This window comes from Oncorhynchus kisutch, linkage group LG5, assembly GCF_002021735.2.
Source record: "Oncorhynchus kisutch isolate 150728-3 linkage group LG5, Okis_V2, whole genome shotgun sequence".
NCBI lineage: Eukaryota > Metazoa > Chordata > Actinopteri > Salmoniformes > Salmonidae > Oncorhynchus > Oncorhynchus kisutch.
This window is the reverse complement of record NC_034178.2, coordinates 3,680,968-3,788,666: the sequence shown is the minus strand read 5'-3', so window position 1 is coordinate 3,788,666 and position 107,699 is coordinate 3,680,968. Positions and strand designations below refer to the sequence as shown.

At 43.0% G+C, this 107,699-nt stretch overlaps 5 protein-coding genes, 1 long non-coding RNA gene and 1 pseudogene across 19 annotated transcripts; 3 read left to right on the top strand and 4 right to left on the bottom strand.

The window, feature by feature from the left end:
• Nucleotides 1-251: 251 nt before the first annotated feature.
• Nucleotides 252-11,034, bottom strand: LOC109890360 (guanylate cyclase soluble subunit beta-2-like; annotated as a pseudogene).
• Nucleotides 11,035-19,696: 8,662 nt separating this feature from the next.
• Nucleotides 19,697-44,435, top strand: LOC109890359 (probable ubiquitin carboxyl-terminal hydrolase FAF-X). Of its 3 annotated transcripts, none has more exons than XM_031824127.1 (42): nucleotides 19,697-20,065; nucleotides 23,345-23,602; nucleotides 24,134-24,371; nucleotides 24,480-24,592; nucleotides 24,678-24,896; nucleotides 25,024-25,139; nucleotides 25,221-25,472; nucleotides 25,861-25,999; nucleotides 26,193-26,345; nucleotides 26,549-26,860; nucleotides 27,053-27,189; nucleotides 27,321-27,545; nucleotides 27,703-27,816; nucleotides 27,987-28,215; nucleotides 28,418-28,725; nucleotides 28,847-29,087; nucleotides 29,263-29,412; nucleotides 29,496-29,616; nucleotides 29,787-29,917; nucleotides 30,018-30,296; nucleotides 30,527-30,652; nucleotides 30,763-30,921; nucleotides 31,055-31,221; nucleotides 31,504-31,612; nucleotides 31,827-31,973; nucleotides 32,115-32,261; nucleotides 32,389-32,596; nucleotides 32,973-33,193; nucleotides 33,448-33,644; nucleotides 33,793-33,966; nucleotides 36,516-36,657; nucleotides 36,778-36,981; nucleotides 37,183-37,629; nucleotides 37,762-38,030; nucleotides 38,177-38,402; nucleotides 40,082-40,211; nucleotides 40,305-40,490; nucleotides 41,515-41,735; nucleotides 41,814-42,059; nucleotides 42,256-42,468; nucleotides 42,579-42,680; nucleotides 42,777-44,435. In XM_031824127.1, exons 2-42 carry the CDS (start codon nucleotides 23,504-23,506, stop codon nucleotides 42,936-42,938), a joined length of 7,779 nt encoding a protein of 2,592 aa, XP_031679987.1. In that variant the 5' UTR covers nucleotides 19,697-20,065; nucleotides 23,345-23,503; the 3' UTR covers nucleotides 42,939-44,435. The 3 variants fall into 3 exon arrangements, with proteins under 3 accessions (XP_031679987.1, XP_031679985.1, XP_031679986.1); XM_031824125.1 differs by having other exon boundaries at nucleotides 42,256-42,477; XM_031824126.1 differs by lacking the exon at nucleotides 19,697-20,065 and adding an exon at nucleotides 22,515-22,534 and having other exon boundaries at nucleotides 42,256-42,477.
• On the bottom strand, nucleotides 21,004-21,701 carry LOC116374150 (uncharacterized). Its single transcript, XR_004209929.1, has 2 exons — nucleotides 21,379-21,701; nucleotides 21,004-21,285 (listed from the first exon to the last, which is right to left on the bottom strand). It is a non-coding gene; the product is annotated as an uncharacterized LOC116374150 (long non-coding RNA).
• A 3,495-nt stretch (nucleotides 44,436-47,930) lies between the features above and the next one.
• On the top strand, nucleotides 47,931-67,698 carry LOC109890521 (ATP-dependent RNA helicase DDX3X-like). 10 transcript variants are annotated; one of them, XM_031824113.1, is made up of 18 exons: nucleotides 47,931-48,252; nucleotides 54,067-54,118; nucleotides 56,083-56,133; nucleotides 56,690-56,734; nucleotides 57,730-58,054; nucleotides 58,191-58,298; nucleotides 58,486-58,585; nucleotides 58,824-58,959; nucleotides 59,100-59,296; nucleotides 59,666-59,826; nucleotides 61,070-61,214; nucleotides 61,456-61,600; nucleotides 62,586-62,636; nucleotides 63,435-63,616; nucleotides 63,847-63,964; nucleotides 64,082-64,235; nucleotides 64,347-64,477; nucleotides 64,646-67,698. In XM_031824113.1, the coding sequence occupies exons 1-18, from the start codon at nucleotides 48,208-48,210 to the stop codon at nucleotides 64,729-64,731; spliced, it is 2,232 nt and encodes a 743-aa protein (XP_031679973.1). In that variant the 5' UTR covers nucleotides 47,931-48,207; the 3' UTR covers nucleotides 64,732-67,698. The 10 variants fall into 10 exon arrangements, with proteins under 10 accessions (XP_031679973.1, XP_031679972.1, XP_031679979.1 ...); XM_031824112.1 differs by having other exon boundaries at nucleotides 56,687-56,734; XM_031824119.1 differs by lacking the exon at nucleotides 62,586-62,636 and adding an exon at nucleotides 57,254-57,589 and having other exon boundaries at nucleotides 47,932-48,252; nucleotides 56,687-56,734.
• Nucleotides 66,218-80,622, bottom strand: LOC109890358 (dTDP-D-glucose 4,6-dehydratase). 3 transcript variants are annotated; one of them, XM_031824122.1, is made up of 13 exons: nucleotides 80,220-80,622; nucleotides 79,989-80,055; nucleotides 79,253-79,321; nucleotides 74,500-74,590; nucleotides 74,228-74,370; nucleotides 74,143-74,166; nucleotides 69,351-69,449; nucleotides 69,184-69,243; nucleotides 68,909-68,952; nucleotides 68,625-68,790; nucleotides 68,446-68,501; nucleotides 68,200-68,297; nucleotides 66,705-68,096 (listed from the first exon to the last, which is right to left on the bottom strand). In XM_031824122.1, exons 1-13 carry the CDS (start codon nucleotides 80,264-80,266, stop codon nucleotides 68,005-68,007), a joined length of 1,056 nt encoding a protein of 351 aa, XP_031679982.1. In that variant the 5' UTR covers nucleotides 80,267-80,622; the 3' UTR covers nucleotides 66,705-68,004. The 3 variants fall into 3 exon arrangements, with proteins under 3 accessions (XP_031679983.1, XP_031679982.1, XP_031679984.1); XM_031824123.1 differs by lacking the exon at nucleotides 74,143-74,166 and having other exon boundaries at nucleotides 66,218-68,096; nucleotides 80,220-80,621; XM_031824124.1 differs by lacking the exon at nucleotides 74,143-74,166 and having other exon boundaries at nucleotides 74,285-74,370; nucleotides 80,220-80,621.
• A 151-nt stretch (nucleotides 80,623-80,773) lies between these two features.
• On the top strand, nucleotides 80,774-89,871 carry LOC109890357 (integral membrane protein GPR180). Its single transcript, XM_031824111.1, has 9 exons — nucleotides 80,774-81,022; nucleotides 81,550-81,699; nucleotides 81,981-82,181; nucleotides 82,637-82,817; nucleotides 82,983-83,032; nucleotides 83,144-83,301; nucleotides 84,397-84,588; nucleotides 85,878-85,955; nucleotides 86,077-89,871. The coding sequence occupies exons 1-9, from the start codon at nucleotides 80,884-80,886 to the stop codon at nucleotides 86,227-86,229; spliced, it is 1,302 nt and encodes a 433-aa protein (XP_031679971.1). The 5' UTR covers nucleotides 80,774-80,883; the 3' UTR covers nucleotides 86,230-89,871.
• On the bottom strand, nucleotides 89,869-103,266 carry LOC116352745 (sodium/myo-inositol cotransporter). Its single transcript, XM_031824110.1, has 2 exons — nucleotides 102,667-103,266; nucleotides 89,869-93,177 (listed from the first exon to the last, which is right to left on the bottom strand). The coding sequence occupies exon 2, from the start codon at nucleotides 92,834-92,836 to the stop codon at nucleotides 90,713-90,715; it is 2,124 nt and encodes a 707-aa protein (XP_031679970.1). The 5' UTR covers nucleotides 92,837-93,177; nucleotides 102,667-103,266; the 3' UTR covers nucleotides 89,869-90,712.
• Between the last annotated feature and the right edge of the window lie 4,433 nt (nucleotides 103,267-107,699).

Here is a 107,699-nt window from a genome sequence, read left to right as displayed (position 1 = left end):
TCTTCAATTAGCCACAACTGGTAATAAATGAAATTCAGATTACAGACAATGACTCAATGGACTAATTCATTATTGAATGAATCATCTTGCACTTTATCTAGAACTCCTAGGAAACAATGGAGACATGCTAGAGTGGAACGAGTGGGATGGGGGTCCATACATCCTGTGACAACCTCTAAAGCCAGACTGCAGACTGCTCTAGACACCCACGCACCACATGGTCGGCCCTGACCCGAGCCCTGACTCCTGACTCAGTTGTCTAGGACCGTCTGAGACCCTGAGAACAGGATGTGTCACAAGCTTAGAGTTCTGTATGTGCCCGTGTAATGGAGTCCACCCATGAACGGCCGACCAGGTATTAGAACTCGCGTTCACAACTATATTTGATAGGGCTGTCGACTAACTTACTTTAATGCAGTATCTAGCTACAGTAGGAGTATGTAGTACTATAAAAAAAATCTGTCTAACTATAAAACATTTTCACAACTTGTAGCCTTTTAAGAACCACTATTTCTTAAGAGCAGTGATCTTCAATCCTGGTCCTGGGATCCACAGAGTCTAAACAAGGGCTATAGGGCTTTATGTACAGTAAATGAGTTGAATCAGGTACTTCAGTGCTGGGCTAGCACAAAATACTGAGAACTACTTCCTTGATAAATAGCGCCATCTGGTGACAGCAGCTTGGATCCACCCTGTAGTGTGCTGGCATGTCCATCCTTCTCATCCATCCACATAGCCGTTTTAGTCACGCCTTGTATAAGGTCAGATCTAAACATATATCCACGAAATTGTGAAGTAACAACTTCATACAAAGATTCAATCAATGTTTATTACCCAATGAAACATAATTATACTTTGGAAAGGCCAACCCACCATGGGCAGGTCTACAGTACACAACTGTTGGGATCTGGAATTCCTGGTAGGTTTTTCAAACTGACAGAAACTTCAGGCCTTTAAGGATTTGTATAAAACACTTTGCATAACACACATTTTTGTCCAAGTATCATTTCTTCTAACATTCCTTTTTACAATGTAGGCCTACATACAGTGCCTTGCGAAAGTATTCGGCCCCCTTGAACTTTGCGACCTTTTGCCACATTTCAGGCTTCAAACATAAAGATATAAAACTGTATTTTTTTTGTGAAGAATCAACAGCAAGTGGGACACAATCATGAAGTGGAACGACATTTATTGGATATTTCAAACTATTTTAACAAATCAAAAGCTGAAAAATTGGGCGTGCAAAATTATTCAGCCCCCTTTACTTTCAGTGCAGCAAACTCTCTCCAGAAGTTCAGTGAGGATCTCTGAATGATCCAATGTTGACCTAAATGACTAATGATGATAAATACAATCCACCTGTGTGTAATCAAGTCTCCGTATAAATGCACCTGCACTGTGATAGTCTCAGAGGTCCGTTAAAAGCGCAGAGAGCATCATGAAGAACAAGGAACACACCAGGCAGGTCCGAGATACTGTTGTGAAGAAGTTTAAAGCCGGATTTGGATACAAAAAGATTTCCCAAGCTTTAAACATCCCAAGGAGCACTGTGCAAGCGATAATATTGAAATGGAAGGAGTATCAGACCACTGCAAATCTACCAAGACCTGGCCGTCCCTCTAAACTTTCAGCTCATACAAGGAGAAGACTGATCAGAGATGCAGCCAAGAGGCCCGTGAACACTCTTGATGAACTGTAGAGATCTACAGCTGAGGTGGGAGACTCTGTCCATAGGACAACAATCAGTCGTATATTGCACAAATCTGGCCTTTATGGAAGAGTGGCAAGAAGAAAGCCATTTCTTAAAGATATCCATAAAAAGTGTTGTTTAAAGTTTGCCACAAGCCACCTGGGAGACACACCAAACATGTGGAAGAAGGTGCTCTGGTCAGATGAAACCAAAATGGAACTTTTTGGCAACAATGCAAAACGTTATGTTTGGCGTAAAAGCAACACAGCTCATCACCCTGAACACACCATCCCCACTGTCAAACATGGTGGTGGCAGCATCATGGTTTGGGCCTGCTTTTCTTCAGCAGGGACAGGGAAGATGGTTAAAATTGATGGGAAGATGGATGGAGCCAAATACAGGACCATTCTGGAAGAAAACCTGATGGAGTCTGCAAAAGACCTGAGACTGGGACGGAGATTGGTCTTCCAACAAGACAATGATCCAAAACATAAAGCAAAATCTACAATGGAATGGTTCAAAAATAAACATATCCAGGTGTTAGAATGGCCAAGTCAAAGTCCAGACCTGAATCCAATCGAGAATCTGTGGAAAGAACTGAAAACTGTTGTTCACAAATGCTCTCCATCCAACCTCACTGAGCTCGAGCTGTTTTGCAAGGAGGAATGGGAAAAAATGTCAGTCTCTCGATGTGCAAAACTGATAGAGACATACCCCAAGCGACTTACAGCTGTAATCGCAGCAAAAGGTGGCGCTACAAAGTATTAACTTAAGGGGGCTGAATAATTTTGCACGCCCCAATTTTTCAGTTTTTGATTTGTTAAAAAAGTTTGAAATATCCAATAAATGTCGTTCCACTTCATGATTGTGTCCCACTTGTTGTTGATTCTTCACAAAAAAATACAGTTTTATATCTTTATGTTTGAAGCCTGAAATGTGGCAAAAGGTCGCAAAGTTCAAGGGGGCCGAATACTTTCGCAAGGCACTGTAGTTACACCTCCAATAATTTTAAATCAAATAAATTATTTAAAAAGTACATTCAAGTAAACAATAGGCTATCAACCCTGAGATTAGGTAAAGTGAGATATTAGCTATTCAGATTTCAGGGAACTCAGACATATCTCTTCAAGCGTGCATGATGTCTGAATGGCCACGGGATGGTTCATGTTGATGAGAGAAGACACCTGACTGTCCACCATGGCTTTTAAACAGTCCTGCAGATCTCTAAGGTCCCAGGTCTTCTGACAGTCAGAGTCCCTCAATGCCATGCGCACACAGATGTTCCTCAGCTCTATGCTTACCTAGGTGGAGAGAGTAGAGGCACAGATAGAACAATGAGACAGATATTTCACCGGATGTATAAATGTGAAGTATCAAGTTGGCGTTTCCACTCACTACCAAATATGGTGATGAGCGGAAACCCAGTGGCCCGGCAGTGGGAGAAGATGGAGCGAGATGGATTTTGGCCGACGTTCTGCACATTTTCTCATTGATGAAACCAAATCTCCATACAGTTTCCAAAACTAAAATCTGTAAAAAACAGAGTGGACTGAGTTTTGTAGACTTTACTCTTTGCCAAAGTTTTAAAAATTGTGTTGTTTAGGAGTGCAAGGGAAACTTGAGTTCTTGCACACGCGCATTTGACAGAGTAGGTGTTCTCTAAAGGAAATATGCAAATAAATGCTAGATTGAGCCAATAGGTTCTCACTAGGTCGTGCTTGGCTCTGTTCACCTCCTTGCTTGTTTTGCCCACTATGATTTATTTGCTCCCATTGGAAACGACAGGCTCTGGTCGATCTTGCGTTAGTTATGAAACATATTTGGTAGAGGCGTCCGCATACATAGGTTTGGTTTGCTCCTAGCAGAACTCAGGTAGGTGAACATCTCTGCTCGCATACTCCCGAAGACCTTTGTTTGAAAAAGCGGCAATATTACTTTTGGTTTGTCGTGTCATCATAGCAACAACATAGCCAGTACAGTTCCTCAAAATAGCTTAAATTAATTCAGATAAAATCAAGAAATCTGTAAAAAATTGACATTTTTTTAACGTCTATTTACATCTAGATGTTTGGTGCAGTATTTCTCAAGTGAAAAAATGTGCATGAAAAATAGTTAGACTAGACTGATGGGCACTTGCTACAGATGATTTGTTTATATCGTAGTTTAAGATAACTAAGGTGGACTAATCCACATAAATAGAAGCATTGTTTCCTCAAAACGTTTTTGCCACTGAGCAAATTTCAACTTCCAGCTCAAGTTTACTGTCAACACTGAGGCTGTACCCGCTTTAAGTTACAGTTGTAGAAATTGTAGAAATAGGAAGCCTTATGACTTTGTGGCTGTGGTAACTAGTGACGACCGTTTAGAAACTCAAGAGCAGACAAGGAATGTTGTTTGTACACTCTGTTTGTTCTTTCTATATTTTACATTTTGAATTGCTTTACAATACAAAAAATAAAGGTTAGGATAACGTACGTGTCAGGTTAGGATAATTAACAGTTAAAGTTAGGAAAAGGGTTAGGCTTAGCTACAATGCTACAGTTGTCAACAACTGTTGTCCCGACATAAAATAAACGGCCACAGACCAATGGCTAGCATCAATTGGTGTAACTTGATATCAAGACACACCTATATCAGAAAACGCCCCTAATTGCGGTCTGCAATTATACCCTTCACGAAAAAAAGACCAAAACGTCACAAAAACGTCTTCGTTATATATCGGTGAACTGTTTCGACTGGGAAGCTTTTAGGTCGAGCCAACATGAGTCAGTCATAACAAATGCAGTGTTTTTTAAAAACACATACAACATATTTTGATGTCCATATACCATACAATATTGTTTTCTCATTCATAATCATGTTTATTCTCATCTCTAGCCTATCAACCAAATAGAAAGATATCAAACATTTTTGTCAAATTATGAAAACCAGCAGATGCACACCATCACTCACCAAGAAATTAGAACTTCATATAAGTGATAAAACACTCACTTTAGGACGCAGAAATATCCTCAGATCCTGAAACGAACTATGACTGATTTCTTCGTCGAATGTGAGTATTTGGGTTAGAATATCGATTAGCTGCGTAATGACACATTCACGCGCCTTTTCTGCTATTGTGCGGGCCGCTGCTGACGAATCTTGGTTGGTTGTCACTTGTTTTTCTATTCCAAGTTAACTGGCCCTACTGATCGCTATTTGGTGAGAGCGCACTTTCTGTAGCAACTTCAGTGCCTCTGTTTGGTGCTCCATGGGACAGTACTGCAACGTTGCTGTCTCCATTTGGGCTCCTCTCTGTGTCGCTGCCTATAGCGCGATTGCACCTAGGTGCGCTTTAGTCACAAGAGTTTCCACTTCTCCCACTCATGCGTCAATTGTTGTGCTATCGCTGGTATTTGTGGTAATTAAATGTTAATGACAGCCACTTTCCCAACATACACACACACCACATTAACTTTTTTCCCAACTGTTAACTGTTTACTTTAGTCAGCGAAAAGGGCCACAGGGAGTTGGAAAATGAGGCATAAGACCTAAAGTAAACACATCGAAGAACATCCCAACTATACAAGGTTTAGGCTTTATAAGATCACACATCAACACCTCCTTATGCAGATTACAGTTACTGTGTACTCATGGCATCTGGAAAGGCTGAGAGGAGAGAAAGGAGACATTCCTTGCTGTTGTCTAGCAGACCCCAAACTATTAAAATAAATAAAAGTAACCTTTATTTAACTAGGCAAGCCAGTTAAGAACAAATTCTTATTTACAATGACGGCCGACCCCGGCTAAACCCGATCGATGCTGGGCCAACTGTGCACGGCCCCATGGGACTCCCAATCACGGCCGGATTTGATACAGCTTGGAATTGAACCAGGGACTGTAGTGACCTTTTGCACTGAGATGCAGTGCCTTAGACCGCTGTGCCACTCGGGAGCTCAAAACTACAGCATCTCTATTCAATAGATCCGTCTCTCTGCTATCTTTCTGCTATCGAATACAAGCCTGGGGGGCATGTATTAGCTATGGCAGAGTTCTGGTGTTGACAGCAGCTGCACGTGAAGCTAGTCTTTTCTATAATGGCTGCTACCTTTCCTCGTCTCTTATTTAATTTACACTCATTTGAAAGCCCAGGAAAGTGCTAATGAGGGAAAGGCAATGATGCACTGACAGGGTGTCCCCACCCCATGGCAACCCCAGGTGTCCCCACCCCATGCCAACCCCAGGTGTCCCCTAGAAGGTGGCAGTCACGACAACAACACAGAGCTCACCCAGGAGTCTCCCACAGATTGAATCAACCTGTTTAGAATATCTAAACATCATTTTGTCAATGTGGTTACAATGTTGAATCAACGTGGAGACCATTGGATCATCAACAAAAATCTGAGATACCGACTTATCACTTTTTGTCTACATTATTTATAAAACTTCCCACTGGGCACACAGTAGTTTAATCAACGTTGTTTCCACGTCATTTCAATGAAATTACATTGAACCAGCATTGAATAGACATTGAATTGACATCTGTGCCCAGTGGGTTAGTAAGCATGTGTAGAAACATTGTTGATTCTTTGGAAACTGTCAGAACTAGCATACCTTTGTGGAGTTCAACATTTCATTTCCTAAATGGTCTCAGATTTTCAAATGATGTGCTTCCAAATGGAGTCCAACTCCACATACTTAGAGCAGTTGGCAGAATCGTGAGTTCACGTCGTTGAGGTGGCCCTTTTGAAAAGGTGTAGTGTCTCCCAGAAAAGGTGTCTTCGTTGGTGAGGTCACTGGAAGAAGAAGCAGATGCCATGGTTTGGCCATTCGTTTCTTCCTTTCTCACACTGTCTGGTTCTTCTGTGTCTAAATGGGACAAGAAAGACTCCTTTATCTGGCTGTATCATATGAAAATGTATCTTTCATATCTTCTGATATGTAATGAAGGCTGTATAACTTGTCCAATAATAAACACATTTTGCTGTTTAATAACCTTTTTTTCCCTCCCTACTAGCTAGCAATTCGAACAAACCCAAATTGCCTCATCTCTCTCGCTCTCTCCCGCCCCCTGCGGGTTGTCTCTGTACACGCAGGGCTCTCCTGTCCCTCTGGCCATGATGGTGTCCTCAGACACACACAGGTTCTGCAGCAGGAAGTTGGTGGTCATCAGGCCTTTCCCCTTCACCTGGATCTCTCCTCTTTCCAGGATGTCAAAGCCCTTATCTTCCAGCGTGAAGAATCAACAACAAGTGGGACACAATCATGAAGTGGAACGACATTTATTGGATATTTCAAACTTTTTTAACAAATCAAAAACTGAAAAATTGGGCGTGCAAAATTAGTCAGCGCCCTTAAGTTAATACTTTGTAGCGCCACCTTTTGCTGCGATTACAGCTGTAAGTCGCTTGGGGTATGTCTTTATCAGTTTTGCACATCGAGAGACTGAATTTTTTTCCCATTCCTCCTTGCAAAACAGCTCGAGCTCAGTGAGGTTGGATGGAGAGCATTTGTGAACAGCAGTTTTCAGTTCTTTGCACAGATTCTCGATTGGATTCAGGTCTGGACTTTGACTTGGCCATTCTAACACCTGGATATGTTTATTTTTGAACCATTCCATTGTAGATTTTGCTTTATGTTTTGGATCATTGTCTTGTTGGAAGACAAATCTCCGTCCCAGTCTCAGGTCTTTTGCAGACTCCATCAGGTTTTCTTCCAGAATGGTCCTGTATTTGGCTCCATCCATCTTCCCATCAATTTTAACCATCTTCCCTGTCCCTGCTGAAGAAAAGCAGGCCCAAACCATGATGCTGCCACCACCATGTTTGACAGTGGGGATGGTGTGTTCAGGGTGATGAGCTGTGTTGCTTTTACGCCAAACATAACATTTTGCATTGTTGCCAAAAAGTTCAATTTTGGTTTCATCTGACCAGAGCACCTTCTTCCACATGTTTGGTGTGTCTCCCAGGTGGCTTGTGGCAAACTTTAAACAACACTTTTTATGGATATCTTTAAGAAATGGCTTTCTTCTTGCCACTCTTCCATAAAGGCCAGATTTGTGCAATATACGACTGATTGTTGTCCTATGGACAGAGTCTCCCACCTCAGCTGTAGATCTCTACAGTTCATCAAGAGTGTTCACGGGCCTCTTGGCTGCATCTCCGATCAGTCTTCTCCTTGTATGAGCTGAAAGTTTAGAGGGACGGCCAGGTCTTGGTAGATTTGCAGTGGTCTGATACTCCTTCCATTTCAATATTATCGCTTGCACAGTGCTCCTTGGGATGTTTAAAGCTTGGGAAATCTTTTTGTATCCAAATCCGGCTTTAAACTTCTTCACAACAGTATCTCGGACCTGCCTGGTGTGTTCCTTGTTCTTCATGATGCTCTCTGCGCTTTTAACGGACCTCTGAGACTATCACAGTGCAGGTGCATTTATACGGAGACTTGATTACACACAGGTGGATTGTATTTATCATCATTAGTCATTTAGGTCAACATTGGATCATTCAGAGATCCTCACTGAACTTCTGGAGAGAGTTTGCTGCACTGAAAGTAAAGGGGGCTGAATAATTTTGCACGCCCAATTTTTCAGCTTTTGATTTGTTAAAATAGTTTGAAATATCCAATAAATGTCGTTCCACTTCATGATTGTGTCCCACTTGCTGTTGATTCTAAACAAAAAAATACAGTTTTATATCTTTATGTTTGAAGCCTGAAATGTGGCAAAAGGTCGCAAAGTTCAAGGGGGCCGAATACTTTCGCAAGGCACTGTAGGTATAGTTAGAGAGAATCAGAACCAATAACTAAGTTATTCGGACAACTTTATTGGCAAATCTGAATGGGAGCCATGTTGGCACTACCTGTATGTGAAGGGGCTGAGGTGTATGTGGTCAGGCACTCCGTGACTCTCCATGTGGGAGGAAGTGTTGACCGTATCTCCAAACAGGCAGTATCGAGGCATCTTGTCCCCTACCACACCAGCCAGCACTGGACCTGTGTGCAGACCCACCCGAATCTGGTACACGCACGCCACACATAGACATGTTTGTAACGGCCACACTTTTCATTACACAGGTCTTCTAGCTCATTTGAAGAGTAGAACAAAATAAAAAGGCCGCAGATATGCTGGCCCTGTCTGGAGGACCAGGTAGATATAGAATTAGGCAGACATTGCCATCGTACCTGCTTTCACCCTCTTGCCCTCCTTCAGCTGGTTGGCTACGTGGCGAGGCAACATGGCGTAGAGCAGAGTCTCCGTCTTCTTCTTCTCCCCCTCAAGGTGATCCTCAGCTCCTCCTATGAAATTACAAAATGATAGACAAAGAGGATGAGAAAACAGTGAGATGAGAAACGGACAAAGAAGGAGAGATGTATGTGCCTTTTTGCGCTCCAGCTGATTGGACAGCTCCATCTCGGCCAGACGCTGTTGGTTAAGCAGGATGAGGTCCCGGGTGGTGTCGTGCTGGGCGATGTCGGAGATGTGCAGACCCCTCTCCTCCAACTCCTGCAGGCTGCGCAGCTTCGGAGAGCACAGGCACACCATACAGCCCAGAGACTCCATCCACACCATCTGACCTGGGTACAGGGGAGTTATTCAGTCATACCATGGACACAATGCAGAGCCAACCTGCACAATCAGACATCGGATCAGAGAAGGGGAGTTTGACTGAACCTCTGAGTTTGAGCATGGACTGATGCTGAGAAGCCAGGGGCACCATCTCCCGTCTGGTCTTCAGGACAAACTGGCTGTTGATGAACATCCTGATGCTCTCGATGTTGAAGGTCACCTGTGGATGGACAATGCTGAAGTACTCATCCAGACGGCTGTCCATCGTCTGCAGCCCAGGGACAAACTTCTGGATGTTAATCCCAGTCTGCTTCACCTTGAGCTGGGCACACATAGAGAAGAGTACTGGTAACAATGTACCAATAGGAGTAATAGCTGCTTAATTATTACTTTGCATAAACTTAGAAATATACAAGTTGCCTTACCTGTTTATCAAAGACAATGTGGAAAGGGAAGGCATTGCAGAATGCTTGTTCCTCCATCCACAGCTTATCTGGGTAGCAGGGTGTGAATGAGTGGGGCAGGGATCACACCAGAGATCTCACACTGAACCCCTGGAGGCCACAGTGTCTGCTGGGTGTAGACTACTGTGCTCTTATTATTTAACCCTCTTGACCTCATTCTACTTTCATTCAATTATAAACATATAATACTTCAACACTGCTACTTGACTCTTGTTTTGAATCATGACAAATTTAAATGAAAAATAAACGTCTCAACCCTCCTATCAATCTCCTCATCCTCCTTGGTTACCTCCTTGATCTCTCTTTAGGGCCGGAAATCCCTCGTTGACCCTCGGCTCCTCTGAGAGACCAGGAAGACCACATGTTCTTTCTTCCCTGTTCGCTCGTCCTCCTCTGATTGGTTAAGGATGGTCATGCTCACTTCGCTGTCAAAGAAGTCTTTGGCCAGCGCCTCAACGATGCCTGCACAGAGAGAAAAGAGAGAACCTCCTTAGATTAAAGGTACACTTTAGGTATGGATGATTACCGTACCTGGCACAATATGATATAGGCCTTTCCTGTCCGTGTAGTAATGAAGCAACATCCTTCCATCATCGTTCTTCTCCACACGGAACGAGGGAGCGTTCATCTCCTGGAAGAAGGATATTTATTGCATACATAATCTTTTTAAATTTTAAATTTGGGCTCTAATGGATTGATAATAGATTATCCATTGTAGATTGTAGAGGCCGTAAAGAGAAGGTCACCTGGTAGGAGAGAGCCAGGTAGCTGTGAAGGGCCTCCAGGTTCCCCCCTAGCGTACGCAGCATCGTGTCGTACCCTGCCATCTTACAGAAGCTGAAGTAGTACTCCCCGAAAAGCTTCAGCACCACCTCAGAAAGCATGTCTGTGGCTACAACACCACCACATCATCATTATTGTCATCACTATATCATCACCAACTGTCAAACTAAATGGTGCCTATCTCTCCCCTTAGTTTGGGATTGTGGACTGTCACATAATTCTAACCCTGACACCGTGTCATGTCCACAGGCTCTGGGGTGACCCCTCAGGTACAGGACACCTGGAACACACTTGGGTCACCTGTGCCACACCTGGAAGGCCTCAGCAGGGACGTTGTTAACACCTGGCCTTACACACCCCCTCCCCCAAGGAGGTAGACAATCCTAACCACTGATATAAGGGTATCAAAAACACTGACCTGTGTTTCTGGTTCAAGATGAAACACCGTTATAGAATTGTAAAGAGCGTAGAGACGGGTACTTACCCAGCATAGTACATGCCTCCTGCACAAGACGCAGAGTAATGACATCATCGTATATCTCATAAGTCATGAACGTGTCCTGGACCTCTGCCAGGGTCCTGAAGAGATAGAGAGAATTGGCATACTCATGTCCTGAATCCTTTCAAATTTACATCAACATTTACTTAGTACACAAAACACCAGACCTCAGTTTCTCCCATGTTTTTTCACCAAATTTCTCAATGACCAGAGATTTCAGACAGGTTTTTATGAATCCGTACTGCAAACACAAACAGCGAAGAAGAAGAGAGCGATATGAGATATCATAGTTGTCAAAAGCAAGAATGGGTTAGAATGACTAGAATGACTTGATGTTAAAATCAACAAACAGACATCTTGGTACTCACCATCTCTCTGGTATCTCTCTGTCCTCGTCCTCCTGGTTTGTACTCTCTATGTACAGAACCCCTAACTCCTCACTCACTCACGCACACACACAATGGAATTATTCTGCCACCATATGGTGAGAATTAGACATTGCAGGGCATCCAGTCCCATCTTCTTGTTGCATGAATCCTGTCTTCAATTTTTCCAATTATTTTATTTTTCGCAATGTGTATTCTTTCTCTTGGTAGTTGATAAAATCAGTGGAGGCTGCTGAGGGGAGGACGGCTCATAATAATGTCTGGAACGGAGTGAATGGAATGGCATCAAACACATAGAAACCACACGTTTAATGTATTTTATACCATTCTGCCTATTCTGCTCCAGCAATTACCACGAGCCTGTCTTCCCCAATTAAGGTGCCACCAATCTCCTGTGGATACAATATACACTGAGTGTACAAAACATTACATAAAATGATCAAGTGAATCCAGGTGAAAGCTATGTTCTTTTATTGATGTCATCTGTTAAATCCACTTCAATCAGTGTAGATGAAGGGGAGGAGACAAGTTAAAGAAGGGTTTTTAAGCCTGGAGATAATTGAGACATGGATTGTGCATGTGTGCCATTCAGAGGCTGAATGGGCAATACAAAAGATTTAAGTGCCTTTGAACGGGAGATGGTAGTAGGTGCCAGGCACACCTGTTTGTGTCAAGAACTGTAACGCTGCTGGGTTTTTCACACTCAACTGTTTACCATCTGTATCAAGAATGGTCCACTCCCAGAAGGACATCCAGCCAATTTAACACTACTGTGGGAAGTATGGAGTCAACATGGACCAGCATCCCTGTAGAACGCTTTCGACACCTTGTAGAGTCCATACCCCGACAAATTGAGGCTGTTCTGAAGGCAAAAGGGGGTGCAACTCAATAGTAGGAATGTGTTCCTAATGTTTTGTAGGTCTGTATATCAGTAGTATAGAACACACACAGCTGCCTGAACTGTTATTGGTTGGAAGTCCTTGTCCATGGTCCTGAAATAGTGTCCAGGTCAATGTTGCAGGCTGCATGTGAGATTAAGGGTTAACAGCCTCTTTGAAATTTGGTCTATTTGAAGTAAATAACGCATTTCAGTCTTTGGATGCAAAAGGAAGCTATTTTATTTTTCTAATAAATGATTACTTGACATAGTCTGCAAAAACCATAAACAGTAGACGTCTGTCTTATCTGAAAGAAAAAAGAAACAATTATGATTGCGCTGCCTATGCTTTCCCACTTTCCCAATAAATGTTTTACCAGTGTCACAACATATTACGTGTAACACAATACAAGCCAAAACTAGACACAAAATTGTAAAAACTGATACATCCTGGCATGCTTTCAAAAAACAAATGGCTCCCTAAAATAAAGTGTGAACTGACGAAAAGTTACTTTGATCATTGTTGTAAAAAAAGTTACGTTCATGTTCAGTTTGGCGGAAATTTTCAGACCCCTCAAGGAGGATCAAATGTTAAGATGATTTGGAATCAAACAAACATTGATTTGGAGTGAATCAACACGTGAACTACTTTTTTTAACGAACTTAAAATTGCTCTGACATTACATCACAGCAATTTTTATTTTGCAATGATCATAACAGTTGGCAGTATTTTCTGTTAATCTTTAATTGATGTACTTTTCCAAAAGAAATCCCCTCCATCGGTAAAGTGCTTATGCGCGGTGTATAACCAGAGACAGCAGAGAAATCATTCCCAGACCATCTCTAGTGTAACTCCAGGAAGAGAAGAACCAATAGCCTACAGCTGAATCAAGTGCAGCATTGCCAAAGGAGAAGCAGGTAAGACCTTAAACGTTTATTTAAATACTGAGTTTTTACGATCGACAACAAATCACAGCCATTCTCAACGCTGTTTGTGTTATATGGGTTTTGTAATCAGCGTGAGTCATTTCACATGGAGGGCAATGAAATGACAATGGTGTAACTGATAAGGTAGAGATACTAAAACACAGCGAAAAATACAGTTTAGAGCATGGAGGCTTTTCAGTTGTAATTCGAGTAACACTTCAACTACAGCAGAACATACAGTATAAACGCATACTATATTTACTGTCTTGTTCTACACAGGGATGTTGTGTGAAAGCGCACTCTGGGCCATGGATCACCATGAAGACTTGGCGAGAGAACTCACTCCTCCTCACGCGTCCCTATCAGAGCCAACATCAGACCGGGGTAGTTTCTACCCTCATCTCTCCAAATGCGCCAACATCGAGGTTGATGGCAGGGAAAATATGGAAAACCATACAGTGAAAGAGGCGGTGAAACAGAGATCGGGTCATCAAGAAAATGGACTGGTCTCAGGAGACCAATTAGTGAGGAATATGGCATCACCCAATTCTACAGAGCTGTTTGGATCAACAGGGAGAGGGAAGTCATCAGGAGCCGGACGGACACTGCTACCCTGTCAGACTTCATCTCCAAGCCTCTCGCAGAGTCGCACGAAAAACGATATAGTGTAAAGCTTGCCTCTTCATTCTCCATGGACATATTTAACAGTGGCTTATGGAACAATGTTGTTTATTTTGTATGTCATTTCACTATCCTTCATAACCTGTGCTTTTTCGCTGACACGGTCGCCAGTTGTACGGTGTTTCCTCCGACACAATGGTGGGGCTGGCTTTCGGTGAGCAGTGTGTCAAGTAGCAGTGTGGCTTGTCAGTGTCGTGTTTCGGAGGACGCATGACTATCGACCTTCGCCTCTCTGGAGTCGGTACGGGAGTTGTAGCGATGCGACAAGACTGTAAGTACCAATTGGATTTCACGAAAATGTGGAGAAAAAGGTGTAAAAGGTACAAACAAAAATGACAATAACCTGTGCTTGATATCCTGTTCAACCCTTCCTGTGAATTAAATAGCCCTATAGGCCTATTGCTTATTGCATTTGTTTGATTGAAGAATGTTCATTTATTGACTAAATGTGCAGTGTTTTAACATTCACCATCACTGGAACACTGTAACAGGATGGCATGGAATGAATCCTGTACTCTATTCTGTGTTGATGTTATTAACCAATAGGGATAGAATAGGCCTGTAATTGTTTCTTATCATTATTCCTTTCCATTCAATATAGGTCCATTCCAGATAGTGAAGATAGATATTTCATAGACCTAAATATCTATCTAGGTCTATGAAAATACTGTAGATGTTAGTTACCATAACTGCCCTCAGATCCAGGTTTATAAGGAAGCACTTACGAGAGTCAAATTTAGTTGTACATTTATGTTCAGTCATTTTTCTTAGAAACAGAACACCATATTTTGCTAAAATATTATGTTTTATTTCATTTGAAAGTAGCTGTTGTCACCAGAAAACAAGTCTCGACTATTCAATGATTACTACCATTCATATGGGCACAACATACAGTACCTTCAGAAACTATTCATAGCCCTTGACTTATTTCACATTTGGTTGTATTTCTATTCATTAGGGATCTCCATTAGCTGCTGAACTTTAAAAGGCCAGCCCTGCTGCCCTGTTTTGAGCCAACTGTCATTTTCCCTCTTGGTGGCACCTGGCCACACTACTGAACAGTAGTCTAGGTGCGACACAACTAGGGCATGTGGGCCCTGCCCTGTTGATAGTGTTGTTAAGAAGGTAGAGCAGTGCTTTATTATGGACAGACTTCTCCCCATTTTAGAGTTTACAGTTTACAATCCAGGGTTACTCCAAGCAGTTTAGTCACCAACTTGCTCAATTTCCACATTCTTCATTACAAGACATAGTTGAGGTTTAGGGTTTAGTAAATGATTTGTCCCAAATACAATGCTTTTAGTTTTAGAAATATTTAGGACTAAGTTATTCCTTGTTACCCATTCCAAAACTAACTGCAGCTCTTTGTTAAGTGTTGCAGTCATTTCAGTTGCTGTAGTAGCTGACGTGTATAGTGTTGAGTCATTTGCATACATAGACACAATGACCTTACTCAAAGCCAGTGGCATGTCATTAGTAAAGATTGAAAAAAGCAAGGGGCCTAAACAGCTACCCCGGGGAATTCATGATTCTACCTGGATTATGCTTGAGAGGCTTCCATAAAAAAAAACACCCTGTGTGTTCTGTTAGACAAGTAACTCTTATCCACATTATAGCAGGGGCTGTAAAGCCATAACACATACACTTTTCCAGCAGCAGACTCAAAGCTGCACTGAAGTCTAACAAGACAGCCCCCACAATCATTTTATCATCAATTTCTCTCAGCCAATCATCAGTCATTTCTGTAAGTGCTGTGCTTGTTGAGTGTCCTTCCCTATAAGCGTGCTGAAAGTCTGTTGTCAAAGTCTGTTGCCTGAATTCAAAAATGATTCAATATTTTTTTAAATCCTCACCCATCTACACACCAAACCCCATAATGACAAAGTGAAAACATGTTTTTAGAAATTCTTGCAAATGTGTTGAAAATTAAGTACAGAAATATCTAATTCACGTAAGTATTCACACCTGAGTCACATTTGGCAGTGATTACAGCTGTGAGTCTTTCTGGGTAAGTGTCTAATAGCTTTGCACACCTGGATTGTACAGTATTAGCCCATTATTTTATTTTTTAAATTCTTAAAGCTCTGTCAAGTTGGTTGTTGATCATTGTTACACAGCCATTTACAAATATAACGCTTTGTATTCAAGACATAAAGTTAATGTATTTGCCACATTTTTTGCAGTTGTACTTTTTTGCCTTATTGCAAACAGGATGCATTTTTTAAATATTTTTATTCTGTAATGGCTTCCATCTTTTCATTCTGTCATTTAGGTTAGTAGTGTAGAGTAACTACAATGTTGTTGATCCATTCTCAGTTTTCTCCTATCACTGCCATTAAACTCTGTAACTATTTTAATGTTACATTAGCATGGTTAGATCCCTGAGAGATTTGGGGCGGCAGGGTAGACTAGTGGTTAGAGCGTTGGACTAGTAACCGAAAGGTTGCAAGTTTGAATCCCCGAGCTGACAAGGTACAAATCTGTTGTTCTGCCCCTGAACAGGCACTGTTCCTAGGCCGTCATTGAAAATAAGAATTTGTTCTTAACTGACTTGCCTAGTAAAATAAAGGTAAAATAAAATAAATGTCTTTCCTCTCTGGCAACTGAGTTAGAAAGGAGGCCTGTATATTTGCAGTGACTGGGTGTATTGATACAGCATCCAAAGTGTAATTAATAACTTCACCATACTCAAAGGGAAATTCTATGTCTGCTTTTTAATAATTTTTTTTACCCATCTACCAATAGGTCAAATCAAATCTTTATTTATACAGCACATTTCAGACATGGAATGCAATGCAATGTGCTTTACAGGAAAAAAATAATGACACCCAACTGAACAACTAGAAAGAACCCTAAGGAAAAGCAAAGCTAAAAATATATATTTTAAAATATGTCCACAGTTTTGCCCCCCCCTCAGGTTCTCTGGCAGGCTATTCCAGAGGCTGGGGGAATAATAACTAAAGGCTGTCTCTCCATGCATCTTAGTCCTAGGATTTGGGATAGTTAAAAGGCCAGTGCCAGAGACCTACTGGGTAAATAACTTAAAAGCATGTCTGACATGTATTGGGGTGCACAACCATGGATTGATTTAAAAACCAATGGAAGAATCTTAAAATGTATTCTAAAACTCACAGGCAGCCAGTGCAGAGACCTTAAAACCGGTGTAATGTGTTCTCTCCGTCTGGTCTTTGTCAGTACCCGTGCTGTAGCATTCTGTATGTTTTGCAGTTGACCAATGGCTTTTTTGGGTAGACCAGACAGGAGAGCATTACAGTAGTCAAGCCTGCTTGTAATAAAAGCGTGGATGAATCTCTCTGGATCAGCCTATGAGAGAAATGGACACACCTTGGCAATGTTCCTCAGATGGTAAAAATGAATTTTGATCACATTCCAAATGTGTGATGAGAAATTTAGTTCAGAATCTAAAATAACACCTAGGTTTTTTACCTGGTGTTTAATCTTTATTGCCCATGAATTCAAATGTGCGGCTAGATTCTCTCTTTGTGCTTTGGCTCCAACAATAAGTACCTTGATCTTATGATGATTTAGCTGGAGGAAGTTGTGAGCCATCCAAGTATTTAAAACACTAATACAGTCTAATAATTTATCCTTGGAGCTAAAGTTGGGTATCGTCTGCGTAGCAGTGGAAATCAATGCTGAGCTTTCTGATAACGCTGCCAAGGGGTAACATATATAAATTGAACAGTACCGGTGTCACAATCGCCTGGAGTGGTGGGTGCAGAGTCAATTGCAGAGAGCAGAGGATACTGGGGAAAACCGTCTTTATTGGGATTCCCACACGAATGCCCAAAACCATAGGCGATAACCATAAACAGACAGAAAAATAGTCCGACCCAACACAGGGCACAGACAGACAGACAGACAGACAGACAGACGGACGGACAGACGGACAGACAGAAAATAATCCTGCATGAACATAGGCGGGCCTAAAAGGCTAAAATAGACATAAATCAGGAAACAAAATAAGGGACAGGTGCAACCAATAAGACCAAACGAACAGAAAAGGAAAAAGGGATCGGTGGCGGCTAGTAGACCGGTGACGACGACTGCCTAGCGCCGCCTGAACAGGCAGGGGAGCCACATTCGGTGGGAGTCGTGACAACCAGACCCAAAATCGAACCATGTGGAAAGCACATGTGATATGTATTTTCTTTGAGTTATGTTACAAGAAACACTTGACTGGTTAAATAGGTCCTAAAACAATTTAGAACTGGACCGGAGAAGCCAACCCACATCTCTAGTCTTTCCAGAAGGACATCATGGTCAACAGTGTCAAATGCAGCACCTTAATCTAAGAGTACAAGGACAGAGTTGTTGTTTGGCATCTGTGTTGGCTCTAAGATCATTTACCACTTTAACTAAGACTGTCTCTGTGCTGTGGTGGGCATAAAAAACAGAATAGAATTGTTCAAAAATACAAACTTCTAATCAGGTCTTGCTTGACTGATACCGAGCCTAATGTTATCTAATCTTACCTCTGAAATACACTGCAAACTCATTACATTTAGATGTGGAGGAAAGTTCAAATAGGTTTGCAGGGGTAGGATTCATCAGGCCATTATTGGTCAAGACTCAAATTATTCTGATTAATAGTGATGAAGTTCAACAAATGACCCCGGTTGGCATTTATAATTGCCTTGTTATATATGCCAAGTTGCTCTCTCAGAATATCATAATGGACCTGCAACTTATGTTTCAAATACTTTTTATTAAACACACACAAGAATGGTGTATAGGTATACAAGACAGGTATACAATTCTTATTTAAACATAAAAGAGCATACAGGAACAACAAGACCCAGAGTTCTGGGTGCAAAACAAATAATACAAAACATGACATACAAAGCAAGGACATGTAGAAAGAAAGAGGGTAGATGTCCCGCCCCCCACCAGAGATAATTCATCTCTTCCCTGTGCTATCGAGGGTGTTTAAAAATGTTTGTAGTCCTCACTCAGTTCCTCAGATCTCTTAAAACAAAGGTCGTTAAAACCTACGTGAGTAACAATGGTGTCAATATTAGAGTAGTTGGCCAGAACCGTGGGCAGGAGGGAGTTGATGCCATGGACACAGGCTCCTGGGTGACAGTGGAACTTAGTCTGTCCACAGATCTTCTGATAGATGAAGGGTGGCCAGGTGCCCTTCTTTGCGAGACATCGGAAAACTTCCCTGGTCTTTGTGGTTGAATCTGTGTTAAAAATGCAATGCTTGACAGAGGGACCTTACAGATAATTGTATGTTTTATTTAACTAGGCAAGTCAGCTAAGAACAAATTCTTATTTACAATGATGGCCTACACCGGCCAAACCTGGACGACGCGGGGCCAATTGTGCACCGCCCTATGGGACTCCCAATCACGGCCAGCTGTGATACAGCCTGGATTCGAACCAGGATGTCTGTAGTGACACTTCTAGCACTGAGATGCAGTGTCTTAAAAATCATGTTAAACAATATTGTTACACACAGAGTAAGTCCATCCAAGTTATTATGTGACTTGTTAAGCACATTTTTACTCCTGAAATTATTTAGACTTGCCATAAGATGTTGAATACTTATTGACTCAAGACATTTCAGCTTTTAAATTGTATTAATTTGTAAAAATGTCTAAAAACATAATTCCACGTGGACATTATTGGGTAAATCTCAATGTAATACATTTTAAATTCAGGCTGTAACACAACATAATTTGGGAGAAGTCAAGTGGTGTGAATACTTTCTGAAGGCACCTTTTTGACAAACTAAATGTGAGGTGAACTATTACTTTAATTGTAAAATGTTACCTTAATGGGCTTGTTCGACATTGGCGCCGACAGTGCAGGCGACTGCCGACTGACTGATCTACAAGGAACTTTACATCGTAAATATTTGCTCATTATTATTTGTCGATCAGTCAGCAAGTCACCCATGATACATGACGGTTTTGATCCTCTCGAACACGGCCTCCGTCTGCTGCGCTTACCACGGACTGGCTGGGAAAACTGTGCTAGACTACAGTAGAGGGGGGGTTGATGGTGACGCAGGAAAAACACCCAAGTGCAGACAAAAAAATAAGCAAGGAAGAGAGATCATATTAGCAGATCTGGATGCATGCATGAAAATATTATGTAACACACGTTGACACTTAGCGAAACCCAGAATAGAACGATTCATAGACAGGACAAGTCAACTCAAGGAAGTTCCATCAAATTTTGGGGTAAGTAACATTGGGTAGCTAGCAACAATGGTGCTAACTGGCTAGTATAGCTAGATAACATTCTGAGTAATCATTAACAATGAAACGTTAGAGCTGTCTAGCTTCAAGGTGTTACGTTACACATATGCTTTTCATTAGATAAAGAGGAGAGAGGAATAGCAAGCAAGGTGTCTGACATCGACAGAATGAATGCTGAAATGCCGGTTTGTTTCTGTATGTAACGTTGGCTAGTTAAGTTAGCTATTATTTTTGGCTGTGGCAAAATGGCTGACGTTTCCCATACCAACCTGTTAATTGTTTGGATTTTGAAATATAACGGTTTCCACATAGCTAGTTCAAGGTCAGTCTCAACCAGACAAGATGTTTGCTAACTTCTTGGACTAGTGGTGTTGACAGATATGGGCTGGTGTTTGATCAACAACCTACCAATGCACACAGACTGTTGATTGGTGTGGCGACGGCAGCGCCATTAGCTAACGTTAACTAGCATGTTAGCGCTACTACCAATGTTGGGTAAGGAGAAGGCCCTTGCAATGCTTGTCAGTAGCTAGCTAGCTAATGTTACGGGCCTTGATAACGTTATGCATTAGTTATCGTCCAGACTCCTGTTGCATGAAGTTATTTTTCATATCAATTAACCGTGTTCCAGGCAGTGTTTGCAGGCGGGTTATTTTCGCATTGTTTGAAATATTTGGCTAATGCTACGCAATCTAGCAAGTGTAGTTAGCTACTGGCTAGTTAGCGGTCTCTCATATCTAGAATACACCATACAATGTAACAGCGACACTTATTTTGAGATTGAGTTGTTTGCTGTAACTAAATCAAGTTTTCCTTATACTCCATTCCCCAAGTAACTTGATTTAATTAGCTGTACAATGTTACTCAATGACGTGTCCTCATAGAAAGAGATTCTGGTGAGGAAAGCGGATCGTGATAAGAATGATTAGCAAGCCTAGGACCAAGTACATTTTTATTCACACACATCATGCAAGCAACCTTATCATTTGTCGTAACATATTGTTTTCTTTTGTGCCAAGCTCCTTGTAAACCAACGGCTGTCACAAGAAATGTCCGAATATCTTGACATGCCTGTCTGCATCAAACTGTCTCCAGAACAGAAACTGAAGGTGGAGCCAAGGGTAGTCTTGAAAATCCGACCCTAGTTGCCTCTGCCTAGTGTCGGTTTTTGAGGCTAGCCAAGGAGGGGGCTGGCATTGGATCTATTGACAAATATTAGATTTGAGTTATTTGCAAGCAAGGCATTGTCAATAAAAGTAATTGTTGACGATTTTTAGGCCTGGTAATATGCTTACTTTGTGCATTTCTGGATACAAATGACTTCATTTCACCTGAAAGTTCTGCGTTTCCTCAGTCATGACCTAGCTATGCTCACTTCAAGTTTTACTCAAGTCAGCAAAACTAAGCCTTGACCATGATGACCTGAATAGTTGTAGTATACTAGCTGTGTATACACACTGCCATGGCAGCTGTGCCAGCTGGAATTACTATATTTTCAGCATCCCCCCCAGAAGTTCTCATTTTAGTTTTAACCCTAAACTTGCACCACTGATTCAGTTATTCAACTAATCATAACACCTTTGACTAATTAAATCAGGTGTGTCGGTTTATGGTTAGAACACAAATGTGGAACGTCTGGGGGTGCTGAGGAGAGGGTTGGGGAAACCCTGGTTTATGGCCCGGTCAGGTGCTTTCTCAAGACTCAAGGTTTCTTTTCATCTGATTGGCTCCTCAACCGTTCTTGCTCCTTGGGTCAGTGATTCCGATTGGCTTGTCAACTTCCATTCACACTGTAGCTGTCAGCTGTAGCCTACTCCTGCCGGCTTGCCTGATGATGCTTGAGGTAGAAGTCGGCCCAAACCACAGATCTAGGATCAGATTCCCCTTCCCTAATACTAATCTCTTCCATTAGATGGAAGCGGATACATCTGAAAACAGGAAACTGAAGACAGCCAATAATAAACCTGTAAACTGAGCCCAGAGGATCGTAACTCAGCTGGAGACTGTCTTAATGTGTCTCAAGACTTCCAGTGTCTCACAACTAGACACACAGACCTTTCCTACCCAGAAACCCTATCCCCTAATCTTAATGTTCCCTCATAGGCACTTGAGTGGATTGAAGGAGCCTGAGGCCCTAAACCTATCTCTTCCATCCTGACTCATAGTGAATTAAGATGTTTTGCTTTGTCACTCTGCTGTTGTGTAAGGTCAATATTCTACACAGACTCTCTCCAGTCCTCCCGTACCCCCCAACATCACACATTTGTCTTATAGGCCTGGACAAAAAACCCTGATTCAACTCATTGAGGGCTTGATGATTAGTAGACAAGTTGATTCAGGTGTGCTTGTCTGGGGCTCCAACAAAAATGTGTGCTGTTGGGGCTACTGGAAGACTGGAGTTGGGAAACATTTACAGTACTGGGACACATTGTTGGACTACCACAACTTTATGTCAGTGGCACTGGCAGCCAAGCATAGATGGCCTGATTTCAATCCAATATGCTATTATTAATCATTTTGGGCAATTATTAAGAATACATTGTTTGTCAGTAAGCGCACAATGGCTTGTTCTCCTTGTTCAATTGTTCTTGTTTAGTTATTGTATTAGGCTTGGCTAATATAGCCAGGTGATATCTTGAAACCTCAATATCCCATGCATGTTTTGCTGTAGTGAGACGTGCGTAACCTAGGGGCTGCAGTTAGTTGGGGTAGGGTTAGGGTAGAGTCATGCTCTGTGTGACCAATCAACAGTTTGTCAGTAGCTGTATACTGTCTTGCATAGTCTAGATATCTCTGAACCAGTTCGACAGAGACTATTAATAGGCCAGTATGGTGCATGGTTGATAGTCCTGTGCTGTCTGCAACTGGAAATAGGAGAGTTGATGGCAGTGGGGGGGGGGCTTCTGTCTGTTGGTATTGGGGCTAGTGTGTGTGTGTCTGTATGTAATAATTCCACCCCGTTGTCAAGCATGTGTAAATAGCATTTTAATGTCTAGACCCAGATTGTGGCGGAGTGAGAGTCATTTGAATTGGTCTCACTTAGTTGAAGACTCCTGTCTTGCAAACATACTGTGGAATCATGGCCTTTGGATGTTGTTTCGCAGCTATTTTTATACCTCAAGAGTGGTCTGAAGTTGTCCATGTGATGTTCACTACATTGTACACAGATTAGCTGAAATGCACATGCCTCAGTCCCAAATGCATGGGGAAAAATGGGGCATCAACCATTCTATATCTCTCTCCCCTGTCTCTGTCCCACAGGTTCTGCGATGGTTTCTGCAACCCTCCCTGAGCCTCAGCAGCCGGAGCGTTCCCTCTCAGCCGGCCTCTGGTTCTCCTTCCCTACCCAGGCAGTGATTCCCCCCCAGGCAAGGGCCTCCTAAAGCGGACAAGACTGCCAAGATCTGCCCTGTGTCGATCATGACGGTCACCACACGTGGCTCCCCCGTGGGGGGAAATGATAGCCAGGGCCAGGCACCCGCTGATTCTCAGAGCCAGCCCCCACCCACACAGGCCCAGGTGAGTGTCGGGGTGACGTGTGTCTATCTATGGATAGTTCCCCAATTATCAGTGAACAAGGTTACCCGCATATCAACTGTATGTCTGCGTGAAGTTATATGGAGCGATCTGCAATGCCATATGCTTTAGTACTTACTTACTTAGGCCCATCGCCCCATGAGGAGCATAGGACAGTAGTAGGCGTTCATCTTTAGTATGAAACGGCATGAGTCATGTTGAGGCCACAGCTGGATGTTCTCCAATGAGAGAAGCTCTTTGTAATTTAAGAGTTTCTGAGCTGTGGACAGGATCACTGATGTAAGCCTAATTACTGTCACATAATTGAATAAGCTTTATTTATAATCTAATGTCTTTTAAATGAATTTAGTCCCTCATGCTCTATGAATTGTGTTTGTTTGACTTTGTGCTTCCTGTGAAGTTCCAAGGCTTAATTACCTACCTTCCTCACTGTGTGTGTGTTTCCGACTAGCGTTTATCTCTTTTAATCAGCGTCTGTAGTATGCTTGCTATTAATGTGTGTGCGCGTTGCAGGCGGTCTCCCCCAACCCGTCGACCACGGAGCCGTCTCCTGTGAGCCCACCGGCGGCTGAGGAGGAGCAGGGCCAAGGAGACTCTGCCCCTGCTCTGGAGGAGGAGGAGCCTGCCTTCCCTCACACTGACCTGGCCAAGCTGGACGACATGATCAACAGGCCCCGATGGGTAGTCCCAGTCCTGCCAAAGGGGGAATTAGAAGTTCTACTTGAAGCTGCTATAGACTTATGTAAAAAAGGTGTGTCTGTCATCGTATACAATATACATCCATATAGGACATCTTTTTCATTTGTCTTCTATCGATCTCTCTTTGTTTTCTGCCTTTAATCGTTGCCTCTTTCTGCAGGGCTTGATGTGAAGTGTGAGGCGTGCCAGAGGTTTTTCAGGGACGGCCTGACCATCTCCTTCACAAAGATCCTCACAGACGAGGCTGTCAGTGGGTGGAAGTTTGAGATCCATGTAAGGGCCTTGTGTGTGTGTGTGTGTGTGTGCGTGCACTAGCACTTCCTGTTTGAACTACAGCTGATTGTCCTTCCCTCCACAGAGGTGTATCATCACCAACACACACCGGCTGGTGGAGCTGTGTGTGACCAAGCTTCCTCAGGACTGGTTCCCCTTACTGGAGCTACTGGCCACAGCCACCAACCCCCACTGCAAGTTCCACATCTACAACGGCACACGGCCCTCTGAGACCATCCCCGCCGGGGCCACGCTGGCCGACGACGAGCTCTTCGCCCGTCCACCTGACCCTCGCTCACCCAAGGTAGGCCCCAACTCACCCTCGCTCACTCAGGATTCCTCGCTTGATACAGTATGTCCAAGTTTTCAACATGAATAAAGCTGTCGCCAGTGATTGGCCATTCATTGTTCTCTCTCTCCCTCTCTCTCAGGGCTGGTTGGTGGACCTGATTAATAAGTTTGGCACGCTGAACGGGTTTCAGACTCTACACGACCGCTTCATGAGCGGACAGGCACTCAACGTACAGATCATCGCTGCCCTCATCAAGTATGTTAGCGCAGATGGACCAATGTAAGGGACTTTTAAGGGACGTGTGCATGTCCTAACCCGTGTATGTCTTCCCTCCAGGCCGTTCGGCCAGTGCTATGAGTTCCTGACCTTGCACACAGTAAAGAAGTACTTCCTGCCAGTGATCGAGATGGTTCCTCAGTTCCTGGAGAACCTGACGGACGAGGAGCTGAAGAAGGAGGCCAAGAACGAGGCCAAGAACGATGCCCTGTCCATGATCATCAAGTCCCTGAAGAACCTGGCCTCCAGGGTGCCCGGTCAGGAGGAGACGGTCAAGAACTTGGAGATATTTAGGTTGAAAATGATCCTTAGGTGAGATTCCTTCAGTTGTTTTCTTTTTAGGTTGTTATTATATAGAATTAAAACGGTCACCTTCGGGTTTGAGCACCTCGTATGATGAGTGTTTTGGACAGTCAACTGCTGTTTTATTATTAAGGGAAAGCTTTTGGGTGGAGTTATCTGTTGGTATTTCTTTCATTAGTCCATTGTTGACATAGTCCCAAACTTGTTTGCTAACATGCACATTTTTTTTCAAGATGTATAACTTTCAAAATACAGCTGGTATTTTTCTGACATGCAAAACATTTTGGGACTCTGTCAACAATGGACTAATGAAATAAATACCAAAAGATAGCTTTTGGGTGGAATTTTTTTTTCTCGATAAGATGGTTAGGCTTTTAATTTGTTGATTGGTCCCCAGGTTATTGCAGATTTCCTCATTCAACGGCAAGATGAATGCCCTGAACGAGGTCAACAAGGTCATCTCCAGTGTGTCCTACTACACGCATCGGCATGGCAACCCCGAGGAGGAGGAGTGGCTGACGGCAGAACGCATGGCGGTGAGTCACCTAGCCCCTAACAGTTACTTCTTATGAATGGTAATGGACTGGATTTGTATAGCGCTTTTAAATTGCTCATCAGAGTTTAATAGTCAATTCCAGTTCAATTCCCGTCAGTCGAATTGGACATGGGATTTCTCCACAGGAATGCAAATCTATGCCTGACGTTTGTCTTTCTCTCCCTTTCTGTCAGGAGTGGATCCAGCAGAACCACATCCTGTCCATCGTGCTGAGGGACAGCCTCCACCAGCCTCAGTACGTAGAGAAACTAGAGAAGATACTCCGCTTCGTCATCAAGGAGAAAGCCCTCACCATGCAGGACCTGGACAACATCTGGGCAGCGCAGGTACTGAATTAAACGTGTCATGGGAAAATGGGTCTCAGCGATATGGGAATTTTAATGTACTTCCTATTCATTGAACCTATACAGGTTATTATCATTTGTGAAAAATATATATTTTGCTAGAGAGACCTTTTCCTTTATGGGTAGGGGAAGGGGTTGTTTTTAGAACCATGCCTAAGTGTCTTCTGTGTCTGTTTCTATGTCAGGCTGGTAAGCACGAAGCCATAGTGAAGAATGTCCATGACCTTCTGGCCAAACTGGCCTGGGACTTCTCTCCAGAGCAGCTCGACCATCTCTTTGATTGCTTCAAGGAGAGTTGGACGAATGCGAGTAAGAAGCAGCGTGAGAAGCTGCTGGAGCTGATCCGTCGTCTGGCGGAGGACGATAAGGATGGAGTGATGGCCCACAAGGTGCTCAACCTGCTGTGGAATCTGGCTCACAGTGACGACGTCCCCGTGGACATCATGGACCAGGCCCTCAGCGCACACATCAAGATACTGGACTACAGCTGCTCTCAGGTAAAACTACTGTTACTGCTACTGGGTTGTATTCATTAGGCACCAAATGGAAGAAAACAGACTGAAACTGGGACACTCTACCTAAGCTTGTCAAATGAGAATATCTAGTTTTTTTGTTTTCTGTTGCAAAATGTTTTGCTACGATGGTCCCTAATGACTAGGACCCTGCTCTGTGCTTCTGTGTTCCAACAGGACAGAGACACCCAGAAGATCCAGTGGATAGACCGCTTCATCGAGGAGCTGCGCACCAACGACAAGTGGGTCATACCAGCCCTGAAGCAGATCAGAGAGATCTGCAGCCTGTTTGGGGAAGCTCCTCAGAACCTCAGGTAACGAAAGACTCTCCACCTCCCTCTCTCTCTCCCTTTCTCTCTCGCTCTCTCATCTCCTTTTCCCATTGAGTCATAGCTTGTGATTAAATATTACACGTCTCTCCTTCCCTTTCCTCTTCCCCATACAGTCAGACCCAGAGGAGTCCTCATGTGTTCTATCGTCATGACCTGATCAACCAGCTGCAGCACAACCATGCCCTGGTCACTCTGGTGGCTGAGAACCTGTCTGCCTACATGGAAACCATGAGACCGTTCTCCAAAGCTGAACATGCAGACTTTGACCCTCAGACGGTCAGAGTGGGAAGTCGCTACAGTCATGTTCAGGAGGTCCAGGAGAGGCTCAACTTCCTGAGGTAAGGCAGGCGGCTGTCTTCAGGTATCTCAGGATGAAAACATTGACCCTTGTTTGTTTTTCTGGGCGGTGGGGCATTTCTCAGTCTGTGGGAATGAAAGTGTCCATTCTGAGTCCTCTGTTAGTGTCTAACTGCTTTGAACCATCTTGTTCTCCAGGTTCCTGTTGAAGGACGGACAGTTGTGGCTATGTGCTCCTCAGGCCAAGCAGATCTGGAGGTGTCTGGCTGAGAGCGCCGTCTTCCTGTGTGACCGGGAGGCGTGCTTCAAATGGTACGTACACATTTGTTTAGACCAGCCTTGTATATTATATTAAATATGATTTCCCTTTTGAATTATTCCAGGTTAGTTCAACTCAAATGTTATTGGTAGCACTTCACTTAATTTGTTATAAGCAAGTATGAGCCTTTATAATGTCTTTATACTGTCTATTCCAACTCTAGGTACTCTAAGCTAATGGGAGATGAGCCAGACCTGGACCCGGACATCAACAAGGACTTCTTTGAGAACAATGTTCTGCAGCTGGACCCGTCCCTGCTCACGGAGAATGGCATGAAGTGCTTCGAGAGGTTCTTCAAGGCTGTCAACTGCCGTGAGGGCAAACTGGTGGCCAAACGCAGGGCCTACATGATGGATGACCTGGAGCTCATAGGACTGGACTACCTCTGGAGGGTGAGTGTTAAACAGCTTATCAATGTTCTAAAGCTTTCTGAACATACTGTAAAACCTGGAGCTAAAAGGACTGGACTACCTTGGGAGGCATTTGAGTTAAAACTCCTTATTGCTGTTATAAGCTTTTATAGACAACAGTCTGGTTCCTGGATTAACCCTGGAGGAGGAGAGTGCGCAAAACAGCTTTGCATTGTTCTACCAGGTGGTGATCCAGGGTACTGATGACATCGCTAGCCGAGCCATCGACCTGCTGAAGGAGATATACACCAACCTGGGGCCCAAGCTGCAGGTCAACCAGGTGGAGATCCACGAGGACTTCATCCAGTTGTGTTTTGACCGTCTGAAGGCGTCGTATGACACGCTGTGTGTCCTGGACGGGGACAAGGACAGCATCAACTGTGCCCGGCAGGAGGCCATCCGCATGGTTCGCGTGCTCACCGTGCTCAAGGAGTACATCAACGAATGTGACAGCGACTACCACGAGGAGAGGTCCATACTGCCCATGTCCAGGTAGGAGGAAGACTCACACAGACTCACATCAACACACACTTGTGAAAGCGAGGTCTAACTTAGTTTGTCAGAGTCTCAGTGCCAACATTTTGACAGACCAATCCCTCTTTCTTTCTCTCAGGGCGTTCCGGGGGAAGCACATCACGTTGATCGTGCGTTTCCCTAACCAGGGTCGTCAGGTGGATGACCTGGACATCTGGTCTCACACCAATGACACCATCGGCTCAGTGCGCCGCGGCATCCTCACACGCATTAAGGCCAACGCCACGCACACCAAGATAGAGCTCTTCATTGGCGGGGAGGTTGTCGACCCGGCGGATGACAGGAAGCTGATTGGACAGCTCAACCTCAAGGACAAAGCAGTGAGCTAGTAATTTCGTAATCAATGGCCCATGCACTGGTTTTGAATTAGGGCTTAGTTCCGATGTGTTTAAATACAATTTTACTCCCTCCTGGAATCACTAATCTACTAGGATTAGATGATGAAAGCAGTGTATCTGTTAGCGTTTGGTTCAAATTGGTATATTGTGTATGTAGTTGATCACAGCCAAGCTGACCCAGGTGAGTGCCACCGTGCCCTCCAGTCCTGACAGCTCCTCAGACTCCTCCACTGCCTCGCCAAGTAACCACGGCAACCACTTCAGCGAAGGACCCAACCCAGAGGTGGAGGGCTGCCTGCCTGGAGTGGTAAGACACACACACACACACCTTTCCTCACGTGAGAAATGTCAAATGTGTCGTCTTCTCCTGAGTATCGTCTTCCTCTCTAGATCATGTCTCTCCACCTGCGCTACATCTCGTTCCTGTGGCAGGTAGCAGACCTGGGTTGTACCCTCAACATGCCTCTGCTGCGAGATGGAGCCAGGCTCCTTATGAAGCTTATGCCTCCAGGTACACTGTCTTTCTTTCTCACGCTCTCATTCTTTCTCATTATAGCTTGCTGTCCTTCTGTGGCCCCAAAACAGCATCTCTCATCCTTCCTCTGCGTCTCGCTCTCTCTCTTACTGTGGTTTGAAATGATTCGTCCTGACTGACTGATGTTCTGTTTGAGCTGTGTGTAGACAACGGTACCGTGGAGAACCTGCGTGCTATCTGTCTGGATCATGCCAAGCTGGGAGAGAACAGCCTGAGCCCCACACTGGACTCCCGCTTCTTTGGCCCCTCGCCCTCACAAGTCCTCTACCTCACTGAGGTTGGTAACACACCACTGTGTGTGTGGTGGTTTACGTGATTGATTCATTACACTCTTCACATCCTCCTGCCACGTTTGATTGATTGGATTGATTCCCCAGGTGGTGTATGCGTTGCTGATGCCGGCCAGCGGCACCCTTGGTGAGGACGCCAGCGACTTCCAGTACAACTTCCTGAAGAGCGGCGGCCTCCCGCTCGTATTGAGCATGCTCACCAGGAACAACTTCCTGCCATCGGCCGACATGGAGACGCGGCGGGGGGCGTACCTCAATGCCCTGAAGATCGCCAAGCTGCTGCTGACCGCCGTGGGGTTCGGACACGTCAAAGCTGTAGCCGAGGCCTGCCAGCCCGTAGTGGAGGGGACCAGCCCCGCATCACCAGTAAATAACACTATTGTTTTGCCGTTATATTACCTCTGTAAATACGGGGAAAACCTTGTATTACTACAGCTTAGACGAGTGCAGAACAATGAGAGTAGCAGGACCCTTGTTACCAGACCCCGAATGGACAGACCATGATCACCTCAAACATAACTTCACTGTGTATTTGAATGAGCTCAAATATGACTGGTGTTCTTAATCCACTGTCTTCTGTTTTTGTTCCTCTCCAGATCAACCAGGTGACCCACGACCAGGCCCTGGTCCTCCAGAGTGCTCTACAGAATATCCCGAACCCCGCCTCTGAGTGCATGCTCCGCAACGTGGCCATACGACTGGCCCAACAGATCTCTGACGAGGTGAGACGGCGCGTTTATTGAGACTAGTGTTCACACATGCGTTCAACCGGTTAACAAACGGCAAGTCAAAAAGAGTAAGACCGTAAACGTCTGTTCACTTTTTTTGGCAGTCTCTGCCCCCGAACTCCCAGAACTTCTTCCAAGCATCCAAGTACATCCCAGACCTCTGTGTGATCCGGGCGGTGCAGAAGATCGTGTGGGCTTCAGGCTGTGGCACGGTACAGCTGGTCTTCAGCTCTAATGAAGAGATCAGTCAGATCTATGAGAAGGTAAAACCCTTTCTAAACTGAGATGGTGTGTGCTTGGTTCTTAAGGTGTGTATTGCAGACTTCTAGGGGTTTGTATGGAGAGTTTCTGTGTCTTCTATAAACTCACAGCGGTGTGTGTTCATCACCTCTACAGACGAACGCGGGTAAGGAGCCGGATGGGGAGGATGAGATGGTGTGCTGTGAGGCACTGGAGATCATGACCCTGTGTTTTGCACTGCTGCCCACCGCTCTGGACACTCTCAGTAAGGAGAAGGCCTGGCAGACTTACATCATAGACCTGCTACTGCACTGCCACAGCAAGTATGTCTGCATCTGGCTGTTAATTTATGTCTGTGTTGTGGATCCGTTCATTTGGGGCATTTCCTGGACACAGACTAATCCTGGACTGAAAAGCATTTTCAATGATGGATTCTCCATTGAGTTTATTATTGGACTAGGCATAATCTGTGTCGGGGAAACCGCCCCTTGGTGTTCAAACTTAATCTCACAAAAACAAGCCCATATAAAACTGTCATCTGACGATGTCAAAAGCACCTTTTGACGGTGAAAGGAACCTGTTGTCATCTTCCTGTCTGTCTCCAGGTCAGTTCGTCAGATGGCTCAGGAACAGTTCTTCCTCATGGCCACTAGGTGCTGTATGGGACACAGACCCCTCCTATTCTTCATCACCCTCCTCTTCACCGTTTTAGGGGTGAGTATCCTTCCATCTCTTCACTCTCCTGACACAATAGTCATTCTTCGGCTCTAGGTAGAAGTTGCCCTTAAGGACAGACCTCGAATCAGTTTACCAACTCTCAATCCCAGCCTTCATCATTAGAGGAGGAAATGTAACACACTGAAACTCTTCACCCCACTCCATTGGGACCCCTTGTTGTTGTAACATGTATCCTTCCTCTCTCCCCCAGAGCACGGCAAAGGAGAGGGCGAAGCACGCAGGGGACTACTTTACGCTGCTGAGGCACCTGCTGAACTACGCCTACAACAGCAACATCAACCTGCCCAACGCTGAGGCGCTGCTCAATAACGAGATCGACTGGCTCAAGAAGATCAGGGTATTGGACAAGAGAAGTCTTTTCATTGTTAGAAAATGAAATGCAGTTTAATATGGTGTAGTTTAGAGAAGGCCTAAGATGGGCTTTCATATCTCTCATAAATATTACCGCTAAATGGCAGTTTGGTGTTTTTTCCACTAGGATGAGGTGAAGCGGACAGGAGAGACGGGGGTGGAGGAGACCATTCTAGAAGGTCACCTGGGGGTCACCAAGGAGCTGCTGGCCTTCCAAACACCAGAGAAGAAGTACTACATTGGCTGTGAGAAGGGCGGGGCCAACCTCATAAAGGTGGGTCATTGTGTTGTTTATGAAATCCAATATGGTTGCCAAATAGTTCACTCAATATAGTCACAGGACAAGCCACCATAAGATGATGCTTTGTCCATTCTGTTAATTCACCCCACTCTTTCTCCAGGAGTTGATAGATGACTTCATCTTCCCGGCGTCTATCGTGTACCTGCAGTACGTGAAGAGTGGGGAGTTCCCTACGGAGCAGGCCATCCCTGTCTGTAGCAGCCCCGCCTCCATCAACGCCGGCTTCGAGTTGTTGGTGGCTCTGCCGGTCGGGTGTGTCCGGAACCTCAAGCAGATCGTTGATACACTCACAGATATGTACTACCTAGGTACACCAACTATACACTCACAGATATGTACTACCTAGGTACACCAACTATACACTCACAGATATGTACTACCTAGGTACACCAACTATACACTCACAGACATGTACTACCTAGGTACACCAACTATACACTCATAGATATGTACTACCTAGGTACACCAACTATACACTCACAGATATGTACTACATAGTCAATTAATCTGTGATCTTAATTCCTAATTATTATTTTTCTCACATATTCCTCTATCTATACTGGTAAATTATACCTCTCCTCAATGAATTATAAATGTTTTTCTGGTATTCATTGTTGCGTTGATAATATATGTGGAATGGATAAAAGTTGAACAACTCTCTCTCCTTCTCTCCCTGTCGCTCAGGTTGTGAGGCTCTGACAGAGTGGGAATACCTCCCCCCAGTGGGGCCGCGGCCCAACAAAGGCTTTGTGGGGCTGAAGAACGCGGGGGCCACCTGCTACATGAACTCGGTCATCCAGCAGCTCTACATGATCCCGCCCATCCGTAACGGTGTCCTGGCCGTGGAGGGCACCGGCACCGACGTGGACGATGAACTGTCCGGGGACGAGAAGCAGGAGAACGAGGTGACCTCCTGACTGACTGGGAATCAATCAAAACTGTATTCACTCTTCAGATTGAATAACTGCAAAATAACTTGCTTAAAGCTACAATCTGAGATGCTTTTTATGGCAGCCCCAACCCTTGGTATAGAGCTAAGGGACTAGGGAAATGAAATCCCTCATATTACCGAGTGTTTATGGATGTTGTGTAGAGGAACCAAGATGTACATTTTGAACTTAAATAATCCATCCAGTGTATTGTTACTTTCCCTCCTCAGACTAATGCCGACGGAACGGTGCGGGACGAGGTGTTCGCCTACCAACACCAGTTTGACGACAAGCCCTCGCTGAGTAAGTCGGAGGACAGGAAGGAGTACAACATTGGGGTGCTACGCCACCTACAGGTCATCTTTGGTCACCTGGCCTCTTCCCGACTGCAGTACTACGTACCCCGAGGCTTCTGGAAACAGTTCAGGTGAGCTAACGATAGCAGGCTGAGGTAAAACAATGAAATGTCAAAGAATGTAGTGGTGTACAGATTACAAGCTGTTTATTTTGAAACCAATTTCACACAAACTGTCTTGGAAGACTAAGAGCTATCTCTATCGATCTCTTTCCTGTAGGTTATGGGGTGAGCCGGTGAATCTGCGAGAGCAGCACGATGCCCTGGAGTTCTTCAACTCTTTAGTGGACAGTCTGGATGAGGCTCTGAAGGCCATGGGCCACTCCTCCATGCTCAGCAAGGTGCTGGGAGGCTCCTTTGCTGACCAGAAAATCTGCCGTGACTGCCCACACAGGTGAGTGATTTTCATCCACTTACTAACACTGGCGGAACCGAATGAACGACCTCTCATCCTCCAGATTTTTATTATACGAATATTCTAAAACCTGCATAAACAAAATATGTGCATTTTCCCACCAGTGTGGTATTCCAAGTGGACTTGTTTTGGAAAAAATCAGTGCGTGATGACTTAGTGCACACAAAATGTACTTTTTCGCATAACCTTTCTAGGGCAGGCGTTCCGCTAGCGGAACCCCTCGACAACATTAGGCTGAAAAGGCACCGTGCGAAATTCAAAAATATTTTGGGGAAATATGTAACTTTCACACATTAACAAATCCAATACAGCAAATGAAAGATAAACATCTTGTTAATCTACCCATCGTATCTGATTTAAAAAATGGTTTACAGCGAAAGCACAACATATGATTATGTTAGATCACCGCCAAGTCAAAAAAGATAGGAAAAGATAGGAGTCACAAAAAGCAGAAATACAGATAATATTAATCACTAACCTTTGATGATCTTCATCAGATGACACTCATAGGACATCATGTTACACATGTATGTTTTGTTCAATAATGTGCATATTTATATCCAAAAACCTCAGTTTACATTGGTGCGTTACGTGCAGTAATGTTTTGATTCCAAAACATCTGGTGATTTTGCAGAAATGCTCATAATAAACATTGATAAAAGATACAAGTGTTATTCACAGAATTAAAGATAGACTTCTCCTTAATGCAACCTCTGTGTCAGATTTCAAAAAAACTTTACGGAAAACCAATAATCTGAGAAGACGCTCAGAACCCAATCCAGCCAGAGAGATATCCGCCATTTTGGAGTCAACAGAAGTTAGAAACAAGTCAAACGATGTATGGAATCAATCTTTAGGATGTTTTTAACATAAAACATCAATAATGTTCCAACCGGAGAATTCCTATGTCTGAAGAAAAGCCATGGAAAGAGAGCTAACTCTGTCGGGAGCGCGCGTCACGAGCCTGAGACACTCTGCCAGACCACTGACTCAAACAGGTCTCATGAGCCCCTGCTTTATAGTAGAATCCTCATTCAAGTTTCTAAAGACGGTTGACATCTAGTGGAAGCTGTAGGAAGTGCAACTTGACTCCATAGATACTGTGTATTCGGTAGGCCAAGCTTTGAAAAACTACAAACCCCAGATGTCCTACTTCCTGGTTGGATTTTTTTCTCAGGTTTTTGCCTGCCATATGAGTTCTGTTATACTTAGACATCATTCAAACAGTTTTAGAAACTTCAGAGTGTTTTCTATCGAATACTAATAATAATATGCATATATTAGCATCTGGGACAGAGTAGGAGGCAGTTCACTCTGGGCATGCTATTCATCCAAAAGTGAAAATGCTGCCCCCTATCCCAAAAGAGAACTTCTCATGTATCGAATGCAAATTTGAAGTGCAATGTTGCCATTGGATTTTCCACTCGACCATTAGTTTTGTCACAAACTGTTGTGGTAAATAGACAATGTGCCTACTCTGGTCTTGACATGTGCGCTCCAGCTAACAGGTCTGAGTCAGTGTGGGTTGGCTAGTCTACATGATGACATTATTCTGGGGAAGAGAACATTTAATTTTTTCTGTTAAACAGCACTCATGTATTTACCATCTTGTCACCAGAATAAGACCCATGATATTTATTGGAAAGGAGCGTCAAGCTCATCACCTTTAATCTGTAGCCTAATAAACTGCATGGTTTCCTGAACCGTAGTGGGAGGACCCACACCGTGTCATCGCATGACTCCAAGTTTACTTCCATATGATGATTATTATATAAATGTTTGCGCATTTCTCGCATAATACATTTTTAACAAAGATCCCACCATGTTGAACGAACAAATGATCTATTTTGCCATTTTACAATTGTACTAAAACTAGCTGTCGTGATCAAAACAAATGTTTTTAAGTGTGTGTGTGTGTGTGTGTATGTATATATATATATATGTATATATGTATATATGTATGTATATATGTATGTGTATGTGTATATGTATATGTATGTGTATATGTATGTGTGTATATATATATATGTATATATATGTATATGTATGTATGTGTATATATATATATACATATGTGTGTGTGTGTATATATATATATATATATATATATATACATACACACACACACACACACACACACACACACACACACACACACACACACACACACACACACACACACACACACACACTTAAAAACATTTGTTTTGATCACGACAGCTAGTTTTAGTACAATTGTAAAATGGCAAAATAGATCATTTGTTCGTTCAACATGGTGGGATCTTTGTTAAAAATGTATTATGCGAGAAATGCGCAAACATTTATATAATAATCATCATATGGAAGTAAACTTGGAGTCATGCGATGACACGGTGTGGGTCCTCCCACTACGGTTCAGGAAATATATATATATCTCTCAGAAATGTGGATGGAAACGTGGTTAGTGACACAAAATGGCACCACATAGTTCTCAGTTATCACAGGCATGAAATATAATAAGTGAAACTGTTCCACCATCTTGTTCCCAGGTATGAGTGTGAGGAGTCATTCACCACGTTGAACGTGGACATCAGGAACCACCAGAACCTGCTGGACTCTATGGAGCAGTACGTCAAAGGAGACTTGCTGGAGGGAGCCAACGCATACCACTGTGAGAAGTGTAACAAGAAGGTACCTCACTCTTCTCCTGTCCTTCATCATTCCTGTTGAGTACTCAGTCCTTTGTTTTCATTCCATTGCAAAATAGCAGTGTCGATGACATTTCTTACTGTTTTGTTTTATCCACTACAGGTGGACACAGTGAAGCGTCTGCTGATCAAGAAGCTTCCTCCAGTGCTGGCCATCCAGCTGAAAAGGTTTGACTACGACTGGGAGAGGGAGTGTGCCATCAAGTTCAACGACTACTTTGAGTTCCCCAGGGAGCTGGACATGGAGCCCTACACTGTGGCCGGGGTGGCAAAGCTGGAGGGAGATGACGGCAACCCAGAGAGCCAGGTAGATTACTTTTATATCAAATTTGATTTGTGTATTAGAGCTCTATAAATGTTTCACAAAGTTCTAAACAGAAACCATGGCCTGAACCCCAAAAGAGTAAACAGAAGCAGCATTGGCAAGGAAACTCCTCATTAGTCGATTCATCAGTAGTCCAAACATTGTCTGTACTCAGTCACTCCTCCCTCCTCCTTTCCCTCTCAGATGATCATGCAGAACGAACCATCGGAACCCGACCCGCCAGGCTGCAGTTCTAAGTACCGCCTGGTGGGGGTGCTGGTGCATTCGGGCCAGGCCAGCGGCGGCCACTACTACTCCTATATCAGCCAGCGAGACTGCGGCACCGGCGGTAGCGCCGACAGCGGTCAGAAGGAGCGCTGGTACAAGTTTGACGACGGCGACGTGACGGAGTGCAAGATGGACGACGACGAGGAGATGAAGAGCCAGTGCTTCGGGGGGGAGTACATGGGAGAGGTGTTTGACCACATGATGAAGAAGATGTCCTACAGGAGGCAGAAGAGATGGTGGAACGCCTACATCCTGTTCTATGAGAGGATGGACGCGGCAGGGGGAGGGGCCGCAGTGGAGGCAGACGGAGAGCTGGCCAGGTGCATCTCAGAGCTGACTGTGTCTCCCACTACACCACGACAGGTGGGGATCAGGACTGTGTGTGTATTTGTTTGTGATAAAGTGCAGAGGCGAGAACCTGTGGGTGTGAATGAGTCTGTTTGTGTGTATAATGACGTAATGCTCATAACCGTACTAATGAATTCCCCCTCCCAGGTGACGATGCCGGGGGCCATTGAATGCAGTGTGAGGAAGCAGAACGTCCAGTTCATGCACAGCCGTATGCAGTACAGCTTGGAGTACTTCCAGTTCGTCAAGAAGCTGCTGACCTGCAACAGCGTCTACCTCAACCCTCCCCCGGGTCAGGACCACCTGCTGCCAGAGGCAGAGGAGATAGCCATGATCAGCATCCAGCTAGCAGCTAGGTTCCTCTTCAGCACTGGGTTTCACACCAAGAAAGTAGTCCGGGGGCCCGCCGGTGACTGGTGAGTGGGTTGTCTGTGAGAGGGAGAAAGTGTGTGTTTTCTTTATATTGTAAGACAGCCTTGTAACTCTCTTTCCCTTGTCGCTCTCCTTTTCCCTCTTTCTGTCTACTCTCCTCCCTCCCCCACCTTCTCTCCCTCTCTCTCAGGTATGATGCCCTGTGCATCCTGCTGCGCCACAGTAAGAACGTCCGCTGCTGGTTTGCCCACAACGTTTTGTTTGCGTATCCCACGCGCTTCTCTGAGTACCTGCTGGAGTGTCCCAGTGCCGAGGTCCGGGGGGCCTTCGCCAAACTCATCGTCTTCATCGCCCACTTCTCTCTGGCGGACGGGCCATGCCCCGTCCCCACCAGCTCCCCTGAGGGGTCCACACAGGTACGGAGGGAGAAAAGGGGGAGTGAGAGATGGAGGGAAAGTGTGTGATGTAATACTAATGACCATACTTGGTATTCACATCTCAAAAGATACCACAATCAATTTCAATAGAAAGTTAGCAAAAATAGATAAGATTCTGCAACCATGGAGAAGTAAATACTTGTCTATTTCTGGAAAAATCACATTGATGAACTCTTTGGTCCTATCACAGTTTACTTACTTACTAATGGCATTGCCTACTCCAGATGACTAGTTTTTAAAAATATTTCATTTTATTTGGAATGCTAAGCCAGACAAAGTTAAATGTACCTATTTATATAATGAATATCACTTTGGAGGGCTAAAATGATTTAAATATTAAAGCTTTAAACCTCTCACTAAAGCTTCACTTATGTATAAGTTATACTTAAACCCAAAATGGTTCTCCAGTAGATTAAGGCTCATCCTTTGTTAAAACATTTACTTTTTGCCTTCATACAGATTACAAATTCAAATTTTTGATGAATTGAAAATGAAATTTTGTTTAAAGTATTGCCCTTTGTTAAACAAGCCATACAAGCTGGTTACAATTTCAGTTTTATCCTCCAGAAATGATAGAACAAATGTTATGGTTAAACACAAATATACTGATTATTTAAAAAAACAATACATTCTTTATGGAAAAAATGTTTAAAAATTGTATTTATTAATGATATTATGATTAGAAATGGAAGAGTTATGTCACATATGCAGCTATCGAAAATATATGGGAATATCTGCTCAATCCAAATTTACAACCAACTGATTGCAGCACTACCACAAAAATGGAGGAGGCGAGTGGAAAAGGGAGAAGGTAGGGAACTTGTTTGCCTGTCATGTATTAAAGATTCAAATTGGCTGAAAGGAACTGGCATAAATAGAAAAATATACCAGTTTAATTTCAGGACGCCATACAGGATGTAAATAAATGGAAAGAGATTTTCGATGTACCGATTCCATGGAAGATGGTTTATGAACTGGTTCAAAAAACAACACTTGATTCAACACTTCAACACAAATTATATAAAATTCTTTGCACCAACAGAATGCTATATATATGGGGTGTACAACAATCTAAGCTCTGTAGATTTAGCTGCAAAGAGACAAAATCAATAGATAATTTATTCTGGTATTGCCTCAATGTAGCTTGTTTCTGGTCACAGGTTCACGGAATGGTTAAAAAATCATAACGTGCAATTAAATGAACCTTACAAATAGCAGTGTTTGGCGATTTCGAAAGCTGTAGTCTAAATAATATTAGTGGGAAAGGTTTTCATCTTTAGCTCACAATCTGTGGATTCTATACGTTTTAGAAAGGTTAAATTATGTTAAAGAGCACAATTCAAAAATAATTGGCACATGGAAACCAAACGAGGGGGGTCTATGGTGATCGGTGGGATGGGCTGAGAGTAGCTGAGGGGCAGGATTAAAGAGCTGAGGTCTGGTGATAGGTGGGATGGGCTGAGAGTAGCTGAGGGGCAGGATTAAAGAGTTTATGGTTGGTAATGTATTATTGTTAGGTGACTGCTTTATATAAAAGTCCCATTGATGCTAAATGTATGTACATACATGTAGCAGAAAAGCTGTTAAAAATACAAAAATATATTTGGCCGACTGGGGGGTGTAACCTTTGACCTGTAACCTTTGACCTCCTGCATCAGGGCTGTGATAACCTGAGTCTGAGTGATCACCTGTTGAGGGCTGTGTTGAACCTGCTCAGGAGAGAGGTGTCAGAGCACGGCCGACACCTGCAGCAGTACTTCAACCTCTTCGTCATGTACGCCAACCTGGGTAAGACGACGTGCGTGTGCAGGAGAAACGCTGTTGGTTTGTTTTTTGCTGGAATAAAACATGGTTTCTCTTCCTCTCTCCCTCTCTCCCCAGGTCTGGCAGAGAAGACCCAGTTGTTGAAGCTGAGTGTCCCTGCTACCTTCATGCTGGTGGCTCTAGATGAGGGGCCTGGCCCTCCCATAAAGTACCAGTATGCAGAACTGACCAAGCTCTACGCTGTGGTCTCCCAGCTACTGCGCTGCTGTGACGTCTCCACACGCATGCAGTCCTCCATCAATGGTATGTTTCACTCTCTCTGTTACCGCCTTGTGGTTGCTGTCTCTTCTGCTCTCCTTTCTCTCTCATTCTCTAATGGTTCCAATCTCTCTCTCGAGTTCACTGTCTGTCATTCTCTCTCTCGGGTTCACTGCCTGTCATTCTCTCTCTCGGGTTCACTGTCTGTCATTCTCTCTCGGGTTCACTGTCTGTCATTCTCTCTCTCTCTCTCTCTCTCTCTCTCTCGAGTTCACTGTCTGTCATTCTCTCTCTCTCTCTCGAGTTCACTGTCTGTCATTCTCTCTCTCTCTCTCGAGTTCACTGTCTGTCATTCTCTCTCTCGAGTTCACTGTCTGTCATTCTCTCTCTCTCTCTCGAGTTCACTGTCTGTCATTCTCTCTCTCTCTCGAGTTCACTGTCTGTCATTCTCTCTCTCTCTCTCTCGAGTTCACTGTCTGTCATTCTCTCTCGAGTTCACTGTCTGTCATTCTCTCTCTCTCTCTCTCTCTCGAGTTCACTGTCTGTCATTCTCTCTCTCTCTCTCTCGAATGCACTGTCTGTCATTCTCTCTCTCTCTCTCGAGTTCACTGTCTGTCATTCTCTCTCTCTCTCTCTCTCTCTCTCTCTCTCTCTCTCTCGAGTTCACTGTCTGTCATTCTCTCTCTCTCGGGTTCACTGTCTGTCATTCTCTCTCTCGGGTTCACTGTCTGTCATTCTCTCTCTCGGGTTCACTGTCTGTCATTCTCTCTCTCGGGTTCACTGTCTGTCATTCTCTCTCTCTGGGGTTCACTGTCTGTCATTCTCTCTCTCTCTCGGGTTCACTGTCTGTCATTCTCTCTCTCTCTCGGGTTCACTGTCTGTCATTCTCTCTCTCTCTCGGGTTCACTGTCTGTCATTCTCTCTCTCTGGGGTTCACTGTCTGTCATTCTCTCTCTCTGGGGTTCACTGTCTGTCATTCTCTCTCTCTCCTGTTTCTTTACTCTTATTTGCGTTCTTAGAATAAAGCGAAGGGTCCAAATAGATATAAATGTATCTCACTGTCCTCTAGGTAACCCGTCCCTGGCCAACCCGTACGGAGATGCCAACCTGACCACCCCCATCATGCCCCTGCAACAGCTGGTGTCAGAGATCCTCTTCGTTAGGACCAGCTATGTGAAGAAGATCATCGAGGACTGCAGCAACTCTGAGGAGACGGTCAAGCTGCTGCGCTTCAGCTGCTGGGAAAACCCCCAGTTCTCCTCTACCGTGCTGTCTGAGCTGCTCTGGCAGGTAAGGGGTTAACACTGATGACTCACTCACACACAGCGTTTTTGTTTCCCTCACCTGTCTACCTGTCTTGACCCCTAGGTGGCGTACTCCTACACGTATGAGCTGAGGCCTTACCTGGACCTGCTGCTGCAGATACTGCTGATAGAGGACTCCTGGCAGACCCACAGGATCCACAACGTGCTGAAGGGTATACCAGACGACAGGGACGGCCTGTTTGACACCATTCAGCGCTCTAAGAACCACTACCAGAAACGGGCCTACCAGTGTATCAAGTGCATGGTGGCTCTGTTCAGCAACTGTACTGTGGCCTACCAGATACTACAGGTAAACCATGACAGTAGTAGACTAGAAATGATATGGTAGTCACCTCTCTCTCCTCTCTGCCTACCAGATCAGTCATTTTAGAATGGTGTTTCAGATATGTGCAATATGTTTGTGTCTGGATATCTTGAATGGTGTGTATCAGGAATAGTTCTAATGTTAACACAGTTCTATTCGTCTCTCTCTGTTGTGCTCCCAGAGTAACGGGGACCTGAAGCGTAAGTGGACGTGGGCGGTGGAGTGGCTGGGGGACGAGCTGGAGAGGAGGCCCTACACAGGGAACCCCCAGTACACCTACAACAACTGGTCTCCCCCTGTCCAGAGCAACGAGACCTCCAACGGGTACTTCCTGGAGCGCTCACATTCCGCACGCATGACCCTGGCCAAGGCCTGCGAACTTTGCCCCGAGGAGGTACGGAAGGTGTGTGCGCGTGGGATGGGAGTTTGCATGTTTTGTCGGTGTGTGTGTGGTAATGTAACAGAGCTCTCCTTGACTGATTCCATTGTCTATATTTCTTTCAGGAGCCAGATGATCAGGAGGCAACAGAAGATCACGACTCCTCCCCTCCCGAGGACACAGCGCTGTACCCCCATAACCCTGCTCCTGCCACGCAGTTTCAGCAGGTAACACACACACTTTATGGCACTGTTCCAGAATTTACAGAATGCTCATATTGAATGCTGACACCTCTTTCTCCCTGTTTCCATGTCTCTCTGCAGCAGAACAACCACCCCCACGCCCAGCCCTATACGGGTCCGGCTGCCCAGCACATGAACACGCCCCAGCGGCCCCCACAGAGAGCACAGGAGAGCTGGGAGAGCACCACAGAGGAGGTGGGGCCCGTGGCGCCCCCGCCCGCTGTCCAGGCGACAAAAGAGTAACAACACGACACGAGGGCAACCAAACCCCCTTAACCTGCAACTCACCTCATCAAATCTCTTTGAACACTAATATCACTCAATACCTTCAAGACACCCAGTTTATTGATTGGTTGATCAAACAGTCGATTTAAGACTAGACCCAGGCCGGCACGCTCTCTTTTCTCCAGGAGGAACAGCGCCCTCTTTGTCACCTCTGACCCTTGACTCCTGCCCTCTGGATCGGGCCAATTAAGCTCTTCAAGTGTCTCTGTTTCTATCGTAGAATTGGAATTCTATGATTTCTAGAACTTTGAGTTGGACGAGTCTCGACCTTCTATTTCTCTCTGCCCCATGGAGACACGTCACTGCTGACAGAGAAAAGAACATACCTCTGCAGGGTTGTGTGTACAGTGTTTTTGAGAAACTTTGAGATGAAAGACAATGATGTGTGCAATGTGTGTACAGGAACTGAAACAAAATGGTGAAGGGAAGGGGTACATGTTAATGTTTTGGAATCGTTAAAACCTTCCTTCCCTCGACCTCCCTCCCAACCTACTGCAATGATGCAGCAAGGCTGTCCTGGATTGGCCCCTAATATGTGACTTCAAAACTGAAAAGGAAGACCAACGTCAAATCAAATGGGGAAAAGCGTTTATATTGTTTTCTCTGCTTTGTAGTCAATGCATGGAGGTGAGGTTTGGCCTTTCACTGGCTGACCGGGTCTTGGTTGATGCAGTCATCTGTTCCAACACTATACTATAGTAGGTTTCAAACGCCTCTCGCAGTGAGGACATGTTGAATAAAGAATTGAAACCAGTATCACCCTGTGTGCACCAGTTGACAATGGCAGGGGTGGGTGAAGGCTTGTTTAATCTCTGCTCACTTGAAGTGAAAATAACTCTGCTTCTTGGTTTTCTTACTTTTTTCCCTTCCACATTTTGTCCTACTTGAACACAGCTACAGTCTTACAAATGTCTGTCTGTTGAGAATAACATATGAAGCATTCTAAAGCAGGGTCATGATCTACAGTAACTGCTGGTAAACAAGCTAACTGACTCGCCCAGCGTTTCTGATTGTTTTTCTAGGATTCTATCTGCAACGAAAGTAGATGGCTGTGTTTCAGTTGGTAACATGAATCTGTGGTTTGTTGTAAATTGTTTTTTGTTTCACTAGGAGAATTGTCTGAAATGAGCAAAATCCCAGCAAAAAAAAAAAAGAAGCCCTTGATATGAAGAATCGTAGACTATTTTATTTGAATTTCCTAGATGTTGTTTTTGCTGATTTGAAAGGAAGTAGGAAGTAATTGAAGAGAAACTTTTTGGTCCATTTCTTAAAAAAAAAAAAAAAACACTTTGTTAATAACTGTTTTGAGTTCCATCTGCCCTGAACTGTTTTTGCTAACAATAGTTTGGGCCATGTTTGTGAATTCTGAGGCTACAGTTCACACTTCGAAGTTGTTCTTTTTGTCTGTACAGCAGTGTGCCCACTACCAAGAATACATGGAAAATGCAATCTTTACATTGTAGCGGTTTCATATTTCATCTATGGTACATTGTAAATACATAATGCACGCAAAAAAAAAAATCTGGACATACAACGTGACAATGACGAAACAATATCTAGTTGAGAGAATTTGCCAACAGTAAATGGCATTGCCCCAAGGGACTGGGTTAAAACTGCAATGGATTAGACACAATATGTCTGCTAAAACTGTGGCCTATACACACAAGCTGTGGAAGCGCAAGGTGAGGAGGGAAACAGTCTCCCTGTCCCCCCCTCCCCCAAACAAAAATCATACTGGGGAGAAAAAAGGGGCAACCCGGGAACCTCCTGAGAGGACGACTATGGATGGTTCTAGATTAGGACCTAATGAGGGGGTGTGGTTAGAATGCTGTATGGACTGATGTCATCCTTCCAGGCCCTGCCCTAAAGCACTACAGGTCATCTCTCCTCTCACTTATTCCATCATTTTTTTTAGACTGCAAGGTCTTACAGATTTAGTTTATGTAGGCATTTTCTTTGTGTAAAGTGTTATTTCAGGATCAGATCTGCCTTATTTTGTTTGAATAATTCAGAAGTTTTTTTTTTTTGTGAAACATGCATGGATGGTTATTACCCCCCCCCCCCCCCCCCCCCATCTGCCTTGGTGCACTCGACAAACACACCACACTGTAAAATTATACTTTAAGAAAAGGACAAATAAATGGTCTCTTGAATTATTATGCCCTGTATGCAAGGAGGAACCTACATTTAAAAAAAAACGTTCACCTGTCATTTGTTTTTAGATTAGCATGGTTAAAGGGGAGGAGTCAAGGGAGAGGAAATTACTTTATTATTGAGTAACCTTTCTTTTGCCCCCATATAACCTTGTGCTTGTCAATCTAACGAACCGAACAGACAAGCTTTACAACACAGCTTATAAACCCAATTTTGAGCAGACGCTCTGAAGGGATGAGCCGGTCTGCCACAGCAGGTTTCCAGCTACTAATCCACAGTCAGCCAAATTTACCCCATCCCTATCCTCCTCCAGTAGGTGAAAACTGACACTAGATCTGCTTTTGAAGCAACAATGTCTGGCATCTATTCTCTCAGCAGGCACTGTTTATTCTAGCTCATTCTCACCCGCAGGAGGAATGTCAAGGGGAGAATCTCAATTGCGTACATCTCGCTTCCTTTCTCCTCACCGCCTCCTCAAATGTCATTGGACGAGAAAGCCAGAAGTTCCTCCCCTCTGACCTCCAATGGGTTTTGAGGAGGCGAGAAATTGCAATTGAGATTCTCCCAAGGACTGTTAGAAAGGCAAAGGGGATGTGGTGTTGACATAATGAGACTTTACAGCTGTCATCCATTCCTTGATCTCTACCTAATATGACAAAGTCAAAGTCATGAATGTAGAATTATCAGCACCAGTGTCCAGGCCTATCTGACTAAAACCAATGCAGCCAGGAAAACCTTGAGCCAGTGACCTTAATGTTTTCGATGCATCCACCATGCACACTACCTCCTGTGCCATAGAAGTCCAGAACTCCTGGCAGAGATTTCAGGACACCTACATTTTGGGACCCTGCATTCACATAACAAGGAGTGTCAGTACAGTAGCCTCCAGGCAGCTACCTGTTATGTCACAATTTGAAACAGCAGGGGAATACTACAAAAAGAGTAGGTTGGTGATTGATTAAAAGGCTTCCTTCAAAAAAAAATGATTAACAAATATAACACACCTACTCATTTCAGGGTTTTTATTTTGATTATTTTCTACATTTTAGGAATGCATTTAAATTAACTGGTGTGCCTTGTTAAAAAAAAATATATATTTAACCTTTATTTAACTAGGCAAGTCAGTTATGAACAAATTCTTAGTTACAAAGACGGCCTACCCCGGCCAAACCCGGACGACGCTGGACCAATTGTGTGCCGCCTTATGGGACTCCCAATCAAGGCCGGATGTGATACAGCCTGAAGATAAACTTTTGTTAAAAGTTCATTTGTGGAATTTCTTTCCTTCTTAATGCGTTTGAGCCAATCAGTTGTGTTGTGACAAGGTAGGGGGGTATACAGAAGATAGCCCTATTTGGTAAATTATCAAATCCATATTATGGCAAGAACGGCTCAAATTAGCAACGAGAAATGACAGTCCATCATTACTTTAAGACATGAAAGTCAGTCAATATGGAACATTTCAAGAACTTTTAAAGTTTCTTCAAGTGCAGTCTGAGGACCGCCACAGGAAAGGAAGACCCAGAGTTACCTCTGCTGCAGAGGATAAGTTCATTAGAGTTACCAGCCTCAGAAATTACAGCCCAAATAAATGCTTCACAGAGTTCAAGTAACAGACACATCTCAACATCAACTGTTCAGAGGAGACTGCGTGGATCAGGCCTTCATGGTCTGATTGCTGCCAAGAAACTACTACTAAAGGACACCAATAAGAAGAAGAGACTTGCTTGGTTCAAGAAACATGAGCAATGGACATTAGACCGGTGGAAATCTGTCCTTTAGTCTGCATGTGTAGTTCCCACCATGAAGCAGGGAGGAGGAGGTGTGGGGGTGCTTTACTGGTGACACTGTCAGTGATTTAGAATTCAAGGCACACTTAACCAGCATGGCTACCACAGCATTCTGCAGCGATATGCCATCTGATCTGGTTTGCGCTTTGTGGGACTATCATTTGTTTTTCAACAGGACAATGACCCAACACACCTCCAGGCTATGTAAGAGCTATTTGACCAAGGAGAGTGATGGAGTGCTGCAACAGATGACCTGGCCTCCACAATCACCTGACCTCAACCCAATTGAGATGGTTTAGCATGAGTTGGACTGCAGAGTGAAGGAAAAGCAGCCAACAAGTGCTCAGCACATGTGGGAACTCCTTCAAGACGGTTGGAAAAGCATTCCAGGTGAAGCTGGTTGAGAGAATGCCAAGCGTGTGCAAAGCTGTCATCAAGGCAAAGGATGGCTACTTTGAAAAATCTCACTCATTGGTTACACTAATTGCAGTGTGTCTTCATAACCTGGTTCAATAATTCATGACATTAACCTGAGGAAGGCACAGTGATGCCGAAACGTTGGTAAATACCCATTAAATTGCTGGGAGATTATACATGGAGTGTGCAAATAATTTTATTTTGATAGTTTATTCGCCGTTAGTCAGCACCTCCACACAAACTATTATTCTGGGTGTGCGCCAGTTTTTATCTACTTAGAAAAATCTAAAATATATTTTGAGTTTAATACATGATTCCATTATTTCATAGTTTTGATGTTTTCAGTATTTGTCCTCAATGGACAAAATAGGAAAAAATAAAGGACTTAAATGAATGGTATGTCCAAACTTTTGACTGATACTGTATGAGGTTTTGATTGTCATATATCTGAATATTAAATAGTCCAGCAAATTATACAAATGTAGCCAGACTTTTAAAAACTTTTTGGAAAGGGTGATAAAATGTCGCGATATGCGCAATGTCCTCCTCTGCTCTTTGTGGTTGTCTCAACCAATAAAATCACGCTCTGGGTTCCTGCTTCTAGCTTCCATTACACCACGACACGCACCACCACCAGTTAGTAAGCGGTGTCGGTTTTAAAGGCTTTTGACCACCTTACTATAGTGTCATGAAAATAAGCAAAAATAATTTACAGTAATATAATATATCAACTGTATCTTCAAGGTTCATTCATTCGGAAATTGACAAAATAAGAAAAGACGAGCGAAACCTAAGGGACGTCGACAACCCGGCAAACAAAGAGATCCCTTCTCGACGACAACATTTTTCCTCAATATTCTTTAGTTATGAGTCATGTGGCCGTCGAAAATTTACACGGTCTAGAACAGCAGGTGAGTTTTCTGTATTTCTTTTTTATTTGTGTTCATGTCTATAACACGTCAGAATGAGTAGAACGAGTCTGAAAATGTAGTCGTGGATACCAAGCTAGCTGATTAGCTTTGCTCGCTAGCTACGTTAGCTGTAACTGCGTGTGTTGTCTAATCTCTGGGTAAAATGGAGGCCGGTGGGTGATAATGGTTGGTGACGATGCTTCACGTTCAACAATGCAGTATTTCTCACAATTGGGTTGATCCTTAACTATACCTCTAAGACATGCAATCTAACCCCTATGTTCAATGTTGGTGACATAAAAAAAATATATATATATTGCATTTATTCACTTGAGCTGATTGTTAGCCTGCTTGCTAGTTTGGCCTCTAGTTAGCGTTAGGTACGTACGCTAACATGAAAGGTAGCTGGCAACATTTTCTTCTGCGTCACTGTCACATTGTTTTATTCCCGAATGAACAAAGCGTGTTTATGCTTTGCACAGTTGCTGGCTAGCAACGACTGCACTGTTTGGTTTTGTGTTGTGCTATAGATTTTGTTGCATGTTAAAGAACCTGTCATTGTTAAGTCATCCAGATTTTGTCACCTGTAACGTTAGTCCAGCCGACAGTATCCTGGAAAACACCCATTAATTTGGTATGGAAGCATTATGAAAGTGAGTCTTGCTGTAACTGCATTTGCAAATGCAACATTTGTCTATGTTAAATAAGGTTTCATCTTCCATGTTTGACCAAACATTATTAGTAAGCTGTCATGACATGTTCTGATAGTCAGCAGATGCATATTTGACATGTGCTTGGCAGTGTGAAAGGATGTTGGGTTGGTGGGGGCCAACTTATTTTGACACAGGAAATAAGACCTCTGAGCCATGTTGGTCACGCTCCTTGATAACCTGTATTTGTCTGTTAAAGCAAAGGACTCGAGGGGAAGAACTTCGGTAGCAGTATATACATTTGAGCAGAGAAGAATCTAGTCCAACTCTGTAATTGGAGTGTTTTGGTAGGGTTAGGGAACGAAATCAAGCTATGGTTCGTTCTGGTGTTACACTTTGTATTCCATGACTTAGAGAAGCTTCTCATGAACACACAATACTTTATTTCCTGATGATAGAATTTACCATTGCCAATATCAAATGTTCAAGTGATCTAAAAAGGTCGCGACAGGTCATTGTCAACCCCTATTCAATAATGGCACCAAATCACTTCTCTGAGTTCTTAAATGAAACACATACTGTCCAATATTTCAAGATAGGGTGGTCATACTGTTAGGATATTTTCAGGGCTGATGTAGAATAGAGATTATTCAAATAAAAGCAATAAATTATTAACTTAAAATGCTGTTATGCAAATTAGGCACTTCATATGCAAACCAGAATACATAATTACTGTAATTTAAGCCCAATTCACAATATTCAAAAATATTTTTTTGAAATATGTAACTTTCACACATTAACTCTTGTAACTACCCATCCTAGATCCGGGAGCGTTGCCATCAACTGACACTAATTAGCATTACTAGAAAATATTCATGAAATATATTGAAACACAGCTTAACCTTTTATTAATCACCCATTTATCTCAGATTTTGAAAATGTGCTTTACAAGCATTTGTGTAAGTTTATCAATAGCCTAGCATAGCATTATGCCTAGCTAGCAGCAGGCAACCTGGTCATGAAAATCAGAAAAGCAATCAAATTAAATCGTTTACCTTTGAGCTTCGGATGTTTTCACTCAAGACTCCCAGTTAGATAGCAAATGTTCCTTTTTTCCAAAAATATTATTTTTGTAGCCGAAATAACTCCGTTAATTTTTCACGTTTGGCTGAGAATTCGACCGGAAATTGCGGTCACGACAACGCCAAAAAATATTCCAAATTAGCTCCATAATATCGACAGAAACATGGCAAACGTTGTTTATAATCAATCCTCAAGGTGTTTTTCAAATATCAGATATCAACCGGGACAGGTGGCTTCTTGGTAGGAAAGAGAGAAACAATGGCTGCATTTGTCTCTTACGCACAAAACACTCAGACTCCAGCTGACCACTGACGCAATGTTGACGTTCAGACTCATTTTTCAAAATAAAAGCCTGAAACTATGTATTGTGCCACTAGACACATTAGGGAAGCCATAGAAAAAGGAATCTGGTTGATATCTCATTCACTGCTCAATAGGGACGCATAGGAACGCAGAGCTTTCTTTCCCTTCCTGATTGGATTTTTTCAGGCTTTCGCCTGCAATATCAGTTCTGCTATACTCACAGACAATATTTTTGCAGTTTTGGGAACTTTTCTAGAGTTTTCTATCCTAAGCTGTCAATTATATGCATATTCTAGCATCTTGTCCTGACAAAATAGCCCATTTACTTTGGGAACGTTATTTTTCCAAAAATGAAAATAGTGCCCCCTAGGTTCAACAGGTTAACAAGTCCAATATAGCAAATGAAAGATAAACATCTTGTTAATCTACCCATCATGTCTGATTTTTTAAAATGTTTTACAGCGAAAATACAACATATATTTGTTATATCACCACCAAATCCAAAAAAACACAGCCATTTTTCCCAGCCAAAGATAAAATGATTCACTAACCTTTGATAATCTTCATCAGATGACACTCATAGGAAATCATGTTACACAATACATTTGTTTTGTTCGATAATATGCATATTTATATCCACAAATCTCAGTTTACATTGATGCCATGTTCAGAAATGCCTCCAAAATATCCGGAGTAATTACAGAGAGCCATGTCATATAACAGAAATACTCATCATAAACTTTGATGAAAGATACATGTTTTACATATAATTAAAGATACACTGGTTCTTAATTAATGCAACCACTGTCAGATTTTTATTTTATTTTTTTACAAAAAAAAGCATACCATGCAATAATCTGAGACTGTGCTCAGACGTAAATATATTTCTCCGCCAGGTTGGGAGTCAACAGAAATACGAAATTACATCATAAATATTCCCGTTACCTTTGGATGATCTTTCATCAGAATGCAGTGCAAGGAATCCTAGTTCTGCAATAAATCGTTGTTTTGTTCGATAATGTCCATGACTAGTGTCCAGTTAGTTACTTTTGCTAGCACGTTTAGTTCACATGTCCAAAAGCTGGCGCTGGTCCAGGCGAACTCGGACAAAAACTTCAAAGTTATATTCCAGGTCGAATAAACTGGTCAAACTAAGTAGAGAATCAATCTTCAGGATGTTATCATATATATCCAATAACGTTCCAACCGGATCATTCGTTTTAGTCTACAGAGTAATGGAACGCAAGGCATATAATGAGTACTGCGCGTAACCAGGAACTGGCATTCTGCCAGACCAGTGACTCAAATAGCTGCCATCCGATCCCACATCACACTAGAGGCTTCATTCCACGTTCTACTGACTGTTGACATCTAGTGGAGGGCGTAGGAAGTGCGAACAGATCCATATATTTTTGGGATGTGAATAGGCGATGAGTTGAAAATCAAACAGCCCCAGAATTTCCACTTCCTGTTTGGAAGTTTGACTGCCCTATGAGTTCTGTTATACTCAGACATAATTCAAACAGTTTTAGAAACGTCAGTGTTTTCTATCCAATAGTTTTAATAGCATCTGGGACAGAGTAGGAGGCAGTTCACTATGGGCACGCCATTCATCCAAAGTGAAAATGCTGCCCCCTATCCCTAAAAGGTTAAGGGAATATATGAGCACACTCGTTGCCGAAGGCATGCGGAAGGCTTAAGACACACACTTCTCAGCATCCCCACACAGTTACCCAACACACACTTCTCACTAAGTCTGAACTGTCACAGAAAGCTACTAGTCCAATAATGTACACTATATGGCCAAAAGTATATAGACACCTGCTCGCCCAACATCTAATTTCAAAATCATAGGCATTAATATGGAGTTGGTCCCCCCTTTGCTGCTACAACAGCCTCCACTCTTCTGGGAAGGCTTTCCACTAGATGTTAGAACATAGCTGCAGGGACTTGCTTCCATTCAGCCACAAGCATTAGTGAGGTTGGGCACTGATGTTAGGTGATTAGGCCTGGATCGCAGTCGGCGTTCCAATTCATCCCAAAGAGTTGAGTTCAGGGCTCTGTGCAGGCCAGTCAAGTTCTTCCACACCGATCTCCACAAACCATTTATGTATGGACCTCACTTTGTGCACGGGGGCATTGTCATGCTGAAATTGGAAAGGGCCTTCCCCAAACTGTTGCCACAAAGCACAAAATCATCTAAAATGTAATTGTATGCTGTAGCGTTAAGATCTCCCTTCACTGGAAATAAGGGGCCTAGCCCAAACAGTGAAAAACAGCCACAGACCATTATGCCTCCTCCACTAAGTCTTTGTTGGCACTATGCTTTCAGGCAGGTAGTGTTCTCCTGGTATTTACCAAACCCAGATTTGTCCATCGGACAGCCAGATGGTGAAACATGATTCATCAAACCAAACCACGCGTTTCCACTGCTCGAGAGTCCAAAGGAGGCAAGCTCTACACCACTCCAGCCGATGCGTTGCGCATGGGGATCTTAGGCTGCTCAGCCATGGAAACCCTTTTCATGAAGCTCCCGACTAACCGTACTTGTTCTGATGCTTCCAGAGGCAATTTGGAACTCTGTAGTGAGTGTTGCAACCGAGAACAGATTTGTACGTGCTTCAGCAGTCCTGTTCTGTGAGCTTGTGTGGCCTACCACTTGCTTCTAGACGTTTCCACTTCACAATAACAGCACTTAAAATTGACCGGGGCAACTCTTGCAGGCCAGAAATTTAACGAACTGACTTGATGATGCTTCGTTGAAAGTCATTGATCTCTTCGGTGAGGCCATTCTACTGCCAATGTTTGTCTATGGAGATTGAATGGCTGTGTGCTTGATTTTATACACCTGTCAACAACGGGTGTGGCTGAAATCCACAAATTTGAAGGGGTGTCCACACACTTTTTTTATTATAGTGTTCCATAAAGTATATTTGGATTTTTGGACATTGGGTAACAGCTGATACTTTGTTTAAAAAATGCTATATGTTTTTATTTGAGTGAAAACTGATTTTTTTACTGAGTTAAAATACATCTTTATATATATATATATATATATATATATTTTTTTTTACATTGGTCCATTATTTCTCCCTCACCGAACACCCTAGTTTTGGGTCTGTATTCCTTTTCACCAACTTTCTTCCTGGAGATCTACTGTCCTGTAGGTTTTCAGTCCAACCCAAATTTAGCATATCTGATTCAGCTAGTTAAGGTCTTGTTGAGCAGCTAAATGGTAGAATCAGGTGTGTTAAATTAGAGTTTGATGGTAGATCTCCAGGAAGAGGGTTGTGCAGCCCTGATCTAGCCTATTGGCAGTTTTGAGTGTCTGCCTTGCAAGAAAGTATATTTTGTTGCTTGCAAAGGTACACCCACGGTAGACTGCTCTGCAAAGTGTACAATTGAAACTTACTGTAATCGGATTGTAACATCGGGGCAACAACTAGACAGGGGAGTTCCCTGCTTCACATATGTATAATGGGGGAAGCACTGTAGTATAAGGGATATTCATGTCTTTCTGCTTTCTGGAGATCAACCGTTTGTCACTTTATTTGGATAGTGTGACCATCTGTTGATATGCAACTGCTGTTGTGGGTTAGGATAAGTGTTAGGGTTAGTTGAAATGTTACTGTAGAGCATCTATAGATGGAGTGTTACCCAGTTTTTGTCACCCTTTGTCTTGCGGCTTACTGTCCTATATGCATGTTTTAGAATTACATTTATCCGTAACAGTGTTTACCCTTAGTACTTAACTGTATGTTTTAATCTTCTATTTCAGCTTGCTGTCCTAGGCTTGAACAATGCTGATGGGCAGGGTGGAGGCACTGGCAGTAAGTGATCTCTACTCTTTGAGCCAAAGGACATCTAGGTTGTGTTATGGTGATCCTTTTCTTTTATGATCACTTGGTCTGAAGCAGCCCTCACTCTTATCCTTTCCTTCAGGGCCATTGGGTGGTTCAAGGACTGAATATAACCCTCCCCGCAGGTGGCCTTTTTAATGGATAATTCATACCCCAAAGTCAAAAACTTGTCAGGTGTTTTCAGACCTTAGAAGTGGTCTGAAGTCGAGCTGAGTTAGTGTTCTGCAGGAAACTGCAGATAAATTATTGGTACTGTCCAATAGAGGTCGACCGATTCATGATTTTTCAACGCTGATACTGATTATTGGAGGACCAAAAATGCCGATACCGATTAATCGGTCAATTTTTTAAATTTAATTTATTTGTAATAATGACAATTACAACTACCGAATGAACACTTATTTTAACTTAATATAATGCATCAATAAAATCAATTTAGCCTCAAGTAAATAATGAAACATGTTCAATTTGGTTTAAATAATGCAAAAACAAAGTGTTGGAGAAGAAAGTAAAAGTGCAATATGTGCTATGTAAGAAAGCTAACGTTTCGGTTCCTTGCTCAGAACATGAGAACATATGAAAGCTGGCGGTTCCTTTTCACATGAGTCTTCAATATTCCCAGGTAAGAAGTTTCAGGTTGTAGGAATTATAGGACTATTTCCCTCGATACCATTTGTATTTCATTAACCTTTGACTATTGGATGTTCTTATAGACACTTTAGTATTGCCAGTGTAACAGTACAGCTTCCATCCCTCTCCACGCTCCTCCCTGGGCTCGAACCAGCAACACAACGACAACAGCCACCATCGAAGCAGCGTTACCCATGCAGAGCAATGGGTAACGGCTAGAAGGCTCAGCGCGAGTGAGGTTTGAAACGCTATTAGCGCGCGCTAACTAGCCAGCCATTTCACTTTGGTTACACCAGCCTCATCTCGGGAGTTGATAGGCTTGAAGTCATAAACAGCGCAGTGCTTGACGCACAACGAAGAGCTGCTGGCAAACCGCACCAAAGTGCTGTTTGAATGAATGTTTATGCGCCTGCTTCTGCCTACCAAGGCTCAGTCAGATACTTAGATACTTGTATGTTCAGTCAGATTATATGCAACGCAGGACACACTAGATATCTAGTAATATCATCAGCCATGTGTAGTTAACTAGTGATTATGATTGTTTTTTATAAGAAGTTTAATGCTAGCTAGCAACTTACCTTGGCTTACTGCATTCGTGTAACAGGCAGTCTCCTTGTGGAGTGCAACGAGAGAGAGGCAGGTCGTTATTGCGTTGGACTAGTTAACTGTAAGGTTGCAAGATTGGCTCCCCCGAGCTGACAAGGTGAAAATCTGTCTTTCTGCCCCTGAACAAGGCAGTTAAGCCACTGTTCCTAGGCTGTCATTGAAAATAGGAATGTGTTCTTAACTGGCTTACCTAGTTAAATACAGGTATAATTATTATATATATATTAATCGGCGCCCAAATATACCGATTCCCGATTGTTATGAAAACTTGAAATCGGCCATTCCGATTAATCGGTCGACCTCTACTGTCCAATCAAAGGCCCACGAAACATCCCATTCCTGACATCCCTGGCCTTTGTGGGAAAGAGACTAGAGTAGGGAGCTTTAAACTATTGGGACTGACTCACATTTCCATCAGTGTATTACTAGGTTCATTTAGGTATAAGATGCCATCAAGTGATTTAAATTTCACTTATTTGTTTTTAGCAAATTCATGCTCTTATCATTTGGGATACAAGACAGTTTTCCAATTTGCTTATTTAATCAAACAGGCCATATAGGCTACTTAATCCCTATTAAATGAATCCCTATTAAATTAAAGGGATTGAGACATCCCTAGAAAAAGACTAGGAACCCATTAGACCTTTGACGTGTTTGTGTACAGTACTTCCCTTGTGTTCACAAGTCTGTCTCTCTAGGGACCTGTTACATTCCACCTCATTTACGGAACCAAGAGGCTTCCAAAAATGGTAAGTGTCGTCCCCCCATCAACAGTACCACCTCGATGAGGTATGCCAGTTGGACACCGTAAAAATGCCCTGGCCCTCTAGTGGTCAAGAATGCCATAATGCATTGTAGTGGCCCATAATAAACATTTCACGAAATTGATTGAGCTAGCAACAATGTTGTGAAATTCCCTTAAAAAATACCCCCAGACAATTAGCTTTAGTTTTATCTTGACAATTTCTTCTCGCTGGGCTGGGACAAGGTCAGCTAGAGGGTGACCCGACTGTTGATTTTCTCCACTAGTTGGAAACAGTGAAGTGAAGGTTGCGTTAGAATCCCCATCTTATATAGCCAGCAGCTTGTTTTTCTCATCCCAAAAGACACTATGGGAAGACGGACACAAAACCGTGCATATCCAATGTTCTGGAGTCCATTTTGTGACCGCATCTGGGAACTACGTTGACAAACCATCAACCACTCCATTTCCCTGCTCTTACTGGCCAACATTCGCAGTACATCGGCAGCATGTTTTCATCATGAAGCCCCTCCCCCCATGACACTTTTTTTTTTTTGCAGCAGATGCTTTCTCTAGACCGAGCGCCTTGTCAATGGCACCAGGAAGCTGTAAGTCCCTTTACAGTCCGCTCTTTGGCTGAGGGAAGCTCTGGCGTCTTTATTTTATTCTGCATGTTTTAATTAAATTGCCTACCAGAACAGTGGTCTCACTCAATTCGATTAGAAAACAAGGCCACGTGCATTTAGACAAGGGGACTGGAGGCTCTCAAATTACATCTTTAAAACCACATTCCCATGGGTGAAATGAAGACACGACTGGCTTTTTCCTACATTAAGGGTGTTGGCATCCGCTCACATGCTTACATTTTGTTCAAACAAAAAACAGCCTCCATTAGTTATGTCATTCCAACATACTGCTTAATTGCAATGTATCTATTTATTTGTGTGTGGAATTGAAAGTGGTAGGTATTAGCAAATTAATGCTGCTTGCATAACAAATGTTCCTTAATTGGGACCCTAGTTAATGAGCCAAATTATTGACTTGTGTATACTGTTTTGTATGGCTTGTGCATTGTTTACTGGGAAAATAAGCTAGGTCCTTTTTAATTGAAGTATTTCCCTTTTCAGAGGCATCCATGAGGTAACAAGTGGTGGGTATCTGGGATGTTAAAGCCAAAGGAACCAAGAAGGGCGTGGTTCCATTGTGCCCCTAACTCCTACTAGCTCTAAAGGACCTCAACACATTTCTTACAGCCATCCAGGTTGTTCCAATCTGTTAACATAGAAAGGCTAAGCGGAAGTAGTTAGAGGCTGAAATGGAACTAGGCCAACTTGGTCCAAATCTCTCTTCCTATAGGGTCCATTACTGCCTACCACCGTTGTGCACAACCTCTAAGTGCTCTAGGGGTGCTGCTCTGCCGCTGCCCCTGTGTTGTTCCCAGCCTGTGGTGTCTGTGAGATTGGGTACTGTGACAGCAACAACTAAAGAATATCTGTGCAAATGGACCAATAAACAACGTATTGACTGCGTGTGAGGAGGAAACCCTCTTGTACTATGGGAGTCAACATGTCTCCCCTCTATTTCCTTTCTGTTTTTACCCAAGATACGCCTGGCGGTTGGGACGGTGGACGCAACAATGGCTTCGTGCAGAATGGTTACCACGACAACCGCATGAATGGGGGCAACAGGTACAACAGTGGCCCGCCTCGCATGGAGAGGGGCAGGGGGGGTGGAGGTTTCCGCGGCGGAAGGGGTGGGTCCTACAACCCGGTACAGCCTATGCAGAATGCCGGCATGTTTGGAGTCTACGACAACAAAGATGGCGGCGGCTGGAACACGACTAAAGATGCCTACACCAGCTTCGGCGCACGTCCCGACAGGGGAAAGTCTGCTTTTTTCAACAACGGCGGGAGTGCACCCCGAGGAAGGTGAGAAGACTAGAGAATTCACTCCCAAGCCCTTAGCCAGCAGTTTTCAGGTTCCTCAGAGTTCTGTGCTGTACCATGAGGCAACTCATTAGCAAGCTAGCTTTCCTGACCCCTGTGGTTATGTTATGCTTGACAGTTACCAGCGTGGAGGGTTTGGAGGCAGTGGAAACAGCCGCTGGGTGGAGGAGTCCAGGGATGACGAGGACTGGTCCAAACCCACTCAGGCCAATGAGCGCCTGGAACAGTGAGTAGTAACCTAACCTACCCCCCTTTCTGCATACTAATGATATTTCAATAATGAGTAGTTACCAATGTAATTTTACAATACATCGCTATCCGCTGTCCCTTATCAACATCCCCTCTCGTTAAAATGGTCACGTTGACCTTTTTCTGTCACTTTCCTGACCTTCTGTGTTTCTGCTTCTCCCCAGGGAGCTGTTCGCTGGTGGCAACACAGGGATTAACTTTGACAATTACGATGACATTCCCGTTGAGGCCACTGGCCAAAACTGCCCCCATCACATTGACAGCGTGAGTCCCCAAGTATTCTAGCCAAATAACCCTGTTTCAGATCCAGTAACCCTCATGTCCTATTAGTCAGCATTTTGTTAGTATTCTTCAAAACCAGAAGCATTTCCCATGGGCTCTACTGAGCAGCTTGTGGTGCTGTTGATCCCCCTGCACATACCCCCCCCCTTCCCTCTGAAACAGAGTTGTGTGAAAGCTGTTTGGTGTTCATTTGAGTGACTGGTTTGTCTTCATATTTCAGTTCCAAGACGTAGAGATGGGAGAGATCATCATGAGTAACATTGCCCTGACCCGCTACACTCGGCCCACTCCGGTCCAGAAGTACGCCATTCCAATCATCAAGAACAAGAGGGACCTGATGGCCTGCGCCCAGACAGGTTAGATCCAGAGCGAACTAGAACCACTTCAAATTGGATTGGTCTGGAGAGCTATATGCAGATATGACTTACGACAACTTTATTGTACTGTAGTTGATTTAAGTATAGGTATATGACTAATATAAACTGTGGTCTCTCAGGTTCCGGTAAGACTGCTGCGTTCCTGTTGCCTGTACTGAGTCAGATCTACACTGAAGGCCCAGGAGAAGCCCTCGCTGCCCAGAAGTCTGGAGGACAGGACAATGGAAAGTATGGTCGCCGTAAGCAGTATCCCCTCGCTCTGGTCCTGGCCCCCACCAGAGAACTGGCCCTGCAGATCTATGAAGAGGCCAGAAAGGTAAGCAACTGCCCTCCTCTCACCTGGGATGTTATTGCGGGTGTAGCAAAATGCTTGACACACCCACGCAATGTGACCACACACACAGAGGGGACAGATATCCCATCAGCATCAATACCAGCTAGGTCGGTAGCGGTCTGCCAGTGGGCCTCTATCTCTTTGTCTCTGTTTTTGTGTTGACGGCCAACCAGCCACGGTTGGTGTTAGGGAACTGCAGTGTAACACACAATCATTGTTTGTGTTCTCCTTTCTCTCTCCTCTTGTCCCTTTCCCTGCCTTCTCTCTCTGTACCCCGTATTCCCCCTCTCCCTTCTCTCTCCATCTCTGTACCCTGTATTCACCCTCTTCCACCCCTCTCTCCTGCTGTAGTTTGCATACCGGTCCCGTGTGCGTCCTTGTGTGGTGTACGGAGGGGCTGACATTGGCCAGCAGATCAGAGACCTGGAGCGAGGCTGTCACCTGCTGGTGGCTACACCTGGACGCCTGGTGGACATGATGGAGAGGGGCAAGATCGGCCTCGACTACTGCAAGTGAGTAGACTTCCAACATGCTGGACTGCTGGCAGACTGAGCTGTCCCAGACATAGCGTCTGGTTCTTGACTTCATTGTTTTTGAAAGGTGTAGACAAGTTACAAAGCCCCAGAGCCCAGTCACTAGGCACTTTACCTAGATTAATAACCTAAGCCCTATTCGTATTGGGTTAGTTTTACTGGGGGAGATGTGGTGATTTGTTCACAGAATTCCCATCTGTGATTTAAGTCCTGTCCAAATCTTCCATGTCTGTCATTTTTAAGTAGCTAGGTTTTTCCAGCTGGATTTACTACTTTCCTGCATCTCCAAAGTACTCTGATAATACTAGTCATGTGCGACTCAATATCCCTGTCTTTTGAGAGAAATGTCTTGAGTTTGACAGGCGTTGCTCATGGTTTGAGCAAGAAACAACTGATTTAGATGGGTTTTTAAGTGTATGTATGAAGGGCCTACATGTACCAACTTTCAGTGAATGCTTTTGTTTACGTTTTGTTGCAATTAATTGAATGTTTTTTTGTGCATATTTAATCGAACACTTGCTGTTAATAGATCGCAAAGCACCATTACAACGTAGCTAAACTTTTGGAAATGACAACTTCCCTTTCTCATCCATAGCCGAAAAATGCATCGCAAGTCTGCTATTTAGCTCGCATCTGTGGAATGGGGGCCTTTTAAGGACGTTTTCTACTGCAGAATGCTAAAATACCCTTATGATTGTACTTCCTCAATCCAAAGCTGGCTTGGTATAGTTTAGAAACTTGGGAGCTAAGCTCTAGTTATCAGTGTAGCCTGTTGTCACCTGGACATGTTGAAATATATCTTCACACCTAGAATAAAACCTCCAGGTTTCCGTCATAACTGTCAATTTATTGAATAGGAAAATAATTAATTACGGGGCAGTTTGGGGAAATAAACTTAACCCATCTGAATCGTCCTCTGGAATAAGACATTCTGGGGCAATAATTACATAACCAATGTTCTCTAGTAATACTAGCGCTGTGCAAATGAAGCTCTAGATGAATTGCGTACATGTGGGCAATATGATTCATTCCACCTAGTCCATCAGAGTGCAAGCAAGAGCTGAGACCATATTGCGTAGCCCAGCTCTAAATCTCCTGATGCAGCTTATCAGACTATTGATTAGTTGAATTGGCCTGCTGGACAGGAAAGGAATCCTACATACCCATGCGACTATGATGGGAAAACAGGTCTACAGCCAATCCCTGACCCTGTTTCTGTTAGTTATCTGGTGCTGGATGAGGCTGACCGGATGTTGGACATGGGTTTTGAGCCCCAGATCAGACGCATCGTGGAGCAGGACACCATGCCCCCTAAAGGCATCCGTCAGACCATGATGTTCAGCGCTACCTTCCCCAAGGAAATCCAGGTACTCACACCCACATGGTGTTAAACTCCCTTTCCTAAAGAGATCATGGTACATGGACAATAATTGTTACTTTCCAGTCTCCACAATTGCTTATGTATTTGTCAAAAGTATTGTGCTTAATGAGGAAAGGTGTTATTTGCCATATGTCCTCTCTATGGTGTATTAACCCACCTTTCCACACACACTTAATAAACTGTCCTCCATGTTGGCTCCACAACAATAACACAAACCCCTCGGTCAGATCCTGGCGCGTGACTTCCTGGAGGAGTATATCTTCCTGGCAGTGGGAAGAGTGGGCTCTACCTCTGAGAACATCACCCAGAAGGTGGTGTGGGTGGAGGACGGTGACAAGAGGTCCTTCCTCCTGGACTTGCTCAATGCTACAGGTAACTACCTGGACTATACCTGTTGCTGGCTCAACCCCCCTCTCCTGTCCCTGTGTGTTACTTACTGGAACTTTTACTTGTAGTGCAGGGTTTCTCAAAGCTCATCCTGGGGACTCGCTCACTGTGTTCTGGATTTTACTCCAATTAAGCAACAATTGTATATACATTGATATGTGGTTGGTAAGGGCATTGAGTTATCTGAAGGAAGCTTTGATTGGTTGAAATTAACCTGTGTGGACAGTGGGTGTTTGAGGACTGGAGTTGAGAAACCCTGTGTTTAAATAGCCCCTTGGTGTCTTATGAATATGTTGACTTGATCAGTTGGGCTAGGTGGAATCTGCAACGGCATGATTTCCCAACATCAGCTGGCTTTATTCAAATCTAACTAAATCCTGAAGCTAATCATTGATTGAATATGCAGACATGTCTTTGATAGGACATCTTCCCAGCAGATTCCACCTGCTCCTAACACTAGGCTAGTTCCTGATTTTAAAGCTTGTCAGATGTAAGCTATAGATCTTAGAAGATGGGTAACCATTCAGCTGTGAGGGTCTAGTATTGATTGCATTAGGTATTCTGTTCTTTCAGATGGTCATAAGCCTGGGTTTTGTTCAGTGGGCAGTTTTTGTGTGTTGAACGTGACCCAGTGTTGGTAGTGTCATAGGGTCAGATGTGAGGTGAAGACTTGTACTCTAGCTTAGGTATGTTGGCTATCATAAACTGTCCCTGCCTAGTATCCCCAACCCCCAGTTACTCCTATGCAGAGCCATGTACACACAGAGTTCAGGAAACCATCCTCCATGTTGGCACCAAATGTTCCTCAACAATAACATTCTAATAATGAGGTCGTATTGGAACTTGTTGGTACCATTAATGGCGGCCATTGGGTTTTCTGATCTCTGTTGGCTAGCCTCCCCCTTTTAATGTCACTTATGAACTGTTGAAACTGCAATGAGTTTATCATCGGGTTTGGTTTTATCCAAAGTCATTCCGAGTGAAGTTCAGGACAATGCAGGTGAAAACATAGAGAAACCTGGTAAGTAGGAATTTATTATTACTAAAGTGGATGTAGAAGCTTGTATCTCATTTCATATTTCAGTTTATTGATTTATTGCTTGGCCTGTATTGGTTACCCATAGTAGTCATCCATTTGTGTCCAGGCGAGAAGGTCCCGTTGGTTCTGATCAGCCATCTAGTGTGGTTGTCATTGTGAGGTCATAAACTGTTTTGAAGGGTGTTGTCTCCTTTGTGTGTGTGGGGGGGGTTGATTTGTTTAGCACACATCCTGCTTGCTACTGCAACCGTTTGCCATTTCCTACACATATGCTTTTGTTATGATGGCCACGGCAGCTTGCAAAATGTTCACTGCAGGTAGAAAAATCAATAACATGATCCACTATTCTACCAGATGGAGAAACATGTTCAAACATATCTCATCTGAATGGGCTGTAACATTTTAAACATTTTGAAGAAGCCCTCTGGTCATCATGCATCACGACTCACTGTAGAGTAGCCCGACACAGCTTTAGATATGCAGCTTTTCTTTGCCAGAGCTTCCATTTCTTAGCAACACTATGGATGTTTCTCCTCTCTCCTACTCCCACAGGGGGTAGTGGGTAGATGCTGTTTCCATACCTGTAATGTCTCCCCTGGGGCTCATTTAGGAGGGTACTGAGCAAGCGCTGAACGTTGCAGATAGAAATGCCACGAAATGCCACGAGACCTGACGCTAAGCCTCCCATATCAGAAACTGAGGCCATGTCTGTTAGAAATAGATTCTGTATATCTGAACATTTTTAAGCAGTGACTCACCGGTCATCCTTCTCCTCCCCAGGTAAGAACTCTCTGACGCTGGTGTTTGTGGAAACCAAGAAGGGAGCGGATGCCCTGGAGGACTTCCTGTACCGTGAGGGATACGCCTGCACCAGTATCCATGGCGACCGCTCCCAGAGGGACCGAGAGGAGGCTCTGCACCAGTTCCGCTCGGGACGCTGCCCCATCCTGGTCGCCACGGCGGTGAGTCTGCAAGCTGACATTTTGGTTTGAATTCTACAGCTCTGTGACAGGTAAAATATATTGGTTGACAAATGATAAAGCCCAAACACAACTAGGTCTTTGTTCAATACTGTTCAAGGCCTGGTCTTTGTTTTGCAATATGGTTGCATGTTGGGGTCATTTAAAAAGGGAGCTAACATGCTTCTGTTCCAACAAGGCGGCCAATAGTTGAATTCGGTCTCTTGTACCAGGTGGCTGCCCGTGGCCTGGACATCTCCAATGTCAAGCACGTCATCAACTTTGACCTGCCCAGCGATATAGAGGAGTACGTCCACCGTATTGGCCGTACTGGACGTGTAGGCAACCTGGGTAAGCCTCTACAACATTCAAGAACTCTCAACTCACCACTCAACGACAAGTAATGCAATTTTAAAAAAATTTAGATAACTATTTGACTGTAACATGGTGAACCCTCTCCTCTCCCAGGTCTGGCCACGTCATTCTTCAACGATAAGAATGGCAACATCACCAAGGACCTTCTGGACATCCTAGTGGAGGCCAAACAGGAAGTACCCTCCTGGCTGGAGAGCCTGGCCTATGAACACCAGCACAAGAGTAACACCCGCGGACGCTCCAAGAGGTACACACACACATCACATGCTTACACACACACTCCTACATAAAGGAGCAGAAGTACAAGGGTTTAGAGATGTTTCACTCTCTTAATCACTGACTCATCCTCTCTGTTTAGGTTCACCTCTGGTGGCTTCGGAGCTAGGGACTACCGTCAGACCAGTGGCGGCGGCAGCACTGGAGGGTTCGGGGGTCGTGGTGGACGCCAGCCTGGTGGACACGGAGGAAACCGTGGATTCGGTGGCGGCGGTAAATATCAGTTAAAACCTCACACTGGAGCAACATTTGGGTATAAATATTACTGTTGGTCTATCCCACAATTCTTAGGACACAAGTACAAGAGTTAGTGTTTAATTCCAACCATGCTCCACACAGTCCTAATTCTCTTAACACTGTCCTGATCCCCCCCCACCACAGGTGGCTTTGGAGGCAACTTCTACACCAGTGACGGCTATGGAGGAAACTACACTCATCAGGGGGGAGTGGACTGGTGGGGCAACTAAACATCCCTCCAACCCTATCCCCATCTACCTACACCCCCCCCCCCCCCCCTACCATCGCAGTGGGTCGCGCCACGCCAAACTCACTGATAAGGAAACCACATGTGTAACCTAAGCCAGACTATATAAACCCCCGTGTAGCTTCCAAACAGACTGCAGTACATTACCAGCTGTGATTCTCTGACCGCTTATCCAAAAAATGGAGCTGAGAGACGGGGGACCGAGAGGACAGCTGACCAAGAGGAAAGCTGGAGCCACTGAGCGATTCCTAAAGAAACATGGCACCGCCAGGCTCTGGAGTCATCGTGTGGCCGCCCGAAGTGACTATAGCGTATTTAGGATCTTGGGACTTGCAGTTCATTTTTTTCTTTCACGACAACTGCTTTTTCTTTCTTTGTAACAAAACAAACTGAGGATCATTTGTTTGTAAATGTACTGTGCCTTTAACAATTAGATTGTTTTATCTGTATTTTCTTTTAAGCGTCATAACTGGCTAAAACCTGGCCAACAAGAACTAAATTATATATTTTTTGTTTTGGGGTTTAAATGTGGTTTTGTTATTTTATTCGGAAGGAAAGCAAAATAAGCTTGAACTAAATATCCAACCTTGGCAAACACTGAGATGACATGACTTTTGAGTGAGTCATTTGTCCATTTGAGCTTCAAATTTGTCACAGGGTAATCTGATGGCTCAAACTAGCTCCGACCGCATGTTGCAGCCATCCAATGAGAATTCCGCTATAGGTTTTCAAACCCTTGTGTGACGAAAGTGCACTTCAAGGAAAAAAAGAGTTCAAAATATTTTTCGCTCACTCTATCCTGGAGAGGAATATGGTAGTCTTCACTAAACGAGCCATTCCAGTTGTACGATTTTAAAATGGAATATTTAAATGGTATGTTCATACATACAAGCTATTTGAGCAAGTCGATGCTCAAAGTTCAGTTCCCCACTAACAAATTGACTTGGCATTGTGGCACCTAGTGAAGCAACTTCTAGCTGCCTGGTGGGTGAATTTAGTTTTTGATTGAGCTTTTTTACTTAAACATTTTGGAGGATGGAAATTGACAAATATCCATCCTTCTGAGAGAATGTTTCTTAAACTGGTCAATTCTAAAACAGCACTTGCCATATAGAAAGTGAAGTTCGAATGGTTGCCATAGGACCACACAGTAACCTGGGTGGCTTTGCTTTTTGTCAAGGCCATCCTGGGATGAAATACGCATGCAAGTGTTGTTGTTTTTTGGTCAAGGAGTTAAAAAAAAATGCAAAAGGAAATTCTGCAGCAGGCTTTTATTTCATTACAAAATGTCGTTCTCTTACACCTTTTAATTTAGTTCTCTTTTTCAAGCTGCGTTTGAATCCGAAGGACATTCTCGGGTTAACTGTTTAAAGACACACGCTCTTCCTCCTCAGAGAGCGTAGGAAGGTCAGAAGTTAAGGGTCAGCAATGTACAGACGAGCAAACTGAATTGCACACGTAGCAAAGGGTGATGGGAAGTGCAGTTTATTTACCAGTGCACCATTTTAAGAGGCAATGTGGTTTTCCTGTGTATCCTGGCTGGTGAATCTAGCCCACGCGACCCGGCCAAAGACGGGGGTGCTTTAACTATCCTTGATTTCTGACACAGAACCAATGCAGCTATTCTTCCCTTTGTAGGGTTGGGCCGCCTTGATGTATTATGTAAAACCACTGGCCAGTTTACTACTATAGCTGGCATCCAGGCTTCCTCCTTATATAGGAGGGAGGCCCAATGTTGGCTAGAAAATGGCATTTTAAGTGCAATAGGTATATATTCTCAGTGTGTCTGTCGTGCCTTGACATTTTGAATTAATAAGTGGTTATGAAGCAGATGCACTGACAGTATTGTGTTAATTTAAGATTGAATGGTGCTACCTAAGTTAGGTCTAGGCCCCTTTGTGATGTTACTTAACAGCCATCAAGTTTAAAAAAAAAACATTTTATTGCACATCTAGAGTTTTATATAAATGTCTTGAGTGTGTGTCCTTAAAGCTTCCGAATTTTGTGTGTGAGGAGATTGTGAAAAACGCAGCTTGTTTACGAAAGGGGACGGGTTATCACTATTTAAACCAGGATTTATTTGGGACCAGGTGTTAGTTCAGTAGCAGTCTGAGAATTGAGCTATTTGCACACAGATTACTAGATTCTACTTTTGCTGCTAGTTTGTGTAATTTATTAAGCATTTTTGAGAAATATTTATTTTTATAAGCCTAAAGTGATAGTTTAAGGAACTTGACCAAAAGACAGTACAAAAACACTGGCACTTGAATGTTGAATGTCACCGGTATGCGTGGAAATTTATATTTTTCGGGGTAGTGTGAGCTTTTTAATGTCAGTCATATTGGACTCAAATCAAAATCCACACCTGTTACTTCTAGTAGTACTGGCCACACCGTCTAATCAACCTTAACGTTTAATTGGCGAACAAAATTTGAAACAAACAACCAATGCCAAGGTTTGGATAAAAGTGATAACATTTTCTAAAAAATATTGTACCAGTGCAAGAAGTGTCCAGATTCTCTCCAATTCAATTAGCTTTTCCTTGTTTTTGAGGGTTTTCTTCCCTCCCCCAGCAAATGTCTGGCACATGGCAATCTTAAAGAAAGAAAACATGTGGCTCTGCTCTGTTGTATTTGCATATTTGGGCCTCTGTGTGTGTTCTGTGGAGTGTGTGTGTGTGTGTGTGTGTGTGGTGAGTCTTACAGTAACATTGGCTGACTGAGTCTGAAAAGTAAAGGTTTGGATGAAACGTATGAATGGAAATGTGAAGCTGCGGAGAGGAGAGGTTGGAGAGCTTTCGGCTGGCCAGACACTCCCCTGAACGCCACTGAGTCGCCCACTAGTTTGTATTTGCTTTATGTACTAGTTTAGAGGCTGTGCACTGCACGAGAAAACACCTGTGCATTTATTGTATGATTTTACCAAAATTAAAAGTTTTGACTTGCAAATACTTAACCAACTTTTGTATATCATGTGTCCAGAGTTTAACATTCAAGCCTGCGCTATGAAGTTATTTATTGACTATGATAAATATATTCCATTCCACCTTCATTAGTAAAACATTTAAAAAAATAAGTGTTCCCTTGCACACCCACAGTGATTGAGCTGATGGTTTGACTAGTGGAGGTCAACTCTAAGTAAGATTAATCAATTGAACCAGATGTGTTAATACAGGGCTGGAACAAAAGCCAGCACCCCCTGTAGCTCTCCAGGAACAGGGTTGGTGACCACGAATACAGGACGAGGATCTATGTGCTTATTGGTCTCTGGTATCGGGCTCAAAGGTAATTGGTTGGTCTTCTGGTTTGACATCTGGCCAGAAGTCTGGATTCTCTTGGTACCATTTGACTGAAAAACAATGGAGAGGACACTTTAGAGATTCACCCCTTGTGCTAAAATATATGAAAGTCAATCTAAGGAATCCATAGAGTAATGTGTTCATGTACTGTACCTGTCCTTCTGATACCCTCTGCCCATGACACTGCAGGCTTCCAGCCCAGCCTCCACAGCTTCTCACAGTTCACAGGGTACCTCAGGTCAACCACTGGCCTTGGGTGGGTGAGAGGTTCAACAATGTCAGTGTCTTAGGAGCCAATCACCCAGCTTGCCTTTCTCACACTGGTTTCCATGGCAAAGACATGCTCAAAGGAAGTAAAGGCTCAAAGTGTTTAGTGTGATCCCCTTATACTTCACTCACCGGTCAGGCACAAACTCCAACCAGTCGTCCAGTTCTGCATCAGGTACATGCCTGACCTGTAACACACATTACTGATCCACTGAAAGACATCTAATAAAGAGGACTACAGAGTGACCAGACACACACTTCACCCACCATCTTGATAAATTATCTGGCTAGTTGAATGATGGGTTTCCTACCATCTTGATAAGTTCTCTGGCTAGTTGAATGATGGATATCTCGAAGTCGGTCCCGATGTTGTAGGTTTCTCCCACCGTCCCCCTCTCCAGGATGGTGTGGAATGCTTCAATGGCATCATCCACGTACAGGAAGTGGCGAGATTGGGGGCTGGTCCCTTGGATGGTACTGTGGCAGAGAGGAGCATGGGATATGTAGGCTTTATTTGAAACAATAACATATGAAGTAAAAGATGTCCACATAGTCTGGGATGATGTCAGTGCTCTCTTAAAGTTGAAGTATTTACCATTTTTTGTTCAGCTGAAGGAAGGACACAAATTTTGGAATGACCTGGGGGTAAAAAAAAAAAGTTTGTTGAGACATCTTAAGAGACCAGACACACAACAGAAATATATAGAACTGTGGTTCACGACCTGGGGTACTTGAGAAGACTCATGAAACCATAGGGTTACTGGTAAAATGCACATTAGAGGGTACTCCGGGCAGAGCAAAATTCAGTTGGTGGTACAGTAATGGAAAAGGTTGGGAACCACTGATAAAAAATATAGATACTATATTGACCTTCTCCAAGTACTGTCTGGGTCCATATACATTATTGCTCCTTGTTATTATAACAGGAAACTGAAAGAAAAAGCCAAATATTAATACAAAATAATACAAAAATGTGTACATGCCTCACAGAAAAACTTGGTTATAACTGTGGTATGTCTGTTGACAGTATTTACTACCTTGTGTCTCTCCCTGTAGGACAATACAAGACACTCAGCAGCTGCTTTAGACACCGAGTATGGGTTGTTGGGTCTTCTTGGGCTGGTTTCATCTAATTCCTGCATGGGGGTAAAAAAGACCGCTTTTAACACTGGGGACTGACAGTACTGCAGACAAAGAACCTTAAAAAATGGCAAAAGAAGTGGAGAAGTGGCACCCAAAAACTTGGAGTTCAAATGTAAATGTGGCATACACCTTACAAAAAGTTATATTTATGTCAGGATATCAGTGAAAATGATATGAGTGGACTGACCTTATACAGACTCTCTCCATACACCTTACAAAAGGTGATGATATTTACGTCAGGATATCAGTGAAAATGATATGAGTGGACTGACCTTATACAGACTCTCTCCATACACCTTACAAAAAGTTATGATATTTACGTCAGGATATCAGTGAAAATGATATGAGTGGACTGACCTTATACAGACTCTCTCCATACACCTTACAAAAGGTGATGATATTTACGTCAGGATATCAGTGAAAATGATATGAGCGGACTGACCTTATACAGACTCTCTCCATACACCTTACAAAAAGTTATGATATTTACGTCAGGATATCAGTGAAAATGATATGAGTGGACTGACCTTATACAGACTCTCTCCATACACCTTACAAAAAGTTATGATATTTACGTCAGGATATCAGTGAAAATGATATGAGTGGACTGACCTTATACAGACTCTCTCCATACACCTTACAAAAAGTTATGATATTTACGTCAGGATATCAGTGAAAATGATATGAGTGGACTGACCTTATACAGACTCTCTCCATACACCTTACAAAAAGTTATGATATTTACGTCAGGATATCAGTGAAAATGATATGAGTGGACTGACCTTATACAGACTCTCTCCATACACCTTACAAAAAGTTATGATATTTACGTCAGGATATCAGTGAAAATGATATGAGTGGACTGACCTTATACAGACTCTCTCCATACACCTTACAAAAGGTGATGATATTTACGTCAGGATATCAGTGAAAATGATATGAGTGGACTGACCTTATACAGACTCTCTCCATACACCTTACAAAAAGTTATGATATTTACGTCAGGATATCAGTGAAAATGATATGAGTGGACTGACCTTATACAGACTCTCTCCATACACCTTACAAAAAGTGATGATATTTACGTCAGGATATCAGTGAAAATGATATGAGTGGACTGACCTTATACAGACTCTCTCCATACACCTTACAAAAAGTTATGATATTTACGTCAGGATATCAGTGAAAATGATATGAGCGGACTGACCTTATACAGACTCTCTCCATACACCTTACAAAAGGTGATGATATTTACGTCAGGATATCAGTGAAAATGATATGAGTGGACTGACCTTATACAGACTCTCTCCATACACCTTACAAAAAGTGATGATATTTACGTCAGGATATCAGTGAAAATGATATGAGTGGACTGACCTTATACAGACTCTCTCCATACACCTTACAAAAAGTTATGATATTTACGTCAGGATATCAGTGAAAATGATATGAGCGGACTGACCTTATACAGACTCTCTCCATACACCTTACAAAAGGTGATGATATTTACGTCAGGATATCAGTGAAAATGATATGAGTGGACTGACCTTATACAGACTCTCTCCATACACCTTACAAAAAGTGATGATATTTACGTCAGGATATCAGTGAAAATGATATGAGTGGACTGACCTTATACAGACTCTCTCTATACACCTTACAAAAAGTGATGATATTTACGTCAGGATATCAGTGAAAATGATGAGTGGACTGACCTTATACAGACTCTCTCCATACACCTTACAAAAGGTGATGATATTTACGTCAGGATATCAGTGAAAATGATATGAGTGGACTGACCTTATACAGACTCTCTCCATACACCTTACAAAAAGTGATGATATTTACGTCAGGATATCAGTGAAAATGATATGAGTGGACTGACCTTATACAGACTCTCTCCATACACCTTACAAAAAGTGATGATATTTACATCAGGATATCAGTGAAAATGATATGAGTGGACTGACCTTATACAGACTCTCTCCATACACCTTACAAAAAGTAATGATATTTACGTCAGGATATCAGTGAAAATGATATGAGTGGACTGACCTTATACAGACTCTCTCCATACACCTTACAAAAAGTTATGATATTTACGTCAGGATATCAGTGAAAATGATATGAGTGGACTGACCTTATACAGACTCTCTCCATACACCTTACAAAAAGTAATGATATTTACGTCAGGATATCAGTGAAAATGATATGAGTGGACTGACCTTATACAGACTCTCTCCATACACCTTACAAAAAGTAATGATATTTACGTCAGGATATCAGTGAAAATGATATGAGTGGACTGACCTTATACAGACTCTCTCCATACACCTTACAAAAAGTAATGATATTTACGTCAGGATATCAGTGAAAATGATATGAGTGGACTGACCTTATACAGACTCTCTCCATACACCTTACAAAAAGTTATGATATTTATGTCAGGATATCAGTGAAAATGATATGAGTGGACTGACCTTATACAGACTCTCTCCATACACCTTACAAAAAGTAATGATATTTACGTCAGGATATCAGTGAAAATGATATGAGTGGACTGACCTTATACAGACTCTCTCCATACACCTTACAAAAAGTTATGATATTTATGTCAGGATATCAGTGAAAATGATATGAGTGGACTGACCTTATACAGACTCTCTCCATACACCTTACAAAAAGTTATGATATTTACGTCAGGATATCAGTGAAAATGATATGAGTGGACTGACCTTATACAGACTCTCTCCATACACCTTACAAAAAGTTATGATATTTACGTCAGGATATCAGTGAAAATGATATGAGTGGACTGACCTTATACAGACTCTCTCCATACACCTTACAAAAAGTTATGATATTTACGTCAGGATATCAGTGAAAATGATATGAGTGGACTGACCTTATACAGACTCTCTCCATACACCTTACAAAAAGTTATGATATTTACGTCAGGATATCAGTGAAAATGATATGAGTGGACTGACCTTATACAGACTCTCTCCATACACCTTACAAAAGGTGATGATATTTACGTCAGGATATCAGTGAAAATGATATGAGTGGACTGACCTTATACAGACTCTCTCCATACACCTTACAAAAAGTTATGATATTTACGTCAGGATATCAGTGAAAATGATATGAGTGGACTGACCTTATACAGACTCTCTCCATACACCTTACAAAAAGTGATGATATTTACGTCAGGATATCAGTGAAAATGATATGAGTGGACTGACCTTATACAGACTCTCTCCATACACCTTACAAAAAGTTATGATATTTACGTCAGGATATCAGTGAAAATGATATGAGCGGACTGACCTTATACAGACTCTCTCCATACACCTTACAAAAGGTGATGATATTTACGTCAGGATATCAGTGAAAATGATATGAGTGGACTGACCTTATACAGACTCTCTCCATACACCTTACAAAAAGTGATGATATTTACGTCAGGATATCAGTGAAAATGATATGAGTGGACTGACCTTATACAGACTCTCTCCATACACCTTACAAAAAGTTATGATATTTACGTCAGGATATCAGTGAAAATGATATGAGCGGACTGACCTTATACAGACTCTCTCCATACACCTTACAAAAGGTGATGATATTTACGTCAGGATATCAGTGAAAATGATATGAGTGGACTGACCTTATACAGACTCTCTCCATACACCTTACAAAAAGTGATGATATTTACGTCAGGATATCAGTGAAAATGATATGAGTGGACTGACCTTATACAGACTCTCTCTATACACCTTACAAAAAGTGATGATATTTACGTCAGGATATCAGTGAAAATGATGAGTGGACTGACCTTATACAGACTCTCTCCATACACCTTACAAAAGGTGATGATATTTACGTCAGGATATCAGTGAAAATGATATGAGTGGACTGACCTTATACAGACTCTCTCCATACACCTTACAAAAAGTGATGATATTTACGTCAGGATATCAGTGAAAATGATATGAGTGGACTGACCTTATACAGACTCTCTCCATACACCTTACAAAAAGTGATGATATTTACATCAGGATATCAGTGAAAATGATATGAGTGGACTGACCTTATACAGACTCTCTCCATACACCTTACAAAAAGTAATGATATTTACGTCAGGATATCAGTGAAAATGATATGAGTGGACTGACCTTATACAGACTCTCTCCATACACCTTACAAAAAGTTATGATATTTACGTCAGGATATCAGTGAAAATGATATGAGTGGACTGACCTTATACAGACTCTCTCCATACACCTTACAAAAAGTAATGATATTTACGTCAGGATATCAGTGAAAATGATATGAGTGGACTGACCTTATACAGACTCTCTCCATACACCTTACAAAAAGTAATGATATTTACGTCAGGATATCAGTGAAAATGATATGAGTGGACTGACCTTATACAGACTCTCTCCATACACCTTACAAAAAGTAATGATATTTACGTCAGGATATCAGTGAAAATGATATGAGTGGACTGACCTTATACAGACTCTCTCCATACACCTTACAAAAAGTTATGATATTTATGTCAGGATATCAGTGAAAATGATGAGTGGACTGACCTTATACAGACTCTCTCCATACACCTTACAAAAAGTAATGATATTTACGTCAGGATATCAGTGAAAATGATATGAGTGGACTGACCTTATACAGACTCTCTCCATACACCTTACAAAAAGTTATGATATTTATGTCAGGATATCAGTGAAAATGATATGAGTGGACTGACCTTATACAGACTCTCTCCATACACCTCATCTGTACTAATGTAAATAAACTTCTCCACCTTGGCCTCAAAAGCTGCTTTCAGTAGCACCCTTGTCCCCTCCACGTTCACCATGTGGTATCTGGACGGCCATAAGAAGGACGTCTCTGAAAAGGGGGCACAGAAGCATATGGATGAATGTCTTGCTCTATGGGTCACTGAGTGTTGTCAACAATGCCTTTGATTGTTTTGGCATGGTAACAACACAATCTAAACAGTAAAAAGTCATTTCTTACCAACATGTGTTTGAGCCGCAAAGTGAAATACAATGTCGATGCTTTCTGTTGCAAAGATGTGGTTTACCAAGCGTGGATTGCATATATCCCCCTGTTTAAGAAAAGGGACAAACCATGACACATATTCAAGCTAACAGTCTTTATGATTAAAAAAATATATATATATATATTCTTTTACAATAAACAAAAACATACATAGACAAAAACAATAAACAACTTAACATTCATACATTTCCAAACATTAATCACACCATACGTACTCAGACCCAAATGTTCCCACCGTAACCACACAATATCTTGTTTGTAACGCTTTTAAGACTCTGCCCCATATGACTTCAAATTGTGTTATTTTGTTTCTGTCCTAGACAGATCTTTTTTCAATGTTTAAATAATAAAGCATTTGATTCTTCCATTCTCTTAATGTTGGAGTATCATTATACTGCCAGTATTTAAGTAATAGTTTATTCAATATAATTGTCCAACCCATTCGGTATCTGACCACACCCCTATATGCCATGTCTTGAAATATGCAGAAAGACGGATTAAAAGTAAACTGACATTGTACAACTTCTGACAACTATCTTTCTAACTCCACACAAAACCTTTGGACCATAGCACTCCTAGAAGGCATGAATTATTGAGTCATTGTTAGTTGTGCTGTAGAATTTGTGAATTTTGTCTCGTATAATACATTGTATACATTAGTTTATACTGGATTAAGCATATATTGTCATTAACTGTAATTTTGTTCATTATGTTTTTCTAAGACATTGTTAGTTCATTAGGCTTTTTTTGTGCAAGGTTTTGTATATACACTGCTCAAAAAAATAAAGGGAACACTTAAACAACACAATGTAACTCCAAGTCAATCACACTTCTGTGAAATCAAACTGTCCACTTAGGAAGCAACACTGATTGACAATAAATTCCACATGCTGTTGTGCAAATGGAATAGACAACAGGTGGAAATTATAGGAAATTAGCAAGACACCCCCAATAAAGGAGTGGTTCTGCAGGTGGTGACCACAGACCACTTCTCAGTTCCTATGCTTCCTGGCTGATGTTTTGGTCACTTTTGAATGCTGGCGGTGCTTTCACTCTAGTGGTAGCATGAGACGGAGTCTACAACCCACACAAGTGGCTCAGGTAGTGCAGCTCATCCAGGATGGCACATCAATGCGAGCTGTGGCAAGAAGGTTTGCTGTGTCTGTCAGTGTAGTGTCCAGAGCATGGAGGCGCTACCAGGAGACAGGCTAGTACATCAGGAGACGTGGAGGAGGCTGTAGGAGGGCAACAACCCAGCAGCAGGGCCGCTACCTCCGCCTTTGTGCAAGGAGGAGCAGGAGGAGCACTGCCAGAGCCCTGCAAAATGACCTCCAGCAGGCCAAAAATGTGCATGTGTCTGCTCAAACGGTCAGAAACAGACTCCATGAGGGTGGTATGAGGGCCCGACGTCCACAGGTGGGGCTTGTGCTTACAGCCCAACACCGTGCAGGACGTTTGGCATTTGCCAGAGAACACCAAGATTGGCAAATTCGCCACTTACGCCCTGTGCTCTTCACAGATGAAAGCAGGTTCACACTGAGCACATGTGACAGACGTGGCAGAGTATGGAGACGCCGTGGAGAACGTTCTGCTGCCTGCAACATCCTCCAGCATGACCGGTTTGGCGGTGGGTCAGTCATGGTGTGGGTGGCATTTCTTTGGGGGGGCCGCACAGCCCTCCATGTGCTCGCCAGAGGTAGCCTGACTGCCATTAGGTACCGAGATGAGATCCTCAGACCCCTTGTGAGACCATATGCTGGTCCGGTTGGCCCTGGGTTCCTCCTAATACAAGACAATGCTAGACCTCCTGTGGCTGGAGTGTGTCAGCAGTTCCTGCAAGAGGAAGGCATTGATGCTATGGACTGGCCCGCCTGTTCCCCAGACCTGAATCCAATTGAGCACATCTGGGACATCATGTCTCGCTCCATCCACCAACGCCACGTTGCACCACAGACTGTCCGGGAGTTGGCGGATGCTTTAGTCCAGGTCTGGGAGGAGATCCCTCAGGAGACCATCTGCCACCTCATCAGGAGCATGCCCAGGCGTTGTAGGGAGGTCATACAGGCACGTGTGGAGGCCACACACACTACTGAGCCTCATTTTGACTTGTTTTAAGGACATTACATCAAAGTTGGATCAGCCTGTAGTGTGGTTTTCCACTTTAATTTTGAGTGTGACTCCAAATCCAGACCTCCATGGGTTGATAAATTTGATTTCCATTGATCATTTTTGTGTCATTTTGTTGTCAGCACATTCAACTATGTAAAGAAAAAAGTATTTAATAAGAATATTTCATTCATTCAGATCTAGGATGTGTTATTTTAGTGTTCCCTTTATGTTTTTGAGCAGTGTATTGCCTTTCATATGAATATCTTTTCATGACACAAATAGGATTCCCTCAACATTGCTCTGATGTCCAAAAGCTTTCAGGTCAAAATTTCAAGATATAAAACCTTTAAGTTTCATTTATTTGAAATTGTCTACATTGGTCTGTCCAAAATGCATTTTTAAATCTGTCATGGAAATAATTGTATTTCCTATTCTTGTGTAATTTATGGTTTCTATGCCTTCAATTTTCCATGTGGGCCAATTTATCAGAGAACTCTGAAAAGCTATCCAAGGATTGTTCCAGAGGGAGTGAAATTGGTTCTTGTAGAATATGTTTCATTTTCTTCCATGTTGTTACTGTTGTTAACTATGAAGTTGTTCATGTTCTTAGTTCCATCCTTTGAAAACAGACACTTAAAGAAAATTCTGGGGAAGAGCATGCGCATCTTCAATATGTACCCATTGTTCCTCTTTACTGTGTTTAACAACATGTTGCAAGTAAAAGCCTTGGGTGGCGAGTTGATACCATTCCATATCTGGAAAGTTAAAAAACACCCTCAGACTTAGGAAGATGTTACAAACTATCATTTTTATTCAGTGGTAATTGCCCATATGAAGTCTGTTATGGCTGAGTATACATTTGTAAATAATGTCTTCGGTGGGTTAATTGGTATATAACTGAAAATACACAGAACAAAAATAACAAATAAATAAATAAACAAAAATGTATGTAAAATGTTGGTCCCATGTTCCATGAGCTGAAATAAAAGATAAGAGAAATGTTCCATACCCACAAAAAGCTTATTTCTCTCGAATGTTGTGCACACATTTGTTTACATCCCTGTTAGTGAGCATTTCTCCTTTGCCAAGATAATCCACCTGACATGTGTGACATATAAAGAAGCTGATTAAACAGCATGTCATTACATAGGTGCACCTTGTGCTGGAGACAATTAAAGGCCACTCTAAATTGTGCAGTTTTGTCACACAACACAATTCCACAGATGTTGAGGGAGAGTGCAATTGGCAGGCTGACTGCAGCACTGTCCACCAGAGCTTTTGCCAGATAATTGAATGTTAATTTCTCTACCGTAAGCCGCCTCCAATGTTGTTTTAGAGAATTTGTCAGCACGTCCAACTGGCCTCAACTGCAGACCACATGTATGGAGTCGTATGGGTGAGTGGTTTGCTGATGTCAACGTTGTGAACAGAGTGCCCCATGGGTGGCGGTGGGGTTATGGTATGGGCATAAACTCCGAACAACGAACACAATAGCATTTTATTAATGGAAATGTTAATGCACAGAGACACCATGACAAGATCTTGAGGCTCATTGTGCCATTCATCCGCCACCATCACCTCATATTTCAGTATGATCATTTTGATTTTATTTGTACCTTTATTTAACTAGGCAAGTCAGTCAGGAACAAATTCTTATGTACAATAACGACCTATCCCGGCCAAACCCGGACGACGCTGGGCCAATTGTGTGCCATCCTATGGGATTCCCAAATCACGGTCAGATGTGATACAGCCTGGATTCGAACATGGATTCAACATTCCACAGGCCAAAATCAACAGCCTGATCAACTCTTTGTGAAGATGTGTCATGATGCATGAGGCAAATGGTGGTCACACCAGATACTAACTGTTTTTTTGATCCACACCCTTTTTTAAGGCATCTGTGACCAACAGATGCATATCTGTACTCCCAGTCATGTGAAATCCATAGATTCGGGTCTAATGAATTCATTTCAATTGACTGATTTCCTTACATGAACTTTAACTCAGCAAAATCTTTGAAATTGTTGCATGTTGCGTTCATATTTTTGTTCAGTAAAATATAAAACTTTGGGAGCTATGACATTCCAAAGAGGTTAATCTAACTGTAAGATTTATGGTGAGATTGTTCCATTTAATTAGATATGCTTTCATGTTGTTGAGTAATGGGATAAAGTTAACTTTATATATTTGTTGTTTGTTGTCACTTATTAAGTATCCTAAGTATTTCATCTTTTTTATGGTCCACAAAGGATTGCTGTAGTTCATGAGTTATTACTTTTCTAATTGCCATTATTTCAGTTTTTTTCAATGTTAATTTCATATCCTGAGATTTTTGAGTATTCCGAAAATATTTTGAACAAGGGGGACATTGAGTTTAAAATATTAGTCAGGTATATAAGAAGATCGTTGGCAAATTAGTATATATTCATGTTTATCAATACGGATACCTGTTACATTTGAGTCCTGTCTAATTATTTCTGCAAGAGGTTCAATTGCCAGTGCAAACAGGAGGGGAGAGAGGACATCCCTGTCTCGTGACACTGGCACTCCATATACAGTGATGTTACATAACAGCAGGACTTGGCAGTTCTCTCACCCTGATAAAGGTGTAGTTCTCATTCTCCTCTACAGACTCCAGGTTCCTGAGATTGGAACAGTAGTCCAGCTGTACGGGACCAGGAAAAGTTACACAGTCACTCACAGGAAATGATGACAACTTGGAATTCTACAGTCACATAATGTGGTAGTTAGGGTGTATGGGAAATAAGCTTCACATCGTTTTTTTCCCCACATACACCGGATATGTGCAGTGAAATGTGTTGTCAAATCAAATCAAATCTTATTGGTCACATACACATATTTTGCAGATGTTATTGCGGGTGTAGCGAAATGCTTGTGTTCCTAGCTCCAACAGTGCAGTAATATCTAACAATACACACAAGTCAAAAAAAAGTAGAAGAATGGTATTAAGAAATATAGAAATATTAGGACAAGCAATGTCAGAGTCCGGAGTATAAATATATGGACAGCTGGACTACTGTAATTATGGATAGAATATGTAGTATATCTGGGAACCACTGATATAAAGTATATCAGTATATCTGAAGAATACGTAGGATAGAATAGTTTATGTACAGCAATAGTTGAATAGGATAAACCTTGACTATAATACAGTATATACATATGAAATGGGTAAAACAGAATGTAAACATTATTAAAGTGACCAGTGTTCCATGTCTATGTTGCACCTTGGCGGCAAAGGGAACAAGAGGCCCCAGCTTGAACAGGGCTTGAATCTGTCTTACAGGAAAGCACATTTAGCTCCTACTCACATTGTCAAAGTTGATGATACGCCAATCTGGGTGCCTGTTGACTAGGGAGCAGACAAAATGGGACCCACTGTATTGGGAAAGAGTTACAGATGAAACATGTATAGTATGCAATGAAATCTCATATTTTACATACATTGTAGATTCAACTTGCTTGTTTTCTGTAGTTTAAGTCTTTGTCAGAACACTACTGATTGTCATTATGATGATGATGATTTGCTAACTGTTACTTACATGAAACCTGCCCCTCCAGTCACCAGGACCGTTTTGACAAAGTCCATCCTCGCACAACCTGTTGATGTCTCCTCACAACTCTTCTCCTGGATCTTCAGTTTTCATTGAAGCCCAAAGGCGCTCGCCTAGTGACATAAATTATGCCTACCTTAGCTAGCTAACTAGCTTACCTGTGCTGGAGTGTGTCTTAGTGTTGAGTAAACAAGAGATAATCTCATAAACTATATGCAGGAACTGATTTTAAATGATTGAGGCCATTCTAAAGCGAAGCACATCGACAACACGTTAACGAACAGCTAGATTACATTACTCAGATGTTTGTGTTGTCACCAGTTCATGTCAGAAGCAGTTGATACAGTAGAAACCAACATCAGCAAAATGTAATGTGCAACTTTTGCGACAGTCTTTTGTCGCTTTATGGCAATGTTGACACGTATCAGAGGCCTGCGTTGAGTTGGGCCGTTTTAGTGCCCACCCTTTTATCGCTCTCTGATTGGCTTGTAGCTTTGACGTGAGTAGAGGTCCTTTATGATTAGGTGAAACCTAAATCAATCAAACGCTTCAGTGCAGATGGAACTCACCCTTTTTGACGAGATCATTCATTGTTGTCGTACAATAAATCACCTTCTTTATATCTAATTTGATACGTCGCTTTTAGGAGACAATGTATCCGTTAATGTTGACATTTACAGCCTTCTTACTATGCATTCCAGCTACATTTGGAAAAACGGTGTCGGGAGTTTTCAAGAGCGATGCAGCCAGAGAGCAGAATGGACAGTACATCACAAAATTCATGTACAACGGTAGGTGTAGCAGTCTGAAGCTAGCGACAAATTCTGGAGGGAGGCTTGTGTGGATGGATACACATGCACCAAGATGACGTGATGCGTTTTATTATTTGATGTTTTATATAGGCTATAATTGCAATGCTAATGTACATACGGAAGCAACAGAACATGTGTTCTTAGTCTGGAAAGTGCTAATCTCGTTCATGGTGTTATTGGGTTCAAAGATCAAATCACATAGGCCTATGCAGTGTCTTAATAATAGGTTGGTTCAGTATTACATTAGACCCATGAGCATCGGCAATGTCATTCTGTTCTCAGGTACAACATGTTGCCAAATGTGATTGAATCAATAGAGCGCCTTCCTTCATCACAGACGGTCTGCATATTCTGTAGGTTCGAATGAAACCAAATCCTCTGAAAGGTGGATTTAGTGTCCTGTCAGATCTCTTCCCTCTTTCTCTCTCTCCTCCCCTCTACTTCCACTATCTCTTCTTCTCTCACACCCTCTCTTGTCTCTCCCTCCCTCTGTGTCTCTTCCCCAGTGGGTAGGGGTTTGGTGGTGTGCAGGCTGGAGAATGCTACCCTGGCCATGGAGAAGGAGTCCAGACTGCTGCTCTTCCCGGAGACGGAGGACGGCTTTGACATCGACAACCTCAGCTGCCACGACCGCCTCTCCAAGGCACAGCTCTCCAGTGAGTGTGTCTCTGACTGTCACGTGTATTGTTGTTTGCATTCATGTCCTGCTGGCTCGTAGTAAACATGCATTCATAAACAAGAGGCATTTGGGAAAGTGGCATAAATACCATCATTCACAGGACATATTCTGAATGTACTTGCAGTATGTTGCATCTGCATATGTAACCGACTGGTTATCAAACCTTGGTTGCCTGCATGACTTAAGGCCACATTAGCCCTCTGAGCGAAAGCCTAGGCCTTGTCTCCCTCCTAACGTTGTTTCCCTCTCTCTGCTCAGTCCGTCTGAGTGAGGAGGAGCACAACCAGAGCATCCCCCACCTTCACTCCCCCACGGCCTGGATGGCGCTGTATGCAGACCGCTACACCTGTGGGGAGGGGGGCATCATCCCTGCCCACGGGGACCTGACCTTCACCATCCTGCTGTTCAACCCTGACTCGGCAGGCAACCCCCTGGAACACTTCAGCGCTGAGGAGGCAGGTCAGTACATGCACATATTTTAATATATGCATTTGGTGCACTGTAAATCGCTTTGGATGAAAGCGTCTGCTAGTCATAACACACAATTTTATACTTCTAAATTTAAGATATGACTAGGGCTCCAGACAGGACAGCACTGAATGCTTGACTGAATGCTTCTTACCCCTGCCCCCCTCTCCCTCCCTCCTTCCTACCCCTGTCCCCCCGCCCCCCCCCCTTCCTTCCTTCCTTCCTACCCCTGCCCCCCTAACCTACCCTCCTTCCTGCCCCCCGACCCACCCTCCTCCCTGCCCCCCGACCCACCCTCCTCCCTGCCCCCCGACCCACCCTCCTTCCTACCCCCGACACACCCTCCTTCCTATCCCTGACCCACCCTCCTTCCTACCCCTGACACACCCTCCTTCCTATCCCTGACACACCCTCCTCCCTACCCACCTGACCCACCCTCCTACCAGGCCTGCATAGTTTCTACTGTCTGCTGATCCTGGCCTACTTTGTGGCATCCTGTATCTACATTCAGCCTCTGTGGATGGCCCTGAGAAAGGGTGGGCCCATGCAAACGGTGCTGAAGGTGCTCTCCACAGCCTTGGCCCTACAGGGGATCTCTGCCCTCTTCAACTACATCCACCTGGCCAGGTGAGTGAGACTCAGTCCCAGTCATTATTACAGTCACCTTTCAGCAGCCCTGTTCAGGTTTACATCAGTTACTGTATTACAGGATTATCCTGTATTTCAGGATATTTGGATAAGTGAATATCAGTCTTGTTGTGTAAAAACACACACCTGTCTCTCGTTCCACAGGTATGCCAGGGATGGAGTGGGCATTCCTATCATGGGCAGCTTGGCTGAGTGTGAGTGTTGTATTCTCACTCTGTCGCTCTTGCTTCTTTCTTCGTATTGTCTTTGGTTCTTCCTTTGTGACTGTGCTGACTGTTGCCTGTTGTTGTTCTCCCATGTTGCAGTCTGTGACATGGTATCCCAGGTGTCCATGCTGTACATGCTGCTGAGTCTGTGTGTGGGCTGGACCCTGAGCAAGAACAGGAAGCCCCAGAGCAGACCTCTCCAGTGGGACTCTTCCCCCGCCTCCAAAGCCCTCGCTATGGGAGGGGTCGTCACACAGGTCAGAGCCTCATCAGCCTATCCATGACCTTTAATCCCTTACCCCAAAATACTAAGCCCTGACCCTCACACTAACTTCCATCTCAATGGATACAGTAGTGCCTACTACTCGCACTAACCTCTACTTTGCTCACACCACCCCCTATCCTGACCAATACTGTAAACCCCCTATCCTGACCAATACTGTAACCCCTATCCTGACCAATACTGTAACCCCCTATCCTGACCAATACTGTAAACCCCCTATCCTGACCAATACTGTAAACCCCCTATCCTGACCAATACTGTTAACCCCCTATCCTGACCAATACTGTAACCCCTATCCTGACCAATACTGTAACCCCCCTATCCTGACCAATACTGTAACCCCCTATCCTGACCAATACTGTAACCCCCTATCCTGACCAATACTGTAACCCCCTATCCTGACCAATACTGTAAACCCCCTATCCTGACCAATACTGTAAACCCCCTATCCTGACCAATACTGTAAACCCCCTATCCTGACCAATACTGTAAACCCCCTATCCTGACCAATACTGTAAACCCCCTATCCTGACCAATACTGTAACCCCCTATCCTGACCAATACTGTAAACCCCCTATCCTGACCAATACTGTAACCCCCTATCCTGACCAATACTGTAAACCCCCTATCCTGACCAATACTGTAAACCCCCTATCCTGACCAATACTGTAAACCCCCTATCCTGACCAATACTGTAAACCCCCTATCCTGACCAATACTGTAAACCCCCTATCCTGACCAATACTGTAAACCCCCTATCCTGACCAATACTGTAAACCCCCTATCCTGACCAATACTGTAAACCCCCTATCCTGACCAATACTGTAAACCCCCTATCCTGACCAATACTGTAAACCCCCTATCCTGACCAATACTGTAAACCCCTATCCTGACCAATACTGTAAACCCCCTATCCTGACCAATACTGTAACCCCCTATCCTGACCAATACTGTAACCCCCTATTAACTCTCAATTTCCCCTTTGGGATCAGTCAATAAAAACGCATTCAATACCAATGACCTAAATACCTTTCCACTGACTCCCTGTATGTCACTGCCGGACCACTAGGGGGTGCTACTGCTGTGGGAGCAGTATGAGGAGACGGAGCACCACAGCTACCACGCCCAGCGCAGCATAGCGGGTCTGTTACTCATATCTCTACGTATCATCCTGGCCTTGCTGCTGGCCTCCGTGCTCTACACCATCATCAGCACAGAGAGGAGCTCCCTCAAGAGAGACTTCTACCTCAGCTTCGCCAAGGTAGACGTAGAAATTAGAGGTCGGCCAATTAATCAGAATGGCCGATTAATTAGGGCCGATTTCAAGTTTTCATAACAATCGGAAATCGGTATTTTGGGGCGCTGATAAAAAAAAAAAAAAGAAGATATTTTTAAACACCTTTAATCTTTATTTAACTAGGCAAGTCAGTTAAGAACACATTCTTATTTTCAATGACGGCCTAGGAACAGTGGGTTAACTGCCTTGTTCAGGGGCAGAAGGACAGATTTTCACCTTGTCAGCTCGGGGGAGCCAATCTTGCAACCTTACAGTTAACTAGTCCAACGCAATAACGACCTGCCTCTCTCTCGTTGCACTCCACAAGGAGAGTTACGCGAATGCAGTAAGCCAAGGTAAGTTGCTAGCTAGCATTAAACTTATCTTATAAAAAACAATCAATCATAATCACTAGTTAACTACACATGGTTGATGATATTACTAGATATTATCTTGCGTGTCCTGCATTGCATTTAATCTGACTGAGCATACAAGTATATGCGTCATATTGTGCGTCAAGCATTGCGCTGTTTATGACTTCAAGCCTATCAACTCCCGAGATGAGCCTCGTGTAACCGAAGTGAAATGGCTAGCTAGTTAGCGCGAGCTAATTGTCGTTGTGTTGCTGGTTCGAGTCCAGGGAGGAGCGAGGAGAGGGACGGAAGCTATACTGTTACACTGGCAATACTAAAGTGCCTATAAGAACATCCAATAGTCAAAGGTTAATGAAATACAAATGGTATAGAGAGGAAATAGTCCTATAATTCCTACAACCTAAAACTTCTTACCTGGGAATATTGAAGACTCATGTTAAAAGGAACGACCAGCTTTCATATGTTCTCATGTTCTGAGCAAGGAACTGAAACGTTACCTTTATTACATGGCACATATTTTACATGCAACATATTGCACTTTTACTTTCTTCTCCAACACTTTGTTTTTGCATTATTTAAACCAAATTGAACATGTTTCATTATTTATTTGAGGCTAAATTGATTTTATTGATGTATTATATTAAGTTAAAATAAGTGTTAATTCAGTATTGTTGTAATTGTCATTATTACAAATAAACACATTTTAAAAGTCTGCCGATTAATCGGTATCGGCTTCTATAGCCCTCCAATAATCGGCATCGGCGTTGAAAAATCATAATCGGTCGACCTCTAGTAGAAATACAACACAGAATAGCTGGTAACCCTTTCCCATGTATTTATAGTGCCATCTACATTGCATTATAATATTGGTTATTCCAGTCTCACTAGTTTGTTTCTCAGGGTTGTTTTATCTGGTTCCTGTGCCACCCTGTGCTGGTCTTACTCTCTGTGGTTTTCAACGAGCATCAAAGAGAAAAGGTGAGAGGATGACACTCTATAGATAGTACAATATATATATATATATATTGTACTGACTATATATATATATGACTCATTCGGAAGGTTTTTGGTGTTGATGTTTGTGTGTCTGTGTTTCTAGGTTGTGACAATCGGTGTGATTCTATGCCAGGCTATCTCAGTGGTGATCCTCTACCAGCTTTTCCTGTCCCGTAGCTTATACTGGGAAGTATCTTCTCTCTCCTCTGTCTCACTACCCCTCACCATGTCCAGAGGGGGCCGGGGACGCTACTGACCCCGCGTGCAGGGGGAACACTTTCACTGTGACACACGCCGAGGGCGAAGGGATACACCGTGACACCTGCAGTTAAAGGGACAATACTTCCACTTCTCTCTGCTCACTCACGGCGAAGGTTCCCCCCCAGACGGGTGAGGAAAGAGGAGGGTGGGATGAAGAGAAGTAGGAAGTTCACCCACAAATATAGAAGAGAAGAGGAATGATGGCCTGCTATTTAATAGCCTCCCAAACAGGATGAGAGTGAGACCTGGGTTTAAGCGCACATAAAGTATGTATGTAAATGAGACTCATTTGTTAGTATACAACAGATGTGGACACAGGTAACTGCCAAAATAATGGAAACCCTTGAGTAAAAGAGGGATCCAAAGTATATTAAAAGCAGGTGCTTCCACACAGGTGTGGTTCCTGGGTTAAGCAATTCACATCCCATCATGCTTAGGGTCATGTATAAAAATTATGTTTGCCATGGCTGTGGCCCTACAGGATGACAATGCCCCCATTTAACAGGGCAAGGGTGGTCACTGAATGGTTTGATGAGCATGAAAACTATGTAAACCATATGGCCGTCTCAGTCACCAGATCTCAACCGGGGATGGTGTTTTCCACCACCATCAACAAAACATCAAATGATGGAATTTCTCGTGGAAGAATGATGTCGCATCCCTTCAATAGAGTTCCAGAATCTATGCCAAGGTTTATTGAAGCTGTTCTGCCTTGTTGCACAACGCCCTATTAAGACACTTTATGTTGGTGTTTTCTTTATTTTGGCAGTTACCTCTATGTTATTTACAATTGTAGTATGTATGTGTGAAGTTGTGGTTTACTGTTTTATTTTGAATGTCAAACTTGGGCTGGATTTGATGTCTCTCTTTCATTTTCTGACGCAGTATAAGACTCCCAAAATGTTTAATAGGTTTATAATAGATTACAATGAAAGGTTACCGATTGTCAAATTCATTGCCGATAAAGATATCCAGGCTCGGACTGAAATACCGTTGATCCATAGAGATATGGATCCATGTTCAGTGTGGTAAATCTCAAACCAATAATTTAGTCTGATCTTAACTCTGTCAGAAATAGAAAGTTGGGTCTTTTTTTTTTTTTTACAGAGTTGCTTCACACTTTTTTACTGCCGTTTCATTCTATTGTCGTCAATTGATGGTTCTTTCTGCGAGGTTCAGGTTCAGGGTGTGCTGAAGCTATTACAGAAATCACATGGAACTCATGGAATCTGTGTGTCATCCCCAGCACTCCAACACTGCAGCTAGTTGCATGTGTGAGAATCGTATTACTATTATTATTTGTGTACTTATTGAATTATACTTGAATATGAACGCTTGGTATTGTTTTGTCTGACATTGGAGCTAGACATGTGCAATGTTTAAATGTAGCTTTATTTTCTTTCTCAATCGTCGTAAGTGCCTGAGAAGACAATCACTTTGCTAGTAGAGAAGGTACCTGTGTTTGTCTATGAAAAGATGGGTTTCACATTGACATACATGTCCAGTCTGATAGTTAAGTTATGCAGAGATATTGGGGTGGAAATGGTCAACAGAGCAGTGACTGTGTAATGTTCCTATTAAGCATGTTTATAACACTGTTTAAATTCATTACTGTATACTTTTGTAAAATAAGTCTTTATCAGATGCTAATGCAATACAAGAAAATGTCTGCAGGGGGCAGCAGTTCTCTTGATCTGTTACAGTAGCTTATGTTGACCAGCGTTTCTCAACCCTGGTCCTCCAGTATCCCCAACGGTGAACATTTGTATTGTAACCCTGGACTAGCACACCTGATTCAACTTGTCAACTAATCATCAAGCCCTCTGAGTTGAATGAGGTGTGTTTGTCAAGGGCAACAACGAAACGGTCAATTTTTTTAGCAAAGACATTGCTGTAGACTACTCTCAACCAATGCACACTCAAACCATAGAAGTGACCGGTGTCTTTGCTCAAACTGCCTGCATTCTCATTCAACAACTAAACGCATGATAATTCTGGATAATTCAAACATGGAAGGACAAACCACGAAATGTCACGGTTGCTAAGAAATGCCACCACGACGCTCCACCTTGAGTACACAAACAGTTTCCCGGCTCTCCACTTCCTCAAACGGATCTGAGAGGCTAATATCAAACACTAACATCAGAGCTAAGCCAAGTCAGTCTCACTTTATTTGGGTAGTTGCTTGCAGATAGATAATCATCTTTGGTTGGTCATTGGTTTCGGTCCGGCTGCTATGGATTCCAGCATGTGACACTAAATAGGCCAATATAAGTAGCCTACACAGTCAAAGTTGTGGAAACATGCTGTGGAATGTGGTTAAACTAACCCCAGACTTCTAAACAGTGAAAGTTGTGGAAACATGCTGTGGAATGTGGTTAAACTAACCCCAGACTTCTAAACAGTCAAAAGGGGTCATGTTACTGAAGTTTCTCCACTACCTGCCTGTTTTCTTCTTTGGTGGTTTCAGAGTCACTGTTAGTTAGCTGGTTATAATCCTTGTTTTCTGGATGCTCTTCTTTCACTCATTTTACCTTCATATCGCAAAAGATCAAGAACATACCATGAACTATGATTGCTGTGTTTACACAGGCAGCCCAATTCTGTAATTTTTTCACTAATCTGTCTTTTGACCAATCTGGAAAAGATCTGATGTGATTGGTCAAAAGATCAGTTAGTGTGTGTGTGTGTGTGTGTGGGGGGGGGGGGTCAGAATTGGGCTGCCTGTGTAAACGCAGCCTATATGGCACTGAACCTTATATGAATTAAACTATTTGAGAATGGTGGGCTATTAGTGACAATGAGGACTAGGCCAGCAGCAAAGTAGTGCTCACTCCCACACTGCTGTTTAAACCAGCACAGGAGCACCTGGTTACACACATCAGTGGCTCCCTACAGACCAGACCATGGTGTCCATCTTGGGTCTTTTCAGGACACTGGTTACCCACTGGGCTATTTCTGACCTCAGGCACACCAGGACACTGTGGGCTGAGGGGGATGAATACACACAGGACTTATTTTCCTGCAATACCACCACTAACTAACTCCCTTTCTTGTATTATGCAAATAGTCTGACAACAGGAACATGCTTGGGCTAATACTGTAACATTCATTTGCACCTTTTTTGACTCTACCACAGAAAGTAGTACCAATTCAGGCAGTACTATTCCATTACAGGGGGGACTTTTTTAATAGTGTTCCTTTAGATAAGGGTGTTTCTATGTATTCTATATCTAGGTCAGGTAGAGAGTAGCGTAGCTGGCAGCCTGAAACCACAGGCCTAGATGGACAGTTTCTGTTCATGTATTTGAAATACTTATTTGAATTCAGAGTGTTTTGTCATTTGACTTACACTGGGCTGAACTACAATCCAATGTATTTTGTCATTTGACTTACACTGGGCTGAACTACAATCCAATGTATTTTGTCATTTGACTTACACTGGGCTGAACTACAATCCAATGTATTTTGTCATTTGACTTACACTGGGCTGAACTACAAAATACTTTTCTATACCATTTTTGCTAGCGGTTCACATTTTGTGGCCCCTCCTTCACCCTGCGTTGGTATCAGAAGTCTGATAGCACTATGGTATGATAAAATTGTCTGCTAAATAAATGAATGAATGTGTTTGTCATCGGCAAGGACTTGGGAGTTTTATTTGGGATTAAAAGAAAGGGAATAGAGCTAAGCACAGGCATAGTCCTAAAGGAAAACCTGGTTGTCTGCTTTCCAACAGACACAGAGACAAATCCACCTTTCAGCAGGACAATAGCCTAAAACGCAAGGCCAAATATACACTGGAGTTACCTACCAAGACGATATTGAATGTTTGAGTGCCCTAGTTACAGTTTTGACTTAAAATCGACTTTAAAATGGCTGTTTAGCAATGGTCAACAACCAATTTGACAGAGCTTGAATAATTTTTTAAAGAATGGGCAAATATTATACAATCCAGGTTTGCAAAGATCTTCGAGACTTACCCAGAAAGCTGTAATTGCTTCCAAAGGTAATTCTAAGGTGTATTGACTCAGGGGGTTGAATACTTATCTAATGAAAATATATTAGTGTTTCATCTTCCATTTAACTTGTGAATTTTTTTCCACTTTGACATGAGTATGTAGTGTAAATCTTTGACAAAAAAAATGACAATTACATCTATTTTAATCCCACTTTGTAACAACATTTTGAAAAAGTCAAGCGGTGTGAATACTTTAAGGCACTGTACCATACGAAATGTAACATTACATACTAGATTTACGTTTCCTATGTTACGTCTACCCCTGAGTCCATGTTGGAGTACCACCAAGGTTGGACATTTTTGTTCTAGCCCAGCTCAAGCACACCTGATTCACTGGGATTGAACTTTTGGGGTGGTGTAGGAAACACAATTTAAGAAACACTTCTTTAGATGTCACATTAGATACATTTAGATAATACATATAAACTTTGTGTATGTCACAGGTTGAGATCCCCTCCTACAGAGAGAAGTAGATGAAGAGGAACACCCCCACAGAGCAAACCAGCACCAGGCCCATGTTGAGGATGAGTCTGGTTCTGGGGGTCTCCTGGAGCATCTCCTGCAAAAGCCTCTCTTCCCCCTCGGCTGATCTGGGCCGGGTCTTAGCCGGTTCCTCCTTAAACCCACAGAACCACTCTAGAACCCTCACACACCTCCCCTTCTCCCCTCCTACTCCTCCACAGCAGACCACCCAAGGCTTTTCTTGGTCTACTGCCATTCCGGTGCTTGAAAAGGTCGGGTGGCCGCCATTTTGGAGATTAGATGGAGCCTCCATATAGGATAAAGCCTCCACCCCATTGACACCATTATGGAGGTCTTTGGTCGTCTCCTTGTCCATGCAGCCGTTCCCATTGACATGGGTCTTAGTTTGGGGGTTCAGCTTGCTCATCTCCTCGTCTCTCTCTATGTTTAAGGTTGTGTTTCTTTGGCATAGCCCCCAGAAGGTAGTGGTGCGGACCTGCTCTATGCTCGGTGGTGGGGTGCAGAGGCTAACCACCACAGTCACCAGGCCTGAGATCCAGAACAGCCCGGCTGCCACGTACATGAAATGGACATCCTTGACAAAAGATGGCCGCTCGTCCGGTTCATCGCAGTGGGGCTCTCTGTAGATGAACGCAAGCACCAGTCTCGTGGCGCCCAACCCGAACCCCACTATGCCACCCCAGAACGCACCAGTCTCGTTGCAGCGCCGCCATAGGACGCCCAGCAGGAATAGGGCAGCGATGGGCGGGGTCAGGTAGTCAGACACTTCCTGGATGTAGTAGAACATCTGGCCTCCCTGCATCTCGATGATGACAGGAACCCAGGCGATGCTGATAACCACCATGAACACCACAAACACACGTCCCACCACCATCAGCTCCCTCGACGACGCCCGCTCCCGTGCCATTTTGTAAATGTCCAAGGTGAAGATGGTGCTGGCGGAGTTGAAGATGGAGTCCAGGTCGCTCATGAGCGCTGCGATCATCACCGCCATCATCAGGCCACGCAGACCCACCGGCATGACGGACATCACCAGGCGGGGGTAGGCGATGTTAGAGCACCCGGCCCTGGATCCACACACCTCCATGCAGTGTTCTGGGCTGATACACGCCAGCTCATCTGCAAACAGGATGCGGGAGATCATCCCGGGAATGACGATGATGAACATGGGTAGGATCTTGAGGAAGCCGGCCATCAGTGTGGAGCCTTTAGCGTGGGAGATGCTCCGTGCGGCTAGCACCCGCTGGACGATGACCTGGTCGGCACACCAGTACCAGATGGAGGCCGGGGTCTGGCCAAGGAGGAAGCCCGGCCAGGGGAGGTCCTTGTCCAGCGGGCCCCTTAGGATGCGCAGGGAGTCGGGCTTGGGCTCCACGTGGCAGGAGGGGATGTAGGTGAAGTTGGAGGATGCTAATATCGCTGTGATGTTCGGTCTGGCTTCCATGTACTTGGTCCGCACCCCTTCCAGGCCACCCACTTTTACCAGGCTAATGGCGGTTAGGCATAGCGCGCCGCCAATCATCAGGAATGCCTGGAGGGTGTCGGTGTAGATGACTGCAACCAGGCCCCCTGTGACGGTCAGCAGCGCGGTCACGGTGATGAGGAGGATGATGGACAGATAGAGGTTCCAGCCCAATGACTCCTGGATGAAGAGCGCTCCGGAGTACAGGTCCACAGAGAGCTTGGTGAAGATGTAGAGCAGCAGAGAGAGAGCAGCGAAGTAGACCTTGAGCCGTCGGCCACCGAAGCGCTTGGCCAGGTACTCAGGCATTGTGTAGACCCCAGAGTGGATGTAAACAGGGATGAAAACCCAGCCCAGGAGCTGGAGGAGCAGGAGGGCATTGAACTCCCATGCGGCGACTCCAAACCCGCTAGCCGCCCCGGACCCTGCAAGGCCAATGAAATGCTCGCTGCCAATGTTGCTGACGAACAGAGAGGCACCAATCATAGCCCAGTTCATTGATCGGCCGGCCAGGAAGTAACCGCTCACAGTGCTCCGATTGGCTTTCATCATGGCGAAGAAGCCAATGGCAAGGACCAGGATAAAGTACAGCACCACAACAACGATGTCCGCTGCCTCCATGGTGGTGGAAGTCATCTTGGATAATACTTCTAAAGACAGTTATTGAGGAGTTACGTGATATGGTTGCTAGTGATATGGTGATATGGTTGCTAGTGATATGGTGATATGGTTGCTAGTGATATGGTGATATGGTTGCTAGTGATATGGTGATATGGTTGCTTTAGTGATCAGTACCCTTTCAATTTAAGTTCCAGTCTTTCAGTTGATTATGAGAGATTCTCAGACACAATGCTTGGATGCTGCAGGCGAGTCTGGTCCAGTTCAGGTCTTGGTGAGGTATTCCCACAGCAAGGCACCCTAAGGGTTGACGGGGAATACTGTAGGTTTGAGGTAGCAGCTCATCTGTATCGACACTCCTACAACAGAGCACAAAAACACACAACAGATCAGGGTTGGAAAAACCAAAGAAATAGCAGGTAAAGATAAACTGGTTGTGAGTTGTGGCAAAAGTCTTAATTAAGTCGTGGCTGGGTCCTGGCAAGGAACATTGGTGTCGCTGACTTGGTTGGCCACTAAAAAACCTCAAAAGCTATAAAAGGGTGACGGTGAAAAAGGCATTTGGGAACCACTGATCTATAACACATAGCTAACAGTATAGTCGTACGAGTCTTGTATGAGTTTTGCACAGTTCAATGGGTGCATGCATACTTACCCCTACCTGTCCCACCCTCACATTTAATAGCTGTGTAAACAGTCATCCAATTTTAACATGCAGTAGCTGGATCTTCTTGTGTCAGATGGGTGTACATATTTGTGGTCGTCAGGTTTGACTCAGATTTATGTCAAATAGTTCCATAGGGTGTCGTTTGTTCATCTGGGTTATTTTTAAGAGATACATGTCACAAAGGGATGGATGTGTCTGAGTTATTGTACGCCCAAATGTGTGCTCCTTCCACAACCAATAGCTCTGGTGTGTTTGTGGGACAGTCAAAGCCTTACAGTGCTATGGACATAGGGATGTGTCTGTTACTGACATTCATTCTAAATGTGTCCAGTCAAAGCCTCGCAGGGCTACCACACCACATTAAATTGGAGGATAACCCTAAATGAAAGACTTGACAGACAGTAAAGATTAATAAGTTAAGGACATTTTTGAACGATCACTAATTCTGATCCAAACATTACAAAAGTGTCATTAAGGTTCTATCTTTCTCTCTGGCTTTATCTGGTGATTCCAGAATTATAGATAGACAGAATATATGATTGATTAGCAGTGTTGAGGAGTAGTGAACTACACGTAGTTCTACCAGTAATTTAACTACATTTACTATATAGTAATTTAAATTACTACATAGTAAATGTAGTTTACCACTACCCGCCTGCAAAATGTAGTTGTTGAACTTAATTCAAATGTCGGTAGGGTTTTCAATAGTTAATTACTTTTGTGCCATGTAACGGTGCAGCTAACTAGTGAAACTACACTACTTTTTAATGAGTGAAGTAGGCAAGAATTTCCTTTTTCTGAATCAGACCTGCCTAATTCTACCTTGAAACATAGTTTATGTGTTTAATAGTGATGGATTCTGGGTTCTGACTCAAACTTGGAATAGTGTTAAGTATCAGGTATCCTATTGGAATATTGAGTGCTATAGTCTAGGGTCTACACAGGAAGTTAATGGTTATCTGTAGGAGGAATGTATATGGTGGAGGCAATTAAGCTTGGAATGTATTGAGTAAAGGAAGGGCAATCACACATGGCAGGCACTGATAAGGATGGAGAGATGTGGTTTAGTGAGGAAGGGGGCCGAGGTCAGGTCAGATTACGGGAGAAGGAACAGTTTATGGCCCACATCACTTACATATTTATTGCTAGGCAGGAAATTCATGTTTAGAGAGGAGGACGTCACCCAAATTGGGGTTTATATACTACCACTGGTGGAACCATGTCTTTGTCTTATGCAGCTGTATGACCCAGTGGGTGAATAAACTTGGTTTGAGCTTTATTAAGCATCCGTGAGTTTTACTAGGTTCATTTAGAACCTAACAATAGGCTAAATGACACATTCTGCAAACATCGGACTCCAGAATGATATGTTCTTGCAATTTGTAGTCTACGACGTTTCAGATATACATATGAGCATTTTTCAAAGTAGTTTGGATGTAGTGAACTACTTTTTCAAAGCAACTTTAGTTAAGAAAACTATATTTTTCTTAAGGGTCTCTTTAGTATAGCTTAACTTCTTTGAGTATGAAGTAATTGTTAGCTTGGTAAACTATATTGTCTGAGAAGCTTCCCCAACACTTTTGATTAGAAGCGCCCCAAGTACCCTAGACACTGGAACTCATTGGCTGCCTCAGGACACCATGTGGGAGAGATGCTAGCAGGTATCGGAGGCTTTTATTTTCAAGAGGACTTTGATGTATAGTTAGAGTTTCTGGGAGTTTATCTTTTTGAGTGCAAATTTATGTGAAATATTAGCTTTTCCTAACCAGTGTGTGAAATCTATTATTGCACGTGTGCTTTTGCAGTGTTTTTCACTATCAAGTGTGAGGAAGCACTCATTAAATAGGTGAGAATGACACAGGTGTGACTTATTGGCATGTTTAACCTAAGTAGCATTTCTATTGGTTAATTGCCTGGTCCCGTGATATAAATTACATACACTGAACAAAAATATAAACGTAACATGTAAAGTGTTGGTCACATGTTTCATGAGCTGAAATAAAAGAACCCAGAAATGTTCCATACGCACAAAAGCTTATTTCTCTCAAATGTGCACAAATTTGTTTACATCCATGTTAGAGAGCATTTCTCCTTTGCCAAAATAATCCATCCATCTGACAGGTGTGGCATATCAAGAATCTGATTAAACAGCATGATCATTACACAGGTGCACCTTGTGCCGGGGGACAATAAAAGACCACTATAAAATGTGCAGTTTTGTCACACAACTTGAGGGAGCATTCAATTGGCATACTGACTGTAGGAATGTCCACCAGAGCTGTTGCCAGATAATTGAATGTATATTTTTCTACCATAAGCCGCCTCCAACATTGTATTAGAGAATTTGGTAGTATTTCCAACCGGCCGCACAACCACAGACCACGTGTAACCACGCCAGCCAGGACCTCCACATCCGGCTTCTTCACCTGCGGGATTGTCTGAGACCAGCCACCCAGACAGCTGATGAAACTGTAGGTTCTGCAAACACTGTCAGAAATTGTCTCAGGGAAGCTCATCTACGTGCTCGTCGTCCTCACCAGGGTCTTGACCTGACCGCAGTTCAGCGTTGTACTGGACTTCAGTGGGCAAATGCTCACCGTTGATCGCTGCTGGAAAAGTGTGCTCTTCATGGATGAATCCCAGTTTCAACTGTACCGGGCAGATAGCGTGTATGGAGTCGTGATGGGCGAGTGGTTTGCTGATGTCAACGTTGTGAACAGAGTGGGGTTATGGTATGGGCAGGCATAAGCTACGGACAACGAACACAATTGCATGTTTTCGATGGCAATTTGAATCCACGAGATCCTGAGGGCCATTGTCGTGCCATTCATCAGCCGCCATGTTTCAGCATTATATTGCGCGGCCATGTCGCAAGGATCTGTATACAATTCCTGGAAGCTGAAAATGTCCCTGTTCTTCCATGACCTGCATACTCACCAGACATGTCACCCATTGAGCATGTTTGGGATGCGTGTTCCAGTTCCCACCAATATCCTGCAACTTCGAACAGCCATTGAAGAGGAGAGGGACAACATTCCACTGGCCATAATCAACAGCCTGATCAACTCTATGCGAAGGAGATGTGTCACGGTGCATGAGGCAAATAGTGGTCATGCCAGATACTGACTGGTTTTCTGATCCACGTCCCTACTGTGTAAGGCATCTGTGACCAACAGATGTATATCTGTATTCACAGTCATGTGAAATCCATAGATTAGGGCCCAATTTATTTATTTAAATTGACCGATTTCCTTATATGAACTGTAACTCCGTACAATCATTGAAATTGGTGCATGCTGCGTTTATATATATTTTCTCTCAGTGTATAATTAAACCCCCTTGTTTATGGACGCGTTCCTCTGCCCAGACGTAGTTGACGCCTGCCAGATAAGTATTTTACGTATCAGCTAACCACATATGTTATGGCGATCTGTCAGTTGGACAGTGGATGACGTGATTGGTTGATGCATGCAACGTCTGAGCAGATGAACGCCACCTTTGGCTGTGTTCGAGAAGATCAAAACCTTAATGTACAGTGCCTTGCAAAAGTATTCATCCCCCTTGGCGTTTTTCCTATTTTGTTGCATTACAACCTGTAATTTAAATTGATTTTTATTTGGATTTAATGTAATGGACAAACACAAAATAGTCCAAATTGGTGAAGTGAAAAAAATAACATGTTTCAAAGAATAAAAAATAAAAAAATCAAAACGGAAAGTGGTATGTGCATATGTATTCACCCATATGTATTCACCCATATGTATTCACCCATATGTATTCACCCATATGTATTCACCCCATATGTATTCACCCCATATGTATTCACCCCATATGTATTCACCCCATATGTATTCACCCCATATGTATTCACCCCATATGTATTCACCCATATGTATTCACCCATATGTATTCACCCATATGTATTCACCCCATATGTATTCACCCCATATGTATTCACCCCATATGTATTCACCCCATATGTATTCACCCCATATGTATTCACCCCATATGTATTCACCCATATGTATTCACCCATATGTATTCACCCATATGTATTCACCCATATGTATTCACCCATATGTATTCACCCCCTTTGCTATGAAGCCCCGACATAAGATCTGGTGCAACCAATTACCTTCAGAAGTCACATAGTTAAATAAAGTCCACCTGTGTGCAACCTAAGTGTCACTTGATCTCAGTATACAGTGGGGCAAAAAGGTATTTAGTCAGCCACCAATTGTGCAAGTTCTCCCACTTAAAAAGATGAGGCCTGTAATTTTCATCATAGGTACACTTCAAATATGACAGACAAAATTAGGGAAAAAAAATCCAGAAAATCATATTGTAGGATTTTTTATGAATTGATTTGCAAATTATGGTGGAAAATAAGTATTTGGTCACCTACAAACAAGCAAGATTTCTGGCTCTCACAGACCTGTAACTTCTTCTTTAAGAGGCTCCTCTTGTCCTCCACTCGTTACCTGTATTAATGGCACCTGTTTGAACTTGTTATCAGTATAAAAGACACCTGTCCACAACCTCAAACAGTCACACTCCAAACTCCACTATGGCCAAGACCAAAGAGCTGTCAAAGGACACCAGAAACAAAATTGTAGACCTGCACCAGGCCGGGAAAACTGAATCTGCAATAGGTAAGCAGCTTGGTTTGAAGAAATCAACTGTGGGAGCAGTTATTAGGAAATACAAGACCACTGATAATCTCCCTCGATCTGGGGCTCCACGCAAGATCTCACCCCGTGGGGTCAAAATGATCACAAGAACGGTGAGCAAAAATCCCAGAACCACACGGGAGGACCTAGTGAATGACCTGCTGAGAGCTGGGACCAAAGTAACAAAGCCTACCATCAGTAACACACTACGCCGCCAGGGACTCAAATCCTGCAGTGCCAGACGTGTCCCCCTGCTTAAGCCAGTACATGTCCAAGCCCGTCTGAAGTTTGCTAGAGAGAATTTGGATGATCCAGAAGAAGATTGGGAGAATGTCATATGGTCAGATGAAACCAAAATATAACTTTTTGGTAAAAACTCAACTCGTCGTGTTTGGAGGACAAAGAATGCTGAGTTGCATCCAAAGAACACCATACCTACTGTGAAGCATGGGCGTGGAAACATCATGCTTTGGGGGTTTTTCTGCAAAGGGACCAGGACGACTGATCCGTGTAAAGGAAAGAATGAATGGGGCCATGTATCGTGAGATTTTGAGTGAAAACCTCCTTCCATCAGCAAGGGCATTGAAGATGAAACATGGCTGGGTCTTTCAGCATGACAATGATCCCAAACACCGGGCAACGAAGGAGTGGCTTCGTAAGAAGCATTTCAAGGTCCTGGAGTGGCCTAGCCAGTCTCCAGATCTCAACCCCATAGAAAATCTTTGGAGGGAGTTGAAAGTCTGTGTTGCCCAGCAACAGCCCCAAAATACCAGCAACAGTGTGTGAAAACCTTGTGAAGACTTACAGAAAACGTTTGACCTCTGTCATTGCCAACAAAGGGTATATAACAAAGTATTGAGAAACTTTTGTTATTGACCAAATACTTATTTTCCACCATAAATTGCAAATAAATTCATTAAAAATCCCACAATGTGATTTTTTTTCTCATTTTGTCTGTCATAGTTAAAGTGTACCCATGATGAAAATTACAGGCCTCTCTCCTCTTTTTAAGTCGGAGAACTTGCACAATTGGTGGCTGACTAAATACTTTTTTGCCCCACTGTATATATACACCTGTTCTGAAAGGCCCCAGAGTGTGCAACACCACTAAAAGCAAGTGGCACCATGAAGACCAAGGTGCTCTCCAAACAGATCAGGGACAGAGATGTGGAGACGTACAGATCAGGGTTGGGTTATCAAAAAATATTCAAAACTTTGAACATCCCACGTAGCACCATTAAATCCATTATTAATTCTTTGAAATATGGCACCACAACAAACCTGCCAAGAGAGGGCAGCCCACAAATTCACAGACCAGGCAAGGAGGACATCAATCAGAGGCAAAAAAGAGACCAAAGATAACCCTGAAGGAGCTACAAAGCTCCACAGCGGAGATTGGAGTACATGTCCAAAGGACCACTTTAAGCCGTACACTCCACAGAACTGGGCTTTATGGAAGAGTGTCCAGAAAAAAGCCATTGCTTTCAGAAAAATAACCAAACATGTTTGGTGTTTGCCAAAAGGCCTGTGAGAAACTCCGCAAACATATGGAAGAAGGTACTCTGGTCAGATGAGACTAAAATTTCACTTTTTGGCCATCAGGGAAAACACTTTGTCTTGTGCAAACTCAACACCCGAGAACAACATCCCCACAGTGAAGCATGGTGGTGGCAGCATCATGCTGTAGGGATGTTTTTCATTGGCAGGGACTGGGAAACTGGTCAGAATTGGAGGAATGATGGATGGCGCTGAATACAAAGAAATTCTTGAGTGGAAATCTGTTTGTCTTCCAGAAATTTGAGACTGGGACGGAGGATCACCTTCCAGCAGGACAATGACCATAAGCATACTGCTCACGCAACACTCAAGTGGTTTAAGGGGAAACATTTAAATGTCTTGGAATGGCCTAGTCAAAGCCCAGACCTCAATCCAAATGAGAATATGTGGTATGACTTAGATTGCTGAACACCAGCGGAACCCATCCAACTTGATGGAGATGGAGCAGTTTTGCCTCGAAGAATAGTTATGCACGCTCAAGTTCTCAGTTTCTTTGTCTTATTTCTTGTTTGTTTCACCACAAAATATTTTGCATCTTCAAAGTGGTATGCATGTTGTGTAAATCAAATGATACAAACCCTAAAAAATTATCAATTTTAATTCCAGGTTGTAAGGCAACAAAATAGGAGGTGAATATTTTTACAAGCCACTGTATCGTGGATAAATTGGGACTGACTGATCTACAAATAATATGAAGTAGTTATTTATGAGTAATTCTTTTTATTGATCAGTCAGTAGGCAGTCACCTGCTATGTTTAACAAGCCCTATGTGCAGCCGCCCACAGGAAGTGATCCAGTACAGAGGCATGTTGGATCACTGTTTGCTGAAAGCTTATTATGGCAGGCTGATACAATTGGAGAAAGCACATGGCAAACAGAGTTTGTGCTGTAATTAAGGACACGTTCCTCTGCCCAGGCGTTGCTGACGCATGCCAGATCTTATAATGCTTGAATATATTTTTTAAGTATCAGTTAACCACATGGTTGTGTTCCCCTACTCAGGCATTGCATCCACCAACCAATGGTTGCGTGCCACGTGATCGACTGACAGATTGCTATAACATGTGATGTGGTTAGTTGATACATAAAATATCTGTCCAGGCGTTGTAAGATCTGGTATGCGTCAGCAACGCCTGGACAGAGGAACACGCCCTTAGTTAATTACAGCACAAATTTGACCTGACTTGACTTACCCATAAAACCTAGCGGTCAAACAAGGAAATGGTTCCAATCGTTTTTCCACCATTCATTTTTCCAACGAAACACAGCCCTTATTTTAAGTGTTCCTAAAAATGTCCTAATGAGAAAAATGAATGGTGGAAAAACAATTGGAACCATTTTCCTGTTTGACCACTAGGTTTTATGGGTATTATGACACCTCCACTGTGGGGTTCTATAGTGAAACCAAATTGAGAATGTGTCAGAACTGAGAATTTGCTTAAACTGATTGAAAACCTTGCCTTACCATATTTACTTGCAGGATAACCATAAGTGACAGACAGTAAAGATTAATAAGTTAACGAAATGTTTGAACAATAATTTCTTATCCAAACTTTGCACACGTGTCAATAAGGCTCATCTTTCTCTCTTGCTTTATCTGGTGACTCCAACATTATGATACAGTATTCATAATGTTTCTCTAAAAACTGGAGAGTAACCTAATGTATGGTTGAAGCGCACCAAGGTCCCTAGACACTGGAACACTCCATTAGAACGGTGGAAATTCCGTGCGTAAAGTGAGGTGCACTAGCGCACAATCCAGAAGTGGTCACTAGACTAACAGGTTTAAGGTGAACTAACAGGTTTCAACTCATTTTTCAGGTGAATGTGTCACTTTCCACCTTGTGACATTTGGTGTAGCATCAGCTGAGTCTGAGCCACCGAATGCGCAGTTGTGGAGCAGGGACCATTTTAGTTTCATGGTCTGGTGTTTCTTTGTGCCCTCATAGGTTTTGCAGTCTCTCCCATGGGTGGTTCTGAGCGCAGGTGAGGAAGCCAGTCTCTCCCCTTCTGGTCCGAGAGACACTAACTGGCCTGGGGCATGTCAAGGTGCCTTGTGGGTGAAGGCTAAATTGCTCTAAGGAACTGGTTGGAGGTGTGTGGTCTGGTGATCTGAGGGCAATGTGCCAGCAATAGGACAGGTCAACACCACTATGGGTGCCCTGGCTGCCTCAGGACACCATGTGGTAGAGTTGCTAGCAGGTATTGGAGTCAATTTTTCCATGGGGACTTTGTTGTATAGTTAGAGTTTCAGGGAGTTTATCTTTGAGTGCAATTTGTGTGTGAAATATTTGCCTTTTCTAACCAGTGTGTAAAACCTATTATTGAACATGTACTTTTGCAGAGTTTCACTATCAAGTGCAAGGAAAAGCTCATTTTAAGTGAGTGAGAATGTCACCTGTGACTTATTGGCATGTTTAACCTGAGTAGCATTTTCTATTGGTTAATTGCTTGGTCATGAGCTAAATGATAGTATTTAAAACTTTTTTTTTTTCCAGGCAGCTGCCCACAGGAAGTGACGCTATCCCGAGGCATGGTTAATCATTGTTCGCTGAAAGCGTATTTCGACAGGCTGATATGTTTGGTGAGAGTACAAATGGAGACTGTGTTGCGAGGTTTGCTACACTGACTAAATCTAGATGGACACCTGACTGATGGGCTTGCTGTGCCCCTTTTTTGTTTGCGTTTGATTTCAAAGTAACGGTAACGACATCGAAATTAACACAACTGAATTGTGAAACCAAATTGAGAATGCGCCAGTACTGAGAATGTGTCTAAACTGATAGAAAAGCATGCCTTACAAAACAATTGTTAGTCACTTGTCTGCTTCTAACTTCACGCTGCCTGCTCAACTAAAACCTAGAACCTGTCACTTTCCACGTGACAAACGCACCACTGTTTAGGATTGTTCTACAGTCTGACTCCATAATAATTATGACATTGCTTGTACTTACCATTTCCAGCAGCCCTTCTCTGACTAATCTCTCCAACGCCGGACTCGCGGCATCAATCACGCTCCTTCCTAGGCAGGTAGATTACGTGTAATTTTTTTCACAGGTTGCATTCCAAATTTGGTTTGAAAGCATAGTGCCATTTCTATGAACACGCCCCCCACCTTGCCTATGGCGTAGATGCACGCTCTAGCCTCAAGTTTTCGCATAATTGGCGACGGATTTATTAGTCACTTTCCAACCAATTGGCATTTCCCCATCAATGTTCCCATCCAATTACTAGCTTATGTAAAGTCTGTGCTTGACGTGCACGCAAGTAACTTTCGCAGTTAAAGTCCCATTTCCGGAATAAAAAAAACCAAACAAGTTTAAATAGGTTTCCATTGCATTTTCAACTCTACTGATGGTTTTGAAACTAAAAATGTTGCATTATGTAATGAATGTGCGCGCTAGCCAGCAACTCATTCCGACATTTCTTGATTCCTTTTACGTGTGTACTCGTTAGATAATTTACTGCAAGGTTAGGAACTAACATAAGCATTTCGCTGCACCCGCTATAACATATTCTAAACCGTCTACTTGACTTAACGTTGATTTGATAAAGTTCTGCAAGCACTTCCTTATACGTCTATATGACTTGGAAGTGTTTGTGCTCTGGAGGTCATGTGCACACTCCAGGGGTGCAACACCTTTGGCAATCGATAGTTCCAAAGATGCATGAAATTAAAACGCTTTCAGGGGTAGGCTACATCATTCTTCAGTTAGCCCTGCACATTACATCCTACTTGATTTTTCATAATAGCCCTACCTGCAGCCAGCGATGACAAACCAGCCCATGTTGTTGCTCTATTAGTTAATAGTTCCTGTGGAACACCCTCATTCCCTCAAAGGGCTTAATCACTAAACCAAACAGCCTTTTAATTACGTTTGTCATTTAGCCGACGCTCTTATTCAGAACGATTTATAGGAGCAATTAGGGTTAAGTGCCATGCTCAAGGGCACATCAACAGATTTTTCACCTAGTTGGCTCAGGATTGTCTGAATAACAGACTGACTGGATACTGTCCACATGTCGTGGACTGTCACCTATGAAACCCCCAGAAGCACTCACTCCCTGAGTGACAGGCATGTAATTAGTAAATATCTTATTAGGCTGCCCATTACCCTGATGTGGACCAGGGATATGGCAGTCATTTTTTGCAAAGACACCATGAATATTGCATTTTTCCACCCCTTAAATCACTGCTCGTGGTATAAAGAAGGCTACTTAATTAAAACATACTTTGAAGTATAGCTTTTACTGAAGTTTGACAATCGACTACTTTTTCCACCACTGTACTTAAGTAGGCTACGTTTATTTTACGTTATAGCAGAAGCTCGTATTCAGAGCAATAACAGTTAAGTGCCTTGCTCAAGGGTTTACCAGCAGATTTTACACTTACTCATCTCAGGGATTCAAACCAGTAACCTTTCAGTTACTGGTCTAACACTCTTAACCACTAGGCTACCCCTACCTGCCAGATACTTATAACCAGATACTGGGTGATGTTCACTTTCACTTGAGTCATTTTCTATTAATTATGGTATCTTTACTTTTACTCAAGTATGACAATTTGGTACTTTTCCTCCCTGCTAGCCGGGATCCTTGAGACGTCCGTTATCCCCTAACTTAACCATTTAAAATGTAAACTTCAATGGGGTAGGGCCGTTCCATGGATCCCGATAGCACAGACCCTGATCATTGCTGGCTTTGACCAAGACAGCAATTTTCCCTGGAGCTGTGTGTGTACATCGCAGAGATCCATGCAAAAAACTGAATTTGTTCAAACTGTCATTCACGGAATCGATGTGTGTGAGTTTACCTCATCAAAATAATGCACTTTTGCTTCGATATTGGTAGCAGCTACAAAGTATGAGCCAATTTTGTTGTGTGTCCTCTGCCAAGTGGTCTGGACCTTTATTGCGCTGGAGGCAGAGTCCCGTGGGCTACCAGCAGGGTCGCTGGTTCAATCAAATCCCACTCTGGCTCTTCGCTCTCAATTGCTACAGTTGTACTGTGTGAAGACAGGCTTTACATTGCACCCAAGGGCATTATAATCTGCAAATGCATTGACAAATAAAACCCGGATGATCTCTTTGGAAATCTTCTTTCTTTGAGCTTTCTGTCCGTCAAGCATTCTATTTGCTCTATCTTACAGTTTTCTCATCAGTCTTGGTGATTGTCAGATGGTGATTTTGCAACATTCTATTCTAAATTGCAGATTTACTCATAACCAGGGTTAGGGTTGCTATGTAATGAAGGTCTGATGTAGTGTCTAGACACTAGGTGGCAATGTTGCATTTCTAACACTATAAAATGCAGATGTCAAACCTTGAATGTCACTGCATATACTGGTAAATCACTATGAAATGATAACACTGAATGGAGCAGACAGGAAGCACAAACCACAAACAGGAAGATACTATTTTTAACTTAACACGGTTATTCGGGTAAGGAAGCTAAATGTCTGTGGAATTGATAGCGATCTGTCTTTAAGGTGAAGAATAGTGAGCCAGTTGTTAAAGGTGCTCCAGTCCATAGAAATAGAATACTAGAATGTACATCAACCTTCTTATGATGGTCCAAAGGTCAGCCATGGTTTTCCAGTGCTGTGATAGTGTAAAATAATTCATTTGAATAATGTATCTGCACGGAATGTGCACGGAATGTTTATTAGCTAGCCAAAATTTTAGGGGAATGGTTCCGTAAATACTTAAAATGAACTGCCAATATGCCAACATTCCATTCAAACAATACAGTGAATCCACAGCCATACACTGTCTGAAATCAGTTGATGATAGGACTTACTGATATTGCATCATATAATAGAACTCACAGCTTTCCAAAAAAACACACCTGTTTAGATATTTTAGAGGCTATTTATACACAATGTGTATAAAACCCCTATAAAATACATTCTAATTATATAACAATATTTTAGGTTGACAATTCTATTACACAATTTGATATTTTTTATTTCACCTTTATTTAACCAGGTAGGCAAGTTGAGAACAAGTTGTCATTTACAATTGCGACCTGGTCAAGATAAAGCAAAGCAGTTCGACACATACAACGACAGAGTTACACATGGAGTAAAACAAACATACAGTCAATAATACAGTATAAACAAGTGGTAAAGGGAGGTAAAGGCAAAAAAAGGCCAAGGTGGCAAAGTGAATACAATATAGCAAGTAAAACACTGGAATGGTAGATATCACATGCCTTACTTTTATTTTCCTGCATAAGTCAAATCAGGATTATGCCTCTACTGCCATTCATTCCAATTAGAATGATTTGTTTTTCTCCCTGACCAATATGGCTGCAGTTTTAACCTCATTCTGAAACTTTTATGACATAGCCTCTAGTAATTTAATAGGATCGCTATGCTCCAGTCACTCTCCAGCCCTAACAACTGATTCCAGATTAGAGCTGTTCATTTCAAGGCTATTGTCAAGGTAACAGGTCATGTCTCCACTGCAGACAATAGAAATAGAATACCTATGATCTTCTAGAATGGTAGACGATTATAGCTAGAATAGAGTGATTCTAATTGCTACATATGTTTTCCAAACTCTGACAGGCAAAGAAAAAGATCAACCAAAAGGTCACAGAGCTCTAAAGTGCCCAATTGTAACCATGGAGATGAGAATATTTACATTCAACCCCGACCTTTGCCCTATGGGAAAAGTGAAGGAAGAGAAGAAGAAGGAAAGAAAGAACAGAAAAGTTGATTCAACATGGGCTATATTGATTCTCAGTCTGGGAGAGGACTGGCTTTTGACCTGAATGAAGCCAGTCCAGAAGTCATTTCCTACACCGGTACGAATCTTCTTTAGCCTCGTTTGTGTCACAGACTAGTTGATTTTGATAAGATTGATTTTTAAAAGAGACACAGCCTACACTACAGTACTGTATTCTTAAGGACAAAGTTCTAAAATTTACAATTAGCTGGGCATATTAACCATTCATTTGACTTATGTTAAGTCTCTCTGGATAACACAAGTTTATTTAAATAAGGAGCCTGAAACCCATCGTCAATACTAACATCCTAAATCCCTCTTCACAATGGCAGCGCTAGACGATAAGATTCTCCAGGATAAGCATTCCTAATGCATGCATGTGGTGAAACAGGAGACTGATGAGGTTGGAAAGAACTTTGTCCTCCTTCATTCTGTTCCTTAAGCCAGGCAGAGTAGTTCTACAAATGGTGGGGGGATTGAGTCAGGCAGAGTAGCTGTGTGTGTAACAGAGGCGGGACTGAGGGCGTCTTATTGTCTGGAGACATCTGATCTGTTCACTGACCTAAGGAACATAAAGCTTAGACTCAGCTGTTTTAACAGAGAGAAAGAGACTGCCGTAACCACAGAGAAATCGAGGGATAGAGAGAGAGAGAATGGGACAAAGAGGGAGGGAGAAAGAGATTACATGAGTTATATATATATCCTGATGGAATTTCTTTACCCTTTAGGTTAACAAAAACAGCCATTAGATTGCAGCACTGAATTATTGAAAGAACATTCCTGGTAGGCATCCATCCACCATATTGCTTTCAATCACCCTGTGTTTTCAGACCAGAACACGAGGGAGAGCAGAGGAGACGAGAGGAAGCCACTTTAGGCTATTGAGATGCAGCCTTTAGGCTCTCGTCTGTCACAGCATCAGATGAGTGGTTGTTGAGGAAAGGAGAAAAGCCAAGGTATCTATGACAGTGGAATACGACCAGAGGCAATGCTGTGTGTGTAGGATGTATGGGTATGGGGTTAATTCAATATTCGGCCATTCTTCACTGAGCCATCCTGAGCATCTATGAGATGCAATGCCAGCAGCTGTATGGCAATGCGAGGGGACCTGACCTAAATAGCCCCATGGGGCTAGCATGCATAACAATGGACTAGATCAGGGTTACCCAAACTCGGTTCTGGGGCCCTCCCTGTGTGCACGTTTAGTTTTGACATAGCACTACACAGCTGATTCAAATAACCAACTCATCAAGCTG

Excerpts from the sequence above, each read along its gene's own strand:
- LOC109890358 (XM_031824122.1), bottom strand. The coding sequence starts at position 80,266 with ATGGACTTTGTCAAAACGGTCCTGGTGACTGGAGGGGCAGGTTTCAT. Across the intron at positions 69,244-69,350 it reads CCTACAGGGAGAGACACAAG|TTTCCTGTTATAATAACAAG; the intron begins GTAGTAAATACT and ends TTTTTCTTTCAG. Across the intron at positions 68,791-68,908 it reads CTTCAGCTGAACAAAAAATG|TACCATCCAAGGGACCAGCC; the intron begins GTAAATACTTCA and ends TCTCTGCCACAG.
- LOC109890359 (XM_031824125.1), top strand. The coding sequence starts at position 23,504 with ATGACGGTCACCACACGTGGCTCCCCCGTGGGGGGAAATGATAGCCAG. Across the intron at positions 26,000-26,192 it reads TGACGGCAGAACGCATGGCG|GAGTGGATCCAGCAGAACCA; the intron begins GTGAGTCACCTA and ends CCTTTCTGTCAG. Across the intron at positions 33,967-36,515 it reads TGCCGTGACTGCCCACACAG|GTATGAGTGTGAGGAGTCAT; the intron begins GTGAGTGATTTT and ends TCTTGTTCCCAG.
- LOC109890357 (XM_031824111.1), top strand. The coding sequence starts at position 80,884 with ATGTATCCGTTAATGTTGACATTTACAGCCTTCTTACTATGCATTCCA. Across the intron at positions 81,700-81,980 it reads CTCCAAGGCACAGCTCTCCA|TCCGTCTGAGTGAGGAGGAG; the intron begins GTGAGTGTGTCT and ends CTCTCTGCTCAG. Across the intron at positions 83,033-83,143 it reads CATGGGCAGCTTGGCTGAGT|TCTGTGACATGGTATCCCAG; the intron begins GTGAGTGTTGTA and ends CCCATGTTGCAG.
- LOC116352745 (XM_031824110.1), bottom strand. The coding sequence starts at position 92,836 with ATGACTTCCACCACCATGGAGGCAGCGGACATCGTTGTTGTGGTGCTG.
- LOC109890521 (XM_031824112.1), top strand. The coding sequence starts at position 48,208 with ATGAGTCATGTGGCCGTCGAAAATTTACACGGTCTAGAACAGCAG. Across the intron at positions 58,055-58,190 it reads GGGAGTGCACCCCGAGGAAG|TTACCAGCGTGGAGGGTTTG; the intron begins GTGAGAAGACTA and ends TATGCTTGACAG. Across the intron at positions 61,601-62,585 it reads GGACTTGCTCAATGCTACAG|TCATTCCGAGTGAAGTTCAG; the intron begins GTAACTACCTGG and ends TTTTATCCAAAG.